At 38.1% G+C, this 138,190-nt stretch overlaps 1 protein-coding gene and 1 long non-coding RNA gene across 2 annotated transcripts; one reads left to right on the top strand and one right to left on the bottom strand.

Annotated features, from left to right (window-relative positions):
- Positions 1-35,571: 35,571 nt before the first annotated feature.
- On the bottom strand, positions 35,572-116,658 carry LOC134737472 (PC-esterase domain-containing protein 1B-like). The gene is made up of 3 exons (XM_063645690.1): positions 114,746-116,658; positions 37,084-37,275; positions 35,572-35,672 (listed from the first exon to the last, which is right to left on the bottom strand). The coding sequence occupies exon 1, from the start codon at positions 116,305-116,307 to the stop codon at positions 115,093-115,095; it is 1,215 nt and encodes a 404-aa protein (XP_063501760.1). The 5' UTR covers positions 116,308-116,658; the 3' UTR covers positions 35,572-35,672; positions 37,084-37,275; positions 114,746-115,092.
- On the top strand, positions 44,758-55,889 carry LOC129488379 (uncharacterized). Its single transcript, XR_008659643.2, has 3 exons — positions 44,758-44,823; positions 51,116-51,224; positions 55,638-55,889. It is a non-coding gene; the product is annotated as an uncharacterized lncRNA (long non-coding RNA).
- Positions 116,659-138,190: the final 21,532 nt, after the last annotated feature.

The following is a 138,190-nucleotide window of genomic DNA, read 5'->3' as shown; positions in this document are numbered from 1 at the left end:
CCCTGGGTTGAAGAGGGCTCTTTGAAGTCACAAGCTATTTGTCCTTGGGTCATTTACAATGGGACCTCATCACCTGCTGGGAGAATCTAAGAGGCTGTTTGAGAAAGTCTTAAAAACAAAGTTTCCCAGGGTTGGGAGATCAAATACTTTGGAAAATACAGCTTAACATCTTTTTCTCCTAGAACCAGGATATGATGGAAAGGGAAACAGCCTTGCCAGCTGGCAGATCTCAGTTCCACATCTGTCCCTGCTCCCATTTCCCATGTAATCTTATGCAAGTGATTTCTCTGACCTCAGTCTCCTCATCTGTAAAATAGGGAACATTAGTACTTATTCTGCTTGGTTGTTATGAATATAGGTGTATCATGTGGGCACAAAGTAAATAATCAAGAAACTTTAGGTTCTTTTTCTTCCTTAATTACAGTATGCTGACATGACTAATGAGAGTTTTAAGTCTTGAGGCTAGTCTCCAAGCCTGTCCGTATGGAGAAGGCTTTGCTTGTGATCCTGTGGCAGGCAAAACAAAATCTGTAATACTGAAGGCCATCTAGTATAATGGAAATAAATCAAATGGTTATTTTAAACCCAAAGGAACTATAGCTACTTTGCTTTATATGGAGAGTGACAAACTCATATCAATAGAAGTCAATCAATACCATTCCCTTCCCTGGAGAGTCTAATTGGGGCTGACTAAAGCAAAGACCTGGATTTCAATGGCTCTCTCTAGTACCACTACAGGGAAAGAGCAAGACTAGATAGCCCCCTGTTTACGCCAGCCTGTTGATGTGTCTGTGGTTATGCAAGGATGGAGAGCATAACTGTTCTGTCTAATAAAGTGAAAGGAATAGAAATTTGAGGAAAGCTCTGAAGCAGCAGCACCACTGGGATAACTGTATAAATTGCCTTGTTATCCTTAATAGAAAGTGCTACACACTCACCTCATGTTTTTGGAGGGCTGGGAGAATCAAGGAGAAAGTTCTTTATTCGGCTTCAGGGGTTGTGTGGCACGGTACAGACACAGCTCTTGTGGGAGGGCATCACAATTCATAACTTAACCTTAGAAGAAGCAATTCAGAGTCAGAATTGGCCAGGAAAAGCACATACCATCGTCACCTTCCCCTCCCCTGTCAGAATTTATGGTAAGAATGAGGAATATGGGTTACCACCACGTGTGAGATAAGGCTCAAGTCCATTCCACTGAGTTCAAAAAGACAAGGCACCTCAGCTGATGCCTAAGGTACTCTAGTAATGGGCTGAGAAATTGGTAGGAAGAAGGGTGCCCTTGCAGGCTCAGATACTGTTACATGCCCCTGAGCAAAATTCAGGATTGCAGAGCAGGAATGCACTCTACTCTCTACTTCTTGCAAAGAAAGGATCTCGTTAACTCTGGAGAAGAGATTAATTTTTTTCTATAGAATTGTTGTTATGTAATTACACATAAAACATACGTCTAGCTTCTTAAAGGGAACTGGCTTCAAATGAGAAAATTCATCAAAATTTCCTTTCAAAGTGTTTATCACTTGCTAGCATGCATATTTTATACTCGAGCTCGCTGTTTGGATAAGAGATTCATAACTTCATTGAAAACTCTGTCTTATTTATTGAAAGCAGAGAAAAGGTGTGCAAGGAGGCAGGCTCGCTCTTAGATATAGCTTAAATGTAGAGATAGATAAATTACCCGTATTCATTGTATTCTGTTTCACTGCTTTTTTTTTTTTTACTGCCTAGAAGCTTGTTTCTCTGCTACAATTAGAATTTAATCACTGATAATTTAAGACTAATAGACACACAGATGGACATCTGTAATTAGGAAAGTATTTTTGCTTTTCATTGCACCACTCAGTTTTTTTCCCTTTTTTAAAAAATACGTTTTTATGTTAGTGAAGCAAACTACTAAAACTACTGAAAATACTACAAGTTGTTATTTGAGTTATTTCCTCTGTAAAATTACAGCAACTCATTTTCAGCTGGCTAGTTAGCTATCTGAAAGGAGGATAGCTGTGCTAGCTCAATGCTTGCAACACAGTAGGTTCTCAGGAAATTTGTTACATGAAATAAATTAAAGATTGAATAAATCAATGAATGAACCCATGAATGAATAAACTAATGAGAGTTGCCCCAATTTCTCTCCATTTATATAGGTAACAGTTCTGCTCTCTGCCCACCTTTTGTGCCATTTCCCCATCAACAACATCCCCAACAACAGCACAGGCACACTGGCACCAACCAGTGTGATTATATGAATGTTTGTCTAGGAAAGTGGGCACATAAACATTTTAGAGGTCTAGTCTTATGAGGTAGAAAGGTTGAAGTCCAGGGAAGGGAAAAGAATCTCTCTTCTCCTTCAAGTGTTTTCCATTTGTTCAGTGAGTACGGGTTAAATGAATGACTAGCGAATGCTCGATTCCGGCTATTACTCTTTCATCTGAGCTCTCTTGATTATCCCAAATAATTTTTACAAATGGCATAAAATAGAGATTTTGATGTTTATTAAGACTGTACATTTAATTACACTATTGTTTTCTCACAGCAGTGATACTAAATATATTTATATTACATTATTCAAGACCAAATGGAAGTGCTCTCTTCCTCTCTCCCTCTCTCTCTCTTAACAAACTGGTTCTTCATGGGTCTGTGTGTTTGTGATTAAACAATTACAGAACTCCATCCAAAACTGGAATTTACATGGTGCTGTGAATTCATAATATTTCATCTTGCAGTGATTAAAAGAAGATGCTATACATAGTATTATTGGAATTATAATGGGTAATATTATGTTGCCTGAATAAAAGATTATTAAGGTTATTAATACCTAGAGAGTACCAAGGTTTCTGTTCAGGTTTAGAACTCTCAGACCTGAGTGACTTTGCCTTTTTCTTTCACTATTGGTACAATGAGAATATCTGCAATTAGATAATTTGCAATCACGTAGGACAGGTATGTAACATCACAGGAGAGAAGAAGCTGCAGCCGGCGTGGCACATGAGGAGGAAGATTCAGGTACGCCTGACATATGTAACACTAGAATGTATAATACAAAAACATATATAGGCTGGAAGTTGATAAATAAAACAAAAAATTCTAAATGTGTTCGTGTATTTTAAAGGACTTAATCTTTTTATGATAAAATGATTAGTGCATATTGACATAAATTTTAAACAGAAAAAAAGGAGAATACAAGAAAATATGTTGGCATTTGTAGGTTGGCTGGATCCAGTACGTTTCAAGTGCCAGCAACTGAAGGTGAACTCTAGTTGCTTCCAAGCCTCCCTTGCATGATTTGGGGTTAGAATTGTCCAGATACCATGAGTAATATGGAAGTTCTCTGAAGGGTAAGTTAATGCTCTGATTTCACATTTACTTTCTGATAATTCGACTGGAAACATAACTGAGAGCCCTTGCTGTGGCAGCTTCTTGGAGATGGGAGTGATATGCAGAGTCACTCTGCTTGGAACTTCATCAGTTTATTCCCAAATCCTGGCACAATGAATTCAACACTTGCTTGGTCATTGCTGTTGCCATTTCATGCTGAAGAAACAAGACCTAGTTCTTAAATAGCCACTGTCAACCACTTCTTCGATGCTTCCTATTTCAAATGCTATGTCTATGGAATATTCAAATTATGGATATCTAAAATATAAGTCATGTACTATGCTGTGCTTCTTTTCTGAAATATACTCTTACAGTTTTGAGTTTATAGTTCGTAAATATCCACTGATACTCTGTACATTCTGTCTCTTTTGAAGACAGCCTTTAGATGAAGTTTTATCCTATGGGCTTTGGTGATTAACAGCAAAACAATTATGTTGTTATAATACTTAATATTTATCATATCCTTTTGAAGAGATGTTCAAAATATGTTGGACATTTTCTCCTTTATGTCAAATGCTTTTACATACTACTACCACTGGCTTATTTTCAAATGATTTATTCTCATTATTGAAATACCTAAATGGTTATGTAAAATTAAAATAATTTCTCTCATAAAATGAAAATTATGAAAATAAAAAGGATAAGGTCCATTTCTTTCATTTAATATCTTTGGATTCATTTAATAGAGTGCTTAAATCAGGGGCTCTGGTAAATTTTACCATGGCTTTACATTATGTCAATGGACATTGTGTTTTAACCCAAGACTATGAAAAACCAATTGTAGATAAACAACAATTGAATAAATTACTGATTAGTAAAAAAGATGCCAAATTGAGATCACCTATTAGCATGATTTAGAGCTAATTTTATGCTTCTTTTTAGCTTTTCCTTGGGAATATCCTTTTTTTTTTTTTTTTTTTTTTTTGAGACAGTCTTGCTCTTGTCGCCCAGGCTGGAGTGCAGTGGCATGATCTCGGCTCACTGCAACCTTTGCCTCCTGGGTTCAAGTGATCCTCCTGCCTCAGCCTCCTGAGTAGCTGGGATTACAGGTACCCACCACCATGCCCGGCTAATTTTTGTATTTTTAGTAGAAACGGGGTTTCACCGTGTTGGCCAGGCTGGTCTTGAACTCCTGATCTAGTGATCTGCCTGCCTCGGCCTCCCAAAGTGCTGGAATTATAGGCATGAGCCAACAGGCCCAGCCTGGAAATATCCATATATTTTTATAGTGCTTCTTAAATCACTCTTTCTATATCTATGAGCACAAAACACCAAAATAATAGTTATATTCAAGGTGTTTTATTTCTACAATTTCCAAGATAGTGACATCTGAGATAATCATTTAACAATTTAAATGAACTTTAAATATACAGACCACAGATCCATTTTTCTTGATTCAATATTAATGACATTCCAATACACAAAGTTCCTTATTAAACAGCAGAAAACTTCCCAGAAGTCTTTCCCCTACTTTTGTGTGATATTAAAAAACTTTGGAAAGTGTTCTATGAGAGTTAAGATTTATATATATTAACAATACAGCCAAGGTGCCCCTTTCTTTTTGCTGCAGGTTTCTAGACCTTCAACTCCTTAGATAAAGTTTATGAGATTATTAGAATCTAATAATGATTAGATTCCGTGTAAAATTTGTTCTTAATTTATAACTAGAAGTAATTAGAAGTCCCTATCTTAAATCATTCTAGAGATGTACAAATAATATAATAACATTTCTAAGGACTTGCTATTTAAATAAGAAGAACAGTATAGGTTATGTCATTTTCTTGACAATTTGTAGTGGTAAAAACCAGTTCACTATGTCTGTTGTTTTTGGTTTTCTGTAGACATGGCTATAGAAAGGGTGATTAGAATGTACTTAAAAAAAATAAGTTCCTAACCCAAGAAAAAGCTAAAAAGAGCCTTCCATGGGGAAGAAAGCACTAAAATTAGTTGTCAATCATGCCAATACCTGCTTACAATTTGGTGTCTTTTGCACTAACTTGCAGCTTCTTCAGTTGTTCTTAATCAGCATTGGTTTTTCATTGCAGTACCTCTTGCATCCATTTCTCTATTGTCAGTGTCCCCGAACTAGTCCTCAGGGACTCCAGAACCTATTAGGTTTGACATTAAGTATAGGATCTTACGTAAGTCATATAGTGACATAGAAGCTCTGTGAACCTGAGTTTCCTCATATGCAAGATGCAAGAGTGAGGGGAAAATGAAATATCTAATATGCCTCTGTCCTCTAAAATTTCATTATACTGCACTTTCAATTCAGGCTCCTCTCACATAGCAGAGCCCTGTCTTTGCTGATCTTTCTGCTTCTAATCTGAATTCTGGCATTTAAGATTTATTCTACTAATTTAAATCACTTTTGACTTTGGGAAATCTTTTTGTTAACTTCATTTGCTGTTCAAAGTTAAAACTGTCACCTGACTTTTTCCAGCTATTCCTGCCTGTTTTCCAAACTTGAGTAAAACCACTGTGAAAGCTGGAGTTATTCTAATACTTCTTGGCAGAATTCCATGCAGGTAACTTGGCTTGTTGGCCATAAGTCTCTTAGTCACAGCCACAGGTAATCCATTTCCTTCTTGGCTGTTAGGAAAGGGCCTAATTAGCGAATCCAACAAATTCCATTCCCCACCCCCTTCTTCCATGGGTTAGTTCTGTGCTCCTTCAGGCTTCTTGCCAGGCTGCTGCTCCGACAGCGATCAAATTACCCTTAGAGACAGCCAGCAACAGCACAATGCTGTTTATCTACCTTCTACCCCACAATTCTTTTTCTTCATCAAAAGTTCTGCTCCATTCTTTTTCTTCCTAAGGAAACCTACCGCTTCTCCCATTTGCTTATGATGAATCTATGATTTTGTTATAATTTTTAATGAAATAAAACAACTTACCCTTTTTCTTCCCAGTAACACATCACTGAATTTCACATGATTTAATGAGATTTAACTTCAGGAGCAAATGAAATAAATTCCTCCTCCCACCAAAAAAAAAATCTTTTTTTCATCCATCAAATATGCTAAACATACTAGAGAAATGCAAACCCAAATGATTCAGAAAAGTTAGGCGTTTACAATTTTCACAAATACAGACGTTTTATTCTTTATATCATTTCAGTCATATATTTCTACTTCAATTGACTTTCTTCTTACAATCGTCTTTGTGAGATTAGTGTATGAAATGATAGCATGAAGAAGTAAAAGCTATAATACATCAAGGTACATTTGGCAAAAAGAATGACTCATCTTCATGAATTCTGTGTGTATTCATGAAAGAGCTCCGCTGGGCGGCCAGGTGACAGGTAGGAGTGGGTTATTTACCTGGGAGGACCTGGAAAGCTTTTTACACAGTGTCAACAGGATTGTTGTTAAGCAGCAAGTTGGCAAATATGGCAAGGTTGTCATTAAACAATGTTGGGATTCAGATCTGTTGACGTTTATTTGCTTTTCAACTCTTCAACAACTCATAGAAAGAACCAAGCTGTCTTTTTTAAAAAAGCACATGCATCATTGCACTCCTCTCTTTTTAAAGCTCTTGGCAACCCCAAAACAGGGTGAAATAATCCTTTAAGGTGAGGGCTCTTTTTTTTCACATGGTCCTCTGTAAATGAACTTTGGGGGAATTCATGAACTTATGCAAATATACGTTGCACTTGGTGTATAAGTATTTGCATACACACAATCTCCTGTCTAGGGGAGGAGGATGTATGCACATCTTTTATTAGAATTTTAAAGGGGTCTGTGAATCAATATAGTTTACAAACTACTAATTCAGGGTCTAAATTGAGCAGCTTTAATAACGTGGCGGCGGGAGGGAACAGAGACGACACTGGAATGATGCTTGTTCCTCTCATGCACAATTTTTAAAAGTGTCACCAGCTAGGTAGACATGAAAGTAAGAGACGGAGAATGCTGGTCACTGCTGCAAAGGTAAGAATGGTCTGTTGGGAGCAGCTGAGTGGAGACAGAGAAATTAACGTAATGATTTTCACTCCCTACCACCTCAAAAATAAAACCAAAAATAAGGCAGGGCCATGTGCCACGTAAGGTGTCCAGGTGTGCAGGGGAGGGGACAGCCCAATAGTCAATGGCTCATATAACGGTGGTGAGTGAAGCTGATGGGGTACCAGCAGAGCAATCTGTTCAGAAGAAGCAGGCAGATGAGGCTCGATCCTACAAATGAGCCCTAGGCCAAAGTCTATGGGTTTTCACCAACATGTCTCTTACCTTAGAAACCATGAGACCAAATGACACCAAAAACAAACATCAAAAAAACAAAAACAAACAAGCCTTTCCACGCAAGGGCATCAGTACAGCCTTGCCTTATTCATCCAAACGGGAGTTTCTAGCATTTGGTACTCTTTGGAAAACTATCAGCAAGTACTGCTTTTCTGAGGGTCTTACTCACCAATTCCAGGCCAAGTGGATATGGGTCAGGACTTACTGCTATTGCACGTGGCTCACTGCACAGTCCTGAGGCTCACATCCAGAGTTCCCTAAATAACCCTCTAATTGCTAAATAAGGGGAAACTGGTGACTCAGAGTTTGTGATGCTATGTCCCCCAATCCAGATACTTTCCCCAAATCCCGTCAAGGTAGCAGACTTCAGAAATGGCCATCTAACATCTCATTACCTTAATTTTGGTAAGTACATGAACATCAGAGATGCTTTTTTTCGTAGGATTGCCACCTTTCCCTATGCCTTCTACATTCAGCCCAGTGCATCCACATCCATCCACCGTATGTAAACAGTAACAAAGAGAAGTTTGCTGCAGCTGGCTAGAGCTTCTCTCCAAAATAAGCCTCAGAGAATTGTGGGGGCTTTTGTTTGTTTGTGTTTTTTTGATGTTTATTTTTGGTCTCATTTGGTCTCATGGTTTCTAAGGTAAGAGACAAGTTTGTGAAAACCCATAGTCTTTGGCTTAGGGCCCGTTTGTAGGATCGAGCCTCATCTGCCTGCTTCTTCTGAAGAGATTGCTCTGCTGGTACCCCATCAGCTTCACTCACCACCATTTACGAGCCAATGACTATTGGGCTGTCCCGTCCCCTGCACACCTTGGCACCTTACCTGGCACATGGCCCTGCCTTATTTTTGGTTTTATTTTTGAGGTGGTAGGGAGTGAAAATCAAACTTAGACTTCCCTTGAAGTTTTAGATAACATTCTTAAAATAGGCTCATTTGCTTCCTACAATCTTTCCAGTTAACTGCACACATGCACACAAACTCTGTTTCCACAGAATGTGAGATTTTACTCATCAAAAAGTCAAGTTATCAGAATTAACTGGCAACCTGTTTACTTCAGCAGTGCTGAATCTGCGTTCATATTCTAAATATGTCTATGTGTACTGATGGTATGGTATGTTTTTCAACTCTAAAACGTATCCTCTAGCATTAAAATAAAAACACTGTTGTTGAAACGCAAGCACCTTGAGTATCACCTAGTGCAGTCATTTGCATATAATTGTGACAGTGTATGGTGAAATGTAATCATATGGTCCCTAATTCTGTGAATTTTGGATACAATTTCCTCCATAAAAGTTAAACAGACTTTTAGGTCTTGCTTCGTAAATGTAGTAGTTCCCTACTTCTGATATAACACATACGTGGCTTAAAACAACACCAATTTATTTTCGTACAGTTCCAGAGGTCAGAAGTCCACAGTGGCTTTCACTGGGTTAAAATCACGTTCTCTGCAGGGCTGTGTTCCTCTGGAGGTTTTATGGGTAAATCCACTTAATTGCCTTTTCCACCTTTTAGAAGCTACCTGTATTCCTGGGCTCCAGACACCTTGCTCCATCTTTTTTTTTTTGAGACGCAAGCTCCGCCTCCCGGGTTCAAGCCATTCTCCTGCTTCAGCCTCCCAAGTAGCTGGGACTACAGGCGCCTGCCACGATGCCCGGCTAATTTTTTGTATTGTTAGTAGAGACGGGGTTTCACCGTGTTAGCCAGGATGGCTTGGATCTCCTGACCTCGTGATCCGCCCGCCTCGGCCTCCCAAAGTGCTGGATTCCAGGCGTGAGCCACCGCGCCCAGCCCCTCTTGCTCCATCTTTAAAGACAGCAGGGTAATATTTTCAAATCTCTGCTTCTCTCACTCTGACCCTCCCACCTCCCTCTTACAAGGATGCTTGTGATTACATTGGGCTCAGCTGGATATCCAGGACCCTCTTCCCCCACCTCTCAACTTAGCCACAGCTGCAAAGTCCTTTTAGCCGAGTAACAGAACATATTCACAGGTTCTGGCGATTAGGACTTGGCTATCTTTGGGGGCTCATTCTTAAACCTACCAATTACAGTAAATTGATGGGCGCCTACATTATAATGCTTACTCTAAAGATATTTATCCTTTAAAATTTGGTTAGGAATGAAAGTATTTACTTTTTGTTAGACAAATTAACCCCAGCCAGGTCAGAACTCATAAAGTAAATTCAAAGGAGAAGCTTTCCAGTGCAACATCTCAAGTGTGTTTTTGGAGCAAGTCTAGACTAGAGCATTGAGAAAATACAACAGCTCTTTGGGCAAAAGAAGTTGTCAAGGTAATTTCCTTCTAGCCGGTGGTTTTCTCCACAGATGGTGTAAATAAGTTAGCACAAGAATAGAGTGATGGCACGTGTGGTTAGTATTCTCCCAACCTACTGAAAGCTGACAAGCCATAAAAACTGTTTTCCGTCTTTATTTCCAGTAAAGGAATTAAGTAGCTAGCTTGCTCTGCAGTTCTGACTTTTCCAAATTTTGTGACTTTCCGCCACCAGACATAGAGAACAACCACGGCTGTGCCCGGTTCTTCAGGTGGCTGCCAGTCCCCCCGTGCCTGCTCCCTGTCCCTGCCTGCTTTCCCGCTGATGATGACTGACATTCTGGGACTGAGGAGCAGGTGTGTGGTGTCTGCCCTCGGTGTGTTGAAGCATGACTTGAAGGAGGAAATTTGAATTTTTCTTACTTCTTAGAAGAGAGGAGAACCAAAGGGATGACAGATTCCCATAGGAAATGCACACACCTGTTTTTGTTTTTTTTTTTTTTTGGATTTGGCGCTTTAGGCAGTTTCAGAAAACAAACCCCAGAGTGAAACCATCAATATGAGAATGCCTTTGTGCCCTTCAAAATTATTCTCAAAAGCTAAATAGCACTTTCTGACCAGGTGCAGGAGAATTTTTTCCCCCATTTTTCTAAACTCAGAACTAATTTTTATTGCCTTTCTGGGCAATAAGTCATTTTTTAAAACCAGATTTGGATAAAATTATCTGGGAGATAACATCAACAATTTTTAAACACTGATATTTTGGTTTATAACCTTTAAAAAACAAAATCTAAAATATTTTGGACAACTATATATTCAAATAAGATTTAGATATGAATATATAAATTGTGTTTGTGGGTGATAAATATGTAGCCTACCCAGAAATTAGCCTTATTAAGTAAGAGAGCTACTTATCGGATATTTTTACCCAGGTTAGGCCTAGGTACAGTGGTGTGCTAGTAAATTTGTACCAAAAGGCTCTCCAGGGGAAGAAAAGCCCTGATTTTCAGTGTTTGCCAATTTCCATGGTATTAAAAGTACTCACACCAAGGCCAATTTTAAGCAGTGCTCCTGAAGTCCCTGAAGACAGTTGAAAAGCATCGTGCACAGTTGACTCTTCTGAGCTAGTCTGAGCTGGCTCCAACACACTACTGCCCATGTAAGTATCTATAAATAATACAACTTAGAGGGTTCATAAGGATAACAATGGGATATATTCAGAATGATTGAATGCTGACTCAGAAAGAAAACTATACAATTTTGCTATACCATAAATCATAAAAGTATATCATAGGAACTGTGACCAAGAATATAATCGTTGACCTCAGATGGTCCTGATTCTTCCTTTTCTAGCTTCTGGGAACACTCTTTTTTGTGTCGTGTCCTGGTTATGCTGAGAGTCTGCATCTTGCTTCAGAGAATTTACTAAAATCACAGGAAGGTCTGAATTCTCATTTGTACATTCGACACCGAGTATATGGACGCTTTCCCAATTGCTCTGTGTGAAGGACTTGAGTTTTTTTCCAGCATCAGCTGAAAATACCAAATGCCTGTTTGTGTGGAAATTTCCTGAGACTACAGCTCTTAACTCTCTGACCTGAGTAGTATATGTGTGAATTTTCCATCAGGTTTTATTCTCTGCATTTTTCTCTGCTGTATGGTGGCAAATGATTGTCCTAATGTACAAGATCCCCTGTCAGCCTCCCACCCCCAGCCTCAGTACTGCCCCTGAGCTCGGGAAGAGAACCCCTTGCCCTGGGCTCCTACATTTGAGATTTGACTCTAGATATCTGTTGGCTATGCCCCTTTCCACTAAGTCTGTGTACCCCACTTCTAAGACTATTATCTGGATTCTGGAGACTCCAGAATTCTCTGCCTGAAAGGCTCTGAACCTATTGGACCTGTACTGGCCTCTTTGCCTTATCCATTCTCCAAAGGGTAGACTATGCCAAATCCCAAGATTTTGATTAAGAACAGCTAGCTTGTGTGTTTTTTTGTTTTTGTTTGGTGAGGGTGGTTGTGGGTGGAACTACAAAAGGCCACCATGGATGTTCACATAGCACTCATGCTTGTTGTGCAGACCATATGGAGCCAATAGCAAGAATGTTAAGGGATCTAGCAAAATCAGAAGGCCTGGGGGCAATGGCTGGGTCTCCCCTACCTGTTGCCACATTTCAGTGTGGACCTCTGAAGACTGCAAGCATCCTGAATTTGAACCTTCCTTTGTAGTGAAGGATGGAATGTATTTCATTTAAGAGCTCGTTGGCTTAATTTAAACTTTTAAATATTTAGACAGATAGTATATGGACCTCCATTTATACTCTTGCACCAGAGTCTGCACATATTGGCCAGGCCTTCCCAAAACACAGGGTTTTTTTTTGTGTGTGTGTGTGTCCTCTTTTCTCTTTCAAGTGTACAGTCTAGGTGAGTAAGGATTAGGTTTCTAAGAAGGAAAAGTCCCAGAGAAAGTGTCCTAAGCATGGGAATAAGTCCACCAAAAACTAGGTAGCTGATGATCCAATGTAATTGCCAGAGAGAATGTGGTGGATCTAACCCTTGGAGCTGCTAAGAGGACAAACACTGATGCCCAGACCAGCAGCAGGTCTGGCAATGGCAACTGTCTGGTCTCATGGACAGGAATACAGACTGGGTTATACCGAGATCTACTTGTTTCTCCTCTCTTATTTCCTAACTCTCCCCTACATGGCCATCACTTTCCTCCTTGTATGCTCAAGAGACCTAATAAATCTCCTGCGGGAAGAGTTACAGGTGCCTCAGAGTTCTGGACTCTCCTGCAATTGCTGTGTCACCTTAATCTTATCTCTTTGACCATGGTCAGTTTGTGATTTGCTGAAGTGAACCAATGAGCATTTTAAACCCCATTGGGTAGGAAGAATCATTTTCTGCCTGGACTCTGAACTGAAAACAAACCTTCTCATTGTGCAGCACTGTGGTCCTTTCTGTGTGCTGTCATTAATCTCCTTTTCTCAACTGCCCAGCTGCAGTGACTCTAGGACATTACAACATAATTCCTTCCTACTCAATATCTCGTAGGCCACATATATGAACAGACCATTTCCTGACATTTTTTTTTTTAGCAAAATCAGTATCAATGTGGGAATTCAATGACACTCTATACTGGTGTCATTTTTATGTACTAAACAAAATGGTACTATAAAAATTCAACATAGTCTCAAGAAGGTCCCAATTATTGCACGTGTAATAACAATACTCAAGTTTCAGTGGCAATTCTTGCAGGAAGGATATTCTGCTATCTTCTAATTAGTAAAAAAAAAAAAAAAAACTAAGATAAATATTTTTGTGAACTTAATTGGGAAAATAAATGAAACTATCAATTAGCCAGGATTTGGGGAGCATCTGAGAACTATGAGGTTTGCAGTAAACATGTGACTGAACTGCCTTTGGATGGATGCTATCATAAAATACGTTACCAGTTGGGTAGAGATAAATCTAACACACCAAAAACAAGAGTAGAAAATAAAAACAATAAATCACTCTGCTGCTATTCCAAGGACCAGATTTTTTACCACAATTAGTACTGACTCTCTGAGTGCTATAGGCTATTGAGACAAGGAAGAAATACATGAAGGGGAGTTAGGGAAAGCATCCTGAAAAAAAAAAAGCCTTGAGCTGTGCTTTAGGAAGATGTGCAGTGGAAGGAGGAGATTTCCAGGGGATGGGGACATTATAAATATTTGTCAACTTGACCATGCCACAAGGTAACTAGATATTTAGGCAGACATTATTCTGGGCATGCCTATGAGGGTGTTTGGAAGAGATTAACATTGTGTAGAAGGAGTAAAACAGGTTGCCCTCCCTAATGTAAGTGGGTCTCATCCCATCAGTTGAAGGTCTGACTAGAACAGAAAGGCTGGCTCTCCCCTAAGAGAGAATTCTTTGTGTCTGGTGGCCTTTGAACTGGGACATGGTGTTTTTTTCCTGCCTTCACACTCAAACTGAAGCATCAGTTCTTTCTTAGTCTTGAGCCTGCCGGCCTTTGGAATGGACCACACCATCAACTGTCCGGGTTGTCAGGCCTTTGGACTTGGGGTGGAACTAAACCATCAGCTCTCCTGGGTCAACAGCTTTTGCTGACTCATCCTGTAAATCTCAGGACTTGCCAGCCTCCTTGATTGCATGACCAATTCGTTATAATAAATCTCTTCATATATGTGTGACCACATCCTATTACTTGTGTTCTTTTGGAGAACTCTTGACTACTACACTAAGTAAAGACACACAACATTTGCAAGACAATGCAAAGTTTGACCTGACCAAATTAGAAAGATTATGTTGTGGGGAAATTTAAGATAGTTGATTTGATAGAGTCAGAGAAGATGAAGGAGAGTTGAGATGGATTTAGATTAGTGATGCAATTAAAATACTTACTCCTAAGGTCATCACTATCTCACTAGTCAGTGTTATCCTATTTTCTACTGAGCCTGAATTTGAGGATTTTGTCTCAATAGTGTATCTCCAAACATTCCCTAACAATCATATGGAGTAAGTGCACTAGATTAAACCTTTTGCAAATCACATAGGGATTTGGTTAAAATGCAGATTATGCTTTAATAGACCCAGGGTAGAACCTGAGTTCTGCTGCTACTCCAAGGACCAGGTTTTTGAGTAAGAAACATCCCTTGTATAGTTAATGCTGCTTGAATCAGGGAGCCACTGAAGAAATACTACCTGGCCTCTGAAGGAATAAGGGCTGGTCTCAGTAAAAGACAGTATATTCTGGACTTTTTAAAAATTGTACTTGCATATTACCTCACAAATATTGTCCTGGGAATGCATTGCCAAGAATTTGCAACATCAAAGAACAAAAATTAAGAGGAAATCAATATTCATCCAGAATATGTCATTTGAGGTGAGCATCATGAGTTTGTCAGAGACAATTTGAATCATCATTTTGCTAATATTAAAAGAGGTGGCATTTTAAAATTTGAACTCTGAAAAGCATTTGCTGGAATCATTTATAAAATGGCAATATTAGCTATAATTGGCCTGGGTAAAAACGATAGGAGGAGATGGAGGGATTTAGGTAATTCAAACAGAACCGTTCAGTTAGGTTTTCTCAGGGTAATGAGGCAGCATGTTGGTGGAAACTCCAAGGAAACCAAGTGGCAAGTCTTCTGAAAGCAAGGGCTTGGATTTTCCTTTCAAGACATTTGCCAGAAAAGAAAAAAGCACAAGTGAAGAGATGGATTATGAACCTCTGATTTAGACTCTACCTTAGTCACTTAATGGCAACTCAAGCTGCCAGGACTCTTGTTCCTCCTGTTTCATGCCTTTTCTGTCACACTACTCAACTAGTGACACTTGCTTTTCCACCAAGGCTTAGCACACCACTTCCAAGAAGATCTGGGCTGGGTAGGTGCCAGTCTGAATCTGAATCGCCCCTGTCCTGGGCTCTCCTTATCAAAATCACTTAGCAAATTGTATTAAACTGTTTTACTATTTTCCCTTCTCTGACTCTACGTTAAGCTGCTTGAAAACAATTATGGGTCACATATTTATTTTCATTCATTCATTCATTATCAGTTATTTATTAAGTGACCTACCACATGCCTGGGCATGGTGATACAGTGGAAATAAGGTATGCTCCATGTCCTTAATGAGTTTTGTGTGTGAGTGCTGGTGCATGGGTGAGTTCTGGGCAAAGAGATCAAAGAGGGATAAGTGCTTTCTTAGGGATAAGGACAATGACTAAGGGTCATCATATGACAGGCATGGAACTTTGGCCATGGTAGTCTTGGAAAGCTTTCAGTAGGTGATGTAAAATGCTGAATATAATAAATGAAAAACCAATACTGATTGTATTTACTTTATCATCATTCTTTTTTTTTGTATTTTTTTTATTATTATACTTTAGGTTTTAGGGTACATGTGCACAATGTGCAGGTTTGTTACATATGTATCCATGTGCCATGTTGTTTTGCTGCATCCATTAACTCGTCATTTAGCATTAGGTATATCTCCTAATGCTGTCCCTCCCCCCTCCTCCTACCCCACAACAGTCCCCGGAGTGTGATGTTCCCCTTCCTGTGTCCATGAGTTCTCATTGTTCAATTCCCACCTATGAGTGAGAACATGCGGTGTTTGGTTTTTTGTCCTTGCGATAGTTTACTGAGAATGATGGTTTCCAGTTTCATCCATGTCCCTACAAAGGACATGAACTCTTCATTTTTTATGGCTGCATAGTATTCCATGGTGTATATGTACCACATTTTCTTAATCCAGTCTATCGTTGTTGGACATTTGGGTTGGTTCCAACTCTTTGCTATTGTGAATAGTGCCACAATAAACATACGTGTGCATGTGTCTTTATAGCAGCATGATTTATAGTCCTTTGGGTATATACCCAGTAATGGGATGGCTGGGTCAAATGGTATTTCTAGTTCTAGATCCCTGAGGAATCGCCACACTGACTTCCACAATGGTTGAACTAGTTTACAGTCCCACCAACAGTGTAAAAGTGTTCCTGTTTCTCCACATCCTCTCCAGCACCTGTTGTTTCCTGATTTTTTAATGGTGGCCATTCTAACTGGTGTGAGATGGTATCTCACTGTGGCTTTGATTTGCATTTCTCTGATGGCCAGTGATGATGAGCATTTTTTCATGTGTTTTTTGGCTGCATAAATGTCTTCTTTTGAGAAGTGTCTGTTCGTGCCCTTTGCCCACTTATCATCATTCTTAAACTGTCCATATGCTTTAGACACTTCTCTGTATATATACTTCATCAAACAAACAAACAGATATGATGTGTGCTATTTTTGAACATAATAAGAGATCTGGGGTAGTCTCAGCTGAGTTGGTATGTTGGCTCTAGGAGAGGCAGTCCCCACACCTGGCCTGGTAACTCTCACTCCTCAGTGAATGGCTGGATCTGCGTTCAATTGATCTAATCAATTCAAACCTCAAGCTGCTAACCATTTCAACTCCAAGTGGCCAGATAATTGAGAACTAAGTGAATTTTACTTGAATGGTCTAAAAAAAAATGCTTTCATTCTTTAGAGTGTATCTTTAGGACATACATTTAGCCTAACCCAGAAATACAGCTTCTTATCTATTTTTAGTACCTGGAAAGAGAGCCTTCAACAACCTCTCATTGACTTTAACAACATACTAGAAGACAGACTTTGAAAAAGTTCAAGTAGAAAAGAGTTAAATTTCCCCGCCTCCCCACCGCCCCGCCTGGTGATGATAACTCAGAATGATAAGGGTTTAGAAGAAATGAAGAATAAAAGAGAGAACTCTTGTTTTTACTATATGTAGTTACTTGTATCTATTGTGACATGGAGGTTAAATTCTAGTAATTTTTTTTTTCATCTAGAAGAGTTGATCATACACTGAAAATGTTCTATTTTTTTTTTTAAGAGCAAACATTCTCAGGAAAGGTTTGATCTCATTTAGATGTAAAAGCATTTAAGATTTTCAGTAAAAAAGAAACGACATTGTACTATACCAGTTAATGCTTTTTCTTTGCAAGCAACAGACAGAAATTGGCTAACTTAAAGAAAAGTGGGATTTAGTGGAAGAATGTGGAGCAGCTTTCAATACCTAAGAAATAGAAGCACAACCAGACCTCCACGGAGATAGATGCAGAGCAGTGGTGGGGATCTGGGTGAAGAAATAGATACAATCTCTTTGGGAAGATATAATTAAAAAAAAAAAAAAAAAACTCAGCTCCAACCATGTTCTGTCCTTGGGCCAAATTCCTGGGACTTCTATCTTATCGGTCTTGGCAAGTGAGAGTAGGGATGGGGAGGAAGTGCCAACTCGCCCCTTTGCACTTTGATCCATAGTTTGACAGTTCCATGAAGATGGTTCATAATGGCGATGGGCAGATCCCCAGAAAATCAGAGGGACACTCTCAAAGCAAGGGGAGGGGATACAGGACTGGCAAAAAACAACAAATGTTCACCACAGGCATTTTTATTCTATCAAGGGAAAAAAAGTTTTCTCTCTAAGTTAGTCCATCTGATCTAGTGTTGCTGACATCTTTCTTCATACCTGCATCAGGGGTTCAAATACTACCCAGTTTTAATTAAAGGCCATGGCACATTTTATTATTGAAACATTAGTAACAATTTTAGAAGTTGTAGTTGTTCATTGTACGTCAAATTTTGTGATTTTACAATGAGTTATTTAATAGAAAGGCAGCTTATTTTAAGTAGATACTACCTTGCTCATCTCACTTCTTAGGATGATCACAGAAACACCATTTTTTTGTATATAAAAGCATCTAATTTATATTATGCGATCCATGCACAACATTAACATCAGACATTGTGAAAAATTCATGTTCTTTTTTACCTTATGAAATGTAAGATGTTTTACTTTTTGCTTCAGGGGATGTTGAATCCATTTAATTTTTACTTTATTTAATTCACTAATGCTCAATTATTATTTTAATCATAACCTGAGTTTGCCTTACTTTATTTTCTCTGTAGTAATCAGTGATGTGGAGAGAGGTAAAGAAGATGTCAGATGTTAAATATAATCAATGTTAAAAACAGATCTGATGAATCAGGGTGTTACTTCTGAAGAGAATGACTCAACAAAGACTTGCCGGTCATAATTACTAAAAATTAGTCATTCTGTGAGATCTTTTTGCTGATACTAATAGATGAAACACCTTTGAGGGAAACCCTTTTGAAAGTGCTGCAATGTGACCTCAGAGAAACATGCCTTTCCAGACATTATACTAGTTATCAATTCATTCAAGAAGATGTGAGCAAAGTTTTCTTAGAATTTAAATATCACTGAAAAGTGTATTTATGAACACACTTCTTTTCCTAGCTAAGTTCTGGGTAAGTGATCTTTGCTCTGTACTTTGCATTCCATGAATTACTTAAGACTAAAGACTTAACCTCTGTAAATCTCAATTTTCCAGTCTGCATGATGGGGACAATATTAGTGCGTACCTCTTAGGGCTAGATTGAGTATTAACTGAAGCAAAGCATGTCAAACTTAGCATAGTACTGGACACATACCAGAAACAAGTTAATATTAGTTAATCTAATTCTTATGAAACAATTTTGCAATGGTTTGAAAATTCCACTAATTTTCCCAGCATATTTGGGAAGTCTCTTTAATTTCATCACACCAGTGGATTTCATCTGCTTTCCAGTTTATGTTGCAACTCCTCTTCCCTAAGACTGTCAAGTTCCCTTTCCAAGTTATCTTTAGTGTGCAATCGGCTAGATCCTTCCTTCTCAGCTTTTCATGAGGGAATGAACAGGCACATACCCCTCATGGCCAGGTCTCAAAGTGCCAAGAAGATAGGCCAATTCCCTTGACATTTCTCCGTGTTCCTCAGGGCCATCTGCTTCCCTTTTCTGCCTCATCACCTTTAGAAAAGTCCTCTTTTGTTCTCACGGTTGCCAACGAAGACTGTTGTCACAGTTTGTCAGAAGATGTACTGGCATGCCCAGTGATAATGGACTCCATAGATAGGACTTGGAGTCCTCACGAATGAAATTCCCACTTACCTGGACAAAGTAATAACAGGAAAGATGGCCTCTCAAAGAATACTTTGAAAAATAATAAATTCTAGAGAATCATGTATTCTTAGCATATGATACATCTCATATAAAAGAAAACACTGAGATATTCCTATGGACTTTTTTCTATTAATACATTATTTGAACTATGTCTTTTTATGGCATTTATTGCCTTAAGATCTTAGACATAAACCTAAGTTTGCAGGGAAACACTCACATCTGAAAGGAGATGTTCTTAAATTGACATTATACATATATCAGTTGTTACAACTTAAGATCCCACCTTTACTCTAGTGCTTAGGGGTCATGGAGGAAGATTTGATTGATTGTTTTTTAAGTATACAAGGGACAGGCCGGGGTGCAGTGGCTCACGCCTGTAATCCTAGCACTTTGGGAGGCCGAAGCAGGTGGATTGCCTGAGCTCAGGAGTTCAAGACCAGCCTGGGCAGCATGGTGAAACCCCATCTCTACTTAGATACAAAAAAAACTAGCCAGGCATGATGGCTCCCGCCTGTAGTCCTAGTCCAGCTACTCGAGAGGTTGAGGCAGGAGAATTGCTTAAACTGGGAGGCAGAGGTTGTAGTGAGCCGAGATAGTACCACTGCACTTCAGCCTGGATGACAGAGTGAGTCTCTGTCTCCAAAAAAAGACAGAGTGAGACTCTGTCTCCAAAAAAAAAAAAAAGTATACAAAGGACAGTTGTTTTACCCAGAAAGGAAGAAATAAGAAAGTCAATTATTAGAAATTTGTTTAACTGGCATGTGTTGAGTTCCTATACCTTACTGGATACATTTGAACATTATTTCATTAAGTTCTTAAAAAATATGAATTAGGTATTATTTTCATCTCCCATCTTACAGATAAGGAAACTAAGATTTAGAGAGTATAGGTCACTTGCCCGAGGTCACGGACTACTGGGAAGCAGGGACATGAATTGAATCAAACTCTTTTCAAATCTAAATTCAGTGCACTTAATTTCTGTGTCATGCCATCACACTTCCTCTCTATAAAAGCTAATTTCCCTTTTAACATTAGGTTTTATAGGTGGTTCTACTAATTATGTTTGTGAAGTTTTGTTTTGTTTTCTTTTGCCTTCACAACTGGACACAGATCAGCATTCTCATGTTCTGAATGATTTAGCTTCGGATTACTCTTCTCCAAATGGAGGGAGGAGGCAAACCTCAAACTAAAGGCAGGGTTGGAATATAAAAGTCTCAGCTCCTCAAGAGTCCAGAAAAACCTCCTCCCAAGAGTGCTGTGGCCTCTTGGCACCTCTCCAGGCCCAGCCTGCCTGCAGGACTTGCTTGCTCCATCTTGCCTGTTCTCAACGGAGAACTCTTTGTTTTGGATCCTGTTCTTGTATTCTGCTCAGTGGACTTGAAAATTGGAAGTTTCCTTGCTTCCTGGTCCTTCCTGTGCCTGGGAAACAGACTTGGAATTCTTCTTTTCTTCTCTTCATTCAGCAAAAAGACAACCCCACCAGTTACCATTCCTTGAATTAGTTCTTGGAATCCAGCCTGGGCCAACAGTTAGGCCCCCTGAGAAAAGAAGCCTAACTTCTTTTGCCTAGTCCTTCCCTCAATAGATTAAGAAATTAAGAGAAAAAAACCTTCTTAAGATATACTACATAATACTAACATTTACTTTAAAAAAAAAAAGGCTTAACCCCTGCATTTTCATCACTTGAGAGAATTGATATAAGCTAATATTTTCAATAATTGAAAGAAAATAAACCATTTCTTTCCTGCTCCCCTCCCCTTCTGAATATTTGGCATAAATAGTTGCTTGGGTAGAATAAATTCTCACTATTCATTGGTTTGAATGCTTGTGTATATCCCAAGGGTATACACAATGACCTCTATGCACATGACCTCTGTTTTACATAGTCAACTTTTATTTTGCTGAGGCAGAAATAATGCATGCAGCAAAGACTGCCAGCTGTTTACCAGAATGCCTTCTGCTCTTCTTCCTGAGCACACAGCTAGACTACACTTCCCAGTCTCCATTGCAATTCTGTGTGGCCACGTACTAGAGCTCTTGCACTGCTGTGTTTTTGCATCCCCTTCTACCTTCTGGCTTCCTGAGATGGAGCAGACTATATGCAGTGGAGCAGGATGGCAAGGGCTCTACTGTCCTTTCAGGAGAGGCCTTGCCATCCTGGTCCACTGCATATAGCCGAGCTCCCACTGACCTGGAACCCTCATCCTGGCCTGTCGTCCAAAAGAGAGAGAGATGCGTTGTTCCCTCACACATGAGAAGCTGAATTTGGAGGTCTATTTGTTACCATATCATAGCCTGTCCTAACTGAAACAGGGCACATGTAGTATGTAGCACAAGTTTCTTAGCTAGTGAGAGTGCTTAGCAGAAGCTCAGTGCCTGCCCTGCACCATGATTTGAGGTTTCCTACTCATGGATTGTCATCAGTAACTCTTGCCAAGTGATACATCTTTTGAGTATTGGTGGAATATGATAACACAAAGTAAACTAACCCCTAAATGTTGGTAGCAAAAGTAAAATACAATTGAGTGTGTCTTAGAGGGCAAAGGTTCTTGGCTAAAAGGTGGTTGCTTTCTAGAGTTTAACAATAAAATACCAAACTCATATTAGAAATATGAATAATTTTACCATATGCTCCACATATAGAAAGAACAAAAAACTCAATTCTGGAACTGTTTCACCAAATGCTTCAACCAGAATTTTAAAAATAAATATATAAATAACTATGGTCCTGAATTTATAATATTAATGATATGTAGGAATCATTTACATTTTTCAGTTTAACTCACAACATTTCAGCTAGAAAATTATATGGTATATATATGGAAATTTAGTGATTTACACACACTCACACTTACATATATACTGACACACAAAGTTATCACCTTATGATATATTCCTTCTAAATATTATTTGTTTGGTCCAAACTCTAGGATGATTTACCTTCTTAATTCTCTAAAACTATGATATTAGACCACATATTCTTGCATCTTAAATTGTAAAATTTCAGAACATAGAGAAAAGAGGAAAAGAAATATAAATGATATTTATTTGAAACTATTGAACTCATGTGGAAAAATAGACTGGAAAAAATAGTCCCCCGAGGACGTCAGGTCCTAATCCTTAGAATCTGTAAATACTACGTGATACAGAAAAAAGGTTTCTGTCTATAGGAACCTAAGAAAAGACAATTTTTAATTAAAAACAATTAAAACATTAAAAATTTAAGGTCTTTATAGGTATGATTAAGTTAAGGATATTGTGATGAATAGGTTATCACAGCTTATTAGAATGGGCCCTAGATGCAGTCACATATATCCTTATGAGAGAGAGGCAGAGAGAGAGCTGACAAAGAGGAGAAGGCAATGTGATCAGGGAGGCAGATGGGAGTGATGCAGCCACAAGCCAAGAAGTGCTGGCAGTCCCATGAGCAGGAAGAAGAAAGGCCAGATTCTCTCTTAGAGCTCCCAGAGGGAGCATGGCCTGGCTGACTCCTGGATGTAGGCCTAGTGAAACTGATTTTGGAATTTTGTCCCCTAGAAATGTGAGAGGATAAGTTTCTGTGGTTTTAAGCCATTAAGTTTGTGGTGATTTGTTATAGCAGCCACAGGAAACTAATCCAATTCCATTTTCTAACAGCTGAGTTCAACTTTGCTAAGTTTATATCTGTGATATTTTATCCTAAGTCTTTGGGGATCTAGGTTTGTCTTCCTTTTCCTTGGCCTGAAAAAGACAAATGTCCCACCCATTGTATTATATGTTGTTGAGTGTCTTTAGTGAGCTCAAGAGAGGGAACATCTCTCTTCTCCAGCTAAGTTTGAGTCATTGAAAAACAGAGTAAGATAGATAGAGAGCAAATTATCAATTTTCTCACTGATAAAGTTGATTTTGCATGATGGCCTTACTAACACTGAATCTCAGATTTAGAGAGACTTACCTACCTTATTTCCAACATTAGACAATGGACTCTAAAATTTAGGGTCTGAAATGGCAGAGCAGAATGTATGCTTTCTCTATGCACATAGCTCTCAAGAGAATGAGGAGGTAAAGGGACTCAATAACATTAAATGATTCCCTCTTCTCCTGAGAACGGAGATGTCGGGACTGCTGTGCTAGTGGAAATCTTTTTATACGGAAAGAAGTGCTGGGAGTGGAGACGAAACATTTCCTATGGTTCCATCTCCTTATGGACCAAGATTGACAGCTATCTGTGGGCAGAAACAGTGACACCCTAGGCTTTACAAGCTGAGTGGAAGAAAACTTCAACCATAGATAGATAGTAAAGTCGTAGCTGTTCTCAGCTCAGATGTGAATTTTGGACTTGGGACAGTGTTTAAGATCCTAAATGAGTATGCTGAAGTCTAGTTAAGTCCTGAATATCCCCCGATTCACACATGGACCTTTGTTTATTAGCATATTCCACCCACCTCTTCTTTCAATTTGTTAAAGGAGACTTCTGCTTTATACGATCAGGTAATAAAATCTGTCTTTATAAATATACTTGTTAGTATGCATTTAGAAATGTAAGTCCTCACTCTTTTATAGACAGGCACTAATAGGTTACCTACTTTTTTCCCCAAATGATTCTTACTTGAAAATTAAAAGAACATTGCATTTAGTGTTAAAAGCCTTTAACCTCAACATGAGGTCTCAATAACCCAGCTGCTACCTATTTATCTTGGTAGATTCATTTATTCTCTCTTTCCTAAGGTTATTTTAGCAACGTTGTGTTATTTGTAATAAAAGTTGCTTTTGTTTCCACACTGGGCCAGAATGGATTGAGTAATAACATTAACAAATACCTTGAGCTCACATCCGCACCTTTCACCCTGAATTGTTTTCCAATGCTAACTCATTGTCTCCTCAACATTCCAGTGGCTCAGTGACAAGGGGTATTGTTCCCATATTTCAGACAGAAAAAGGAAAGCATGAAAAAGTCAGAGCACACCTGTATCTAGAAATCAGAGCCTTTGATAATGTTACTATACATTTTTTCCTAAGGGCGTACATTATGTTAAGTATCTCTCCTGGTTATTCTGAGTGAGATTGCTGAATATGCCTTGGGCTGCACTGAGGGAGGCATTAGTTGGAGTCCTGTGGTTGTGCTTGATGATTAAAGTGTGACATAAACATTGAAGTACCTACTGTGTGCAGGGCACAGTGTACTTCTACTCTAAATCTTTGGGAATTCCTGAAACCTTGAGGTTTGAATAAGGGTCAAAGTGGGGGGCATTGACTTCCTCTCCTATCCTTGCAAGTTTGCTCAGGTAAGGGAGCATTATAAGACCAAGAAAATAATTATTATGTCATTTTCAACTAAGGTCCGAAACCACAGAATACTGATCATTTTCAAGGGGTTGACCATTTTCAGTTCTCCATGCAATGCTTTCTATCATCCCAATGGGACTTCTTAAAACTGAAACCTTCTCTTTTTGGTGTTATCTAATATTAAAAGACTTCTTATTTTTTCAAGAGCAATTTCTGTGAACTAGAGGAATTGTGAGCCAGCAATACCAATCAGCAAAAGACATTGATGATTCACAGCATTTGATAAAGCACAAAATCTTAATATCGCTGTCTCTAAAAGTACTGAAAGTTCTATCTTAACTTCATGTTTTTAATACATTGGAGTTTCTCAAAAGAAATACATTCTTATCGACTGCATTTTTAAACAAAATATTTTCATAATATTGAGAAAGAAATTTGCTGTGAATCATTCAAAGTTATTCATTCTTTTAAAATTTAGTTAGTGAACAGGTAAAAACCCATTGATGATCTAGTAACATATTATTATTTGGTTGTACTTTTTCTTTGTCTTTAAAGGTAACATACTTTACAGACACAACTTTTCATAATGATTTCCAAAGGAAGATAATTTTTTTTTCAAAAGAAAAAAATCCACTTTGTTTTCCTAATTTAAAATTTGTCATTTATTACACGGGTTAAAAGAGCATAGTTGAGTTCTAAACCCCGTAATGGCCTACAAAGTCAGGAACGGATTGCCTACATCCCAGTAAATGACAGACCTGCATTCTTACTTGCCAATTTGTTCTAGAATGCATCTTCTTATGCAATATTCATAAAATCAATAATATTTTGGAAGAGTCATCTATGGGTCCAGTGCCATCCTAGAAGCCGTGGAATCTTGGAAAAGCAAGCTTCTAACTTTAGAAAGCAAGAAATATAATTGGGAAATTAGGAAACAAACAAACAAAAAAACCCCAAGACAAGAGTAAAGCAATACAGGAAACAGACCTCAGACTGTGTAAATGACAAGGACTTCATGGAAGGTAAAGAAAGACCTTTCTCATTGGATGAGTGTCTTATCTGGGAAGACTTTGTAAAGGAAGTGAATCCTGAAGACATAGTGAAATGTAGATTTCCTGAGAGGGTTATGGGCATATTTCATCCTCATTAATTTTTAAAAATTATGTCATTAATATGTGGGCATTATAGCACATTTGACTATATAGAAAAATATGAAGTAATAAAAAAATACCTAGAGATGACTAATTCAAATCTTCCTGTTTCTCTCTAATATTTGTCATGTGTATTAATATGTATACATATATTTATGTGGTTATAACCATACCATAAATACAGTACACATGTTTAATTATTAAATTTATATAATCAACTCCTTTTACTGATTAAACCTGTTTCTCCAAGATTGACCTCTGGGGAGAAAACATCATAACCATTTTCCTGCCAATCTGTAAGTTTTCCCACAAACACTTAAGCTTCTTGCCTAATCCATATGCTCCTTTCCTATTAGAACAGGGAGTAGTAACCAGGAAAGAAACAGAAAACTTGTATCTTTCTCATGGCTGCATGAAGCTATGTAACTGGCCATATGGAAAAATGGACAATGGAGATTAGACCTTCATTTGTCTGTCTACCATGAATTATTTAGTGGTTGCCATGGTATGTGCCAGGGATGGTGCTAACCTATGGTAAGCGAACAAGACAGACACCATCCAGCTCTCAATGAACTCACAGTATAAAGGAGATATAGACATTGTAGTAGAAAATCCTAGAAAAGTGTGGTAAGTACTATGATAGAGGATATACAGGATGTTATGGTAACCCATAATCTGGGCTTGTTCAGGAAGTCTTTTGAAGGCATTGAATGTAGTAGTGACTAAACAAAGCTGAGTGGTGACTTGGAGTTAGCTGTAGGCCAAGGAGGGAAAGCATGAGTTTCAGGAAGAAATAATAGCATGAGGTTTCTCAGATTATGATACAGCAGCAACCACAATAAAGCCCTCAATATGGTTGGAGCGTGGAGGCAATGGGAGGTGCTGGAATGGGTAACGTGATTGGGGAGGTTAGAACTGGAGCAGGAAGGACCTTGTAAGCTCTATGAGGAAGACTTTAAGAACAAGGGGGGCCAGGCGCGGTGGCTCACGCTTGTAATCCCAGCACTTTGGGAGGCCGAGGCGGGCGGATCACGAGGTCAGGAGATCGAGACCATGGTGAAACCCCGTCTCTACTAAAAATACAAAAAAAAAAATTAGCCGGGCGTGGTGGCGGGCGCCTGTAGTCCCAGCTACTTGGAGAGGCTGAGGCAGGAGAATGGCGTGAACCCGGGAGGTGGAGCTTGCAGTGAGCCGAGATTGCGCCACTGCACTCCAGCCTGGGAGACAGAGCGAGACTCCGTCTCAAAAAAAAAAAAAAAAAAAAAAAAAAAGAACAAGGGGGAATCATTAAAATTTAAAAGGAAAGTGACATGATTAGTTTATAATTTCACTCAAAGATTCCATCAAAGGTAGTTACCTTCTAAATTCTTGCTGTAATTAATTTATAAATACCACTATGATGCCAAATGCTTCACTCACAATATATTACTGATTATTCACAATAATCTTTAGAGAAGATACTGTCAGTATTCCAATTATGTAGCTGGAAAACTGTACTCAGAGACGTTAAGTAATTCGCCCAAAGTCACCTAGCTAGTAAATGGTAGAGAACTCAAGGAAAGATCTATTTTACTACAAAGCTTATGTTCTTTCCAGTGGACCAGGCTGCCTTGCAATTATGTTCAGAACTAGCTGTTGAATGAAAATGCCAAAATATATTTGAAAGTTAACTAGAACCTAAGGAGCTTCAAAAACAGGTGAAAAGGTATGGCAAGCATAGGAAGGGAACAGGGCGGGGGTGAAAGGGTTGAGTGAATCAATTCCTTTTAGTAACAGACTCTACTCTATTTAGGTCTGCTTAAGGGGTTCTCATGCTCAGGAACTTGTCAGCCAACTGATGTAATCCTTTCAGAATAGGCAAGTTTTCTTTTACAAAGGGGAGCTTCATTACATTGGAAACTCCAAGTAGTCCCCTTTACTTAGATTGTTTGAGTTTCTGGGCTCACCTTAGATAGGGGAAATGAAAGTGTTCTATTATCAATAAATGATGATAGTGACTTTTTTTTACAGTAGCCTGCAATTTATATGAGAGCTTCTAAAAGATCAGTAAGTTTTAGTAAAGCATCAAAGGCAGATAGGCAGTGTAGGAGAACTTCACCAAAAGTTTTGTTATCTATCTTTCATTGCTCATTGAACCTCCTGTAGTTCAACCATATACACTTAGTATTTGAAATACCTTATTCCCATGTGTATCCGTAAGCCAAGGATAGGTATTCATAACAGTTTTTAGTGAAATATAAATAACACACTTCAATTGTTTTGTTCACAATGACTAAGTGTATAGTGTATGTTTACAAATTAAGGAATGCCCAAATACAATCAAAGAGTTCTCAGAGCAAGAATTGTTCTTAAAGAACATCTGATCCAGTCCCCTATTTTGTAGATTAAGGAACTGAGACTTAAATTGACCTAGAGACCTGTTGAACATTATTCCCCGTTTCTCTGGACAGTTGGTTCCCCCAAATATGTTTTAGTTGACTTTATACCATTAATGGTTGATAAAGCAATCTGATTTTAAAAAACCAAAACCCCATCATCTATGTTATTTCTTTATTATACTAAGCTTCAAATCTCTACTTCATTGAAGCACAGATAGTGGATCAAAAATAACAAAATATAGTATCTCTTCTGTAGGCAACATAAAATTTCTTTTTGCCATTTTCTTTTTTGGAGGTATTTTGACTGTCTCAATTCTTCTATAATTGGCAGCAGCAATGAAAGCTCCAGTAAGGGCATAAGAATTGTTGAGGAAGTGTTTGATAAAAATGCATTAGCTCTATGGAGAAGCATATCCAGTTATTTCAGCTCACCTGGTTTGACTGCAGAGTGTTACCTCACAGTGAGGAAATGGAGCATTTAATGTCTTGCTCACCTTCTAAGTGACCCCTTCATACCAGGCCTGTGTTGGGAGACAAAAACAAACACAGAGCTGAGAATTCCCAAGGGCTGAGGGCCAGGTAATCCTCTCAGAACTACTCTAACCTGATACTCTCTGACTAAGGTGTGACTCTGATAATCTTTGAGGAAACTAAAATCTCCCTTTCTTTTCTTCTTTGCCTTTCCTATTCATTTTGCTTAAAATAACCATCACGCAATTCCAAATATTGTAAATGCTCTTATAATAACTCTCTCACCTACTTTCTGTTGGTAATTACTATCTAAAAAGAAATGCAAGTGCCAACCAAAGATTTTACGGTGGGACAGGGTTGTTGATCTAGGAATAATCAAACAGCTTTAAGTAAAAGGATTGCCTTCCCTTACAAAGAAGCATTTGACTGAGAACCGCCAAGCACCTCACAAGCACCATGATGCCTTAAAATCCAGCATGTGAATGAGGCCTCCCGGCAGAGGCTTAAACCATCTGGTCTCTCCTACCTGGAGAAGACCATGCAGACGTCGGTCCACTTTTTTGTGCCGGGAACAAGAGGCACTCCAGTCATTATGCAAGTCCCCAACTCTCAGCACTTAATTAAATAGGAGGACTTTGTGGCTCCAGATTGAATATAACTGTCAGGGAGAGCCTAAACTTCTTGGCCCTGGTTTCCCAGAATGCCCAATGCAATGTTAGTTTTTCCAATTTTTCTGAATTTGTTTGGTGAGTGACTTTCTGGAGTATCTATAGCAGCCAGACATCTCCATGGTCTTTTGGAAGGGAGAAGTTTCTTTCTTTCTGCTCTCTAAGATTCTATCAAAAAATCTCACACTCAGTCTACTTAACCAGGAAATGTCGTCATCAAACATAATGGCCATGTATACCATGGTGCCCTGGCATGCTCTAGGGACTGATAAATCCAGAAGTATTGCAGAACCTGAGAAAACCACATGCATTTGAACTCTAGCTCCACTACTTACTACCTGTATAACCTTTGGTGAGTTACTTTTCTAGCTTCAGTTTCCTCATCTATGTAATAAGCATTAGGGTACTTATCTCATAGGGGTTTATAAAATCAAATGAATTAATATATAGAAAATACTTAGAGCAATGCTGGGCGCATAGCAAGTAAGTATGCAAAAAATGTTGGCTCTTATCATTTTAAACATGATCAGCCCCAGATGAACACTGAGGAGCAGAAGAATGAATGAACTATTTCTGACCATAAAGCAAATCACTTAAAATTTTACACATCAAAGGTATTCTTCACAGCTACATTTTGAAGAACTCCAGGGGATGCATCACTTGTTTTGTGCAAATGGTGCACCTGGAGTTCTGCAGCTTGATGATCCTAGTGTGCTTGTACTTGCTCTTTGTGGTTCCCTAGCATTTTGTTTTTTGTTGTTACTGTTTTTTTGGGATTTTTGGGGAGAGGGTTTTTGTATTTGTTTTTGGTTTTTTTGCTTCTTTCTCCTCCACAAATAATGAATATTTTTACAGTTATGCCCTGTATTGATTTTTTCTGTCACCAGTGACTAGAGTACAATTTATCCTGGGATATTTAAAAATAAGAACAAGTATGTTCTTCTCTGGCAGTTTACTCCCAGATCTAAGACTCCTGTGTGGTGGGATGTGCAGCAAATTAACATACGAACCTAAGTGGTTAAGTCCCTCCAGAATTCTATGGAAGACTTCTTTAAGCTGCTGTTATTGCTGCTGCTGCTAAACCTGGATAAAAGTTGCCAATCTTTTAAAACAAGCTACTTGGTGTTATTTTTAAAGGATGGAAAACCAAACCTACCCACAATTATTGAGCATGTACTGTATGCAAAGAAATATATAGATATTAAATTACAAGAGAGGCATTCTTCAGAGAGAAACTGAATTGTGCTAAGTGTAAATAAGCATTCATACTTTTAATTTTTCCTTCCAAGAGATTTTTAAGTACACTTTGCTCAGAAAATGAAAGAATATTCCATTAGAGGAATAGAAATCCACTTCAGTTGAAATTGGGGCCCACTTCTGTGAAAACACCCAAATTCTCTCATATATCAAAGACTTGTTTATTCCGGGGAGGGGGGGCAGCACATGATGTGAAATACTGAGGCGAAGAGACCCCTTGATTTTCTTCAGAATTTCAACCTGCAAAAGTTTAGAGACAAAAGATCTACCAAAAGGACCCATTCCTGAGTGGAGTTTTCCAAGCTCTTGCAATTGTAACATCAACCATCTCTTCTGCCTCCCATGGGGAAAACTTCTGCCAAAAGCATTCCTGTTTGCTGCCTGTCTGTGCTCTACACAGCCCTTCCCCTAGTCTTTTGTTACTTGGCCAAGTTAAAACAAAGCTAGATAACACATATAGGTGCCAAACACTTTTCAAAAGGTTCCATACATATTCAGTCATGTAATCCATCCAAAAACTTTTAAAAGTGTGTTCTACTATTTTCAAGTGAGAAAACTGAGGCACCCAGAGATGAAGGCAATTGCCCAGAGTTGTATAAATGCAAGCACAGAATCGAGATTCAGATATAGGCCATCCAGCTGCAGAGCTTCCAGTCTCTCAACCCTCCTTCCTACACTGCTCCAAGGCAGTGAGTGGTCTCCATGTGGGTAATAGATTCATCCCTGGGGCAAGCTTTCTTATTCTGATTTTCTCATCAAATTCAACAAAGTCCCCAAATTTTACAATAGAAAAATTCCCCCTAATCATGCACCTGAATTTGCTGAATAACTTTTCACAAAGTTGGTCTCTAAGTGACATTGCGTCTGAGAGAGAAGCAGCCCTGATTGGCCTTGGGCAAAATTGTGACATGGATGAAATTCTGTCTGTAAAGAAGTGGCCCCAGAATCCTGCTGTTTACAAAAAACCCATTACATCTAGCAATTGCTTGGGAACAAAAGTGAGAGCCAGAGGTGGCTTTATGGTTCTGCTTAAGAAAGTCAAAAGTAGTTATTATTACTTATGAGAAGGGGCGAGAATAGGATGAGACTAGTGTAAAAACAAAACCAACAACTAGAAACAGTAACATAGTAACAGTCTGGGAACTACATGGCCAAAAGGGCATGTGAAAATGCCGCCATGATTTCAGGGACGCAGTAGGGCAAGGGAGAGGAGGTTATCTACATACAATATAGAATATTTTCAATATTTAAGAATGGGACTTCTTCGGTTTGATTTGAAGGTGTTTGCATTGCTTCAAGGTAAACCCTATTAAGCCACTCCCCCAACCCCACTCCTACACTAGGACCCATCCATACATCTGTTATGACGGAAGGAGGTGTTAGTGGAAATCTGGGAAGGGTTGGTATCACCATTGTGTTCAGCAGCAGGGAAGCAGGAACCCAGAAAACAGAGGGAACGCCTGGGAGCTTTTGCCCAGTGGAAATTTGCAGAAACCACAGAAACAGCTTTGAATGTACCCAAGTCTTGGAATTAGGGCATTTTGCACAAGCAAACACCTACATTCAAGGAGCAGGGTGCCCCTAGCCATCATAGAGATGAAATGTCTCCTAGGCTGGGTACACTCCCTCTCCCTAAGAACCCAGAGTTGTCATGGAGCCACTTATTTAGTGCCCTCGAAATTCAGCTTTACAACTTCCTTGACTGAATGGGAAATGGATTCCTTGTCTGTTTTTCATATTCTATATTCCCTTGACTCCTTCTCATAGTTACTTCTTTTTCTTTGTCACTGATAAAAAGAGAGCTGTCACTTTCATTGCTAAGGCTTTCCTCAGAATGTTTCATTTTTTTTTTTTTTCTGGAAATGACCTCAGGCTCCTTGCACGCAAACACTGAAACCAAATAGTCATATTATCACTGTGTTCCTAACCCTAGAGCCCTAGAGACACTTAGCATGGGTGTGGGTTTGCTTAACAGGGAAACTAGTATTGACTCGGGACAAATGCTAATTTAATGTTTAAAAAATTCAGGGATAATGCTTCAATGATGCCAAGGTAGGGGTGTATGTGTGTGTGTGTGTTTCTATCACCTAAATGTATTTGATGGGGATACAAAGTTCAAGCAAAAGCAGAAAGAAAAAAAGGTTTGCATGAATGGATAGGGAGAATGGGTCCTTTTTCCAGGAAGGTTAGTGACTCACCGTGTGACAATACATAAGTCATCTAGTCTCCATGTTCTATCCTCTACCTTTAAAATGGGGACTGCAACACTTGAGAATGTGAGCACTCAAACAGAGTATCTCCAAGGTACATGAGACTCACTCAGGTACTCAAGTGTATGCATCCTTGGAAGGAAAGATATGAGTTGTGGGGAGAAAGATGTCTATGAAAGTAAGCCTTTCAAGACTTTATGATACTATGATGATATCTGAGAAAGGGGAGGCAAAATCATACTTACCAGAAAAACTAAAAAAGAAACTCAAATTATATGGAAACAGGGAGAGAGTGGAATTGGGGGGAAGGTGTAGAGAAAATGAAAACAAAAATCCCAATATTCACCAAGGAAAGTATTATGAACTTTGTATACTTTTATTTTTGTTTTTTTCAAGAGAACTGTTCAACGACATTCCAGCATCTGCTGCCTAAACTCATTTCTAATTCACATCTTTAGACACCTGTGCAGTTGCAACAGTTCAGCATTCAAAGGACTTGGACTGGCAGATAAACGTGATAAACACAGATAAAACACCTCACTGTCCGTCCATCTTTTTATCGTTGGCAGGTGCTCTTGAAACAGAATACATAAAAGAAAAGTAAAAATAATCAAACCAACTCTTTCTTTTTGCCCTTTTGAATATATTGTAGGAAACAGAAGTTTCTGACGTTAGTCTACTCTGATTCAATTAAACAAATACCTTATGCTTGCTCACCACCAAAATGAGGAAGCTGCTTGCCCACAAATTCTCTAAAGGAAGATTCAGAAGAAAAAGGAATTGCAGTTAATCCTTTCCCAGGTCACACCTAAAATAGGTCTCTGCTAATAGGGAAGTTAGTTGTGTTTAAAATATAAATATACATTTTAGAATATGTCGAAGGAATCATTGATGAAAGAGTAGAGTCAGAACTTCAAGTCCCCATTAAAGGGACTGGAAAATACAAGTACAGTATAGTATTTTCCAAACTGTGTCTTAGGGTCTGAGAACTTCTATTAGATATTCCCAGAAAAAATAAATCTATGAAGAGTGTTCCTTTGGTTAAGTAATTCTGGGGAAGACTGAGTAAAGAAATTATTGCTTTCTGCAACATTTGGCAAATGTATATTATGAGTTTCTGAGAGAGAGATGTATATAGTAAGCAGCAACTCTCAAACGTGAAACTATCTTGGCAATGCCAAATAATATCTCATGTTTTAAGGAAAGCAGTCTAGAAAATGCTAGCATGGAAGAAAATTGTACTTGAAGCTTTGTCTAAGTTTTCTGGGTAGATTATACAATATCAGTAAATAAACATTTTGATATCATACCCGATCCACACTAGCCTTCCCATTTTATTTACTTCTAGTTGTGTACTGATTTACTGTTTATGCTGAGACATCCAGACTTGACACTTGAATGTGAACATTAATGTCTCTTCTGATGTGCAGTGATGGGCAGTAAAACCAAAGAAAAAGATCCAAGTATCACTTAACAGAGGAGGGCAGTCACTGAGCGCTGAAAGCAGTGGCAATAAATCGCAGCTCCATACAAAGTTGGAAAGTGTCCTTTTGTGTTTAAATGGACACATGGTGTTTGAGAAAAGTCACATTATTTTTTCCTCTCAAAGTGTTTACATTTAGAAAAACATGCTTTGTTTTCTCAATGCAAAATCTCAATTGTTTTCCAACTAGCCCTGTTCCTCCTCACCCCTTCTCAATTTGGAGTCCTGTTTTTCTCCAGTCCTGCGGGTCAGCTCCATTGCCCTTTTTTTGAGTGTGGATCTTATAACGATTCCGGTAGAAGGAGAACTTTAGCAAAAACAGAGAGTCATGTAGTTTGATACTGCCTGCTTGTTAAATCTTTGCTGTAATAACATTCTGTTCCTACCTGGTTAAGGTATATTGGAATTTGTCACATGAAAGCACAGCTCCATATCAGCAATAGATGACATTAGAAGAAAGCCATTTGAAGTGACACAGAGACTTTAGTTTAATAGCTGTAATTATTGCCACTGATGAGAATAATGGGGAAAGATATTCATATGTCAAGCAACAGATATTGAAAGAGCCTGAGTCAATCATCTTACATAACTATCCTTAAAAAAATGTATAAGGATGGGAAGAAGATAATAAGCAAAGCATAAGAAAGGAAATGGAGATGTTTTCCCTTAATTATGGTATCCAGAATATGAGGGAAACAGAACAGTCGTGTCTTGTGGCAGGAAGACCTCAAATGAAAGGGGCTCTTTCATCTTTTTAGTCATATATTCCAGGATCAAAATTCAGGGAGAAGGTGTATTCCCACTGTATGGATCTTTTTCCTTCTGTTGACTCTTGTCTTCCCTGATAACCACGCAGAAAGCACTCTGGCATGGGCGGGTGATACAGGCTGCATAATGCAGCCTATCAGTCATGTAGAACACACCCCACGGCGATCACAATTCTGATTCAAGGCGGGATAAAAAGAGTTCAGTGCACAATGTGGTGTTTAGGGAGGTGATCTGGAAGCATTAACCATACAACTTCGGCAGAAACTGCTTTGTGAATGTGTCAGTGATATCTCAAGTACATGAAAAACCAGCTTTACTGTCCCTTGATACAAGATTAATTTTTTTTTATTTCCAGAGCATTTACCATTGTATGGTAGACAAATATTATCCCTGTTTTTCAGCTGCAGAAACTGGAATGCTAAAAGGTTAAGTAACATTTACAAAGTTACACAGTGAGTCATTTCTTGAATCAGGAAATGAACTGGAGGCCATGATTCCCTTTTCTCTGATTTTGCTGGCCCCCAAGTGTCATTTAACACTATTTACAGAAGTGTTTTTCTTTATTGTCTTGCAGTGAGCTCTGAGAAGATTTTCTAAGACCTAAAAATCATGAAATGTGACATGTTTTAGGGAGCAATAAAATTCAGTCAATAACATTAATTCGTCCAACCAGTCTTATTAGCACTGAGTGTGTATAGGAGCCAAAACTTTCCAGTCTTAGTTTTAAATCTACCCATGATTTAAAAATATACACATGACATCTCTTTGCCTTTAGTAAAACAGGGGCAATTATTCCTACTACAGATTTCATAAGAAAATTATGTGATTATATTACATGATATGCTTTGGGTTCAATAAGTGGAATTACTGAATACAATTTTTAAAAATGAGCACATCACTCTTCCTTTACTAGTAAAACTTTGGTAAGTTTCTTATAAAAAAGTTTAAAAAATATTATCTAATTTTAGCATGTGTGTTTGTAGTTGTCAAAATATAAAACAACCCCTTCTGGAGGTATTTTATTGTGGCACAGTTAATATATTGTCATAGTCAGCCCTTGTGCCAACCACTTTGGTACTCTTCCTATGGGGGATTAAGCCTGACCAAATAACTAAACTCTATTTCTCCAAATATCCTGGGTGTTGCTCATTAGTTTTTCTACCCTTGATACTATATTTACGCCCCATCTCTAGCTATACACCTTTTAAAACTAGGGCTAAGACATAGTCAGAAATCCCAAATTGAGTTCCTTAGTACAACTGAACTGTGCTTTTTATAGGTTGCTGCTTTTAAAACGACTTTGTTAAATGATAAAAACACCAAGGATGCAAATATAGGAAAGACAGAAAGAATAACAGAAGTCTAGTTTACACACTGCAGATTTCTGATTCAACTACTCCTGAGTAGAACTCTGCCCTGATAAAATCTGCCTTTCTTACTCCGAATGCTGTTTTGAAGAGTATAGTGCAGGCCCTGCATGCCTATTCTATTTCCCTGGACTTTTTGCATTCTAGTTTCTAGCCTTGTTCCACATGGGAGATGCCATCAAATGAACCACCCCAGAGAGGCTTCCTCCAGAATGTCCTGACACTTTGTCTCCCTTAATAGTTAGTGAAGGCCTCTGGGAGATTTCTGCCTGCCTTGGTTGTGCTAAAGAGAAACAAGGGGGTGTAACTGTCTTTGAATCAGTTAAGGAGAACAGCCAGACTGGAGGACCCCTCACAATGCTAGCACTGGTAATAAAAGTGGGACGGCCCCACAGAAAGATAAAATTGGGGGAAATGCCAAAGAAGCTTGATTTCGCACCTATCTTACTACAAAGCTTTTTCTTTCATGACTAAATTTTGAGTTTCTAGATTTGGTTTTAGTAAAGAAAAAGGTTGCCTTGGTAAGTTAGTATCAGTATCTTCATTTTACAGATTAAGAGAGACAGAAAAGCTCAGAAAGGTAAACAACTCATTCTCAGTTATATAAGCCTGAATTGGTAAAGCTGGAATTTGGATGCATTTACCTTTAAAGGGCATCCTCTTCTTTCTGTGGCATGAAGTTGTGTCGTCATCGGATAAGTCATGAGCCCCACTTGGAGCACTGCAGAGTAGTCGTATGTGGGCAGGTGGGCGCAGCCACCAACTAACTTCCCAGGACTTCTGAGGAAAGCCCCTTTCCTCTGAGATTTATGTTAAGAAATATTGTTAGTGCCACCCTATCAATAGTAAGAAATAATTATTAATACTAACTAAAAAGTCTCGCTAACTAGGAGAAAGATGTTTTTAAAAAAGGAATTAAAAATCATCATAAGAAAAGGATATGGTGAGCATAATATATATGGTAATAATATAGTATTTCATTTTTAAAGAAACCCTACATATTAATGTCTTCTAAACTTTCCATCTGATCCTTTCTGAAGATGATGAAAATATCAAATATGAAATATACAATCAATTCTCATCATTTGCAATTGTTACGTCCTATAAAATTGTTTCAAATACTAAACCATTCCTCCTAAGGGAAATACAGGGTCAGGTTCTTCTGTGCCTTGTCACAATTTCATTAACTGATGAATACATAACCTTCTTTTATGTGTGTTTCCATTTAAAGACACATTTAGTATTATTGTTGATTCATTAACATTGAACTTAGAGCCAACAGCACTGTAATTTATGATTGAAGCTTATCTAATACATATATTTTCTCCCTAGGGCACATCACAGCCTTAGGAACTCTAGACAGCACTCCAGCACTGTGCTTGGGGTTCATTTTAAACTGTGAAACACAACAAAAAGCACAACACAGAAACAAGTGGCAATAAATAGACTGAGAAATGGCCACTTGTTTACAATATGAGAGCTGAACCAGGAAGGCAAACATGGTTTTGTTCTACCTCAGCTGGGATGTGATCAAATATGTCCCTGCTCTATGCATGTTTGTGAAAGAATACAAAACACTGCTAGTATTGATTCTGGGGTTACAAATAAATTTTTGTGAGTAGGTGAATTCACAAACACAGAACCTGCAAATAATGAGAATCAATTATAAACACAATAAACCAGTTGAAATGAGTTTTAATCATGTGGCTACTTACTTTCATATCCACATTGACAAATTAGTGGACTTAATCTTTTTTTTTTCAACTTTCATTTTAGATTCTGGGAGTGCATGTGCAGGTTTGTTACAAAGGTATATTGTGTAATGCGAGCTTTGGAGTGTAATTGAACCCGTCACCCAGGAAGTGAGCGTAGCACCCAGTAGGCAGTTTTTCAACCCTCCCTCTCTGCTCTTGTGTCCCCAGTTTCTCTTGTTCCTGTTTTTCTGTCCTTGTGTACACAATGTTTAGCTCCCATTTATAAGCAGGAACGTGTAGTATTTGGTTTTCTGTTTCTGCATTAGTTCACTTAGGATAATGGCCTCCAGCTGCATCCATGTTGCTGCAAAGAACATGATTTTGTTCTTTTTTATGGCTGCATAGTATTCCATGGTGTATTTGTGCCACATTTTCTTTATCCTTTCCACCATTGATGAGCACCTGGGTTGATTCCATGTCTTCACTTTTGTGAATAGTGCTGCGATGAACATATGGGTGCATGTGTCTTTGTGGCAGAATGATTTATTTTTCTTTGGGCGTATACCCAGTAGTGGGATTGCTGGGTTGAATGGTAGTTCAACTCTTAGTTCTTTGAGAAATCTCTGAACTGCTGTCTACAGTGGCTGAACAAATTTCATCCCCATCAGCAGTGTATAAGCATTCGCTTCTCTCCACAGCCATGCCAATGTCTGTTATTTTTTGACTTTTAAGAAAAGCCATTCTAACTGGCGTGAGATGGTATCTCATTGTGGGTTTTGATTTGCATTTCTCTGGTCAGGACTACACCAGGAAGTCTGTTGACCAGTTCTTACCATAATTATCAACCTTGCTTCAGTGTATGACATTTGAAAGCTGATGATGCATTTCTGACTAAAGTTCTAAGGATAAACCAATTCAAGTATAATAAATTGAAAAATGATTTTGTCTCAAAATTAAATCACTCAGAGGGATAACAACATAAAATAAATATTAGTGATAACATGTGATCGTAGGGCCTAAATTGAAAAAGGGAAAGAATTGAAAGATGGTTTTGCATGTATGCCAGACTTTCATTTCAACATAACTGTTGCTGTAATATCCTCCCACTACCTTTTTCATACCAAGTGCTATAATCCCACACAGTCCACATGATGCTCTGTGCTATTAAGTGAAGTGACAGAAAAATAAGTGACAGAACAGCAGGATTATATCACCCAATGCCTTGGAATTCATACCTAGAATACAAGTAGTAGAAATCACATAATGGAGGAATCACTATCACTGATTAGTGATAAATGGTGGTCTTCACAGTATGGTTTTATTATTAGCAGCTTGTTTTTTCATCAAAAGTCTACGCAAAATGAACAGTGCCACAAATTATACATTTTGGCTCTCTTAGATATTCTATGGATTATAACATACTTGTTTTATTTTGTAGGGTTTTGGTATAAGTTTTAAAAGGGATTAATATGAGTGTGTGTTGAGGGGTTGGGGAATGGTAGTGATAAAATTAAAAATATTGTATAGTTACAGACTGATTGCCATGTATGTGAAGAATATTTGAAACAGTTCAGATTAGTACTGGGATTGTGATCGACTTTGAGTTGCTTCAGGTCTAGTAGAAATCCAGTTATTTCCAAGCCTGTGAAATGTGAAGTTCAAGAAAATTGAATTCGTGTATAGCAAAACCATTTTTCTCACAATTTTTTAACCAACGAACATTGTGTGGGAAATTGATTCCATATGTTTTCAAGTCATTTATGCAACTTGAATAATTAAAATATTCATTGGTAAGAGCTGCCTGATGTCTTTAAAGTCAGGAAATTGTCTTATGCCAAAAGTAGACAAACTCAAACACCAAAAGGTCAAGCTAAGTTTGAAATTTCACAACATCCCAAAATGTAATTATTCTAAAAAAATTTAAGTGTTTGCTAATCTCTCATACTTATTATCACACAGTAGAAAAATAATAAATTCCTTTATCTTCACAGTGTTTATTGTTCCTTTTTTACATTTGAGAAATCTTTGCCTATGTGTCTTTCTCTTGCTAAAGTTACCTCCAAATTATGTTGGGGAAAAGCCTGGACTATTAATGACATTGGCAACAAAATCTTGTCATCTCTTTTTGTAAAAAATAATAACATAAAAATGCTTCCAGTTCTTTTCTAATTAAAAGTAAAGCATAATGATGAAGATACATTTTGCTTCAATTATATCTAAATATTTCTAAGAGTTGTGATTATTATTCCCATTTTTTAGATGTAGAAATTAAGGTCCTGATAGAATAGACAGACTGGGAAACCACATCTTAACTAAATAAGTTAAACTTTGCCTGAAATACTTTAGAAATACTTAATGAGAAGCATGCACAAAGGGGATAACTGATACATTTGGCTCTAGTGAAATACTCAAGATTAATCTGTTTACTTCTATGTAAGAGGATGAGATGAAGAAAATGTGAAAATAAGGAATGCTGAAAATGCTACCATGTTTATAGCATAAGGATGACAAAATTTGGAGCTGAAAGATCTACTTTCAAATTCAGACTCTTCTATTTATTAGCTCTATGAGCTTGGGTAAGTCACTTGATCTCTGAGTCTCTATTCCCTCATCCCTTTAGTGGGAATAATGATACCTTATAGATTTGTGAGAATAAAGTAAGATGTTATTGTATGAGTATTTCATAAATTAAAAATTACTATATATAAAAATAATTATATATATAATATAAAATATTATATATAAATATATAAAAATTATTATATATAAAAATAATAATAGTCACAATAGTATGGAAATATAGGGGTAGTCCCTACCTATAATGAAATTAGAAACATTTAAATTTGACCCATGTTATTTATTTTGTTTCATACTACAGATTTAATTTTCCCTCATCCTTATTGTGAAATAGAATCTTATGAAAACATAACATGTAACTTATTTCAAAAAATTATTGCAAAAAACTTTAAAAACATCTACTTATTTTTCCATCTTTGCATCATTTTTTACAAAAAGAGCCCTTTCTTTGCTTTGTTTATTCTAAATTTAAAGATTCTTTAATGCCTTGGAAAATTAGTCAATTTAATTTAACATGGACATTTAATTTAAGATGGACAATGGCGTTTCAAATAAGACGTTCTTTCAGGAAAAAGAGGATCAGAGGGCCTGGGGCCCAGGATCTGGGTGGCTGGTGGGGTCAGAGAAAGAAAACAAATCATTCAGTTGGAAACAAGCTGATACCTGCCAGAACAATCCATGGAAGTCACCCATTGCTGTACATATTGTGTTTATACTATAATTAAAAATGGATTAAAGAGCTAGAGCATAGCACCTCTGATTGCTGCTCGCCTTCACTCTCAAGAACGAGAAAGCCATAGTGTTAAATTTAGCCAGTGGCACTCAACTAAGCCCAAGCTGTCTAGCCTGGCCTGTGGGCTAGGAGTGCTTTAACAAAGGATGGACAGTTAGTTTTCCTCTCTGAGATGTTTCTAGTAAAATAGCAAAAAAAAAAAAGTTGATTTTTTTTTTTAAGCCAGAAATGCCATGTATAACTAAGGAACATGAGACATTCTCTTCTCTCTCCTTCTCTTAATGTGATTCTTTGAGCTTTAGAATTGGTAATTCTGAATATATTGGGCCTTTTTATGTGCCTTATTGAGGTTTCAGATATGACATTTTTATTCTCTCAAAGAACATATGACTCTATACGGTGGCCTTGCTAACCTGTAAATCCTGGGGAATTTAAAACCTTCTTTTTTGTTTTTTCAGTCTACGAGGTGCTAGTTACCTACCCTTTTCCCTGAATAAGGAAGCTGCTTCCTCTGTTCTTTGCCCTTTCCCTCTCCTCCTTTCAAAATGAGTTTCATTGTGTTTACCCAGAAATGGGGCTTTGTGGCAATTAAAAGATTCCAAAGTGGCAGAGGCTACCATACCAGTAGAGCTGGATTCCAGCTTTCCATGGTAACACCCAGCTTCCCTTCTCTAACCACCTCCTTCTAGTCCACACAGACAATTCTAATCCTACCTCTGTGGTTGCTCTGAAAAGGCATCCAGTTTGGTTATCAGAAAAGATCTTTCTTAAACAAATATTTACCAGCATCTGTTTTACTCTTTGAAGGAGTGAGTAGAGGAAGGGCTTGATTCTCTTAATCCTTTTGAATCACACATTGTGTAGATGATGATAGAATGTAGTCAAGTGTACTAGCACTGGAGCCCAACCTGCAAGGAGAATGACGCTTTATTGCCTGAATGATCACAAACCTTAAGTGGCTTGATTGGCTACTCGTCTCCTGGGTGACTATTATTCCTATCGCCTTCCACTACAAGTCCCTTCCTCTGCATGGCAGAAATCCAGGAACATTCCATGAGGGTTACGATATTTTCCTTTTACAATAATGGGCCTTACCTTTCTCTTGGTTCCATGAACCCTTTAAATGTCAAAGTGATTCACATGGGAGGAACTGATCCTACACTCTTCATTGAAATGCTTAAGGATGTAAGATCTTTTCTCTCATGAAATGGTGTGATGCTTATCTTTTTGCTAATAATGCACTGCAGGTTTGTCATACTGACATTATCAGTCTGCATGTAGCCAGGAAGTCTGTTGGATAAAAAGGCACAAGGAATGTACAGTATTTGGGGAAAAATATTTTCTAGAGACCTCACTTTTCCTACATGCTTTAGGACCTGCTAACTACTGTGAAGATTATCCCAAGAAAGGATTGGTTCTCCATGTCCTTATGTTGTTGGATATTTCATTTTTATTAGCCACGTCTTAGTTTGAGGATGGTTCACATCAGTAGTAACCCAAATTAATTTGTCTTTCATGTAATTTGACTGTATTTCCCACAAATGTTAATAAATGAAAGTTTATTCCTTCAAGTTGTTCATTTACCTCACATTTATTCTGAATTAGATTTCAAGTGCCCCTTTTACAAAAGAACAAGTGAGAAAAAGAAGAGTGAGATATTAAAATCTCAAGAAAGAACACACCAAGCATTTTAAAATTCATTCACAACAATATATTGAGAGCCTTTTCTGCTATAGTTGGACTCTAGCAGGGACCAATTCCTCCACTTAGGACCTAGATCCTATCCACTCCTGCCTACTCAGGGATATCATTGTGGTGGTTTTTTACTCTCCTGTCTACGTCATCAATTGTTTCACCTCTTCTGAATCTTTCTCATCTGCATACAAATGCGCTGGTATACTCCCATCTTAGAAAGCCCTCTTTTGACCTGACTCACCCTCGCTACTTCTTCATTCCTCTCCTTCCCTTTTTAGACAAAGTCCTTGGAGGTGTTGAGTCCACTTACAGTCTCTAAATTCTCTATTTTCTCTTGAACTTACTCCAATAAGGCCCCCAGTACTCCAATGAAATGACTACTCTTGTCAAAGTCATGAATGAGCCTCACAACACCACATATAACAGTCAGTTCTCCATCCTCATGTTACTGAATCTATAGTAGCATTTAACACTATCATATCTAAAATTTATCTAAGTTGACATTACAGTGCACTATTTCTAGGATCCACAGCTTCAACTTTCTCTTATTGGCTGATGACCTTCAAGTTTACTTCTCGAATCCAGACCTGATAATTGTCAGAGGCATGGATGAATGATGAATGAATTTCCTTTACTACACTTTATCTTAGGTGTTCTAACAATAATATTATTAAATGGAATGCTTATTTTAATACCTTCAGAAGTATTAACTTGTTGCAACTTTACTGATAAGACTCTGAAATGTGGTCTTCTTTTTCCAAGGGAAGTTACTTTAGTAACAATCATAAGGCACTACAGCTTTATCCTTATGTTATTTATTTATTATTATTATTATTATTATTATTATTTTGAGATGGAGTCTTGCTCTGTCACCCAGGCTGGAGTGCAGTGGCGTGATCTCGGCTCACCGCAAGCTCCGCCTCCCGGGTTCACGCCATTCTCCTGCCTCAGCCTCCCGAGTAGCTAGGACTACAGGCGCCCGCCAACATGCCCAGCTAATTTTTTGTATTTTTAGTAGAGACGGGGTTTCACTGTGTTAGTCAGGATGGTCTCGATTTCCTGACCTTGTGATCTGCCCGCCTCGGCCTCCCAAAGTGCTGGGATTACAGGCGTGAGCCACTGCACCCGGCCTATCCTTATGTTTTATAAACAGTGAAAGTTGTACATGTATAGATAGTCTGTCATGCCAATTCTGTGATTTTTTTCAGTCTATGAAAAGAATTAACTTTGATGCTAATCCTCACCAATAATTAATTGGAATCTGATCTGTGGCCTTGTAAAAACATCATGGATAAAATACTATTTTCATGCTCTTGTCTTCCAGCTTGGCCCCTGCCTCTACTGCGCATTCATACTGCTCTAGACTCAGCTCTGAGTCCCTATTATTGACCTGTATTCTCACAACCAGGAAGCACAATGCCCAGCAGGTTTCTAGCCTGTCTGATCCTGTCCCAAAGCTTGGTAACCAAGTCCTGTTTTACTGATTGTGGTCTACTTAATTCCATGCTTCCTGGTTCTTGACCTTGGCTACAAACTGGTTTATGAAATATTCCTAATAGAAGTGAACTTCCTGTTAATAAGAGGACCCTTACAGTAAGATTTTAATTTCCTTACTAATGCAGGAATGAAACTGTTGATCAGAGTTGCAGTATTGATTCTTCCTGTGGTCATGGATACACATATGGGTAAGACATACAGTTTCTTATGTATTTTATTATAATAACTCCCTCGCCACCACCTTTACCATGTGGAACTTATACTAGCCTAGAATGACTTAGATTGGCATGGATAATCCCAGCATTATAGAGGAATTTTTATCTGTGTTGTAATGCCCTTTTTTCTTGATTAAGAATGAGACAGCAGAAAGGGTATGAGTAGGGATATGAGGGAAGGAATTTATATTACTCTGTATGGGGCAATTGAGCTAAGCCATAAGGATGCAAAGGCATAAGAATGACACAATGGACTTTGGGGACTCAAGGAGAAAGGGTGGGAAGGGGGTGAGAGATAAAAGACTACAAATAGGGTGCAGTCTCTATTGCTTGGGTGATGGGGGCACCAATATCTTACAAATCACTACTGAAGAACTTACTCATGTAACCAAACACCACTTGTTCCCCAATAACCTATGGAAATAAAAAATAAAATAAAATAATGTAGTTTGATGTGACAATCACTTTTTACAAATGTAACGAGATTCCCCCTCTCAATAAACAATAAACCAAAAAGGAGGAGGAGGAGAAGAAGGAAGGAAGGAAGGAAGGAAGGAAGGAAGGAAGGAAGGAAGGAAGGACCCATAAGATCCACTAATTAAATATGCCAGATAATCTAGAAATTTATTTAGAGAATTTAGTATTCTCCCTACAGTGATGGCTTAATTCCAGGGGTCGTAATGCAGTGTCAACTAAAAGTGAGCTTGTAGTTGTTTCATGGAACATAGAGATGCTTAAACAGGGAGAAACTAAGCTCCAGAGAACTCTTAATAAGATAATCACATCAGACCTTGAGTTCAACTCCTATTTTATAACAGTGTTTTCAAAAAGATGTAGTTTATTGTGGTCAGTTTAGAATAATGGAGTAAGCATTGTTTTCTTTTTGGTTCTTCCTGCCAGTAAACTCTATGACCTTAAGCTATCTATCTATACTCTTATTCCTACTTATTAAAAAAAAGGAATCCCATAATTTATTTTATAAAACCTTGGGGCTACTTTTGAAGCACCACATTATTTCAATTCATAAATATTAATGGCAATGAGACCCAGAAAATTGCTGATTTAAAGAAGAAAATTGAACATTTTCACTGGAACCACTGGCAAGATATGCATCAAAAGCTATCATTGCACGTAGTGCTGGTTGGTGCCCATATATCAGAAACCTCAGAAGAGAAGCCAACATTTGACTCAGCAGAAAGATTGATCCCTATTGCTGGATCCTCCCATTTGGAATAATGTTCCAGGAAGTTTGTACTACCACTCCCTATGCTGAATAAATACACAGATTCTGTTTTAATTATGTATCAATCTCTCCTTCATATGAAATTCCCACATAGGTAGGATGGAAGGTCTTTGATATTTTACAGGAGTCAAGGATTAGTCTCTGTAGTTTAATTCTTAGAAGCCACTCTTGTGCCTGATATTTCATGTGTGCAGCACAGCAAGGTGCCTCTAATGGACAGCTGACGTAGTGAAAGAAAGCGTGACCACAGAAATCATACTCACTAAAACTAGGTCCGAAGGTTACTTCTTTCAGGCCTCAGGCTTCTGCTTGCCAAGTCTGAGGATGGGGAGGAAACATTAGCATGGTGAGAGTTAAGTATTGGCCTTTTCAGGTCTGGCCATGACCCTTCCATTAGGGCCTCTGTATCCCAGGCAATTAATTGTAAAATGTTGAAGGATCAAGGACAAATGAAACTATTTTGTTACTGAATACCGTGTGTGTGTATGTGTAAAAATCCTGACGTGGCATTGGTTACACTTGAATCTTAAGCAGCAGACTTTTTATGTCAGTCGGTAACTAAATTGGTATATTCTGTGAGTTACATTTGTATTCATTCTCCCTCCTTGGTCTTCAAATAATTCCTCATATCTAACACTCAAGTAAAGGAGGTGTGCCTAGACTCTTAATAATGATATAATATCAACTTCTTGATGCCTCTAGAATCTGGTGGCCCTTGTTTTAACACACTCAGATATGTACTACATGGATTTTCATGTCACTGCTGTTTTTCCATGGTGTTTTTTGGATTCCTTACTGAAAAGAATCAGTGCTTTTAATGCAGAGCTTCAGCAATCATGTGCCTGGATTAATCTGTCGTCACAGCATTGACACCCTTTGCAGCAAAAAGTTTAGAAACTCGATTTTCCTGGCTTCTGAACAACGCTTTGGCTAAGGAAGGAAAGACAGGAAAAGTTAGGCCCCTAGTTTACATCTTTCTGAGAAAAGATAAAAGTTTATCAGATAAACTTAAATCATAGAAAGTTAAAATTATTTTAAAAGAAATACATCTTGGAAAGTTTCTGTAAGAATAACACAGAGCTCTGTCATCAACAAGGTGTAAGTCATTCATAATTAGGATTCTGTGAGAGATGACTCATGTCTCTTGGATAAATGAACATAAAAGCAATCAGCAGGGTGTGAATTATTTGGTTTCTAAATGGCCTGACAGTTACGGCAACCAAATTTAGGTTTTTATCTGTCCAACACTGGTTCAATGTATTCAGCATTTAATTAACTCTTTTATTTCTTAGAGTCAGTGAGAAGCTTTCTTCAAAAACTTATTTTTAATATTTATGATTACACTTTCCTGTTGAAGGAAAGGCAACATGACAAAAAGATGTGATTCCAATAAGCAGCCACCAAATTGGATGTGTCATCCCAGTGAGCATGTCCAATATAATGCGGAACTTCAAATCTCATGATGGACAGCCAAGCACCTGTTCAGCGTACACCATGCACATGATAAACTGAGTGAGCTGGTAAACTTAATTGCACTGAATTCTGTAAAGGACGCTTCACATACTCAAGGCTGTCTCATTTCCTTACTCAAGTGAAATTTATAACCTAACATGTACACATTGATATAAGCATAGAGAACTGAGGACCATGAAGAGATTAAGAAATTAATCATATCCCAGTGATTTTTTCCTTGGGTTTATCTGGGTGTTTACATAACAGCATGGGAGGCAGACAGAATACTGCTTAAAAGCAATGTCTTGGGAATATGACAGTCCAAATACTGATTGCAAAAATTTCTAGTAAAATGACTTCATGCAATTTACTCCCTCTATGCCTCATTTTCCTATTTCACAGAACCTACTGTGAGGATTAAATGCAACATGTTTACTAGATCATGAACTTCTTGAAAATAGTGTCTATGTGTCACTTGTTTGTTATTGAATCTCTGGTACCTTGCATACTCTCTAGCATATAGTAGGTGCTCAATAATGTTAGGGGAATAATTATGTAAAATATTTACTGTAGTCTCTGACATATTGAAGGAAATATGATGGTAGTGATAATTTCATTCTTAGGAGATTTAAGTATCCCTTTAGTGGTTTCCCAATACTCTTAGAACAATCTGTAAATTCCCATAAGGCCCTGAATGATCTGACTTGTTTCTGTTGTTCCAATTTTATCTTGAGTGAATCTTCTATTCCTTTTTTCTACCTGCAGCCACACTGCTCTTCTTCACTGTCTCAAATAATCCAAACTATTTCCTTCCTCGGGACCCCTGCACATGCTTCTTTCATTGTATTTTTGCCATTTCACATTCTGCATCCAGTTCTCTTTCCTAACTGCTGGTCCTTCTAACTGAGAGCTATGTCAGGGACACTACCAGATGCTTTGCTGTGAAATCATAGAAGCAATAACCATGAAGGACTACAAACGTCTCATTGATTTCTACACTAGCCTATTTCCTTATACACTCCAGCAGGTGAACAAGCTTAGTCTCCTGAAAACTCAACAGGTTCACTTATGCCATGGCTGGTTAGTAACCTTTTTCTGATCACTTTTAGACCTTTACTTCCTTAGCTTCTTCCACAGTTGTACAAGGTGAAATTCCTACAATAAATTATGTATTCTATAACATTGTAGTTATTCTGCTTTCCTGATTAAACACTGATTGCTAAAGTTATTGGTAATAGAATCTTAAAGATCAGTAACCGTAGTTGGTTCTTATCTTATTGGATTTAAAGGCATCCATGTTCCCATGGCCAGTAGCAAAGGAGGCACCAATAATACACTGACACAACAGTTATTTAAATACTCACATTTTGGCACCTGTAATAAAGTGCCTATAGGAGACAAGGCTTTGGAATGATCAAATTTTTCCACAGAACATCCCAGTAAAAATAAGGTGCATTATGCGGTTGATGGGTTGCTTTTAAATATAATCGAAAACTTGGAAAAATAAAATAATATTTTTGGAATTTCAAAATCCCAGCTAAGTTTATTGGATCAGGGTGGAAGGAAATAAGATTAGATCAAGCTGAATTTGATAAAGGTGCATTATGCAAAGATTCTGGATTCATAATGTCACCTTGAGCAACAAAGAGAGGCTCTAACAGTTTGGTTGGTTGATTGACTGAAGCCTAGACCCAAAGGTAACCTATGCTAAATCAAGCTGTAATGTTAATGCTTTCCTGGTGTACTAAAAAGAAAGACATCTAAAGGCTTAGGGAGATTTGAATGTTGGAGTAAATTTATCCTGTAGGATCTTTTTACCTACTCTTTTTTTTTTTTTTTTTTTGAGACAGAGTCTTGCTCTGTTGCCCAGGCTGGAGTGCAGTGGTGCAATCTCGGCTCACTGAATGCCCCACCTCCTGGGTTCAGGCCATTCTCCTGCCCCAGTCGCCTCAGTAGCTGGGACTACAGGCTTCTGCCACCAGGCCCAGCTAATATTTTTGTATTTTTTAGTAGAGACGGGGTTTCATCGTGTTAGCCAGGATGGTCTCGATCTCCTGACCTCGTGATCCGCCCACCTTGGCCTCCCAAAGTGCTGGGATTACAGGAGTGAGCCACCGCGCCTGGCCCTTTTTACCTACTCATTAATCTTGAGAAGGTCTAGAAGACAACCCATTTACCAAGGCTGTGGAAGGCTGAAAGAAATTCATTCCTGAGGAGAGCTTGTGGCATCTTTGAAGAGCACCGTGGTGGCTAGTTTTATAGGCCAGGAGTGATAGGGAAACTCTTGCCATAAAACGGAACCCCTGGAATTCAGTGGAGATAATGAGAATTGCTAAATGTCAACAGCTAAATGGTAGCATATCATCATCAAAAACAATGTGAACATGATGATCATCATGGGCAGCAGAGCCAAGGCAGTAATTAGGATGACTTGACCAACAGAGATCTGACATTGGCTAGATGATAATGATGTACCCAGAAGTGGAATTGATTGACAGCCTACTAAAATCTTAATTAAGTGGAAAAGCTCTGGGTCTTACGAGCAGGAGTTTACTTGAGTCATCACAATAGAGAGATGTGACCAATCCTTCAACTAATTTTCAGACTTAAGCAAGTGAACAGATTCAGAGTACCTTGAATGAATTGAAGGTCGGATTCCCTTGAGGAAGGACCCCGCTACATAGTCAACAATTGAACATACTCCTCCTATCCTTCCCCAAAGGGACCTGAGGTCACTCACCAGCATGACTATGCATTGGAAAATAGTAAATAATCACATTTTTAAAGGGATTATTAGGCACTGTCTCTAAAATGACATTAAGTCCTGGAGATGCAAACAGCACTGTGGTCTAATACCTGAAATAGGGGCTTTTTAAGGTCAGGTGATTGAAGGACTATTGGCTTGGGTTCTGAGTATCCTCAAATGCTCTTTTTGATTTTTTCCTCCAGTTTTTGAATTATGTAGTTGGAGTAGATAAACTTAGCAATTTTCGTAATCCCCATATTGGCTATTATGATAGGAAAGGCTGTAATATGTGGAAACCACCAGAACTGGCTTTGCATACAAAGATAATAAACCCAAAGTAATACTGCATTCCTGGAGGGATTATAGAGATTAGTAATACCATCAAGTACTTGAAGATGCAGAAGTAGTAATTCCCACCATATGCCTACTTAACTTGTCTATTTCTCTTGTGCAAAAGACAGACGAATCTCAAGAAATGACAGTGGATTACAATAAATTTAATTATCTAGCTACAATTGCAGCTATTGTACCAGACGTGATTTTTGCTGCTGGAGTAAAGAAACACATTACCTGGCACAATACATAGACAGGTAGGTAGGTAGGTAGGTAGGTAGGTAGGTAGGTAGGTAGGTAGATAGATCTCAATAGATAGATATTGACTTAGCAACAGCTGTATTATCTGCAGATATAGTCTGCTATTACCAGAGCAAATAGCAAGGCAGGACCAAAAACATACTATCAATGGGCAGGACCAAAAACATACTATCATTGTATATGAATGGTTATATCAACTCTAAAATTCTTGTTTATAATTTCATCTTCAGGAACTTTGAACACTTTTCCATGCTAGAGAACATCACATTTGTCCATTACATTGATGATATACTGCTTGGACATGGAGAACATGAAACAGGAGCTACTTAATACCCTTTGGTAAGATGCATATGCCAGAAAATGGGAAATTCCACAAAAATTCAGAACCCTGACATCTTGGAGAAATTTCTAGGGATCTTTGGAGAGAGGTTTAGCAAGTTTTTGGTTGTATGAGTGATGGTTGCATTGTGTTAGATGGAAATATAATTTGCTTTTGTCTTTTCTGAGAAATTATTTGTTTAACGTGAATGCTAAATTGACAAGAGGTAGATTGCGGTGCTTTCGTACTGTCGTTTTTAGCTAAATTGAAAGTACATTTCTATATGTTTCAGATTAGGGTTGTTTACTAGAGACATTTTATGTGACATTTGGGAGGCAGAAGTGAAGCAACCATTATACTCTGAAGGCTGTTGTTTAAAGGTGATAAAGAACAAATCCAGAGAGGCCAAGAGGTTCCAACTGGTCCTTATCTTTTTTTTTTTGAGACGGAGTCTTGCTCTGTCGCCCAGGCTGGAGTGCAGTGGCACAATCTCGGCTCACTGCAAGCTCCGCCTCCCGGGTTCACGCCATTCTCCTGCCTCAGCCTCTCCGAGTAGCTGGGACTACAGGCGCCCGCCACCACGCCCGGCTAATTTTTTGTATTTTTTAGTAGAGACAGGGTTTCACCGTGGTCTCGATCTCCTCACCTCGTGATCCGCCCGCCTCGGCCTCCCAAAGTGCTGGGATTACAAGCGTGAGCCACCACGCCCGGCCCCAACTGGTCCTTATCTTGCCCTACTGTGAATGTCTTCTTCTTCCCAAATGCCTATTCTATTTGTGGCTAAGGATTTAAAAATAGGCTAAGTTCTTTGAGGGCAAGATCCAGGTTAAATTCATTGTTAAATCACAGGGACAGGCAGTCAATAAATGCTTGTCGATTTTCTATCAGTCAATCAACCGCCCTTCTGTTTTCCCTGTCATCTTCTATTAATGTGATAAGAATTGCAATTTGAGACCAGAAAAAATCAGATATTTTAATTCTCTTACTTTACATATAAACAAACATTTTGCATTTACCAAAATTTAAATGAGTAGTTTATAGAAGAAAAGTACTAGGATTCCGGTCTCTTGACTCCTAGTCCCCTGCTTTGTCTTCTCCAGTAGATGACTAAATTACAATGAAAACAACTTGCCTTTGTAAAGTAATTTATATATTTCAAAGAGTCATACATGTTATCTTAGTTAATCCTTTTCACTAACTCTCTGAGGTAAACAGGACTTTTTTTTTTTTAATAGAGATGAAAATAAATTAAGCTACTTATATAAGGTCATTTTTAATATAAAACTAAAACAATTTTTTCCTTTTATACTTTTTAAGGGATATTATAAAAACTGATTTGTATTCTGTCTTGCACATGTCTAAATTTCTAGAATCTGTAAATTAGTACATTTGTGGAATATAGACTAAGAATCATTTCTTTCTACTATATTCATGATTAATGTGTATTATCATAATACCCACCTGACTCTGGTGGCTGGGTTGGTGAGAACAGTGACCCAAAAGTTAATATTGTGAAATACATTTGAAATGGGAGCGAAAAAGATCACTGCGTATTCCTTCAATCTGGTTGTAGTCTACCAGACTCTCTGGGGATTGTCTGATTCTATGAGGGTGTGCACATTTGTTTGTCTTTGGTCAGTCTATTTAGCAACTTCGTAGGATGAAAGTTAACTTGTGGAATGGCGTAGATGTTTTCTGTCCGTCGTAAAGCAAATGACTCCTGTTCATCACAAAGCAAATGAATTTTGTCCAGTAGAGAATACAAATCTCATTGCAGTATGCACGTGGTAAGAAGGCAGGGCATCTTTATTAATAGTGCCATCAGACTATCAGATGGGGAGGAGAAAATTATCCAAAAGGAAATTGGGCTGTTCATGTGATGGGACACTTATGTCACTATTAATCAGATGGATGCAAATTATGTGACAATGAAATATTATTTTTTGCCATCAGATTACAAACATTAAAAGGATGGCAATCACGTGCAAGGCTGCTCACAGCGTAAGGTGATAGGGTAAAGCTTTTTGGAGGGTAATTTCAGTACTCAAAAAGCTATTTGTAAAGATATTGACCTGCAGCTTTACTCCTAGGCATCTATTGTGCAGTAATGCTTATATATGTGCACAAAAACATGAGCAGAGATATTTGTTATGACATGGGAAATCAAGAAGCTGTAAAGTGCTGAAAGTACATCAGTGGAAATAGTTAATACAAATTATGGTATATAACTACTATGAAATACTCAATATTTATTAAATAAAATGTGGACAATCTATGTGTATGGACATAAAAATATGTTCACACATACTGTTGGGTGAGCATAGAAAGGCAAATTGGTATCATATATACAGTCATCACCATTGGTTAAAAAATTAGCACATAAAATGAACTTCTGGAATAATCAACACTAAATAGTGTTTACCTGTTTAACAGGATTAACAATGTTTACTTCAGGTGAATTGGGCCAGGTGAAGTAGGCCGGATAAAGAGATACAATCATGTTTTTCTTTTTCTTTCTTTTTTTTTTTTTTTTAAGACAGAGTTTCACTCATCACCTGTCACCCAGGCTGGAGTGCAGTGGCATGATTTTGGCTCACTGCAATTCCACCTTCCAAATTCAAGCGATTCTTGTGCCTCAGCCTCTCAAGTAGCCAGGAATACAGGTGTGTGCCACCATGCCCAACTAATTTTTGTATTTTTAGTAGAGACAGGGTTTCTGTGTGTTGGCCAGACTGGTCTCAAACTCCTGATCTCAAGTGATCCACCTGCCTCAGCCTCCCAAAGTCTTGGAATTACAGGCGTGAGCCAATGCACCTGGCCTCAATCATGTTTTCCCTAGATCACTTTCCATAGTTTGAATGCATTACCAAAAAATCAGGTGTATATTTATTGCTTTTGTAGCATAAGAACTTTAAAATAAGAAAATAACTTCCCATTCCTAGTTCAGATTTGAGGCAATGAAATTCTCTAGTTCTACTTCTAATATTTAATCAACGTGATTATTTCCATGTGTTTCACTGCTGGGAAAGAAAAGAGCAGAATAACTCAGAAGTTATTTCTTGCAAAAGTGTTAGTTATGGAGCTCTCTGAAAATACTGAAACAGGAAGACATTTATACCCAGCTTACCATTATTTTTAGATTGAAAAGAGCGGGGCAACTCTAGGCAAGTGACTCAAATTTTAGAAACCTGTGTTAATGAAGTGCCAGTTTCATTTATGTGCTGAAGACTTGCTGTGTGGGACAACCAACATAATAGACTATTTTTCAAATATTCCACTTTCAAAAGTGGCTGTATTGAAATGTCAGGGGGTATGATATGAGGAAGAGGGAATTGAAAGAAAGACCTGGGTCCTATCCCTGGCACTGTGTCCTACTAGTTATGTGACCTTCATCTATAAAATGATATTAATAACCACTCTTCCTTTTTCACAGGGTTGTCCTTTAAGCTTACTGTACTTTCATGTTATAAAGCATTTCATAAACCAAATAAAAACATAAGGTATTACCATATCAGATCCTGCTTTATAGTTCTGCCTTCCTTTTTATTTTTCATTAGTTTTCAGTTACTTAGCAAAGTACTTGGCACTCAGTATCTGTTCAATAAGTAGTTGAATGAATGAATAAAATCAGGTTAGTTTCACTCCTCTGAGCCCTCATGCTTTTCTGATATTGTACAAGTTAACTGAAACAGGTGAAAGAGTTTGTTTAGGAAATAAAAAATTACCGCATTCCACAGACTTAGAGCAGTTAATTTCTTGGGAGCAGAAAATCGTTCCCCCTCTCCCACTGGGCTCAGAGGAATTCCATTAGGGCAGCCAGACAATAATCCACCAAAGCCACCACATCTCTGCTGGGCAGTAAAACACTCACAGGATTAGCTCAGTCAGTCCTGTCACATAATGGGTTTCTGAAGAGTCAGGAGCATCTCTTTCAGAATTTTTTATTTGGGGTCAGCAGGACAATTTCAAAAAGCTATTGACTTTAAAGGGACAGAACAGGCAAAAAGCCTCTTTTGAAGCACAAAATTCATTGTTCTTTTCTGAAACAGCAAACTAAATGAGATACCCATAGGATGGCAGGACAGTTTGCAGTAACAAACTAAACCAAATCAAAACCAAAAAGCCTTTTCTTGCCCTTGCTTCATATTGATGAAATGGTTTGTGAACGGATCTATACTCTAACCGTGACTGTATTTGGCATCTTTGAAAGTTAGCTTGAGTCTTAGTGGATTCGTCTGGAAGGTTCTTTGGTATAACTAAATTTATCCAATTCCATTGCCTTTCTTTGACTTCCTAGGCATCTTTCTCTGTAATACACGTTAAGGGTTATACAAGCAATTATAAAATTAAATAACAAATAAGTTCTAAAAACAAGTTTTAGCTCCAGTTGGTAAAAATCTTTAAAATATTAGATTTTATTTTCTTTCTCTTAGAAAAAGAGGAAGTATTCTAGAGAATATAAAAAGACTTCTTGAGTCCTAAGAGGTCGTGAAGACAGCTTTGGAAATGTTATAAGCGTCAAGATTCACTCAAGATACACCTGCTTCTCTTGCAAAAGGTAAACAGACCTGATTTTTTTTTCAACTGGAAACAGACCTGATTTTTTTTTCAGTTGGATATTCCAAAATTATGGAGATGTGTAGAAAGTTAATTTGGAAGAGGGTTGTTAGGATTCAATGTGCGTGACAGAGAAATATGAGGGAGTGTACATGCCTTTACCTTGGTTCCCTGACTCCTGCTTCCCCATCTTTGAGTATGGAATTCATGCCGATTTAATCAGCTTTTTGTTTGTGTGTGGTTTTTATTCATTCTGTCACCAGGTGGTGCTGCACTGTATGATGATCCTATGTGTAGCCCTCCTGTTTCAGCAATCAACAAGTTGTGGTCTTACTAGACCTCACAATTAAAAGCATAATAGAGCTGTAAGTGAAAAGCATAAGTAGATGGTGGGCTGTTACTCTCCATAAGCTTGTCTATATTTGTGCTTCTCTTTGCAGTGTAGTGTTGTTTTTTCTTAATCCCCCAAGGCAGTTTCCTTTATTTTGTCCCAATGTATTATTAAACATCATTTTATGATTTTAAAAAGTAGCTTAACTAGTTTTAAAAATCATTCGTTTTACGTTTTTTAAATTGTAATATGTTGCCTTTAATTTTTGCACTCTGGTGAGATATTGTTTATCAGCCAATTCCAAACTAAAACTTCTGCCATGTTGGATGTGTCATGAGAATTCTGTTAGTCTCTACCTCTATAGATATTAAGGATAAATATGGGAAAATGAAACTTGCATGAGATAATAGCATATCAGAGTTGATTAGGGCTATCAAAACTTAAAGTACTCATTATACTGGTAAGTTTTATTGCCACCACAGAATACAGGGCATACTCATGAGAAAAAATTAATACAATTTTAGAAATCAATAAAATTTAATAATTAATTTAAATAAGCTATTATTTAAATAAATTAAATAACTTTTTATTAAACAAAAATTTAAAAAACTGTGTTAGTCTATTCTGTGTTGCTATAAAGAAATACCTGAGGCTGGGTAATTTGTGAAGACAAGAGGTTTATTTGGCTCACAGTTCTGCAGGCTGTACAAGCATGGCATCAGCATCTGCCTAGCTTCTGGTAAGGCCTCAGGAAACGTCTAATCATGGAGGAAGGCAAAAGGGGACCTGGTGTATCACATGGCAAGAGTGAACAAGAGAGAGAAGGGGGAATGTGCCCCACTCTTAAAATACCAGATGTCATGTGAAGTCAGAGTGAGAACTCACTCATTACTGTGAGGAGGGCACCAAGCTGTTCATGAGAGATCTGCCCCGTGGGACCCAATCAGCTCCCACCAGGCCCCACCATCAACACTGGGGATTATATTCAACTTGAGATTTGGAGGGTACAAATACCCAATATATATCAGAAAACAAAATTTATTTTGCTTGTAATTTATTAATAAGGTAAATTTCAAAAAGAACATTCCAGACCAGATAAATTATCAGATTTTGATGTAGATCTCTCTTAAAGTATATTATAAAATACTATGTAAAAGGACACTGGTCTCTGAACTACTGTAGTTTAATATTCTGATATCTCTGTCAAAGCTACATGTTGTAGATAATAACAACAGGTCCCAGAAGTTTTAAGTTAATTCTTATTTTAGATATGCCCATTTTCTCTTAAGCATATACAGTTGTAAACAGTATGCCATCTAGCTACATTTTTTTCTTTTTCATACAAAAGCCTCTTGACAAGCTCTTTTCCTTTCTTGCTTTATATGTTCTCTTGTTCTCCTCTTTCTTTTCTCTGCAAAAATCCCATATGGTAAATTCTACTTACCATTACTGCCTTTTCTGACTATATAGTTTTCTTTTTTTTTTGCTTTGCCTTGCATGGTCTTAAATAATTCTTTTAAGTTTATAGCAATAGCTTAGGTTGTGTTAGTTGAACTTGTTCTTCTAATATTCAGCAATAGCTAGTAAAGCATTCATCAAACCTCCAGTGTGTCTTGATGGGCCACAGTCATTTCCTGTTACTCTTCCTACGTTCCATCAGTTGGACCCTCAAACCTCACTCTAATCCCCCTGCTAAACCCTATCCCAATGGCTCAATTTTTAGGTAATTTTTAATTATAGTAATCAAAGTATCTATGAATTCTAAATTTTCAAAAGATAAGAAGTATCAGTTTGGCCGTTTATTTTCCTGAAAACGTTTATCAGTTGTGTCCTGTAAAGAAAATGGATACATAAAAGAAAGAGTAACTTCTCCTTAATTTTCCTCCTTTGAGGGGAAGGGTGTGGTTCCTGTGATCAACCATTATCTTTTAACATCATGAAATAGTATGTAATGTAAGAGATTCCCCTCCTTAATACAGATTAAATTACATCAATGGCTAGTGAAGGAATCACCAAATTTTGAGTGTACTTTGAATATGTACTAGGTGATGATTATATTGCCAAAGTCTCATTTAGGGATGAGGTTAAAATGAATAACAAATAAAAAAGAACTCTTTTAGGATACATTATTTTTAATCTTTCTAAATAGAATAAAAGGCCAAGAGAAGGCTTTATGAAACTGCCTGTGAATAAATTTAATGAGTGAATATGTTTTTGGTAGTATTGAATAATGTACAGAAATCACTCATTTAGGAAATAATTATAACAAGTAATTTAACAAGGCTTAAAGGATTAAACAGTTTTATGAGCATTAATGACATACCTGTTGCTGATAGAAGAAAAACAAAAGGATATAGAGCACATATGCTCCATCATGAGTTGCTGTCATTCTAACGTATTATTCCAAGGATGTGAGGGTAGGGAGTTGGGAGGGTGTCCTTCTGACAAAGGAAAGAATTTTGACAACCCAAGTTTTATTAAATAGTAGCTGTACTGACAGGCTTTCCAGTAAAGGCCAGTTAGGCCGGTAAGGAGGCCACATGAAGTCACACAATGGGCAAAGGCACAGAAGGATTAAATAAATCCAAATAACCTGCATATTCCTAAACTGTGACTTACAACATGGAGAAACAATGACTAAGATCATGGCCCAACAATAATAATAATAATTAAATTATTATAAATTAAATTAGTTTTTAGTAATATTAATATTAAATTATTATACATAATAATAACCAAATCATTACTCTAGAACAAATGACAGATTCTAACCTCATCTAAATTTTATAAAACTAGATTACTGGGGAAGTGAGAGAGGAAGGAGTTAAAGCTGTTGATAGTATAGTTCAAAATCCAGGTTCAAGATTCCCTAATCACTCAGACTTCAACTGGTGAACATTAAAAAACAAACAAGTTAGCCGGGCGTGGTGGCGGGCGCCTGTAGTCCCAGCTACTCGGAGAGGCTGAGGCAGGAGAATGGCGTGAACCCAGGAGGCGGAGCTTGCAGTGAGCCGAGATTGCGCCACTGCACCCCAGCCTGGGCGACAGAGCGAGACTCCGTCTCAAAAAAAAAAAAAAAAAAAAAAAAAAAAAAAAAAAAAAAAACAAAAAACACAACAAAAACCTAGCATGTTTGCTGATCTAACTTTTGTTGTTGTTACTGTTGTTTGAGACAGGGTCTTGCTCTGTCACCCAAGCTGGAGTGAAGTGGCTTGATTCAGATTCACTGCAACCTCTGCCTCAGGGGCTCAAGTGACCCTCCCACTCCAGCCACTGGAGTAGATGGTACTACAGGCGAATGCCACCAAGCCCAACTACTTGCTTTTTGTGGGTTTATTTTGTAGTTTTTGTAGAGACTTGGTTTCACCATGTTGCCCTGGCTAGTCTCAAACTCCTGGGCTCAAGCCATCTGCCCACCTTGGCACTGCGAAGTACTGGAATTGCAGCTGTGAGCCATCGTGCCTGGCCTGATCTAACTTCTATATGATCACTTTATTTTCAAACATATGTTTCTCTTTCTGACTTTAAGATATAACATAAAAATATTTGTAGTTTAGTGCATCCAAAGGTAAAAATCAAGTTTTCCTGGCATGTAGGCTTGAAGATTCCTTCCATAGATAAATGAAAATTTGTTAAAAGTAAAACATACATGCTAGAAAAGATATTATATATGTATATATGTTTTTAGAAGTCAAAAACAACAGTGAGTTTACTGTAAAAAGCAGCAGAACCCTGACACATCCAATCCCATTTCACTTCCCTATAACCTAAGACAACCATTTGCAACACTTTGAGCTACACATTCTGGTATTTAATTCTATATTTCCAAGTAACATGCTTTATTGCTATGTCTTTGCTCTTTAGTTTTATACATTATCTATAAATTCCTTATTATGAAAGATGAGAATTTATCCTCATCTAGCATCCTTTTTTTAAAAAAATTATCCTTTAGGTTCTGGGATACATGTGCAGAACATGCATGTTTGTTACATAGGTATACACGTGCCATGGTGGTTTGCTGCACCCATCAACCCGTCATCTACATTAACATTTCTCCTAATGCTATCACTTCCCTGTCCCCCCACCCACTGACAGGCCCCGATGTGTGATGTTCCCCTCCCTGTGTCCATGTGTTCTCATTGTTCAACTCCCACTTATGAGTCAGAACATGCAGGGTTTGACTTTCTGTTCCTGTGTTAATTTGCTGAGAATGATGTTTTCCAGCTTTAACCATGTCCCTGCAGAGGACATGAATTCATCCTTTTTTATGCTGCATAGTATTCCATGGTGTATATGTGCCACCTTTTCTTTATCCAGGCTATCATTCATGGGCATTTGGGTTGCTTCCAAGTCTTTGCTATTATGAACAGTGCTGCAATAAATATACGTGTGCATGTGTCTTTATAGTAGAATGATTTATAATCCTTTGGGTATATACCCAGTAATGGGATTGCTGGGTCAAATGGTATTTCTGGTTCTAGATCCTTGAGGAATTGCCACACTGTCCTCCACAATGGTTGAACTAATTTACACTCCCACCAACAGTGTAAAAGCATTCCTATTTCTCCACATCGTCTCCAGCATCTGTTGTTTCCTGACTTTTTAATGATTGCCATTCTAACTGGCATGAGATGGTATCTGATTGTGGCTTTGATTTGCATTTCTCTAATGACTAGTGATGATGAGGTTTTTTTCATATGCATGTGTTGGCTAAATAAATGTCTTCTTTTGGGAAGTGTCTGTTCATATCCTTTGCCCACTTTTTGATGGGGTTGTTTGGTTATTCTTGTAAATTTGTTTAAGTTCCTTGTAGATTCTGGATATTAGCCCTTTGTCAGATGCATAGATTGCAAAAATTTTCTTCCATTCTGTAGGTTGCTTGTTAACTCTGATGATAGTTTCTATTGCTGTGCAGAAGCTCTTTAGTTTAATTAGCTACCATTTGTCAATTTTGGCTTTTGTTGTCTTTGCTTTTGATGTTTTAGTCATGAAGTCTTTGCCCATGCCTACATCCTGAATGGTATTGCCTAGGTTTCTTTCTAGGGTTTTTATGGTTTTAGGTCTTACATTTAAGTCTTAAATCCAAGTTGAGTTAATTTTTGTATAAGGTGTAAGGAAGGGGTCCAGTTTCAGTTTTCTGCATATGACTAGTCAGTTTTCCCAGCACCATTTATTAAATAGGGAATCCTTTCCCCATTGTTTGTTTTTGTCACGTTTGTCAAAGATCAGATAGTTGTAGATGTGTGGCATTATTTCTGAGGCCTCTGTTCTGTTCCAGTGGTCTATATATCTGTTTTGGTACCAGTACCATGCTGTTTTAGTTACTGTAGGCTTGCAGTATTGTTTGAAGTCAGGTAGTGTGATGCCTCCAATTTGTTATTTTTGCTTAGGATTGTCTTGGCTATACAGACTCTTTTCTCGTTCCATATGACATTTAAAGTAGGTTTTACTAATTTTGTGAAGAAAGTCAATGGTAGCTTGATGGGGATATCATTGAATCTATAAATTACTTTGTGCAGTACGGCCATTTTCACAAAATTGATTCTTCCTATCCATGAGCATGAAATGTTTTTCTATTTGTTTGTATTTCCTTGAGCAGTTGTTTGCAGTTCTCCTTGAAGACATCCTTCACATCCCTTGTAAGTTGTATTCCTAGGTATTTTATTCTCTTTGTAGCAATGGTAAATGGGAGTTCACTCATGATTTGGCTCTTGGTTTGTCTATTATTGGTGTATAGGAATGCTTGTGATTTTTGCACATTGATTTTGTATCCTGAGATTTTGCTGAAGTTGCTTATCAGGTTAAGGAGATTTGGGGCTGAGACGATGGGGTTTCTAAATATACAATGATGTCATCTGCAAACAGAAACATTTTGTTTTCCTCTCTTCCTATTTAAATACACTTTATTTCTTTCTCTCGCCTGATAGCCCTGGCCAGAACTTCCAATACTATGTTGAATAGGAGTAGTGAGAGAGGGCATCCTTTTCTTGTGCTGCTTTTCAAAGAGAATGCTTCCAGCTTTTGCCCATTCAGTATGATACTGGCTGTGGGTTTGTCATAAATAGCTCTTATTATTTTGAGATATGTTCCATCAATACCAAGTTTATTGAGTTTTTAGCATAAAGGGCTGTTGAATTTTCTCGAAGGCCTTTTCTGCATCTATTGAGATAATCATGTGGTTTTTTTTTCATCATTGGTTCTGTTTATGTGATGGATTACATTTATTGATTTGTGTATGTTGAATCAGCCTTGCATTCTAGGGATGAAGCTGACTTGATCATGGTGGATAAGCTTTTGATATGCTGCTGGATTCAGTTTGCCAGTATTTTATTGAGGATTTTCACATCGATGTTCATCAGGGATATTGGCCTGAAATTTTCCTTTTTTGTTGCGTCTTTGCCAGGTTTTGGAATCAGGATAATGCTGACCTCATAAAAAGAGTTAGGGAGGAGTCTCTCTTTTTCTTTTGTTTAGAATAGTTTCAGAAGTAATGGTACCATCTCCTCTTTATACCTCTGGTAGAATTTGGCTGTGAATCCGTCTGGTCCTGGGCTTTTTTTGGTTGGTAGGCTATTAATTACTGCCTCAATTTCAGAACTTTTTATTGGTCTATTCAGGGGCTCTACTTCTTTCTGGTTTAGTCTTGGGAGGGTGTTATGTGTCCAGGAATTTGTCCATTTCTTCTAGATTTTCTAAGTTTATTTGTGTAGAGATGTTTATAGTATTCTCTGATGGTAGTTTGTATTTCTGTGGGATCAGTAGTGATATCCCCTTTATCATTTTTTATTGTGTCTATTTTATTCTTCTCTCTTTTCTTCTTTATTAGTCTGGCTAGCAGTCTATTTATTTTATTATGTTTTCAAAACACCAGTTCCAGGATTCATTTATTTTTTTGAAGGGTTTTTCATGTCTCTGTCTCATTCAGCTGTGCTCTGGTCTTAGTTATTTCTTGTCTTCTGCTAACTTTTGAATTAGTTTGCTCTTGCTTCTCTAGTTCTCTTAATTGTGCTTTCAGGATGTCTATTTTAGATCTTTCACACTTTCTCCTGTGGGCATTTAGTGCTATAAATTTCCCTCTACACACTGCTTTAGCTGTGTCCCAGAGATTCTAGTCCATTGTTTCTTTTTTCTTATCGGTTTCAAATAACTTATTCATTTCTGCTATATTTCGTTATTTACCCAGTAGTCATTCAGGAGCAGGTTGTTCAGTTTCCATGTAGTTGTGTGGTTTTGAGTGAGTTTCTTAATCCTGAGTTCTAATTTAATTGCACTGTGGTCTAAGAGACTGTCTGTTATGATTTCCATTATTTGCATTTGCTGAGGAGTGTTTTACTTCCAATTATGTGGTCAGTTTTAGAATAAGTGCAATGTGGTGCTGAGAAGAATGTATATTCTGTTGATTTGGGGTGGAGAGTTCTGTAGATGTCTATTAGGTCTGCTTGGTCCAGAGTTGAGTTCAAGTCCTGATTATCCTTGTTAATTTTCTGTCTCATTGATCTAATATTGACAGTGGGGTGTTAAAGTCTCCCAATATCATTGTGTGGTCTTGTGTAGGTCTCTACACACAAGAGTGTGTAGGTCTCTAAGAACTTGCTTTATGAATCTGGGTGCTCCTGTATTGGGTGCATATATATTTAGGATAGTTAGCTCTTCCTGTTGCATTGATACCTTTACCGTGATGTAATGGCCTTCTTTGTCTCTTTTGATCTTTGTTGGTTTAAAGTCTGTTTTATCAGAGACTAGGACTGTAACCCTTGCTTTTTTTTTGCACTCCACTTGCTTGGTCAATATTCCTCCATCCCTTTATTTTGAGCCTATGTGTGTCTTTGCAACTGAGATGGGTCTCCTGAATACAGCACACCAATGGGTCTTGAATCTTTATCCAATTTGCCAGTCTGTGTCTTTTAATTGGGGCATTTAGCCCATTTACATTTAAGGTTAATATTGTTATGTGTGAATTTGATCCTGTCATTATGATGCTAGCTGGTAATTTTGCCCATTAGTTGATGCAGTTTCTTCCTAGCATCGATGGTCTTTACAATTTGGTATGTTTTTGCAGTGGCTGGTACCGGCTTTTCCTTTCCATGTTTAGTGCTTCCTTCAGGAGCTCTTGTAAGGCAGGCCTGGTGGTGACAAAATCTCATCATTTGCTTGTCTATAAAGGATTTTATTTCTCCTTCACTTACGAAGATTATTTTGGCTGGATATGAAATTCTGGGTTGAAAATTCTATTCTTTCAGAGTGTTGAATATTGACCCCCACTCTCTTCTGGCTTATAGGGTTTCTGCAGAGAGATCTGCTGTTATTCTGATCGGCTTCCCTTTATGGGTAATCCGACCTTTCTCTCTGGCTGAGAGAGAATTTTTCTTTTTACACCCCTTCCCTGTCACCCCCACCAGCCTTTGCCAACACACACACACACACACACACACACACATTGTTTAGCCAGTTCTATTTTTCACTATATCCTGCAGTTTTAGAAGTATTTGGAGTGAGCAATTTCTAAGTCTTTCCAAGGTTGTGCAACGGGTATTAACTTGTTTCTTGTTCCCCTTACCTGCCTCTGCCTAGTATTTTGTTAAGTCAGTTACCATTCATACATCCACTTCCCACTTTCCAACATTTTGACTTCTGTTTTCTGTTGTTTCTCCCCCTGTTATTTTTGTAGTGGTATTTCTTTTTTAAAAAAATTCCTATCTGTTGTGCATTTTGGAGCAAGAGCAGAGAAAAATGCATGTGTTCGATCAATGTTTTCGGATCATTTAGTTTCATTATCCACTTTGTAGGAATACAAAATTCCAGAAAAGTGGTTTGACCAAGACATTTAGGGTTCCATGGTAGAGCCAGGACTAGACTCCATGACCTTGATTCCCAGTGTAATTTTCTGCTGCACCACTATCTCTTATAATAGACTATTATACTTTTCTCTTCATCACACAGATGATTTAATTTTTATGTAAGGAACTTACCTCTACCTGTTTAATAATTTAATATCCACAAGACTACTGCAATTCATTATTTGGCACACTGTTTGTGTAAAGTGCTTTTCTATCATTATCCCAATATATATGTGTGCCACACTAGTGAATGATGAAGTATTTACATTTTCACAAGTAGTGCAGCTAAAAGTAGACAGTCATTACATTTATATATAGAATTAACACTTGAAACCTAGAGAATAGATTTTGGGGGATTGTAGATAACAGGGTTTTTCTTTTTTAAACAATTGTAAGAACAGAATGAATGACCTTCATGATTGGTATGATCTTATAATCCTCATCCCCACTTCAGCATTTTTATTTTATTATAATAATCACTTTGTAGTTTTTTATTGACATGATACATATTCCCTAATTTAAAAATTAATCACTATAGAAAAGTGCAAAGAAAAAATAGCAACAAATTATTCCAAAACAAAAACACTTTCCAGGTATCACTTTCACATATATAGAGAAAGAAATTTGTAGAGGAAAGGAGATTTGTCAAAATAATTTTATAACAATGGACTATTTTAAAAAATCCACTTAATTATACTTCAAGGAAATTTAATAGAAAAAAAGGAAATCAGATTAAAACTGCATGTGTTATTGAACTTCAGATAAACATGGCTTCATCATATAAAGAAAGCATTTAGAAGTAGTCCTTTTAACTTGTTTTTCAGTTTCACTCTGAATAAGTTGACTCCCAGCTATAAAGATTCGTATGTTGTTCAGAGACTAGCTCTCTGGATAATAGTTAAAAGTTGTGGACTCTGAAACATTCAAATCCTATCTCTACCACTCAATAGTGGTATGAAATCAGGCACGTTTCTTAAGCTCTCCATGCCTCAGTCTCCTTATCTATTATGGCAAGAATAATAGCAGATGCCTCAAAAGAGCTCTGTGATGATTAAATGAGTCCTTAAAACACTTAAGAAAAACTAGGAACCTCTACAAGTGTTAGAAATTATTATTCACTCTCCCCTTTCAACCTCCTTCAATGTGGTTTGTATTGACTACATTGTTTTTGTTTTATCATACTGTATAATATTTATATCTTATTTTGTAACCTTAATTTTACCTGTTGTTTAGTTTGTAAACAATAGGTTAGTTTCAATTCCTCTCCAGCCTAAAGAATCTAGTTCAATCTTAGTGAGATAGCTCCTGGCAACATCCTCCACTCCACCTGTCAACCTTCCCTGTCCTCATCTAGTATTCTCCATGTCTTTAATTTCAAACATGTTCTCCTTCCATGGACATGCCAGGCTCCTTAAAACCTTTAGGCCTTGGCTTACGATGGTGGCTTTGGAATACCATTTGTCTCCAGCCAGCTTGGTGGACATCTACTTAGCTTGCAACATAAACTTTCCTCATTTCAATAAGTGACACCAGAGTCCTTCCAGTCACTTTGACCTCAAACCTAGGACTTATCCTCTGCTTCTTTTTCTACCTCATACCCCATATCTCATCTAATAGTGAGTTCTATCAATTTACCTTTGAACTATTTTCCAAATCCAACCACTTTTCATCCTCCTCCCTGCTACCATCCTGATTCAAGCCATCATCATTTCTTGCTTGAATGACCCCAAGCATTTCCTAAACCATCTCCCTTCCTCTACTCTTGTCCCTTTACAGTCTATTCTTTTTTTTCTATTATCATACTTTAAGTTATAGGGTACATGTGCACAGCGTTTGTACATATGCATACATATGCACAAAAAAGGTTTGTTATATATGCATACATGTGCCATGTTGGTGTGCTGCACCCATTAACTCATCATTTGTATTAGGTATATCTCCTAATGCTATCCCTCCCCCCTCCCCCAACCCCACAACAGGCCCCAGTGTGTGATGTTCCCCATCCTGTGTCCAAGTGTTCTCATTGTTCATTTCCCACCTATGAGTGAGAACATGCAGTGTTTGGTTTTCTGCCCTTGTGATAGTTTGTTCAGAATGATGGTTTCCAGCTTCATCCATGTCCCTACAAAGGACATGAACTCATCCTTCTTTATGGCTGCATAGTATTTCATGGTGTATTTGTGCCACATTTTCTTAATCCAGTCTATCATTGATGGACATTTGGCTTGGTTCCAAGTCTTTGCTATTGTGAATACTGCCGCAATAAACATGCGTGTGCATGTGTCTTTATAGCAGCATGATTTATAATCCTTTGGGTATATACCCAGTAATGCGATGGCTGGGTCAAATGGTATTTCTAGTTCTAGATCCTTGAGGAATCACCACACTGTCTTCCACAATGGTTGAACTAGTTTACAGTCCCACCAACAGTGTAAAAGTGTTCCAATTTCTCCACATCCTCTCCAGCACCTGTTGTTTCCTGACTTGTTAATGATTGCCATTCTAACTGGTGTGAGATGGTATCTCATTGTGGTTTTGATTTGCATTTCTCTGATGGCAAATGATGATGAGCATTTTTTTCATGTGTCTGTTGGCTGCATAAATGTCTTCTTTTGAGAAGTGTCTGTTCATATCCTTTGCCCACTTTTTGATGGGGTTGTTTGATTTTTTTCTTGTAAATTTGTTTAAATTCTTTGTAGATTCTGGATATTAGCCCTTTGTCAGACGGGTAGATTGCAAAAATTTTCTCCCATTCTATAGGTTGCTTGTTCACTCTGATGGTAGTTTCTTTTGCTGTGCAGAAGCTCTTTAGTTTAATTAGATCCCATTTGTCAATTTTGGCTTTTTTTGCCATTGCTTTTGGTGTTTTTAGTCATGAAGTCTTTGCCTATGCCAACATCCTGAATGGTATTGCCTAGGTTTTCTTCTAGGCTTTTTATGGTTTTAGGTCTAACATTTAAGTCTTTAATCCATCTTGAATTACTTTTTGTATAAGGTGTAAGGAAGGGATCCAGTTTCAGCTTTCTACATATGGCTAGCCAGTTTTCCCAGCACCATTTATTAAATAGGAAATCCTTTCCCCATGTCTTGTTTTTGTCAGGTTTGTCAAAGATCAGATGGTTGTAGATGTGTGGTATTATTTCTGAGGGCTCTGTTCTGTTCCATTGGTCTAGATCTCTGTTTTGGTACCAGTACCATGCTGTTTTGGTTACTGTAGCCTTGTAGTATAGTTTGAAGTCAGGTAGCATGATGCCTCTAGCTTTATTCTTTTGGCTTAGTATTGTCTTGGCAATGCAGGCTCTGTTTTGGTTCCAAGTGAACTTTAAAGTAGTTTTTTCCAATTCTGTGAAGAAAGTCATTGGTAGCTTGATGGGGATGGCATTGAATCTATAAATTACCTTGGGCAGTATGGCCATTTTCATGATATTGATTCTTCCTATCCATGAGCATGGAATGTTCTAATGTTCTTCCATTTGTTTGTGTCCTCTTTTATTTCATTGAGCAGTGGTTTGTAGTTCTCCTTGAAGAGGTCCTTTACATCCCTTGTAAGTTGGATTCCTAGGTATTTTATTCTCTTTGAAGCAATGGTGAATGGGAGTTCATTCATGATTTGGCTCTCTGTTTGTCTGTTATTGATGTATAGGACTGCTTGTGATTTTTGCATATTGATTTTGTATCCTGAGACTGCTGAAGTTACTTATCAGCTTAAGGAAATTTTGGGCTGAGATGATGGGGTTTTCTAAATATACAATCATGTCATCTGCAAACAAGGACAATTTGACTTCCTCGTTTCCTAATTGAATACTGTTTATTTGTTTTTCCTGCCTGATTGCCCTGGCCAGAACTTCCAACACTATGTTGAATAGGAGTGGTGAGAGAGGGCATCCCTGTCTTGTGCCAGTTTTCAAAGGGAATGCTTCCAGTTTTTGCCCATTCAGTATGATATTGGCTGTGAGTTTGTCATAAATAGCTCTTATTATTGAGATACATCCTATCAAGGACCTAGTTTATTGAGAGTTTTTAGCATGAAGGGCTGTTGAATTTTGTCAAAGGCCCTTTCTTCATCTATTGAGATAATCATGTGTTTTTGTCTTTGGTTCTGTTTATTTGATGGATTACGTTGATTGATCTGGGTATGTTGAACTAGCCTTGCATCCCTGGGATGAAGCCAACTTGATCATGATGGATAAGCTTTTTGATGTGCTGCTGGATTCGGTTTGCCAGTATTTTATTGAGGATTTTTGCATCGATGTTCATCAGGGTTATTGGTCTAAAATTCTCTTTTTTTGCTGTGTCTCTGCCAGACTTTGATATCAGGATGATGCTGGCCTCATAAAATGAGTTAGGGAGGATTCCCTTTTTTCTGTTGATGGAATAGTTTCAGAAGGAATGGTACCAGCTCCTCTTTGTACCTCTGGTAGAATTTGGCTCTGAATCCGTCTGGTCCTGGACTTTTTTTGGTTGGTAGGCTATTAATTATTGCCTCAATTTCAGAGCCTGTTATTGGTCTATTGCGGGATTCAACTTCTTCCTGGTTTAGTCTTGGGAGGGTGTATGTGTCCAGGAATTTGTCCATTTCTTCTAGATTTTCTAGTTTATTTCCATAGAGGTTTTTATAGTATTCTCTGATGGTAGTTTGTATTTCTGTGGGATCGGTGGTGATATCCCCTTTATTGTTTTTTACTACATCTATTTGATTCTTCTCTCTTTTCTTCTTTATTAGTCTTGCTAGTGGTCTATCAATTTTGTTGATCTTTTCAAAAAACCAGCTCCTGGATTCAATGATGTTTTGAAGGGTTTTTTGTGTCTCTATCTCCTTCAGTTCTGCTCTGATCTTAGTTATTTCTTGCCTTCTGCTAGCTTTTGAATGTGTTTGCTCTTGCTTCTTTAGTTCTTTTAATTGTGATATTAGGGTGTCAATTTTAGATCTTTCCTGCTTTCTCTTGTGGGCATTTGGTGCTCTAAATTTCCCTCTACACACTGCTTTAAATGTTTCCCAGAGATTCTGGTATATTATGTCTTTGTTCTCATTGGTTTCAAAGAATATCTTTATTTCTGCCTTCATTTCGTTAGGTACCCAGTAGTCCTTCAGGAGCAGATTGTTCAGTTTCCATCTAGTTGAGCAGTTCTGAGTGAGTTTCATAATCCTGAGTTCTAATTTGATTGCACTGTGGTCTGAGAGACAGTTTGTTATAATTTCTGTTGTTTTGCATTTGCTGAGGAGTGCTTTACTTCCAACTATGTGGTCAATTTTGGAGTAAGTGCAATGTGGTGCTGAGAAGAATGTATATTCTGTTGATTTGGGGTGGAGAGTTCTATAGATGTCAATTAGGGTCACGTGGTGCAGAGCTGAGTTCAAGTCCTGGATATCCTTCTTAATTTTCCATCTCATTGATATAGAAATGTTATAGAAATGTTGACAGTGGGGTGTTAAAGTCTCCCATTATTACTGTGTGGGAGTCTAAGCCTCTTTGTAGGTCTCTAAGAACTTGCTTTATGAATCTGGGTGTTCCTGTATTGGGTGCATATATATTTAGGACAGTTAGCTCTTCTTGTTGAATTGATCCCTTTACTATTATGTAATGACCTTCTTTGTGTCTTTTGATCTTTGTTGGTTTAAAGTCTGTTTTATCAGATATTAGGATTGCAACCCCTGCTTTTTTTTTGTCTTCCATTTGCTTGGTAGATCTTCCTCCATCCCTTTATTTTGAGCCTCTGTGTGTCTCTGCACCTGAGATGGGTTTCCTGAATACAGCACACTGATGGGTTTTGAATCTTTATCCTATTTGCCAGTCTGTGTCTTTTAATTGGAGCATTTAGCCCATTTACATTTAAGGTTAATGTTGTCATATGTGAATGTGATCCTGTCATTATGATGTTCGCTGGTTATTTTGCTCATTAGTTGATGCAGTTTCTTCCTAGCATCGATGGTCTTTACAATTTGGCATGTTTTTGCAGTGGCTCGTACCAGTTATTCCTTTCCATGTTTAGTGCTTCCTTCGGGACCTCTTGTAAGGCAGGCCTGGTGGTGGCAAAATCTCTCAGCATTTGCTTGTCTGTGAAGGATTTTATTTATCCTTCACTTATAAAGCTTAGTTTGGCTGGATATGAAATTCTGGGTTGAAAATTCTTTTCTTTCAGAATGTTGAATATTGGCCCCCACTCTCTTCTGGCTTATAGAGTTTCTGCTGAGAGATCGGCTGTTAGTCTGATGGGCTTCCCTTTGTGGGTAACTCGACCTGTCTCTCTGGCTGCCTTTAACATTTTTTCCTTCATTTCAGCTTTGGTGAATCTGACAATTATGTGTCTTGGAGTTGCTCTTCTTGAGGAGTATCTTTGTGCCATTCTCTGTATTTCCTGAATTTGAATGTTGGCCTGCCTTGCTAGATTGGGGAAGTTCTCCTGGATAATATCCTGAAGAGTGTTTTCCAAATTGGTTCCATTCTCCCCATCACTTTCAGGTACACCAATGAGATGTAGATTTGGTCTTTTCACATAGTCCCATATTTCTTGGAGGCTTTGTTTGTTTCTTTTTACTCTTTTTCCCCTAAACTTCTCTTCTTGCTTCATTTCATTCATTTGATCTTCAATCACTGATACCCTTTCTTCCACTTGATCAAATTGGCTACTGAAGCTTGTGCATACGTCATGAAGCTCTCGTGCCACAGTTTTCAGCTCCGTCAGGTCATTTAAAGTCTTCTCTATGCTGTTTATTCTAGTTAGCCATTCAACTAATCTTTTTTCAAGGTTTTTAGCTTGTTTGTGATGGGTTCAAACACCCTCCTTTAGCTCGGAGAAATTTGTTGTTACTGTTCCTCTGAAGCCTTCTTCTCTCAACTCATCAAAGTCATTCTCCATCCAGCTTTATTCTGTTGCTGGTGAGGAGCTGCATTTCTTTGGAGGAGAAGAGGCGCTTTGATTTTTAGAATTTTCAGCTTTTCTGCTGTGGTTTCTCCCCATCTCTGTGGTTTTATCTACCTTTGGTCTTTGATGATGGTGACGTATAGATGGGGTTTTGGTGTGGATGTTCTTTCTGTTTGTTAGTTTTCCTTCTAACTGTCCGGACCCTCAGCTGCAGGTCTGTTGGAGTTTGCTGGAGGTCCACTCCAGACCCTGTTTGCCTGGCTATCACCAGTGGAGGCTGCAGAACAGCAAATATTGCAGAATGGAAAATGTTGCTGCCTGTTCCTTTCTCTGGAAACTTTGTCTCAGAGGGGTACCCGGCCGTATGAGGTGTCAGTCGGCCCCTACTGGAAAGTACCTCCAAGTTAGGCTACTGGGGGTCAGGGACCCACTTGAGGAGGCAGTCTGTTCATTCTTAGATCTCAAATTCCATGCTGGGAGAACCACTACTCTCTTCAAAGCTGTCAGACAGGGACGTTTAAATCTGCAGAAGTTTCTGCTGCCTTTTGTTCAGCTATGCCCTGCCCCCAAAGGTGGAGTCTACAGAGGCAGGCAGGCCTCCCTGAGCTGCGGTGGGCTCCATGCAGTTCGAGCTTCCCAGCCACTTTATTTACCTACTTAAGCCTCAGCAATGGTGGACGTCCCTCCCCTAACCTCACTGCTGCCTTGCAGTTCGATCTCAGACTGCTGTGCTAGCAGTGACTGAGGCTCCATGGGCATGGGACCCTCCGAGCCAGGTGTGGGGTATAATCTGCTGGTGTGTTGCTTGCTAAGATTGTTGGAAAAGCACAGTGTTAGGGTGGGGGGGGTCCCGATTTTCCAGGTACTGTCTGTCATGGCTTCCTTTGACTAGGAAAGGGAATTCCCTGACCCCTTGTGTTTCCCGTGTGAGACAATGCCCCACCCTGCTTCGGCTCATGCTCCATGGGCTGCACCCACTGTCCGACAAACTCCAGTGAGATGAACCTGGTACCTCAGTTGGAAATGCAGAAATCACCTGTCTTCTGCGTCGCTCACGCTGGGAGCTGTAGACTGGAGCTGTTCCTATTCAGCCATCTTGGAACCTTCTTCCTACAGTCTATTCTTTACACAATCAGAACAATTCTGTCCTTTCTTCTGTTGCAAACTTGTCCTGGTTTTACGAGAACTCTGAGGTCTTGCCAGTGTTATTTTTGTTGGATGCTGCTATAAAATGTTTTTTTTTTTTAAGTTAGAATGTTCAGTAAATATGTAGTAAAAGTTGAAGATAATCCTGAGATATTGCATTTCTTCTTTAACCAAAAATCTTTGTCTTATAGTCCTGAAATACTGTCTTTTGTTAACAGCAGGAAACAACTACCCTTTCCCCCAAAATTTAAGGTCAAATTTAAAACACATTTTTATTTGCTCTTGAATTTTTAAAGATTTTGCATGCTATGAATCAATGACTATGAGGTGATAAATTTACCTTAGGTTTTTAGATGTGTGAGTTATTGTGCACAATTATATTTCTGAAAAAAATCCTTGGGCATTTAAAAGTTGTCTTGTTCCTTGTGAAATAAGGTCATTCTCTTTCTACTAATCTTAAGATTTCTCCTAGAAAAGTTTCATTTTTGGTATTTTCAACTGATAAGAAAAAAAACAAGGACAGAAGGAAGGAAGGCAGGGAGAGAAGGAGGGAGGGAGGGAGGGAGGAAAAAATATAATGCATGCAAAAATTGCACATCACTGAAACAAAAGTGAATGGCTAATATTCTACTAGTACAGGTTGAGTATTCTTTATCTATAATGCTTGGGACCAGAAGTGTTTTCAATTTTGGATTTTGGAATAGTTGCATGTGTAGATAGATAGATAGATAGATAGATAGATAGATAGATAGATATAGAGATAGATAGATAGATAGATAGATAGATAGATAGATAGATAGAGATATATAGCTATATAGATATCTTGGGGATGGGGCCCAAATCTAAACATGAAATTTATTTATGTTTCAGATACACCTTATACACATAGCCTGAAAGTAATCTTAGATAATCATTTAAAATAATTTTTTGTGTGAAACAGTTTGTGTACATTGAACCATCAGAAGCAAAGGTGTCACTATCTCAGCCACCCACATGGGCAATCTGGTTGTCTAGCATGACCATCATTCCTTACTGAATTATATGCTACTGATAAACAATCACTTTTTACACTTATTTACACATAAGTACTTAACAGTAAAAAATATGACACACCACTGATACAGTGAAAAAATAATGTGTTCAGGGAAACTAAGCAGCACAGTAGCATCACCAGAACACCCATCTCAGCTGTTATCAGCAACAATGAACAATAGCAGGCTCTTAGTCTCTACCTGTGATGCTATGTTTTGATTAAAAGGTTAGTGTACAGTGTATTTTATTTTTGTAAGAAAAATCATCAGAAGCAGTGAAGGATCAGGAAGTGGGTCCTCTAGGGATAAGGAGGCTGGATGTTTTCTTTTTTAATGTTTCCTCTGAAGTAATCTGCCTCGTTAACAACAGCTTTTGTCTTACAAGGCTTTCCTTGATTTTATAAACATACATGATTTCTTGTTCTGTTATGAATGCATGCTACTCTAGTCCTTCAAAAAGCTCATCACACATCTTCACCACGTTGTCTTTACATACCTTTTCTGCAGTGCTAATAACGTCATCTTCACTATCACTATTATCAGGATTTCCTTAAATTAGAAACATGTTGGCTATTTTACCATCAGTCAGTGAATGAAAAACTGAAGCCTTACTATCAATGTCAAAAACTTATTTGGTGTCCACTTTTTCCAGCTGACTAATGGACTCTGAAGGTATATTTTTGCATATGTAAGGAGATCACGCATTTTTTTCTCACTTGATATGAGAACACTTCAAAGTCACCATCTTGCTCATCATCATCTATGAACCTAGTTACAGGCCAGAGGTTGCACCATGCATATACAACTGTGTCTGTAGTCACTGTGTTCCAAGTATTGGCAACAGCATATATGGTATCCTTCATGCTAAACTCTGTCGGAAAACCTTCTATGCCACCACCTGTGTTCATTGCTGTTAGCATGCTGTTCAAGAAAGTGTTTTCATATTTACTTTTCATTCATGTAAGGATACCCTGGGCATATGGCTGAATTAATAAAGTCAAATTTGGGAAAAAAATCCATGGCATAAGCATTACTTTGATGATGATTTCAGCTGGAGGATGAGCAGAACCGTTGTCAAGGGATAACAAAATCTTGCAGTTGTCATTTAGTACAACTTCCCTGCAGTGAGTATGAACTGCTGGTAGAAAATGTTTGTGAAACCAATCAGAAAAGGTTTCTCTGGTGATCCATCCCTTTTTGTCAGCATAACAATTAACTGGTAAAAAATATATTCCTTGAAAACAGTAAGGATACAAGCTTTGGCCTGTCACAGCAAGTTTATTCTTAATGCATGCCTGCTGCATTAGCACATCCCAGCACAGTTATTCTGTCCTTGGCATTCTTAATTCCTGTAGGAACTGTCTCATCAGGTGTAATCAGGGCTTTTTTGGGGCAATAACACCAAAACAGTGATGTTTCATCAATATCATAGATTTTTTTTGGTGTCAGATTTTCATCAACGATGACCTCATCAAACTTGTGAATGAATTTCTCTGCTGCTTCATTACCACAAATCCTTAAAAAATTTAATGTTGTGGCTTTTCTTACATTTCTGCAATGAGCCTATTGGATATTAACAGTTCCCTTCAATTTTCAGTTTATCAAGGTAGATCTTTATTTGTTTTATACTCAGCATGCTATTATGTGGCACTGTTCACTGCAATGCTAATGAATCCATTTTTCATTACATGATGGAGATCTTCATTTTTAATTTATAGAGTGTTTTCTACTTTTCATTAATTTCTGTGCATCATTTTCAGCACAGAACTTCAACATTTTATCCTTCTGTCTCTTCAGGTCATATATGTTGGTAATTCCCATACCATCCTCTTCTATAATACATTTCACACTTACACCACTGTGCAGTTTCTCCAACAGCTTAAACTTCTGTGCTACAGATAAACATAAATGCCTCCTTTTTTGCCACTGTTATTCATAGGGGTATTTACAGGTTTTGTTGACATTTTCAACAATATCTTTATACCACAGAGCAGAGAATAAGCAAAAAACAAACAAACAAACAAACATACAAAAACCCACAGTGAGGAATACATTTAGGTCTTGGCCCTATGCGGGGCATTGCTGGTGTGTCCAGCCCACATGCATGCCATTTTATTACCCTTTGTGGGTGTGATTGCATAGGGGAATTTCAGCATGCATAGAAAAGATATAGTACAGCTGAAAGGGGCTAGGAGGCTCTTTTCCCCTTGGAAACACTAAATAAGCTGTGTGTTACACACCTATCACTTGAGGTCAGGTGTGGAATTTCTACTTGTGGCATTATGTCAGCACACAAAATTTCAGATTTTAGAGCATTTCAGATTTTTTTTTTGCATTAAGGATGCTCAATCTATAGTAATACTACTTTTCCTAGCATTACTACCAATGATAGTAATAGCAACAATAGCCATTTGTTGAATATTCTCTATGTTCCAGGCCAGAACAAAACATTTTACAAGCATCATCTCATTTAGTATCCATGCTACAATTTAATAGTGGTGCTACAAGATGTTAAATAACTTACCCCTGGTTACCCAAATAGTGGGTATCATTGCTAAAACTTGAACCCAGGTCTCTTAATCTGATGCTCTGATGCTATCTAACACTACTTTACAATATCCCTCATCATTAAATAACGAATACAAATTTAAAAATATACTTCAATGTTGTGTTAAGAAACTGAAGATATTTGTGGTTAGGGTTTCTGTTTCCTCCATTGAAAAGTAGATTGTGTTTCACAGTTTTAAATCACAACAATTCCATTAGCATTCAGCTTTTGCTGTGAAAGGGTTTGGATCTTTGCCGTAAAATCCTCTTTAAAGTAAAATTTGGCCAAGCTGTAGCCTAGAAGCAATAGTGGGGCACAATTGATCTACTAAAATAAAATTGCCAGACTTGAGTGGTCTAGCAACCATAATGTAGAATGCTGACTACACAGATTTCAAAGGTCCTTTTTTAATGTCAATGAAGTACTAATTTTTCATGTTCCAAGATGTTCACAAGTAGTCTGCATATATATCTATATGTATATAGATAGATAGATAGATAGATAGATAGATAGATAGATTTACTTATTTTGGAATCAGGCAATCAATTATAGAACGGTAATTCTATAAGCCATAGCTAGAAAAAGAGGCTTTCTTCACATTTGCCAATTCTCTACCCAGCTCAAATTTGTGGGAATTTAGTGTAAGGAACATGTAGCCTGCACTACAGCTTACAGGATTGATATTTTACTGGCATTTTAGCACTATTGGTCCTAAGTGACAGAAATTCAAAAGAGCTTTAGCAAAAAATAAATTTTTGATTTCTGTAAATGTGAAGTTTGGGACTGTTTGCCTTCAGATGTGTCTGTCCAGTTGGTCTAACAATGTCATTGTTAGGTGACAACTTTGCTTCCTTTATATATCCTCAATTTCCAGGCAGGCAATATTCGAATGGGGGCAAAGATGGAAAATATTTTGTATTTAGTTTAGTATCATCATAAGAATACAGGTGCCTCTGTCCCTGTCACTTCAGCCAAAGCTCCCGGAATGGCTACCAGTGCCTCCTATTGTGTCATGTACTCACCCCTGAGTAGTTACCAAGGCTAAGTACAATAGAGTGCTCCGAATGACCACTCAAGCTTGGCACTTGTATTGTAATAGATTGATTTTGTTCCATTCTTGATCCTAGGCTACAATTTTGCCGAATTTCACTTTAAAGGACATCTATCCACTCCTGAAGCTGAGGACTCAAGTCAGTCCCACTCAAATGCCACCATGGTGGGAAAAATGGAAGAGAAGCTGTTTCTGTTACTAGAAGAAGGACAAATAGATGTTGGTCAGACAAAACAAAAGTATAGTATACCTGGATATGTTTTTGTCAAGTGACAGAGAAATATAGTAATCTTTCATCAACATCTCATTTTATTGACATGAAATTCTACTTTACCCCAGTTTACTTTAATTTAACCTTTCTATACCCTGGCAGATTTAGGACTTGACATAAACCTGTATTTCCAGTCACTTATCTTGGTGATAATTGGAGAGATAATTAAACACCAGCATAGAAAAATGGGGATAAAGTGTGCTGTACAGCAGGAACTGAACTATTTAGGAAAAACTTATGAAACATAAGAAATGCTAAACCCTACCTTAGAGATCTTCCAACGTCATTAAAAGCAAGTGGTGTATCAAAAAGATTGATGATGTCTGCTTTGGGGTGACTTGGCCTTAGATAAAACCAAAGATTTATGCCTCACTATATATTAACAGGGAGTTTTAAAAATTAGCATCTCAGCTAAGCTGTTTCCACGGTGAGCATCAAAGTTACTGTCTGTCTCCAGGACTGTGGTGAAATGTAGGAGGTGAGAATAAACAAATACAAATAATATCAGAAGGATATTAAACATTTAGTAGAAGAAATAGGTACACAGAATAGATTTTAACATTCCTATTATAAGCAGCAAAGAAAAGCTAATCAGTGAGTATCTGGTTGAAATTGTAGGAAAGAAAACTGTTAAATGTTTATAATGAACAATGAAGTGCAACTACAAATTAATTGTACAGTGCTTATTATTATTAGCTAGGAGTAATAATAGTATCTAACACATAAAGCTATTGTTAGAATTAAATGAGACAATAGTGCACAGTGCTAAGCTCAGATGAACTCCTCAAAAATTGTTAGATATTATATTGAATTTAAATATCCTTCCATATTACTTCATTTAAATTACAGTAAAAACATTGATAACAACTTTCATCATTTCCCTGATGATCTTCTTCCTTGACTTTAATTTTCCCTGAAGCTCTTAAAAGTTTCTTAATCATGCATTTTCCAAGTAGTTTTATGAACCAAGCTAGTAAAGCTACTGTGGATAATACATTGAGTGTATGCCATGGGCTATGTGGGAAAATTGTAGATGAGTGAGATGAAAGGACCTCAGAGGAAACCTTCCCTTCATTGCAGCCACACAGATTTTGGGAAAATGAAAAGAGGGAGGATTTGGGCTCTGTGATGCTGCAGTTTTGCTCAGATGGAAGAGTTACTGGGCCAGCTCCTTTGCAGCATTTACAGAACTACGGCAGGTGCCTAGGGAAGCTTTGGTATTTACAGAAAACACCCTGTTAAGCAACCCTTTATTCTTTCACCCTCTTTTGGTCCCACACCAATCTATTATTAGTTCTGTAGCCAGAGTCATCTTTTTAAGACACATCTGTTAGTCTTGATGAATGTACTGCTTAAGCAAGAAAAGCAGTAATTTGAGGGAGTCCAGGTTTTTCTCTCTCCCTCTTTCTCACCCTTCACAGCCCATCAGACTTGTGAATTCTTCCTCACAAATGTTCTAGGTATCTTCCCCATTTTCTATCCTCACTTCCACGACACAGGTACAGGTTTCTATTGTCAAGTCCTGGAACTATTGTGGGAGTACTTTATTGTCTTTCTCTGCTTCTTGACTTGTTCTTTTCCAAACTTTCCTCCAGAGAATAACCAGAAGGATATTTATCAAATATAAATTTGGCATTTCACTCCCTTATTTAACATTCTACAGGGGCTATCCCCTGACTTACAGGACAAAGCCTAAAATCCTTCATATGGCTTTCAAGGATATCAGTGATGTCTCCTGCCAACTGTCCAGCCTCAATTCTTAGGCCCTGCTCCTCCCAATAGTTGGATCTTTAACTTCCAGCCATTTAAATTATGCAAAGCTCCCTTATTGTGCCATGATTTTTACCCTCTGAAGTTGCATCTGCCTTTCCTTCTACCTAGGACCCTCTCCTCCTGCATTTCCAGAAAATTCATGCTTTTATAAGCTTCAATTCAAAAGTTTTTTCCTATGAAACATTCGTTATCATTGAAGGTCTTTAATTCATTTACTCATTCACTTTTGTTTTTGTTCAATTTTATTGAGTCATTATTATGCACTGGGCCCTTAAATACTCCCTCTGTTCTGTTCCCACTAAACTTTTCTATTCAATTATAACAGTGTTCTTATTATGCCATAATTTGTGTTTTTTTCCTTCTCTTTTTAAAAATACTTAAAGACCTTAAAGGACAAGAGCTATATCTTTTAATCAAATCCTCACAGCTTAGACTAGTGCCTGGCACATAATAGGTACACATTCAATAAGTAATTGAATGTGTGAACTTACCTAGAAGAGTAGGAAAAATTAAAGAGGCACTTGGGTTGGGATTATTCTAATAGGGGTTACCTATGCTATGCTCTTGCCAGGACCCAACCCTGTATACTCTTTGCCTGTTCCTCTGTAGAGAAGCACTGGGCAATCATACTGAGTAGTTGTTGTTTTGTCTTCTTCCTTCCGTGTGAGATAGCTGTTCATTTCATCTGATTGGTACTGCCCACTTAACACTCAGAACAGTAGATGAGCTAGTTGTCTAGAATCCTTATTAGTAATGAGAAACTTGGGATGAAATAATACCAGAAGATACTGAGTAGTAGTTGCGCAGATCCAGATAACTTTTGAGAGCCATTTTTATCTTCCCATTTTTGAGAAAATAAGATTCATGCCACTTTTTGCATTGTTACTTTGCCTTCCCACAGCCAAATGACATATGACATAAAATAGGTAACTGGTTGCCATGAGGAGTAACTATTTTCCTGATTAATTGGATTCATTAGGAGATGCTGATGTGTAGTGGGAATCTTAAAACATACGACATATTCCTGTTGCCAAAATATATTCATGGATGGCTTACTTTCTTTATTTTAAAGGAGTCTCATGGAATGCTGAAGCACATATGGAACTTTACACAGTGCTTTCATTCATTTCCAGCTATGTTTATGCACTTTTGTTTTTGTGGTAACATTTGGGTGGCTCCCAAACATAATTATTATGCCATAGTTTGAAGTTTTCCTTCAAGAATGAATTTGAAAAATAGCTGTAACACCTGGTGCCATTTATATAATATACTAATATGCTCTTATTGTGGCATTCCAGTTAATGAAAAGCATTAAATTAATGTATAAATTAAAGGGAAAAACAAAACTGAAATTACAAGCTCACCATAATGTAATTAAAAGCATTATGTCTCATATCAAGTTATGGTAAATAGCAAAATTTACCAAGAAGACAATTTACAGCCTTAAATGCCTTTATTGTTAATAAAAACATATTAAAGGGTAAGAGATAGTGACCATCTTAAGAAATATGCAGAATAACAACAAAAAAGAACAAAAGAATTTAGAGAAAGAGAATTAGTAATATTAAGGTGAAATTAATTTTAAACACTTTAAAAATTAATAGAAAAGACCAACATATCAAAAAAATATTTATTTCAAGGCTATAAAATAAATTATTTGAGTGTTATTAAAAGTGAAAAACAAAATGAAACAGAAAGTGAAAATAAAATTGAGAAAGGAGACATAACTCTAAGTGCAGAATAAACTTAATTGTACATTACTAAATACAAATTAATATTCAAAGCTTTAAAAGCCAAAGATGTTGATCTTTTAACAAGAAGTAAATGACCAAGACTGATTCAAGAAAAAGTGAAAAAAATGGAATGACCCAAATAAATATAATAGAAGCAATAAAAGATTTGCCATGTAGAAAGGCAACAAAACCAGTTTCACAAATAAGTTCTTTCTGACATTTACAGAAAATAAAATTTCAAAGATTCTTAAATTCTTCCAAGTAATGAGAAGAAAGTGGAAATCTTTCTAATTCATTTTTAAAGCTAGTATAACATATAGTTTGGACATTTGTCCCCACCCAAATCTTATGTTGAATTGTAATCCCCAGTGCTGGAGGTGGGGCCTGGTGGGAGCTGTTTGGATTATGTGGGCAGATCCCCCCCACTTGGTCCTAGCTTCATGATAGTGAGTCCTCATGAGATCTGGTTTTTTAAAACTGTGTGGCACCTCCCCTCCACCCCACTTTCTCTCTCTTGCTCCCACTTTTGCCATGTGATGCACCTGCTCCCCTTCATCTTCCACCATGATTATAAACTTCCTGAGAACTCCCTAAAAGCCAAGCAGATGCCAGAACCATGCTTCCTGTACAGCCTGCAGAACCATGAGTCAATTAAACATATTTTCTTATAAATTACCCAGTCTCAGGTATTTTTTTACAGTAATGTAAGAATGGCCTAATAAAACAGCAACAATGTTAAAGCTGACAAATATACTATAAAAAGAAAAATATAAAATATAGTTTGCAAATATAGATGCAAAAATTCTAAATAGAATCTAGAAATATATTGAAAACTAAGTAGATTTTATTTTAAGAATGCAAGGATGGTTCAATATCTGGAAATCAATCAACATCATTTATTACATAATTTTGTTTAAAGAGAACCATATGACTAAACCAGTAAATGCTAATAAGTATTTCAAACAATTAAATAGCCATTTCTAACAAAAATATAAGTGAAATAAGAAGGAAACTGCATAAATAAGATATTGATTTCCCCAAATCCAACATCTAGTGATTATTCTGAGTTGTTAAACAAGAAAACTATTTCAATTAAAATCAGATATTACACAGTGATACCTGTTATTACCATTGCAACATGGAAGATTTAAGGGAATGCAATAAGTTAATAAAGTGAAGTAATTGATATAAAGGCTATTGGTGGAACAATTGTGCATTTGAAAATTCAAATTATATGTAAAAGCTTCTCAGAAAAAATGTGGCATGGTATCTGCATAAGAAACAAATATAAAAAAAGTGTTTTCTTAGAAATAGAAATATATAATTTCCTCATAATATGACTATTCCTTCACAATAGTAATTAGACCTATAAAAATCTTAAAAATAAACTTAAGATCAACCCCCCAAAATAGAGAAAACTAAAAAAAAATTTGACAAAGGACATAAAAGACAAATGATAACCTTGACTCTATTCTAAGATGAGAAGAGTTAATATCTTTAAAATGTCAATCTCCACAAAAGTGATGCATAAATTTAATGCATTTTCATCCCATCAGAATAACATTAGCATTTGGTTTGTTCATTTTCAAATTGAATACAATGAGCTTAAGATTCCTGTATAACAATACATTTAATGACAGCCAAGAAAAAGTGAAGAATGGTGGGAAAACATTTGATTTACATGAAAATAAAAATATTTTAAAGTAATTAAAATAAAATAAATAATGAATTAGCCTATGACATAAAATCAGGCCAGGAGAAGGGAGGACTCAAAATCCTCCAGAATACACAAACATTAAATAGATGACAATGCTGGTATTTTTCTTCAGTGAGGAAAGCCGGTTTATTTAATAAAGAGTGTAGACAAAACTGGCTATCCTCCTGAAGGAAAACAAAATTAAATTTCTTTGAATTTTTTTATCCAAATGATATAAGAAATAAATTTTAGATAGAACAGAAACCTAAATATAAAACATAAGACAACAAAAAATTAGGAGATTAAATATACCATCTATAGGTAGAAGAAACCCTTATAAATAATGTAAGAAATCTAGAAGCTATACAGAAAAGTATGTATTCGGGTATGGAAAACACATGGCTCATCCAAGGGCTATTCCCCTGTTTTGTAAGGAGAACTTTCTTGGGCAGGGCATGGTGGCTCACATCTGTAATTCCAGCACTTTGGGAGGCCAAGGTGGGCAGATCATTTCAGGCCAGGAGTTTGAGACCAGCTTAGCCAATATGGTGAAATCTCGTCTCTACTAAAAATACAAAAAAAAAAATAGCCAGGCATGGTGGCACATGCCTGTAGTCCCAGCTACTCAGGAGACTGAGGCAGGAGAATCACTGGAACCTGGGAGGAGAAGGTTGCAGTAAGCCGAGATTGTGCCACTGCACTCCAGCCTGGGTGACAGAGCGTGACTCCATCTCAAAAAAAAAAAAAAAAAGCCACATGTGAGGGCACACACCTATGTAATCCCAGCTACTCTAAAAGCTGAGGCGCACAAGAATTGCTCGAACCCAGGAGGTAGAGGTTGCAGTAAGCTGAGATTGCACCACTATACTCTAGGCTGGATAACAGAGAGAGACTCTGACTCAAAAAAAAAAAAATAAAATAAGAGAAAGAGAGGGCTGTCTCACTGCCCCAGTACGTCTGCTTTCTACCTTTGAACACAACCATGAGAAAACACCATGTCTGCATCTTAGAAGCTATCTTATCTCTAACAGTCAATATTTAGGCTTAGGATGAAAAGCTAAAACACTTAGATGAAAGAGCAAAAGGATGAATGGAAAGGGGATGAATCCATGATGTTCCCTCTAAGCCAAGGAACTATCTTAGAATTTCACATCCAAATATCTTGTTGGTAAGATTTTTTTAAAAACTTCTTTTTTGGAAACTGTTATTCAATTACTTGAGTAAGCTTTTTTGTAGTTGATTTGACTAATATAAGCACTTAAAATGTACAGCAAATAGCTTAAAGTCAGTTTTTATTTTCAAAATGGCAGCACAGAATCAATCTGGCTTCACTACCCACCCCCACCCACAACAGAGAAACCAAAACCAAATAAACAGCACTGAGATTATCACCAGCATTATCCCAGAATTCAAATATAAAGATGAGACAGTTTCCAGGGCCACAAGTGAAAAAACGTTGAGCAAATGATAAGGGAATTGGACTTCCATACCTGTGATGCCCCTCCCACCAGCCAGCTTGGCACCAAGCACGTGGGAAGTCTGCCTCTAACTCATGGTTTCTATACTAGAAAAAGTGAGGTCATGGCAGATGGCCAGTTTCCCCATCATCTTGGATTCCCTGGCAGGATATCTGTCCCTGCTTCAACACAGCAAAGCTTTCCTAGTGCCTGAAAGGAAAAATATTCCTTAGGATAGGCAGAGACAAAATGTGGAGATGGGACTACCATCCTCAGCCAGGGAATCTCTGCTCTGTAGCTCAGCCAAAGGAGACGCCAAAGCAGAGTGGTTGTTCAGCAGCATCACCCTGTAGGAAGTACTTTACACAGGTCCTCTGCACATGAACGAGTCTTCCCACACAGGCAGGATACTATCTGTTTGGGACCTCTCCCTCAGGCAGCACTCTGTTTGCTAGAGCACAGGCAAAGCTGGCTTTCAGGCGCCATCTAGTGCCAAAAAAGAGGCAGCAACCTAGTGGGGAAAAAAGAAAAGGAATTCATCAGGTAAATTACAAAGACTCTAACCAAATGTATCCAATTATAAAACAAAACAAGCCAGACAGAAAAGACTGGAATCAATAACTAATCATTCAATGCAAATACATAAATGTACATCCACAAGAAACAACAGCAAACAGGGAGGAACCATGACCTCTCCAAATGGATAAAACAAGGAACCAGTGAATAACCCTAATGAGCACTACGTGAGCTCTCTGAGCAAGAATTCAACATCAAGTAAAAGTCAAGCGATAGATTTGGGAAAATTGAGCCATAATAGAAAAAGAGTTCTTAAAAAGTAATAAAATTGGAAAATATATAAAAAACTAGGTGGAAATATGAGCAAAATATATGACTAGGGTTTTTACAAAAGGGCAAGTGCCAGTGACCTGTTAACATATGAAAAGGTTCCTAGACTTCCAAGTAAACAGGGAAATTAAAATTAAAATGACAATTATATGATTTTATACACAGCCAATTGGAACATTTAAAAATGTATTAGCCATTTTTCATAGAGATTTGCAGAAAAGGATTCTTCTATGCAGTGATAGTGAAAATGCTGCTATAACCACTTTGAAATAATAATCTGGGAAAATCTACAAAAATTTAAAATTCCCTTTGATCCAGTATTATAACCCCTAGGAAACTCACCCATAAATGTGAAAGGGTAGATGTAGAAGAATGCTTAAAACAGCATTATTCAAAATAGTAAAGTTCTCAGACCAAAACTTCACACCTTGGAATATCATGCAGCCACCAAGAGAAATGAATTAGAATGGTTGCAATTTACTCAGAGTTTTCCATGATCAGAGACAAAAGCAAGGTGTCAAGTCACATTACATTATAATGAGTTTGAATTTTATTTTAAACAACACCACAAACAAGTAAATGCCCTGTATTTTCAACTCCAGTATTTAAGATTGTTCTTTACAGACATCCCAGGGCCTGTTCCATCACTCTTAATATATAACTAAATGATTAGAGCATTAATGATATAAAATATACACCTGAATTAACTACTTATCTTGGTTTTGCCAGAGCAGATGCAGATTTGAGGGTATGGCAGTGTACAGGTTGCCAGAAGGATAAGAGGACAGTGGAGTGAGGAATAAAGAAAATTCTACCTTGGAAAAGAATACAATATAATTCTATTTATAGATAACATTATATGTGTGCATATGAGGATATGTTATTTTGTGTTCACATATTATTTATTAGAAAAAACAGAATTTAGTTAATTCCTACATATTTTTGGGTGGCCATAATATATTGTTAACTGAATAAAAGGACACCTAGGGTAATGAGAATATGATGCCATTTTGATGTTTTATTTAAAGGAAATCAAAGCCTTCTGTGTGTACATGTGGCTGTATATGCACAGGTGTATATGGGTGAGTGCGTGTATAGGGTGTGTATGTGTGTGTAGGAGAGGAAATTAAGTGAGAAAAGATAAAAATAATTTTGTAAACCCTCTTTATATTGTTTATCTTGTTACCACAGATATTGGTTTTATAATTTGGAAAACATCAAATGAATAAATTAGAATAAAAAGTTTATTATTTGTCTTTATTATACTTTAAGTTCTAGGGTACATGTGCGCAATGTATAGGTTTCTTACATATGTGTACATGTGCCATGTTGGTGTGCTGCACCCATTAACTCATCATTTACATTAGCTATATCTCCTAATGCTATCCCTCCCCCCTCCTCCGACCCCACAACAGGCCCTGGTGTGTGATGTTCCCCACCCTGTGTCCAAGTGTTCTCACTGTTCAATTCCCACATATGAGTGAGAACACATGGTGTTTGGTTTTCTGTCCTTGTGATAGTTTGCTGAGAAGGATGGTTTCTAACTTCATCCACGTCCCTACAAAGGACATAAACTCATCCTTTTTTATGGCTTCATAGTATTCCATGGTGTATATGTGCCACATTTTCCTAATCCAGTCTATCATTGATGGACATGTGGCTTGGTTCCAAGTCTTTGCTATTGTGAATAGTGCCGCAATAAACATACATGTGCATGTGTCTTTATAGCAGCATGATTTATCATCCTTTGGGTATATACTCAGTAATGAGATGGCTGGGTCAAATGGTATTTCTAGTTCTAGATCCTTGAGGAATCGCCACAGTGTCTTCCATAATGGTTGAACTAGTTTACAGTCCCACCAACGGTGTAAAAGTGTTCCTATTTCTCCACATCCTTTCCAGCACCTGTTGTTTCCTGACTTGTTAATGATCACCATTCTAATTGGTGTGAGATGGTATCTTATTGTGGTTTTGATTTGCATTTCTCTGATGGCAAGTGATGATGAGCATTTTTTCACGTGTCTGTTGGCTGCATAAATGTCTTCTTTTGAGAAGTGTCTGTTCATATCCTTCGCCCACTTTTTGATGGGGTTGTTTGATTTTTTCTTGTAAATTTGTTTGAGTTCTTTGTAGATTATGGATATTAGCCCTTTGTCAGATGGGTAGGTTGTAAAAATTTTCTCCCATTCTGTAGGTTGCCTGTTCACTCTGATGGTAGTTTCTTTTGCTGTGCAGAAGCTCTTTAGTTTAATTAGATCCCATTTGTCAATTTTGGCTTTTGTTGCCGTTGCTTTTGGTGTTTTAGACATGAAGTCTTTGCCTATGCCAACATCCTGAATGGTATTGCCTAGGTTTTCTTCTGGGATTTTTATGGTTTTACGTCTAACTTTAGGTCTTTAATCCATCTTGAATTACTTTTTGTATAAGGTGTAAGGAAGGGATCCAGTTTCAGCTTTCTACATATGGCTAGCCAGTTTTCCCAGCACCATTTATCAAATAGGGAATCCTTTCCCCATGTCTTGTTTTTGTCAGGTTTGTCAAAGATCAGATGGTTGTAGATGTGTGGTATTATTTCTGAGGGCTCTGTTCTGTTCTATTGGTCTAGATCTCTGTTTTGGTACCAGTACCATGCTGTTTTGGTTACTGTAGACTTTAGTGTAGTTTGAAGTCAGGTAGCATGATGCCTCTAGCTTTGTTCTTTTGGCTTACGATTGTCTTGGCAATGCGGGCTCTTTTTTGGTTCCATATGAACTTTAAAGTAGTTTTTTCCAATTCTGTGAAGAAAGTCATTGGTAGCTTGATGGGGATGGCATTGAATCTATAAATTACCTTGGGCAGTATGGCCATTTTCACGATATTGATTCTTCCTATCCATGAGCATGGAATGTTCTAATGTTCTTCCATTTGTTTGTGTCCTCTTTTATTTCGTTGAGCAGTGGTTTGTAGTTCTCCTTGAAGAGGTCCTTTACATCCCTTGTAAGTTGGATTCCTAGGTATTTTATTCTCTTTGAAGCAATGGTGAATGGGAGTTCACTCATGATTTGGCTCTCTGCTTGTCTATTATTGGTGTATAGGAATGCTTGTGATTTTTGCACATTGATTTTGTATCCTGAGACTTTGCTTAAGTTGCTTATCAGCTTCAGGAGATTTGGGGCTGACACAATGGGGTTTTCTAAATATACAATCACGTCATCTGCAAACAGGGACAATTTGACTTCCTCTTTTCCTAATTCAGCACCCTTTGTTTCTCCTGCCTGATTGCCCTGGCCAGAACTTCCAACACTATGTTGAATAGGAGTGGTGAGAGAGGGCATCCCTGTCTTGTGCCAGTTTTCAAAGGGAATGCTTCCACTTTTTGCCCATTCAGTATGATATTGGCTGTGAGTTTGTCATAAATAGCTCTTATTATTTTGAGATACGTCCCATCAATACCTAGTTTATTGAGAGTTTTTAGCATGAAGGGCTGTTGAATTTTGTCATAGGCCTTTTCTGCATCTACTGATATAATCATATTGTTTTTGTCTTTGGTTCTGTTTATATGCTGGATTACGTTTATTGATTTGCATATGTTGAACCTGCCTTGCATCCCAGGGATGAAGCCAACTTGATCATGATGGATAAATGTTTTGATGTGCTGCTGGATTCGGTTTGCCAGTATTTTATTGAGGATTTTTGCACCGATGTTCATCAGGGATATTGGTCTAAAATTCTCTTTTTTTGTTGTGTCTGTTCCAGGCTTTGGTATCAGGATGATGCTGGCCTCATAAAATGAGTTAGGGAGGATTCCTTCTTTTTCTATTGATTGGAATAGTTTCAGAAGGAATGGTACCAGCTCCTCTTTGTACCTCTGGTAGAATTTGGCTGTGAATCTGTCTGGTCCTGGACGTTTTTTGGTTGGCAGGCTATTAATTATTGCCTCATTTTCAGAGCCTGTTATTGGTCTATTGAGGGATTCAACTTCTTCCTGGTTTAGTCAGGAGGGTATATGTGTCCAGGAATTTATGGATTTCTTCTAGATTTTCTAGTTTATTTGCATAGAGGTGTTTATAGTATTCTCTGATGGTAGTTTGAATAGAAAGTTTAAGTGCTAATATCTGAGTAAGTTAGGAGGAATGAGGTTCCTGATGTGTAATAGAGATTATATTTAGGAGATAAGAAGTCAATGTATTTTCAGCCTCAGAAATCCTTAACTGTTGTTGTCCAGAGCCTGGCATCACCAATCGGTTGCATGTCTTCATGAGCATGTTGGGGAAGCTGCCAGTCAGTATCTAGGACAATTCCCACACCCAGCATGACCAGGAGCTAGAGAGCTGGACTGGTGCTAGGAGCCGGATAGGGAGAGAAGCCTGAGGCAGTCGTCCTTCTGCTTCTCCACTTCCTGTCTGAGGGAACATGGAGCTGCTGAGAGAGCCAATGAATTTGCAGAGAGATCTAATGTTAGAGAAAGGAGGGGCAGCAGACAGGAAGTTGAGACACAGACCCCAGCAGCAGGTACCACTCATCACCCCCAGCCAAAGGCAGATGGGCCTTTCAAACTCAACAGTTACCAACCCAAAGAACAGAACAAGGGAGTTACTCTGATGCCAGAAAATGTGAAAATGCAGAAAAAAATGCTAGGATTGGGTTTCTCTTCATCCCTTAGGTCATGGGGTCACAAACACCTCCATGCCAAGGAGGAAGAAAATATGAGACTGGGCACTTTACCTGCAGACACTGAGTATGTATGTGAAATACTACTTAAAGATACTGGATTGGCCTGAGCCTCCTGGGCTAGATTCAGTCTATTCTGCCTTGCTTCAGTGGAAAGATCAAATCAGTTAATTAAAAAAAAAATCTGACATTGTTTTTATTATTTAAATGCAGTAAAAGTGAAATTGAAACCTGGCCACAGAGATAAATATTGTAAAACATGCTTTCTATTTTTGATAGAAGAGAGATTTTAGAGCAGGTGAGTACTGGGCACTAAGGGTGAAGGTGGGTGGGTATCTCTAAGTCAGGAGAGAGCAGGGAAAAGGGAGTGTCCAGACATAAGCCAAGTTTTTCCACTTGACAATTTGCCTTTGGCCTATCCTGTTTGTCTTTATCTGGGCTCAGATAACTAGAAGCTGAAGCTAAGAGGCTTGTCCTTTGTTTTGCATGACAGAGCACAGTCCGGCCCAAGCAAGAATTATATTAGAATCTCTTACGGAGAAAACAGAGGGAGAGAGAAGGTGCACTTTTGTGGAGGTGTTTTCTTTCAAAATTCTTCTGCATGACCTTTTTTTCCCAAATATAGTTCCAAGGTGTTTATGAGTTCCTCTAAAATGTTTTCTTCTTTTATTATCTCTTTTTTTCTACTTTCCTGCTCTAAGCATGCTTATTTTTATTGATTTTGGACTTCAACCACCCTGCATTTTGTGGGAAATGAAGACAGTTAGAAAAGTGAGTCAATAAATTGAGTGCTAGGACAGAGGAAAGACATTCAACAGAGGATTATTGCCAACCTATTTGCCTAAATTCTCAGTTTACTATGCTAGGGATTTGGTTTAAGTAGTAGATCAAAGTGTTCAGTGATTTTAGGAATGCATATGCAGATGCTGCTCACTGGAATGTGGACATTTAAAAGATGGGTTTATTTATTCAACAAATATTTATTGAGCAATAAATATAGCCAGCTACTAGTGAAATAGCAGTGAAAAGAGAAAAACAACAACAAAGAACAGATACTGTGTACCTGGTCCCATGGAGCTTACTTTTATGTGGGGAAGGAAAAGAATAATCAGATAAATGATACATAATGTGGCAGGTGGTATTAACCATTATGAAGCAAAAACAAAGCAGATTAATGGATTAGATAGTGACTACCAAGGAGGAGAGAGAGGCCGTAACCATTTTTAAGAAGTCCTCTTCTGGGCCACGTGCAGTGGCTCACACTTGTAATCCCAGCACTTTGGGAACGAAGAGGGGTAGATCACTTCAGGTCAGGAGTTCGAGACCAGCCCTGGCTAACATGGTGAAACTCCATCTCTACTAAAAATACAAAAATTAGCTGGGCATGGTGGCAGGTGCCTGTAATCCCAGCTACTTGGGAGGCTGAGGCAGGAGAATTATTGAAGCCAGGAGGCGGAGGTTGCAGTGAGCCAAGATGGCACCACTGCACTCTAGCCCAGGTGACGGAGCGAGACTCCACCTCAAAAAACAAAAAAAAAGGTCGTTCTCTTCTGAGAAGGTCACTATTTATTTATTTATTTATTTATTTATTTATTTATTTTTAGAGACGCAGCCTCAAATTCCTGGGCTCAAGTGATCTTCCTGCCTCAGTCTCCTGAGTAGCTGCAGCTACAAGCGGGCACTATCATATGTGGCTAATTTTTTACTGTGTTTTATTTTTACATTTTGCAGAGACAGGATCTCGCTATGTTACCCAGTCTGGGTAGGTGACATTTTAGAAGAGACCAAAATATAGTAGGGAACCAAACACTGTGATGTTTAGAGGAGCACCTTTTCAGGCAGAGAGACCAGCAAGTACAAAGGCCCTGAGGCGAGTGTGCCTGGCAGGAGTGGTTGGAGCAGTGTAATCAGTGGGGAGTGGTGGCTCAGTTGGCCATGGGCAGGTCAGAGCAGAATCTTTGAAGCCACTAAGACTTTTTTTCCCAAGTGATATAGGATGCCATGAAGTTTTGTTGAGCAGAACAGTGAAATAAACTGATCTATGTTTTAACCAAATTGACTTTGCTGTTGTGTTGAGAATAGATTAACAAAAAACCCAGAAATTAGATTTTGAGGAGAAAGGATAAATATTGAAATAGTCTTTTTGGAAAGTGGGGAGGCAAATTGAGTTGCAATGTGTAATAGGATTGTTGGAGCACCATGAACCCACTTCAGGTGGTGGTCACACATTTCAAGTCACAGAAGTCAGGATGGTTACATGTTTTGTGAATTCATGTCCAGCTTCTCAGAGCCAAGCACAAAACAAACAAAAGTTGAATTCAACGAAGGTGGCATTTTGTCAGGCAAGTATACAATAAAAAAGAGAGGCAGCAGTGTTAGGGAACTGTGTGAGGCTGTCAATATCACGATGGATCATATTTTAATACATTGGGTGAGCAGGGAAGTGAGAATGTGAAAAGGATGAAAGACAGGCTAAAGTTGCTAGGATCTCTTTCACCACTAGAATGAAGCATCTTTGGATGGTGTATGAAAGAGATGAAACTGAAAATGAACAAAAAGAAGTGGTCACAAAGTGGGATATTTCAAATGGAGGTTGTTTAGATCTGTACTAGGCAACAGTAGGATCTAGGATATAACCTGGGAGAAGGTGGCCGAAGGAGGTGGAAACAAAATCATTGGACATCAGGAGGTCAAGGCACTGAGATTGAGGATAATAAAAGGATTTTCCACAGTGTCAATCGACATGGATATCACAATCACCAAGAATGATCACAGAGTACTGGTGAAGAGTCAGTGAACTACTTGCTACATTTTCACAGAATGAGGAGGTGTGACCTCAGTGTCTGCAGATGATTTTAATAAGATGGGGGTATTGATAGGAGTTTGCCACATGGCATGAACTTCAAAGAGCTAGGATTTGTGTGTGTGTGTGTAAAGAGGTAATACTAACTCGGAAATATCAACAAGCAACAAAAGAGAGTGTCTACCACATCTTCTGATTTATGAGATAAAAAAAGAAACATTTCACCATGTTTAGAGACTACAAGGAAAGCACTATTGGAAGTGCAACCAGTTTTTAATTATAGCAAGAAGGTAATGGAAACATTTAAAGAAGAATTAAGATGAGTTATCAGGAATTCCAGAGAGCCCATTGGAAGGATTTGAGGGAGAAGGGAGGAGTGGAAGGTGGTTCCAGATTAGGGGATGTTCAAAGCAATATGAAAGAGTTCAGGTTACGAGAGACGATTTGTGGTTCTTGGGAGTGAATGAAGTAAACAGGAATGTCGGGCATGATGGGTTTAGTCCTGAAATAAGATTTTGCTATCTGCAGAAAGGATTACTCAGCCCCCTCACATGTCGGGAAGCCTCCAGGGAAGTATGGAAAGGTGAGAAGGAAGATATAAGAGTTGGTCATAAAAATGCCAAACAGGAAAGGTTTAGATTTACTCAAAATGCCTGATTACTTAACACAGAGCTGCATTTTCAGTACTGCAATTTACTAGTAGAACCCTGGAGTAAATGGTCCAAATAAACTTACCATAATTATGATGACCTTCATATTATTACCAGGTATTGAGTGTTCATCATGCTAAGTTATTTATATCTACTATTTTATTTAATTTCACAAACAGCATTGTAAGTTGGTACAATAATCTCCATTTCATAGTTGAAAACAAAAAGTCAGCCAAGGTTTGAACTTAGAGCTCTCTGACTCCAAAGTTAATGTTGAACAATGGTGAGAGTATGGAATTTTGGAAGAGTTTTGGGTAGAGATGAAGTGAAAGTCTGGTTTTGGCACTAAATTCAACTCCACAAATATCAAGTGTCCATATTTCAGCAGTGCACTGAAGTGAGAAAGATTAAAAAAATCTTGTTCTTAGAGAATCTTGAAATCTATTGGACAGAATGAGTACAACAAAATTACAGTCCATTATGACTTATGCAAAGATAAAAATGCTCCTGTCCAGACAGAGTTAGTACAGAGGAAGAAATGCCTAACCCTGTATCAGGAAGGTTTTGAGGGATGAATCAGAGTTGTCTAGGCAGACAAAGTGTTAACATGATTAAAGACACAGGTGGGTTCCTTAGGCTTGAATAGAAAGAGAGGCCCAACGTTTTCAACATTTCAGAGGGAAAAAGGAAGAATTAGTGAAGATATAGTCATGTGTATGGAGGGGGCAATGAAAAAGCTAAAGAAAAACTATAGCTTGGATTTATATAAATTGTATAATCTTTCACATAAAAGCAGTGACTGATAAGAAAAAAATTAGAACTGTCCAGAGCTTCTCATATCTGTAATCATCACAAGTAGGTCTTATCCTCATTATATAAATGACAAGGAAAGAGACAGATGTCCAAATATATTTGACTCAAAAGTCCATGTGCACTCTGCCTCCCACAAAGAAGAATCACAAATATATAACACATTGCGTATAATTCATTTGACCAAGTTAGGAACAGTATCAACAGAGAAGAAGCTGGAAAAGAAAAAAAAATAAAAACAAAAAATGAGTCACATAAGGACACAGAAGGATTCTATAGGTAAAGACACAGATTGCCAAACATTCTCATTCCTCATCATGAACACTTAGCCTAATTTGATTAAGTGGCAAGAATACAAACAGGCTTAGAACATCCTCTATATCTTGTGTTAGAAATAGGCTATGTATGTGAAAATAATTTGTTTATTCATTATTTCACAAAAATATATATGTATATATTTATTTAGGAGTTAATATGTGCTGGACCAGTTGCTGGTCATTGTGAAATATAAAAATGAGTAAGACAGATTGCCTGCCCTGCAGGAACTCACAGTTAAGTAAAGGAGACAAAAACAAACTAGTCATAGATATATGGAAAATACTCTAAGAAAGTTCTTAGCTTGAGGGACACTTCATACAGGCTTCAGAGAGAGACAAAAAAATGTGAGTTTTCTGGCAAATGGTAGATGCTTCAAAAGGCTATGGCTCTAAGTGTTGCCCAGTGGATGTGAGTAGAAGGGAGAGTGTCTTGTTACTTTTTGGTTTCTGAGTTTTGGCCTAGTCAGCTAGAACATCAAAAAGGAGGGATCTGGGTATGTTTATATTTACCTACCCCAAGTGATTCTTCTAAAGAGACAAACTTGGGAACCATGAGTTAAGACAGTGGCTTTTAACCACAGGTACACATTAGAATCATTCAGGGAGCTTGGAAAAAGTGCTTCCTTGGCTCCATTCCAGTCCCATTCAACTAGAATTTCTGGAGGCGGGTCTCATGCACTAATATTTTTAAAACTCAGCCTAGGTAATTCTAATGGTCAAAATGGAAACCCTTGAGTTAACAGGATTCGCAGGGAAAAGGATAGTCAAAACAGGAGGCTAAGAAACAGCACAAATGAAAGAGGAGCCCTAGACCTGATGGGAGATGCAAGAAAAAATATGTTGTAACACTACAGAGCCCTCTTAAAAACATGTGGTCAACTGTTAAATGTCAGAGAAACATCAACACGGTCACTGGACTTGAGAATCAGAAAGTAGCTAGTGACCCTGATGGAAACAGATTTAAAAGATAGTGGGACAGAAGCCAGATTACAATGGATTGAGACCTGAATGAAGGAGGGAAAGTGAAGAAAGAGTATAGATTATTCTTTCAAGAAACTTGTTTTGAAAGGAAGAAAGAGAAGGTGAAAGTTTGAAATGGATGAAAAGTTGGTTAATAAAAGATAATTGGTAATAGCTGGAGAACCTGAGACCTAGAGCAAGTTAGGAGAAAAGTAAGTTCTCCCCCTAGGAAAAGGCTTATAGAAGGATGTGGATATAGAGAAGTTTATACCTTAGGGGCAGGAGGGAAACCTGAAGGAACCCATGACCTATGAAGCCAAAAAGTGGCTGATAATTCAAAGAAGCGAAGGAGAAGGGAACTGAACTAAAGGGGAGATACAAAGGCCTGCTGAGTGCAATTAAGGACATCACCTTAGTAAGAGACATTAAAATGAACTAATTGTGCATCTTTATTCAATATATTTCTGAAATATGGGTATAGAAGCTAAACACTGGATAAATGAATTGGTTTGAGATAGGTGAATTATGGGATAAGTAGAGCAGACAAAAGTACTATCAGCATTCTTCTCTTGTAATATTAGGTACCATATGAATGACAACAGAAGTAATCTTCCCAGAGCCAGCGCAAGAGGGAAAGTCTTCCTGGGAAAACATGGTATGGAATAAAGGAGAGTTAAAATTTTAGGCTTAAGAGAAAGCAGCTCACCCCTGTAATCCCAGCACTTTGGGAGGCCAAGGCAGGAAGATTGCTTGAGCCCAAGAGGTTGAGGCTGTAGTGAGCCATGTTTGCGTCACTGCACTCCAGCCTGGGTGACAGAGTGAGAGACTCTGTCTCCAAAAAAGAAAGAAAGACATAAAAATTTGTCAACTTCAATGCCAATGGTGGTAGTGCTCAGACCACAAACACATCAGTTAAGCTGGCAACAGTGACCATTTTGATTAGAGCAGTCCACTTATGAGCATAGAAGAGAGGAAATAGGCAAGGCCCAATTGTTGAAGGGCCTTGGGTGATGGAAAAAGGAGATCTACACTGAATTCTACCCTAATGAAGAACCACTGTTTGTTTTTGATAATGGAAGGTGGTGTGCAAAAGTGCATTTTAAGGGGGTTAATTTGGCAGCAACCTGTATTGTGCATCTGCATTTTAGAGTTGGCCTAAGTTTAGTTTTTTGGGATTTTTTTTTTCTGGCTTTCATTATTGAGCTTCTCTTATAATTTATTTCCCCATTTTCCACAATTTTCATTATTTAGCACCTCATAGATTGTTCTCAAACTTAATTCCCTTTGCCTTCTCTACCTCATTCCACAACTATGGAAATTTTCTCCTCCTTAGGCATCAGTCCTGCTTCCATTTCTATTTATCAGCTGGGATTTTTTCTATCCTTTTAAAACTCCCTCTTCCCTCCTTCATCCTCCTAATGCAGGTTTCCACCTGGACCCTCCACTCCTCTTTGTCTTCTTCAGCGAGCATTTTCCCTCTATGACTCAACCACCACCTCTATACAGGTGACCTGCATGTCTATACCTCCAGCCATTACTGCTATCCTCAGTTCCAGACCCAAATTTTCAAATTTCTATGATAAACCTGCACATGCATTCCCCATGTACCTGAAACTCAGTGTTTCAAAAACAGAATTATCATATTACCCACAAAGTAATAGTTTATTTTCATCTCCAGGAAATTTTTCTCTCTTTTTAAAATTTTGTGTCTCCTAATAACATTACATCTGTGTTGTTATAGTAGTCTCTTAATTGACTTTCTTGATTCTGGTTTCTGATTGCTTTGATTTGAGCTATACACCTTTGTATAGGAAAAAAACAACTTTTTCTCTATATTCACACTCCATGCATCAGTGACCAAACATGTGGGATTTTCCCCACACCGAGCAATTCTCCAATTCTCTGGAGACACCAACTCTGTGTCTTATAATCCAATTCAATTCTGACACCAACCAGAGTTAGCATAGACCCTATGGTTTAAGAACTCAGTTTCACAAGACTTTCTTCTACTCTTCAGGTGCCAATTGCAATTAGTAAGTCCCCAGGTTACCTACTACTTCTATCTGACTTGGCTACAAATTGGATGTTCCCATGACCCTCTCCTCAGATCTGATAATTTGCCGGAGCATCATTTCACAGAACCCAGGAAAACAGTTTACTTACTAGTGTTAATTTATTGCAAAGGGTATTTTAAGGATACAGTTAAACAGCCAGAGGAAGAGATATTTAGGTCAAGCTCTGGAAGGTCCCCAAACATAGAAGCCTCTGTGCCATACTCTCCCAGCAGGTAGATGTGTTCTCCAACATGTAAGCTCTCTGAACCCCATAGTTCAGTGATTTCTATGTCGACTTCATCCTATAGGCATGTTTGATTTTTAATCTCCAGCCCTTCTCTTCTTCCCAGAGGTTGGGGTGCAAGAGCTGAATGTTTCAAGCTTCTAATTATAGTTTGGTGTTTCTGGCGATCAGTCCGTATCTTGGAGCCCACAAAAATTGCCTCATTATAATAAATGATGCTCCTATCAGCCAAAAAATCCTAAGGAATAGAAGCTCTGTGTCAGGAACCGGGTCAAAGACCAAATATTAGGACAAAAGATACACCCAGCACTCCTACTGGTCAGGAAATTACAAAGGTTTTAGACACTCTATGCCAGAAGCCAGGGGCAGAGACCAAACATTTAATTTTTGTTATGTCACAACCTTACCAGATAAATCTTCCTGAATCAGAATTTGATTCATATTCTACAGCTGGCCCTATCCTTAGCCTTCCTGGCCTCTCAAGCTTTAATGAACCTTCCATTGCTCATTGATTCAAGTCCAAAAGCTTAAACTTCTTGACCTTTGCAATCTGTCCCCATCTATTCCTCAAATCATTTGTTCTTCAGTAGCAATAATATTTCTGTTGATCTTTATGATTTTCTGCACTGTTTTTGTGTCCTGAATTGAGTTCTATTAACCCCTCATCTTCATTTTATTTGCTTGTTTATTTAGTAAGTAAATAGTTTTCAACATCTCGTGTAATTCTAACAGGAGGTAAGTGATTCTCACTTGATAATTTGCCTTCCTTACAGGTAATGTGTTCTTTGTCTACCCCAAACACACAGTGTTCCATCTCCACACCCAACTCCCAAACATGACGGTTTCCTGAAGGCAAATGTGACCTTGCTCATAAAAGTGCACTTCTTTTTATTTATAAAAATATTTTTTTTATAAGAGACTATGCTCTACTAGTACTTTTTGGTGTACTGGTTTTTTTTTTTTTTTTTTTTTCCTTTCTTTAACATAGGCTTTCTGCACGGGTAATCTGTGAGGCAGACAAGCATGTCACTACCTTCTTACACAAATTACTGCACACATAGTGAATGGTATACTCTGGGGCCTCTCCTGGCTTCTTACCCTTTCTGCTTGCACAATAGTTCAGTCTCTACTTTCCTAAGTACAAAAGAACTTCTTTATGTGTGCATGTATTTGATGCCCAAGGCCCTATTCTTTAGCTAGAATTTTAAAGCTGGCTCATGCTTCTGTATTATGTGAAGAAATAATTAAGGATACACCTACGAGGATCTTGTACTCTGCAGGGTCCGGAAAAAAAGGAAGTGCTCTGATGGAAGCCCTTCTGGGCCTGGACACCTTTCATTGCACCAAGGCTGTTGTCCTCCAAGAGTTTTATATTAGACTTTCTTTTATCCAACTCTGCTGGTTGCTTTTCTAATCATCTGAGTTTTAATAAATATAATTTCCCTTGTTTGTTCTGCCTGTAAAATACATTTTTAACAATTGTTTGAATTTTACACTTAAATATTTATTTTGGCCTATTCTTTCTACTAAATTTTAAACATTGTTTAAATTATTACCTTTTCTAGAAATTACATGTCGCTTCCTGAGAATTTTAAAAGAGAATAAGAACAAAGTAAATATGAACTAATTTGCAAAACACCAGTTGATATTGTAACTTTTTATGCATAAGTGTTTTTTTCTTCCTTTCTAACATGATTGAAAGCTTCATATGGGTAATCACCAATCATATTTTATATATTTTTTTGTATCCATCACTAGCACCTAATAGGGCCATGGAGATAGTAGACACTCAGTAAATATTTGTTGGCTTTTTGGTTCAGAAACACAATCACCCAGTGTTTTGAAAATGGACTTTTCATAACCTTCAGGTTCAAATAAGTCATACTAATTTATTGAACTTAGAATTTAACCAAACCTCATTTTTTTTTATTGCTTCCTAGAACAAACTTTTGGTTCTCTCCAACTCTCCAAATTTGAATGAAATTCTGTAGGTTTGATCTTGACTGTTATCTAGATCTCCACATGTTAATAGGAACGAAGTGTTAACTTGCCCTAATTATGAATGACTTCATCTAGTACCATACAGCTAGGAAATCAGGAATAATCTTGTCCCTTGAATTTATAATAAATACATTTCAACTATCTTCTATATAGAGGCTTATCTGTAATTTTTAGAGATCAGACTAAAGCTACAGGCTCTTTGGGGTGTATCAGTATACTTTTAAAATGTTTGATTAGGGACGTTACTCAAAAAATGTATCTTTTTGCTAATAAATAAAAGTATAATAATGAATCCTGGAAGGAAAAATTGGAGATGAATTTAGAATGTTGTATATGCAATTGAAATTTTGAGTTAACAATTTAGGTAGTATTAAGGCAAATCACTTGAAAAGTCCACATGAAATCCATGTCAAACAATTGTTAGGAAATAGAAAAGATATGTTAATATGCATGACATCTTCATGAAACCAAGTCATTTTTTTTCTGATCTACTCTGAGCTTCAGAATGGGGACAAGATTTAAACTTCAGAATATGAAGAAGCTTTTTAAAAAGCAAAAAAGTTTGCATGAAAATTTCATTTAACTTAAAGTTCAATCAATATGAAATAATATTCATTGCAAGTAAGTCAAATCATAAATATTGTAAAGCCTCTGCTAATCCTGTGCTTGCTGCCATAAAGCAGACATGAAAAATAAAATGAAAAAGCACATATTTGTTCTCATAGTTTATTCCTATTAAAGAAAAATTTTTTTAAACAATAAAAAGTGAAATAATAAAAAAAATCCCTCAAGATTAAAACCAGAAGACATATCACAGGGCAATATTTATTTGCAAACATATTCTTTGATCTAGTCCTGTGTTTAACCATATGTCATTCCCTTCTTTTTTTTACCTCCCTCCCTTCTCTCCCCAAACATGGCTGAGCATCTTCTGCATGTCAGGCTCTGCGCAGGGTATAGGGTGACAAGGAAGAACAAAGCCCAGCTTCTGACCTCAAATGCAAAGCATAATTAAAATCTTCAAGAATCCTCATTTGACAGCTAAAACATCCAAACACCAAGAGCTGGAGGAAGGGGGTTGTCTCTCCTCACTAATGATCTTTGGTTCTTAGAGGACTTTTAGCCCCACCCATGGTGTCTCCCAGTCATAAAACCTGTTGATTATGGGATTGTAGCCTGCCCTATACATCTATACTGGACATCTTCATGGAACCAAGTCAATTTTTCTAATCCAGCTTCAGCTTCAGAATGGGGACAAGATTAAAATGAACTATTTAGGAGGCAATAGGGGCATTATTTATGTAGCACTACCAAATAAGACTAAGGTTAAGTCAGAACTCAAACTTTAGATTATGTTGTCTCAAGGTCATTTTCATTAGTCTAAAATATTCTGAACTTCACCACTCAAGTGTTGTTACTCCTGAAGTCTTGGGAAAAAATGTGGATCAACAAGACTTAGAATTAAATGAAGGAAAATCTACAGTGGGTAAGGAATGTGTATCTCAAGGGAAATAATGGTACTCCGTAAAGTTATCATGACCTACAAGTAAATAAATCATATAATTCCTGGCACATAATAAGTGATCAATAAAAATTATCATTAAGGGAAATATCTATGTCAAAATGATGTATAGCTTTCAGAAGACAGATGTGGGGAACTACCTTCAAAGATATTTCCATGCCAGTGTCTGTGGCCGTCTGAGGAGACAGGTGTCCTCTTATTTCCATGCCCAGGTCAGTGTTCATATGTGGGAGGGGTTTCAAGAGATTATTGTGTTTCCATTTTTTGACTTTTATTTCAGGAATGGTATGTCTGGCTGCCTTGCTCCTCTTGGCCCTTCTGGTTCTGGTATCATAAGTTGTATGAAAGGGAACTGAGGACTCTGCTTCTACTTTCTTCCTTATTGGAAAGATTTACCAGGTTTACTCATTAAGAGGATGGTGATGTTCCAGGTGGGCTGCGAGGCTAAGTTTCTTTTCTTTATCTGAAGTGTTTTCAACCCCTTCCTGAGATCCAGATTGTAAAACCACATCCATGGGAGGTTTGACATTGACACTGGAATCTAGAGTATTGCCATTCTTTTGATTCTACTTCCTGAAATGTTACTAAACAGATGAGATTATATAGTACTTTCTAAGCCTCTCCATAACCATCCTGTGCTGAAATAATTAAGACTTTAAAGCAATGATGCCAGCCTAGTTCAACTCCCAAACATGGCGCTCAGATTAGAGACTGTTTGAAAAGGTGAGTAATCTTAATGCTGGTGACTTTAAATTCTGAAGTTGCCTATGAGGAGTGTCGAGAGTCTGACTAAACCTGACAGTTTGCTTATTCCTTATGAAAATATTAGGTATCAGGGCAATGGCTCAACAGAAATGACTCTCACACATTCCTTCGAATAGGAAGAGGAGAGACATGCTGGTTCCTTTTACGTCTTATTAGGGATATGCCTAAGAGTCCCTGGGTGGCAAAAAGGGGTCACACAGAACAGAGGAGTCTCAGCTCACAGTATTATTAATTTGAGGAAGAATAGGTTGGGAGAAAAAGTTAAAACTTCCAGGAATCAAGAGCCTTAGGGAAAAAAGGCACACATTACCCAGAAAACCGGGGCTTATTGGATGAGTGGTAAAGGGAATTGGCAAGGAAGAGACAGGCTCTGCAGGCAGGGAAGTGGACAATTGTGTATTATTTATGGCCCCAAACCTGGTGAATGACCTTTCTTCTCTCATTCTGTAGTGTTTGTCCCTGATGTACCTTCGGGCTGGCACCAGCCTACTTTAGCAAATTGTGTTAATTCTGGATTTGTGGGGTGGGGCTTACACAATTATTACAGTTTGGGCAGAGCATCTGAGGAAACATGTTCCTTGATTGGAAGTTTTGGAATTCAAGCAATTTAGTTTGTTCTTTCAGCTAGAAACAGAAGTAGGGAATATTTCCTAGGTACTATGTCTTCCTACTATTTTTCACTTCTATTTGTGTTTTTATTTCTATTCCAACTGTTTGACTTTATTTAGGTTTTAATGTTGTAAATGACCTCAACTTCTGTTAGGGAGTGGAGGCTAGATATAATGTGATACAATTTCTTTTTCCTTTTTTGTGTGTGAGAAGTTGTATGGTGTCATAACTAATCTGAAAAGTTAAACAGATGTCTTTGAGGAAAGAAAACTGAGATTATACTATAATCATTTAGTTAATATTCTGGTTGCTCAGGTAAAAATCTTAGTCATGTTTGCGTCCTTTCTTTTCCTCACATCCCATATCCAAATCATCAGCAAAGCTCCAGGCTTTAATCCCAAATATCTCCCAAATCAACCTTTTCTCACCACCTCTAGCAAAATCATCCTTGCCCAAGCCTTGAAAGAAAGTTGGGATTTGCAATGGTCTTCTAACTTACCACCTTCATTTCACTCTGCCTCCTCCCCATTCTCAACCCATAGCCAGAATGGTCCTTTTAAAACCTAAAGGATCATATGATTTTTTCATGTTTCTCATCTCTCTTAGAATAAAAACCGAAATGCTTATTATGGCCTATAAGGCTAAGGATGAAACCTGACTGATGTGAGCTAACCAGCTACCCCTCCCCCAGCTTGATCCTTCTGCTACTTAAAACTCATTGAATATGACAACATACATCTACCTTGAAACATCAGGGTTTCACCCTTTTCCCTAAATATCTTCATGACTTGGTCCTTCACCTCCTTCAGCTCTGTGCTAAATGTAATTTCCACAATGCCTTTCATGATCATCTGATATCTGATATCACCATACTCCTTGCTAAGCCACACTGCCTCCTTTACGTTTCTCCTAGCACTTATTAGTGCTTCACTATATTTGTTAGTCTCCCTTGTTAGCAGTGTTTGTAGAGACCTTTCTCACTAGATTTATCCCCAGATACTAGTCAGTTTCTGACACATTGTATGTTTCAACAAACATTTGTTGACTAAACATTGAATAAGTTAATAATCAGGGTTAGTCTTCTACATAGGAGAAGTAGATCTAACCACTGCGGGGTTCAAAAGTTGGGTCTACTCTCTGTTTACTCACCTATTTTATCCAAGTCTTATTAACATGAGGTTGCATTCCACAGTTAAGAGGAAAAATTAAATACTAGTTAGCTACCATGGTTGCTGTTCAGGAAGGGGTCCTGGACCTCTGTCAGGACAGCCATGGGACTTGTGACCAGTTGGTAAAAGTCATAATTCATATCCAGATCTGATATATAAGCCCATTACTCCATCATAGTCTACAATTTTTCCTAGGGCTAGCCATGGAAAAAAAATTCCCCTTTGTATACAAAATTATTGGCCTATTTCTTTCTCTAGTGCATCAAAAGTTATGAATATATACATACCCTAATCACTGGGAATATACATACTGAGACCATACCCAATAGGACAGATAAAATCTTTCTCCAACTGTGGCTATGGTAATTGTTTCTTTTCCTGGCCACATCATTTTGGACTTCTGGTTTGCTGACTCATTTCCTGTGTTTCATATTGTTCTTCTCTATAATGCTTTCTCACATCATGGAGTTTTACATTAATTGGAGAATATTTTTATTTGTATAATGGTAGACCACTAGAAGTTCAGATTTTAAATACAGAGCTATCTATAGTGACTATTGCTATAAAGTCAGTCATCTGTCTTCTAAATTGCCCAGACTTTGAGGTTTTTCAAAACACTGGTACATGTTTTTCCTTAACTATAATATAAAATGGCAATAGCAATGTCTACCTAAGAGGACTGTAGTTTAAATTAGATAATACCCATAGAGCTTTTGGAAGAGTAGCTGGCACAAGGTAAGCCATCTATTGTTAATTGCTATTGTTTACTTCAGTAGTAAGGTGACATTGTCTGTGTTCTTTGCTTTTCTTCTCTGTATTTGAGGATATATGTGTGTTGGAAGGGCGGGACCCTACTCTGCTTTTTGGCTGGAAAAGCAATTTCTGGATTGAATCCAATCAGTGAAATGATTCCTTTTTTGGGAAATTATGATTTTCGTGGCATTTCTGTTGTAACACTATTGACTAGAGGGCTCATTTTGAGTGCTGCCTCAGCCTTCTTGGATTTTCATTTTAGACAGTTTACATTTTCTGTCTGCTATGCTGCATTTGTTTATGGGATTCACTTTAGCTCCACAGATGTTCACTGATCAACTGCTATTGATTGGATGCTAGGGATACAATGGCAATTGATGCAATACCCCCACCTCAGAGATCTTTGCCAAATTAATTACATATGTGCCTAAATTATAATCTATAGTATCCTGGGGTTTTGCTTTTTGCCACATCTTTCTCAAGTCTGTGAACCAGGAGACAACATCATTCTAACCTGGAAAAATCAGTGCCAGCTCACTGCTGGATTTGACTCAAATCAGCAACCCATACTCATCTAATCCCACATAGTTCCTAATGACATCAGTGGGAATTTTGAGGGTGTATCTGAGAAGAATTTTGTTCACTCTTTGCATTCTTTTTAAGTATAAGCATATGTACCCAGGAAGTTTGATGCTTATCTGTTCTTCCTCAGGCTTCAACATGCCAGCCACCCACTGCTGTGGAACTGTTGAGAACACTTGAAACACATGGTTCTTCAGAATGAGATAAAGAGCTAGAAGAAATTTATAAATTATTAGATCTAAAAGGAACCCATGGAGATTATCCTGCTGCCAGGTTCTGGAATCTAGCTCAAACTATGCATTTGACTGATGAGTTACATTAACGAGGTTATAACAGATTACTCAAGGATGCCCTGTGACATCTCAAGGGTCACCCAGCTGGTTGTGGTTTAGGCAGAACTGAGAGTTGCATCTTCTTTTAACACAGTTTTCCATAACTGTGGAGTATCTGAGTACTTCAGTTCTCAACTTCTGTGATGCTGTCAGCTATTACTCTATTTATCTTAAAAGTCTCAATATTAGCAATATGACTTCCTTAAAGGCTAGAGTTGCTAAAGAATTAGGAAAATGATTTAATTTGCCATGAAAAAGATGTGACTATTAACACCTCTTAGGGAATTTCTTTCCCCTATTAGGCTTTCACAAATGTAAAATGCATTCATTATGCAAATGTACTACGTGAAGGTGCTTGGGAATTAGTACGCTTAAATTCTATGTCATTGCCCTAGGTCTCTCTATGCAGTGCTTGGACTCTATGCAGTCTTTGGTGGATAGAGAAAAGAGATGGGAGTTTGGAATGGTTAGTGGGTGAAGTTCTTTTGCAATTAAGATTCAAAAAAAACCAAGATGGAACTGCTTCCTGATTTATATTTTGTCCAGTTAATTACATATGTGCCAAAATTATAATCTAACATAACCTACAGAATTTTTCAGAAAGGAGGGAGTCTTAGAGACCATTAAGTCAAAAGCTGGAAGAAAGGAGACTAACTGAGTATCATCCCCTGTAGGAAGATAAGATGCTAATTTTTAGAGGCACTCAGCCTCTAAAATCAATTTTTCTTAATATTGAGAATTATTGAGTGGCTGGAAAAGCATCTTACTCTATGAAATATAGTCACTGTTTAGTGCCTTTCCATTTTATTTACTATTTAAAGCATACAACAGCTAGTTAACCAACTACTTATAAAATATATTTAATGTTTAGAGGCACTCAGTGTGGTTATAAAATGATTTTAAGGGTATACAAATATGGTACATTAACCACATTTCATGAACTATGGTTCCCTCTGGAAAAACAAAAACGTTTTCCCTGGCATCCTGCAGCATCTCATCCTGAAGTTTGTAAATGGCCCATACTGCTCAAACTGGCTGCCTCACTGGCTTTTGATGCCAGCCACTTTAGAGCACACACCAGAAAGATCAATATAACCCCTACATAAGTGATAGAGCACCATGCACTCAAAGGCTGTTAGACTCTTCGATAAAGAACGGCTTGACAGATGCAGTGAAATTAAGCAGCATGCACAAAACCCGAGTAAAGAGGTTGTAGGGCTGTAGTCTTTTTTCAGTTCACGGTGGATTGATGGGTACACTGTGACACAAGATGCATTGAGATGAGACTTGGTCCCTGCCATGTGTATGCATTAGTGAGTTTACGGTCTATGAAAACATGGGGAGAGTCTAGTAAAGGATGGGATAAGAATGGAGCCTTTTTCAAAGGAACCTGCTTCAGAGAATTATGATAAGCGAGACATAAGAGGACCTAGCATAAACTTAACAGTGAGGAAATGTTCAACGCTATTTATTTTCAGACAATATCCTAGTTCCCTGAAAACACTCTACATCACAATGTACTAATCTCTATCTTTCATTATTAAAATTCCATGGCATTGATTGATTATTGAGAAAATATGATGGAAATGTTGCTTTCAATTTCCCGTTCATGTAATGAAGCTGAATGTGTGATGATGTTCATTTTGTCTTGTTTACTTTGCATGTACCTCCTGCAGCATGCAGCCTGGCAGAAGGGCTTCTACCCCAGGAATACACCACACTCTAGCTGGGGAAAGGATGTAAAGACAGAGTCAGGGCATCCTGGAGTAAACCCATACTTTGATTTGTCATATAGGGGGGCAGTATTACTAGAAGGGGTAGTCAATGTAAAGTTCTAACCAAAGATAGTTGGATGGGAAAGTAGACCAATTTCTTAACCAAAAGTTTTTTAAAAAGCATAAACTATAAAGAAGTAGATAATGTTAAGGAATAAAAATAGACAATAAAAATTGTTTAGTGGGAGCTGTAGCTTACAGTGCAATGTGTTTCAGTTCTCTGGGCCACTTCAAAACGTGCTAGACGGGAGTTCCAGTTTTGGTTCAGCATGTAAGAAGCTTGGAAGTCATCACTCCATTCTAACAGTTAAAATACCGAATAAACTGAAAGGCAACAAATCTTAGATCCCTCAGAGAATTCAGAACACAGGGCAAACCATTACCTCCCGAATTGGGGACAGACTGGCAAATACAGAGAAGCACAACTTAAAGGAGAATAAACCTTGTGGGAGCTGGTTCAAGAGAGGAAAACTTAAACTGTAATTGACTAATTGCTGAAGGCTCAGTATGAATAAATCTGAATGCTAAAAACTCCAGGAGAGCCCAGTTTTAGGTGAGCCCCATGTTTTCTAGGTTCTACTTTCAGGAGCTCTACCAGGTTCTCACAGTAAAAAGGAAAGAAATATTCCCTATCCTTTCTGCATGGAGAGGGAAAAAGCAGCCATTGTGAAATATGCTCAGAGAATTCTGTTATTCCTAACATGTGCTGCCCTCGAGAGAAACTATTTTGCTGGAACCTAATCTACTGGGGTTTTATCAGAGCCTAACTGACATCAAAGAAGAGAAGTACCCAACTCCAGCCCCCTCTAAGCCATCCTGTCCCACTAAGTGGGGGCAAAAACTTAGAAGCACTTGTGAAGATTAGAGCCCAGCAATACAGCCTCATTATATGACTGAGACCTAATCACAGGACTATAGCATGCTTCTCCTCCCACCATACCTTACTACCATATAACTAAAAGCTTATTTACTACGGTTCCTTTTACCTAGTACATCATGTCCAGCTTTCAACAAAAAACTACAAGGCATACTAAAAGGAAAAAAGAAAAACCCACAGTTTGCAGAGACAGAACAAGCTCAGAACCAGACTCAGATATAGCAGGGATTTTGAAATTATCAAACCAGTAATTTAAATCAACTATTATTAATATGCTACAGATTCTAATAGAAAAAGGTAGACAACACGCAAGAACAGATTAGGTAACTCAGCAGAGAGATGGAATTATAAGAATCAAAAAGAATTGTAGAAGCCAAAAACACTGTAACAGAAATGAAGAATGCCTTTGATGGTGTGGTTAGTAGATTAGACATATCTGAGGAAAGAATTAATGAGCTTGAGGATATGTTCACAGAAACTTCCACAACTAAAAAGCAGACAGTGGAGTGATATATTTAAAGTGTTGAGAAAAAAGGAAAACAAATACCAACCTAGAATTTTGTATCTTTTACATTATTCTTCAAAGTGAAGAAGTACAGATATAGCTGATTGTATTATGCTTCACTTTATAGCACTTTGCAGATATTATGATTCTTACAAATTAAAGGTTTGTGGCAATCCTGCATTGAGCAAGTCTATCCATAGTATTTTCCTAACATGTGCTCAGCTCACTTTGTGTCTCTGTGTGATATATTAGTAATTCTCACAATAATTCATACTTTTATTATTATATCTGTTATGGTGATTTATGGTCAGCAATCTTTGATTTTACTACTGTGATTGTTTTGGGATGCCATGAACTGCACTCATAGAAGAGGGCAAGCTTAACTGATAAATGTCGTGTGTGCTCTGCCTGCTCCACTGACTCGCCATTCCCCCATCCCTCTGCCTTGTCTCAGGCCTCCATTTTCTCTGAAGCACAATATTTAAATTAGGCCAATTAATAACCCTATGATAGCCTCTAAATGTTCAAGTAGAAGGAAGAGTTGCAGGTCTCTCACTTAGAATCAGAAGCTAGAAATAATTAAACTTAGTGAAGAGGGCAGGTCAAAATGCGAGATAAGTTGGAAGATAGGCCTCTTGTGTTAAACAGTTTAGCCAAGTTGTGAATGCAAAAGTTCTTGAAGAAAATAAAAAGTGCTACTCCAGTGAACACATGAATGATAAGAAAGCAAAACAGCCTTATTGCAAATATGGAGAAAGTCTTAGTGATCTGGATAGAAGATCAAACCAGCTACAACATTCCATTAAGCCAAAGCCCAATCCAGAGCAAGGCTGTAACTCTCTTCAATTTTTTGAAGGCCAAGAGAGGTGAGGAAGCTGCAGAAGAAAACTAGAAAGCTAGTGGATCTAGCAAAGACAGTGATGAAGGTGGACATATTAAACAACAGATTTCCATTGTAGAGGTAAGAGCCTTATATTGGAAGATGCCATCTAGGATTTTCATAGCTAGAGAAGTCAATGTCTGGCTTCAAGGCTACAAAGGACAGGGAGAATCTCTTGTTAGGGACTAATGCTGGTGGCCTGAAGTTGAAGCCAACCATTACCATTCTGAAAATCCTAGAGCTCTTAAGAATTATGCTAAATTTACTCTGGCTGTGTTCTGTAAATGGAACAACAAAACCTGGATGACAGTACATCTGTTTACAGCATGGTTTTCTTAATATATATTTTAAGCCCACTGATGAGACCTATTGCTCAGAAAAAAAAGATTCCTGTCAAAATATTACTGCTCATTGACAATGCAACTGATCATCCAAAAGCTACAATGAAGATATATGAACAGATTAATGTTGTTTTCATGACTCCTAACATAACATCCATTCTGCAGCTCATGGATCAAGAAGCAATTTCAACTTTTAATTATTATTTAAGAAATACATTTGATAAAGCTAGAGCTGCCGTACATAGTGATTCCTCTGATGTATCTGGGGAAAATAAATTGAAAATGTTCTGGAAAGAATTCACTTTAGATGTCATTAAGAACATTCTTTATTCATGGGAAGATGTCAAAATATTAACATTAACAGAGGTCTGGAAGAAGCTGATTCTAACCCTCATCGATGACTTTGAGGGGTTTAAAACTTTAGTGGAGGAAGCAACTGCAGATGTGGTCGAAATAGCAAGGGAACTAGAATTAGAAGTGGAGCCTAAAGATGTGACTATAATCTCATGATAAAACTTGAATGAATGAGGAGTTGGTTCTTATAAATGAGCACAGAAAATAGTTTCCTGAGATGGAACCTTCTCTGGTGAAGATGCTCTGAACATTGTTGAAATGACAATAAAAGATCTAAAATGTTACATAAACTTAGTTTATAAAGCAGTATGCAGGGTTTGAGTATTGATTCAATTTTGAAAGAAGTTCTACTGTGAGTAAAATGCTGTCAAACAGCACTGCATGCTACAGATAAGTATTTTGTGAAACAAAGAGTCAATTGACACAGCAACTTCAATGTTATATTTTAAGAAACTGACACAGCCACCTCAACCTTCAGCAACTACTACCCTGATCAGTCAGTAGCCATCAATATGGAGGCAAGACCTTCCACCAACAAAAAGATTACAACTTGCTAAAGGCTCGGATGATAGCTAGCATTTTTTGGCAATAAAAATTTTTTAATTATGTCCATTGGGTTCTTTAGACTTACTTCTATTGCACACTTACTGGACTATAGTAACGTGTAAATCTAACTTTTGTATGCACTGAGAAACCAAAAAATTCATGACTTGCTTTGAGACATTCGCTTTATTGTGGTGGTCTGGAACCAAACCCACAATATCTCTGAGGTATGCCTATTAAGACTTTCCCAAACAAACAAAAATAGAGAAAATTTGTTGCCAGTAAACCTGCCTTGCAAAAAATGTTAAAAGAAGTGTTTCAGAGGATAATAATATAGGTCAGAAATTTTGCTTCACATAAAGAAGAGCATCAGAGAAGGAATAAGTGAAGATTAAGAAAAACCTTATTTTTCTCTACTTAATTGGTTGAATATACAACAGTTTGTTAAAAACAATAATAGCAGGCCGGGCACAGTGGCTCACGCCTGTAATCTCAGCACTTTGGGAGGCCGAGGTGGGCGGATCACGAGGTCAGGAGATTGAGACCATCCTGGCTAACACAGTGAAACCCCATCTCTACTAAAAATACAAAAAATTAGTGGGGCGTGGTGGCGGGTGCCTGTAATCCTAGCTACTCAGGAGGCTGAGGCAGAAGAATGGTGTGAACCTGTGAGGCAGAGGTTGCAGTGAGCTGAGATTGCACCACTGCACTCCAGCCTGGGCTACAGAGCGAGACTCCATCTCAAATAAATAAATAAATAATAATAATAATAATAATGGCAATAATGTATTTAGTGGTTGTAACTTATGGATAACCTTGCACTATCCATGAGGCAGTACAGTGTTATTCAAAAGTAGATTTGGATTAGATGCAAATGTATATTGAAAATGCCAGAGCAACCACTAAAAAAAGTAAGTAAATAAATAAGTATACTATAGTTGATATTGCTAAGGAGAAAAGAAATGGAATCACACAAAATGCTCAGTTAAACCACAAAAGGCAAAAAAGAGTGGAAGAATAAAAAACAATGAATAGAATGCAGTAATAAGGAAGATATTAATCCAACAATATCAATAATTAAACAATTGTCGTTAACACTAACAAAAAGAGATTGTCAAAGTGGATCAAAAGACCCAACTATATATTGTCTACAAGAAACGCACTTTAAATATAAAGACACATCAAGATTAAGCATAAAGGGATGGAGAAAGATATAATAACTCGAATCAGAAGAAAACTCAGTAGCTACATTAATTTTAGATAGAGCAGACTTCAAAGCAAGGAATGTTATCACAGATAAAGACGGACTTTACATAATGATAAAAGGGGTCAATTCTCCAAGAAGACATAATAATCCTTAAAGTGTATGCACCAAACAACAGAGCATTAAAATACACGAGGCACAAACTTATAAAACTCCAAGGAGAAATAGAGGAATACACTATTATAGTTGGAAACTTCAACACTTATCAGTAATGGACAGATTCAGCAGGCAGAAAATCAGTAAAGACATAGTTGAACGCAACAGCACTATCAATCAACTGGATATAAATGACATCTATAAAATACTTCATCCAACAGCAGATGACACATTCTTCTCAAGCTCACATGGAACATTCACCAAGACAGACCACATTCTTGGCCATAAAACACACCTCAACAAATTTAAAAATAAAAATCATACAATGTCTGCTCTCAAATCTCTCAGTGAAATTAAACTAGATACTAGCAACAGAAAGGTAGCTTGAAGATCCCCAAGTACTGGGAGATTAAACAACACACTTGTAAATAACACTTGGATCAAAGAAGAAATCTTGAGAGGTATCTCAAAGACAATATTGTCAATATGTTAGTTCTTCCTAACTTCATCTATAGATTCAATGTAATCTCAAGGGAAATTGTAGCAAACTCTTTGTGAACATTGACAGATTGATTCTAACTTCACATGGGGAGGCAAAAGACCCAGAGTAGCCAACACAATATTGAAGGAAAACTAAGTCAGAGTACTGACACTACTTGACTTCATGCCTTACTATACACTTCCAGTAATCAAGATAGTGTAGTACTGGCAAAAGAATAGACAGGTCAATAGAATGGAATAGTGAACCCAGAAATAGATACCCACAAATATAGTCAACTGATCTTTGACAAAGGAGCAAAGGCAACATAATGGAGAAAAGACAGTCTTTTCAACAAATAGTGCTAAAGCAACTGGACATCTGCATGCAAAAATAATCTGCATGCAAAAATAAATACATAAATCTGGACACTACCTTATACTTTTCAGAAAAACTCCAAAACACTGATAACAGCAAATGATTCTAAGGATGTGGATGGGAATGCAATATGGTATAGCCACATTGAAAGACAGTCTGGCAGTTTCTTACAAAACTAAACATACTCTTACCACATGATCCAGCAGTTATATTCCTTGATAATTATTCAAATTATATTTTATTTACAAAAAAACTGCACACAGATGTTCATAACAGTTTTATTCATAATTGCAAAAACTTGGAAACAACCATAATGTCCTTCAGTAGGTGAATAGATAAACAGTGGTACATCCAGACAATGGAATATTATTCAGCCCTAAAAATAAATGAGTTTCTGGGTACAAAAAACAGAAAGAATGAATAATACCTACTATTTGATAACACAGCAGGGTGACTACAGTCAATAATAACAATTGTACACTTTAAAATAACCAAAAGAGTGTAACTGGATTGTTTGTAACACAAAGCATAAATGCATAAAGGGATGGATACCCCATTCTCCATGATGTGATTATTTCACATTGCGTGCCTGTATAAAAACATCTCATGTACCCCATAAATATATACTCACAAAAATTAAAAATAAAAAAACATAAATGAGTTCTCAAGCCATGAAAAGACATGTTGGTAACTCAAATTCCTAATCAGAAGAGCTCAATTTGAAAAGGCTACATATTGTATGTCTAACTATATAGCATTTTGGAAAAAACAAAACTACAGAGACAGTTATAGATCCATGGTTTCCAGGGGTTGGGGAGCAGGAAGGATGCAGAGACAGAGCAGAGAGGATTTTCAAGACAGTGAAACTATTTTGTATGATACTATAATGATGGATGATACATGCCATTATACATTTGTCAAAACCCATAGAATGGAGAACATCAAGAATGAACTCTAATGAACTATGGTGTTGGGGTGATAATGATGTGTTAACGTAGCTTCATCAAAGATAACAAATGTACCATTTGATGTGGGATGTTGATAGTGGGGGAGGCTTTGCCTGTGTGAAATCAAAAAAGTATATGGAAACTCTCTGTACTGTCCACTCAATTTTGCTGTGAACCTAAAATTGCTCTAAAAATTAAATTCTAGGTCAGGTGTCCTGGCTGTGGGAGGCCAGGCATTCCCAACACTGTGGGAGGCCTAGGCAGGAGGACTGCTTGGGTCCAGGACTTTGACAACAGCCTGGGCAATATGGTGAGACCCCATCTCTACAAAAAATTTAAAAAGTTAGCCAGGCATGGTAGCGCACACCTGTGGTCCCACTTACTTGAGCGGCTGAGGCAACAGGATCGCTTGAGCCAGTGCACTCCAGCCTGGGCAACAGAGTGAGACCCTATCTAAAAAAAAAAAAAAAAAAAAAAAGTAAAAAGTCTATTTTTAAAAATGTGTTAGGCATTCGATGAACTTTAAAGATTATGTTTCTAAGAAAAAATAAACAACCTTGCATTAGTGGATGGAATTTTTTTAGGACAAATGCTATGTTGAAGCACAGAGAAATGTAAAGAATCTGTAAGACAACTTAGGTGAAAGCTTTAGATGTTAGGTTCTATGAACATACTCAAAAACGAACGGTGAAATGGAAATCTTAATTGAAATGTTTAAGTTCTAAGGATCAAAATTTTTACCTTTTTTTGGAAGAATGTCAATGGAAAATACTGCCTGAAGACTTACATTCGGGTATGGCTGTTTTTTGTTTGTTTTTTTAAGGCGAGGGGCACTTTTATGTAGACTTCATTTCTCCCTAAATGCTTAGAGGGGAACGGCCTGGTGATCTGGGTCCCTGCTCCCTTCCCTAAAAGTGGCGTGCAAGCTCTGGCAAAGACAAGTGATGTGGAAAGCGGTTCACTGATTGGAGTAGGAAGCGTAAAAATACCCCCACCTTGGAAGAGTTGCTGAAGGCCAGGCCCGTGTGATAGTGGTCAGGCAGCCCATTGACCATGCTGGGGAAGACAGGACGTTCTCCCAGGTCTGGCTACTGAGGCCTGGATGTTCTCGGTTCCCCTCTGTGTGTGCGTGTGCGGCTTCGCTGGCTTAGGTGTGGCTCGCTGGGGCGCCACGGACGGTAAGGGGAATGCCCCCTCTCTCGGCGCAGAGCAGAGCGTGTGCGGATGGGGCCCGGCCGCGACTCGCGGCCAACCCTGGCGTTTTCTTCGCCGCTGTGTCGGATCTGGCGCGTGGACGAGTCGTTGGAGAAATGCCGGTCAGAGGGCAGATGGGCGACCTGACGGCGGGGAGGGAAAGGCGGTCGAGCCCAGAAGAACGAAGCGAGCGGTCGAGGGGCACGGAGGTCTCCTCGGCCCGCTCGGTCCCCTCGGCCGTGTGGCTCCGCTCGGTCGTCTCGGGGCTGCCTTCTGCCCGCCGGGGCTGCACGTCTGTTGGCGTGGCCATGCCTGACCCACCCGTCCACGGCTTGGCGGCGGGGCAGGTCCACACCCCAGGCGTCTGCCAGGTGGGCCAGCAGCAGCTGGGAAAGGTGGCGGTGCGCGCGCTCGTTCCAGTGCACGCCGTCTGGGAGCCGGTGCCGCGCCGCGTGGCGGAAGTGGAAATGCAGGTCCAGCACGTCGAAGCCGCGCCTCGCCGCCTCGGCGGAGCTGTAGAAGTTGGCCTCCATCACGTCTTCGCGCAGGCGGGCGCGGCGGAGCTGGCGCGCGCATGGGAGGCAGTTTCCCGAGATGGTCTCGGCCACGGGCATGGCAGTGTTCCACAACAGGAGGCAGGACGTGGGTAGCGCCCAGTCCAGCCGCACGAACAGGCTCTCCACGTCACGCCGGTAGCTCCTGGGGAAGCCCCGGCCATCCCTGGCGAGGTCCCAGAGGCAGGAGTTCATGACCACCACGTCCGGGGCGGGCTCGGCCCTACGCAGCTCTTCCACGACGCGCTCCGCGTAGTGCGAGTACACGCGCGAGAGGAAGTAGAAGCGCACCAGGTGGTGGCCCGAGCGGAACTGGCGTACCTCGCGGTAGTGGCTGTCGTAGTGCATGCGGCCGCTGCTGCAGCCCACCAGCAGCATGTCGCGCTCGAAGCTCAGCTCGCCCTTGGCCTTCAGCTGACTGGAGGACAGCAGGCAGTCCTTCTGAAGCAGGAGCACCAGGTCCTTGTACACGGCCAGCTGGACCGAGTCCCCCATGACCACCACGAACTTGTTGTGCAGCAGCTGCCGGACTTCGCAGGCTCGCAGCTGGGCCATGGCGGCGGAGGCAGGGCGCGCGGCTGAGCTCCCGCCTTTCCTCAGCGCTGATCCGAAGAGGATTCAGGGACCTGCAGGACCGCTAGGTGTAGGACCGCTAAGGTCGTCTCTGCTCGGCGCCAGGGCTTGGGCCGAGGAAAAACGCTGGGGTCGCGCCCCTGAAGGCCGCTTGAGCGCAGTTTACTTCAGCGGGATGTGACCTCTGAACCGCGGAGGCTCCCATGTGAGTACTGGCTCCACCTGGTGGAGGGGAGGCGCGGAACCCCCCGGGAACGCCCCGCTAGCCGTGGGGCGGCGAGGGCTCCATTTGGGTGGATCTGTGCTGGCTTTCAAGTACCGCCGCCGCGGACTGCGCTTAGTTTGCACTCAGCGCCGCCTGCCCACGGCCTTGTCTTTGTTTTACCAGCAGCAGCTAGCTAATGGAGGTCGCCGTCCAGTGTGGAGGCCGCTTCTTAGCGTTGGCTCTTGGCATTCCTGTGTCCGGTGGAGAATGTCTTCATCGCCGGCTTGGCTCTCCTTCCATGCCAACTCCTATCCTGGGGCATTTGGGAAATGCTTCCTCTGGAGGAGGGGTGCCATTCCCAGGGGTAGAGCCCGGCCTGGGGACTGACCTGCTAGGTCTGTTGGCAGAATATTCAGGTCAACCTGTACTGACAATACTCAGGTCAGTCTGTGCTGGAGGGCTCAAATCTATTTTAGTTAAAATCTTTTTTACCAGCTCAGGGAGGATTCACATGCACTTATAACAAATAATACAGAGATCGCAGTGTACCCTTTACCTATGTCCCCCGCCGGTGGCGTCTTGGAGAGCTGTAGTACCTCGGCGCACTCAACATACAGACCCTTTCCTCTGCACAAGGATGCCTCCCATTGTCCTTCCAGTGCCAACCACCTTCTTCCCTCTCCATTGCCCTGATGCCTGGCAACCACTAAGCTGTTCCCCACTTACAGAATGTTGCCATTTCAAGAATTCTATTTAAATGGAATGGCATAGTATGTAAGCTTGGGGGACTGGCTTTTTCCCCCTGCAGCATTGTTCTCTGCAAATTCGTTCAGTGTGTTTACTTTGTAAACCCTGACCACCTGTTTTCTGTACTAGGAAGTGAGTTTCCAGTGGTACCAAGGTGTCAATACTTTGTTCTCTTTTTATTGCTGAGTACTATTCAATGGTATGGATGTACCATAGTCAGTTTAACCAATCACCTGTTGAAAGGACTGTAGGGTTGTTTCCACTTTGGGGCTATTTACACGTCACATTGTTACGAGCATTCCTGGGCAGGTTTTTCTACAAACCTAGGTTTTCATTTCTCCAGGATAAAGCCGAAACTGCAATTGCTGGGTGGTATAATGGTTATGTATTTATCTAGGGCTTTAGGAAATGCCCAGACTCTTCTCCAGAGTGGTTGTACCACTTTACATTCCCACTAGTAATGAATTTAGTGGCTAATTTCTTTGTTTCTGAGATGTAGATATGCATATCCTGGATATGTAAAACCTGGAATCCTTTTCTATATGGAGATGGATATGACTTTCCTGGTTTGTATGAACCCTGGTTTCCTTCTTCGTTGGATATGGGTATAAGAGTGTCAAGCTGTGTAACGCAGGCCTCCTCCATCTTTCGGTATGGATGTGAGCTTCTAGCCTGTGTAATCCTAGCGTCTTCGTCCTCAGTTAGGAATGTGAGCTTTCTGCTGAATAAATCTGGACTTCTTTCTCTCCATCCTTGGTTCTGAGTGTAAAATTCTTGAACCTATTTTTAACAGAGGTTAATAAACAATCACCTTTTAAAATATTCCTTATTATTGTCGTATTTATCAGTTAACACCTTTGTGTGAAACAGCTAATTTTGGAGCTAGTTATTGTAATTTTTAGTTACGATGTAAACATTGTGAAAATTGTCAAAATCAAAATGCAGTCACTTGTGTTAAAAATCTCTGACAAATAGAGGTAAGGAAAGCCATGAAGGGAGAATTCTTGTGTATAAATGCCTCATAAGAAGTATCACAAAAGTGTCCACAAAAAACGCAATCTTGAACAAAGGCCATCACAACCTTACAATCTTACACCTCTGTCAGAACATCTGCCCAGCAGCTGCCTGTCCAACCTTGGACTGGCACCACCGTTGTTGTTACTGATCCTTGTAGCCAGAATAATTATCTAAAAACAGTGACACAATTCTCATTTTTCCTTTAAAAACCTCTGTCTCTTCCTTTACTTTCCTGAATACTCACATAGTTGCTATGGCACGTATGTTCTCACTGAATTACCTATTTCTGAATAAACATAATTTTCTTTTGCAGAATCTCCTCCTGTGTTTTCTGTTTAGGTTGACAATATAAACTCATGAAAACCATAAAATTCATAAATAGACCATTATCAAGAATTGTACTTATCTATACATTAAGGGGACTTTATATGCTTTCGTCATTACCTATTTTATATTTTTTATATATATAACTAGATATAAATCAATTGGTTTGGTAATTTCTTCTCATATTTTACATATTTCTAATTAGTGGGAACGTCAAAGCCTTTTGCCTTCACTACAAATGAAAGCATGATTTATATTGGTTTAACAACTACTTTTTTGGCCCCTAAAATCAATTGTTTGTCCTTATTGCCAAGAAAGAAAGTGGAAATTATTCACTAGTGTATGTAAGAATTATCTGAAATTTTATATTATTTTGTGAAAACAAAATGATTTGTATGTTGCATTTTAAAGGTAATAATTGAATAAAACTAAAGTCAGTTTATAATAACCTACACAATCACCTTTTGTTCAGACTACCTTCATGGACATGCTACCCTCTCTTGGGGAGATTTTCTCACTTTCAGGATAAAATGAAGAAAAAGGTTTTAAACCCAAGTTATGGTGATATAGAAGCCTCATACTACATCTTTTTTTTTTTTTTTTTTTTGAGAAGGAGTCTTGCTCTGTCACCCAGTCTGGAGTGCAGTGGCACTATCTCAGTTCACTGCAGCTTCTGCCTCCCAGGTTCAAGCAATGCTTCTGCCTCAGCCTCCCGAGTCACTGAGACTACAGGTGCCCACCACCATGCCTGGCTAATTTTTGTATTTTTAGTAGAGGTAGGGTTTTGCCATGTTGGCCAGGCTGGTCTTGAACTCCTGACCTTAGGTGATCTGCCCGCCTCAGCCTCCCAAAGTGCTGGGATTACACACATGAGCCATCGTGCCCAGCCTCATACTACATCTTAAAAATGGACATGTATGGCTAAAGAAGCATTACATTTATTAGAATACTATTACAATATTGAGGTTGAAACTTCAATATGATTAAAGGAAAGAAACCAATTTTAATTTCTCTTAAGGAGCTATTTTTTTTTTTTTTGCAAAGATAAAGAGGTCTGTCTTGAGAGCACAGTGAATAAATAGTCGTTTAACCAGTTAATTTTTACAGAGTTTTTATCTACTTGTTTATCCATGTTGATTTTTTAAAAAATCAGTTAATTTATAGATTTCTGGGATTTTTTTGTGTGTGTTGTGTAAATACAACCTTAAAAAACATTGTTTTGTGTTGTAATTCCACTCTACGTACAAAGACATTTCACTTTAGGACCAGTAAATGTTAAAGCTAATAGAAAACCACATCAACATTTACTTTAACTCATTTTCCAATATTACCGTTTTTTAATTTTTTATTTCCAATGCCTAAAATTTGTTATTAAGGATATAAAAATATGCAATATGTTCAATTTAAAGTATAGCATAATATGAACTTACTTTATGATATTTTAAAGTATTTTTCAGTAGTTTTTTCAGTATTTTTAAGGTTTTTTTAGTATTTAAAAAAATTGCAAATGTAATACATGACCTTAAAAATTCTAGAGAAGAATAAATACATATTCAATCTTTTATTTACTCCTACCTGTTCTCAAAGATGAGTATCCATCCTGTCCTGTTTTTACAATGTCACAAATAATTAAATGTGTATATGCTTTTATATTTTTATATAAAATTCATTATTTTCCATAGTATTCTGTAACTTACTTTTTCATGTAACATTATATGGCAGACATCTACCTTGAGTCAAGTACCCTAGAAAACAGAGCTTAAAGAAAAAGCTGATATGCTCACTTATTTGCAGGTAAATCCCAGAGAAATAGGAGTAAGGGAAGGAAAGAGAACAAATATGATGGGATGCATTACTGGGCTGACTACTGTGGGTATCATTTGCAACTGACTGCATGATCTCATGGGATCATCTTCCCAGATGTTGAGTAAATTGTTTCATCTCAGGACAGTTAATCTCTGAAATGAAGGGAGAAAAGTGTATCTATTAGCTCAATCTCCCACATGTCAAAAGTTCAGTCACCATACAGGGCATTCAGTTCCCCTGTGATTCCAGATTACCAGTGCGTGAGAACCAAATGGATTCCCCTGCCACTGATAGCTCAGCAGCAACAGAAAAGCCCTGGCGCCTCAGGTGGACAGTATAGTAAGGTCTGAGAAAGTGAATTGTCACCATAACACCTGGGTAAAACTAGTAGCTTGTCTCATTTTTCGCGAGGACACCAGTCATATTGGATAAAGGCCTGGACACAGGTACTGTCAAAAGGATCTGATGTGCTAGTGTGTATTGATGAATGAAACATGCTTTTCCGTGTTTCTTGTGTCTTAACAGGTATAGCTCATACCTTTAAAAGGCTGAATAGTACTTCATTGAAGGAATATACTACAAATTATTTAAATAATCTAATAATATTTGTAATGATAGTAAAGGAAAAAGGAAATAGGGCAAGGAAGGATGGGAAAGGGCAAAATACTGTCTTTGGTCTTTGGTCAGGAGCTTGTCAACGAATTCTTTCATCCAAAACTCCAACCTCCATTTCCTACCTCTAACTCACTCAAGATCCAATCCCATATGCATTCTTCCAATTCCTGCTGATACATATTAGCTAGGTCATGAAATGCCTTTAGCGTGGAAGCTGGGATTTTACTTCCATGCACAAGTTGTGTTAAGACATGATCTGGCTATTGGGCTAGACGCAGTGAGAGAAGATAATGTCACGCCTTGAGATCTTGCAAATTTACAATTTCAGTGTAATCATTACACAGTCTCTAGGCAAGCAGAGACTGTTCTTCGCTGGTGAGGAGGGTGAGGCTGCTTATATCAGCCAGGAAATCTCAGGAGAATCCAGGGGTTCAAGATTACAATGCTCATCCAACTAAATGTCATTATCCAAGATACTAATGGTCTCAATATTTTCTCTCTGGGTTCTGACAATGATTTGGGAGAACACTTGCAACTGTACATTTAGTTTTTACATCTCTAACAATGCCATAAATGGATTCCAGTCTTAATTTTTCACCACAGTCTGTCCTGAGTTTCCATTAATGCTGCCGTAGCAACCCTCTGGGAATCAGAGCATGCCTTAAGTTAGCAATTAACTACTTTGAGCCTATGATTTTCTTTTTTGTTTTGTTTTGTTTTTTTGTTTTTTTGAGACAGAGTCTCGCTCTTTCACCCAGGCTGGAGTGTAGTGGCGCAATCTCGGCTCACTGCAGGCTCCACCCCCCAGGGTTCACGCCATTCTCCTGCCTCAGCCTCCCGCGTAACTGGGACTACAGGCGCCTGCCACCTCGCCCGGCTAATTTTTTGTATTTTTAGTAGAGACAGGGTTTCACCGTGTTAGCCAGGATGGTCTCGATCTCCTGACCTCGTGATCCGCCCGCCTCGGCCTCCCAAAGTGCTGGGATTACAGGCGTGAGCCACCGCGCCCGGCCTGATTTTCTTTTTACAAGTTATCTAGGCCTATCAAAAGTAGCGACCTTACTCCATTATCTTTTTATTTATCATTTACCCATACTGATTAACACAGATACTTGGGCTCCTTCTTTTACCTTTACCTTAAGCTTAATTGTGATACCATTGTGTGCCATGGGTTATTAGCATCCTACTTAACACAGTAATGGTGTCCCTCTTGCCTTCCAACAAGTGGGCATCCAACTCCAAAATCCCATTGTAAAGGTCTGTGTTCTAGAACAATTTCTTGTACCAATTGCTTGACTCCTTTTATTAGTTTCCTGGGGATATCATAATAAATTACCACAAATTGGGTGGCTTAAAACAACAGAAATGTATAGTCTCCTTTTTGGAGAGATGAGAAGTGCAAAATGAAAGTGGGTGTCATCAAGGCCATCTTTCCTCTGAAATCTCTAGGGGAAGATCCTTCCTTGCTTTTTCCAGTATGTGGTAGCTCCATGAGTTCCTTGGTTTATGGCAGCATAAGTCCAATTTCTGTGTCAGTCTTAACATGGTTTTCTCCCTGTATGTTTTTGTCTCTTTTTTCCTGAAGAGGAAACCAGTCATATTGGATAAGGGCCAACCCCACTTCAGTATGACCTCATCTTCACTAATTACATCTATAATGATGCTATTTCCAATAAGATCACACATTCTGAGATATTGAAGGTTAGGACTTAACACATCTTTTGGTGAGGCACAATCTAACTTGTAATGGCCCTCTCTCCTTAGAAAAAGAGCCTGAGCCAAGGATTAAATGTTGACGGAGAAGTGTAATCCCGTTGGTGAGAGAATGAGGGAAATGGGAAATGTTGGAGGGAAGACCAGGAAGCAATTCACAGTGAAATATTATCATTTTAGCCACATTCCTCAACAAGCCACAGCGAAGCACAGTTGTTTACAAAGCAGATGTGCTCATTTATTCATGTATGATATTTTCAGACAAAGAATAAAGAGAAAATCAGGCTCAAGCAAGTCCATCCCAGGGAGTCAGGAATAGAGGATAACTTTTCTGTTTGGTGCTCTTCTGAATCCTGTCTCCCATTGGTTGGAATTTGCCCATTAGGGATTTAACTCCTCTATAACTGGGTTATATTATCTAGACCCTTTAGCAGCAGCTTGGTAAACCCAGCTGTGTGGTACTTTATCTATGTCTGGAAGCAGTGAGAAGAGTGAGAGACTTCAGGTGTGTGACCAGACAGTCATGTGAAGGGGTGTTACGTGTATCTTTAGGTCTACAATTTCAGCTCCCATCACCATTTGCTTGATATTCATGAGGGAGAGCAGTAAGAGAAGTCTTCCCCTTTCAGGTATGTTTCTCTAATTAATTACTCTGATATTTTTGCACAATCTACTCTTGCTCTTTGTACTTACTAACTCTGAGCATGGAAAACCTTTGAGAATTTCTTTAATATTCAGACCTCTTCTACTTAGGGCATTTGGGGCCATAGTTTCCTTGCTCTATTTCCCCCAGTGATCAGACCCTGTCTACTTCTAGTATCTTCTCAAATTGTCATCAGAATCTCTTATTTTCCAAAACTGCAATTTTTATTTAAAAAATTATTTTTCTGTGATTTCAGAGTAACTAGGAACAAGAGGAAAACAGAAAATTGTGCTTGTTCTGCCATCTTAAACTGAATGATACCCACTTAGTTTTTTGATTGTGGAAATAGGTATACCACTGTTCTAGTTTCATTAATATTTCTATTGGATTTATAAGTTAGAGTTATTCTGGGTTTAAGAGTTAAAGAGTAAACCGCATAGATGGTAATTAACATAAGGAGGAAAAATAAGGGCCTTAGGAAGCTACCAGACTGAAAATTTAGAGAAATTTATTATGATAAACAGATGAGCTCATTGGCCCAAGAGGCTTTTCTGACCATTCTGTTCATGTCTCTTCCCTTTCTCCATCACTTAAGATCCATACCCTGCTTGATTTTTCTTGACAATCTTTATTGCTGCTTGAGATTTTATTAATTATTTGTTTATTTTCTACCTATTCCATCAGATTTCATGAGGAAATGGCTTTTTTCTGTTTGGTGCAGTATCCTCAGTTCTTAGGATGATATTGGGTACATGTCTGGTTCCCAATAAATATGTACTTAATGAAAGAAAGAATGAGCCATGGAAGTTCATTATTGGAAGAGATCTTTAAAAACTACTTTAAATACCCATCTAAAGCTTGAATTGCTTAAATAACATGTCAACTAAGCAGTAATTCAGACATGATACTATATTTGTTTATGCTTGGTTTTGGGAAACTTTCTACTTTCCATGACAGTCTGTTAGTCCTCAGAAAGTTGGACCATAACGAAGTATATCTCTGATATTTTTAAGGATCCTTTTTTATTCCTTGAGATAACAGAGGACAGTGATAATTATTCTTCCATGTGGTAGCATTTAATATATTTGGATACCATTTGGATGCCATGGTTCTCCTGAGTAGTCTCTTATACTGGCCCCAGATCTCTTCAATTATTACTACCTAGGCATGATTTCTATTCTGTGTTACTGCATAGCTCTATATACAAATAGGTATAATGATAGAATAAGAAAGAGAATTCACAAGTATGTGACCATGACACAGGAAGAATTTCTTTATATGGTGATAAAGTGGATTCCTGTGGGATAATGTCCCCCTTCCCTTCCAAAAGGTAGTGAGATTTGGTTCTAGGATCCTCTGTCCTGGTGAATTCTTAACTCTGCAAGTTTCAGGGGAAGAACTAGGGAAGCAAGAGTTACCTCTTCCACTCATAAGTCTCTCTGTTTCTTTTATCTCATGTATATCCTATGCTCTTCTTTGGTTTGCTGACTGAGCAGTAATCTCAACACTGTCATGTTCACATTGTCGTTTACATCAGTTATTAAAGCTAGACCAGCTTTTGTGGTTGGTCCTAGTCTATAAGTGTCTTCTCCAATCCTGGTTATTCTTTTCAGAATGCATTGCATGTCAGATATGGCATTCAAAGTAACCCAAATTTTCCAGGTATGGTCTGGATCAACACAACCTAGGTTTGGATTATTACCTCCTTTGTTCAATTAATACTGCCTAAAACCTAATCTGCTTTTTTGGAGGATCTGCCATGCTCATGACTCACATTGCCTTTACCTTCCACTAAACTCCCTGAGTCATTTTAATAGCTGATAAGTATGGTCTTCCCTGTCTGAAACTTATGCCTCTGGCTTTTTGAATTTGAGAACAATTCTCAAGACTTATTACTGCTAGATTTATTCTATTGTTCCAGTTGGCCAAGATCTTTTTATTCCATTGCTATAGCCTGTCAAGGTCTTTCTGGATTCTAATTCTTTCATCCCAGTTAGACAATGTCCTTCTCAGCAATCTGCAAACCATACTTTAATACGTGTTCCTTTTATGTCTGCAAGTCAATAATAAAAATTCTGAACTAGCAGGACAGGGTAAAGGAATTGAGATATATACGCAACTCCCTTCAGTTTTACATTGATCCAGTTTTCAGTAGACTTTGAATACAGTTGTTTAACCTATTATTGATCCACATAATTATTTTGCTTCTGGTACATATTTATCCATCTTATACAAAGGAAAATTGTGAAATTGTGTCAAACATCTTTCTGAATTCCTTATAGATTAGGTTTACTAGGTTTCACAGATTTAACAGCATAACCTCACAAAGATGTGCAGGATGATGTCCGTTATCTTCTTCCTGCTTCTTTTAATCCACTATCCACCCTCATTTGTGTCCCTGGAATCTGTCCTCCATGCATTGCATTAACTTGATTCCTTTGTCCTGCACTGGCAGGAGATTGCAGGAGGGCATGAGGAGAATGAGATCACAATATGTATTTCCCCAGATTGCTCTCTTCATAGCCAGAGATAATCAGTAGTTTAGTGTAAGTGGCTTGGTTTTTCTACCAAAGTCCACAATGTCCCTCCAATGGACTCTCCTTCAGCTGAAGATACAGCTACAACCCTCTCCAGGTTCCCATACATATTTTCCTCCTTGCCCCTTCAAACCTAAAGGCCAGGGCAGGTTGCATGGTCTTGCAACTTGTGTGATCATATAGGGTCTCATGCTTGGTTTAGTGCTAGGCTATCCCTATCGTGAAATTCTTAATCATTTTTTTAGTGGGGTGGGGGGACCTGCAAATTATGCAGACAGTCCTTCTGTGGTCGGTACTGGTTCTCCCCAGTTGCTTCAGTGTCCCTCTAAGTTTCCTTTAACCTTGACCCATGTTTTTATGAGGATTCTCTTTTCTAAACTCTCCTCTAATACATTAATTTGTTATGTGTGCATCTGTTCCCTGCCTGGACCTTGACTAATACAGAAAGAAATGAGGTGAGTCTAATATTTTTTATGGAAGTCTTTGTTGGCTCCTAGTGATCATTGCTTCTTTAGGTTCTCTACACCTATTCCTTTATATAAAAGATTCTAAAATGTTAGCTGAAATCAATGTAACTTTTACTAGTCTTAATTTACCAAATCTTTCTTTGTCCCGTTTTTCAAAGACTGGCTGATATTTGCCTGTCTCCAGTTTTATTCCTCTTTACTGTTGTTGATCGTCCCTCAAAGGTCACTGGCAATGTTTGGTTTAATGATTTAATTTGAAGATTCTTTAGAGACCTTTAGAAATAGTTCAGGACCAGAAGTTTAACTATGCTTCCCCAGCTAAAGCTACAGTTTCCACTTATCAACATGTTTTGTCTTTTTTTCAGTCCAGAGAGGTTTGCTTTTTCCTTGCCATTAGTCAATATATCATTGGCCCCCAACAGAGAACATTCCCTTCCTTTCCTTCTACTTGCACTCATAAAAGACTTAAAATACTTTTTTTAAAAAAAGCCTTCCTTTATTTGGTGCTACAAACATCCTGAAACTTAATTCTGTGCCACCATCTAATATTAATTATTTCCTCACTGTTTCTTTCATCAGATAGATCTTTTGAACCTATAGAGAGGATATAGATATTAACATACAAATTCAGAGACTGAAGTCAACCTCCACTCCCTTCCAGCTCTAAGAAGGAAGGATTCTTTATTGTTTCTGCGTCCTTAGGGCTGGAATCCTGTCATTCTGATTGGAATCCTCAGAACAGGGAAATGTCAGATTGATTTTCACAGAAAAGGCCTGGAAATAACAATCATTATGGGGATTAAAGTTTGGACTACAAAGCAGAAAGGTTTCAGGTAAGAGTTGTAAGGAAGAATCCAGAAAGATGGTAGGTGTTAGGGAGGTACTGTCATGAGGATGGCTGAGGCCTAAAGAGAAGGCACATTTTGTTTTGCTACAAAGTGTCTATTCAAGAGACTTCCATAAGGATCTGAGTACTTTTCAATGCTTTCTTGGTGATTGCTGTGTTACACCATGCTCAGACCAGCCATGAGAAGGGCCCTTCAAAATCTGAGCTGAGGAACCACACTGGTTTCTTTAAGATACCTGGTCTTTTTCTCCCTCTGTGGCTTCATTATTTGCAATTGCACAGTTTAGAATTACATTTATGTGAACTCTTGAAGTCATCTTCCATCTCAGTATTTCCTGGCATAAAAATCAGGCTTATCTAATTTTTAAAAAATGAATATCCTAAAATCTTGGTCACTATTTCTGCAACTATATTCCATGCTGTAATGGTCCTGGCAGATTTTATTTACAATAGAGTAAAATAAAAATATTCTGTGGGAAATGTTTAGAAAATGCTATTTAGCATATATTCCTTCCTTGATGAGTATAGGCACATTCACATATTAAGGATTCTGAAAAGTCTTGCTATAAAGGCATTTGCTTAACTTGGTTTAGCCAAGGAATTCCCCAAACCATTTATACCTATAAGTTTATTGTCTATACTCTGCACTAACAGGACTTTACTATTTGGTTGTCTTGTTTTACGTGATTTTACTATTCAAGAAACTTAGGAAGCTAAAGTTGTAAATATCTTTATTGATAATTTCAGAACCTCACAGAAAATCTATTTATCTAAACAGTCCATTTACCGTTGTAGGGGCCATAGAAAAAATTTCTTTTCCTCTGAAATTTTGCAGAAAATCAACTTAGAAATGCAGATGAATAGGAGAAAGCATATAAAATTTACTTTACTGTGCATAAGGAAATCACAGGAGAATGATTACCCAATGACCCAATGTGGTACAGATGCTTATATACCCTTCTTCATAGGGCAAAGGGAGATGGGGGGAGTGTGGCAATTTGAGACACAACAAATGATTTTTAGGGGAAAATAAGTGGATTTGAAGAAGATACAATGGCCTAGGACAAAGTCTTTTGATCCCACAGAACAGACAGTGACTGGTAAATGATTCCCTTTCAAATACTGAAGGGACCAAAAAGGAAGACAATGGTTTGGACAAAAGTCTGTCCAGGTCTTTTAGTCTTTGTTCCTGCCATATGTATTAAGTTAATGCAAATTCAAGGAAGGGAATAATGGTAATTGTTTTCTTCTTTGGTGGGTCTGGACTTCAGGCACATAAAGGAACTTCAGAGACCAGCTTCATCAAGTGCTTTGGTAGAGACAGAGGATTGAGACACAGGAAGGGGTAGGGGAAGGTCAAAGAGACCTTGAGGTTGCTTCTTTAGTTCAGTATGTCAAAGCTGCTGGGGTACCAGTTTCTGAGCCCCAATAACTTCATCAGAGTAAATACCTTTTCTCAGGGCAATATAGCATGAAAAGAGTGTTTCCTCTTCAAAAATTCTCTTTGAAACCATATCCATGCCATGTTCACCAATCCTAAACAATAATTTTGTGAATCTTCTGCAGTCCTAGTCTAGCTCCCACTTTGAAGGATCCGCTGACCACCCCCCACATCTTATTAATACCTTCACTTTTTTCTCTCGAATTCAGATGCTACTAAGACTGTCAAAATAGCAATCTCCCTCAGCACAGTAAGCAATAAAATTAGCTTTGCTTTATCAACAGATTATTTTCAGGCTGGTATCAGCATTTAAGGATCTGATCACAGAACACTCTTTTCACATAAACTTATTTACATCCTGGAGAACAAGTGTTTGAAGGAATACACTTGAGGGGATACAGGCTCACAGGATTGTGCAGGAGGATTCTGTCCCTAAGAAGACCTGGATTCAAGCTATCAAAAATCATCTTTTCAGCCTGGCACAGTGGCTCACGCCTATAATCCCAGCACTTTGGGAGGCCAAGGTGGGTGGATCACGATGTCAGGAGATGGAGACCATCCTGTCTAACATGGTGAAACCCCGTCTCTACTAAAAATACAAAAAATTAGCCGGGCTTGGTGGCACGCGCCTATAGTCCCAGCTACTCAGGAGGCTGAGGCAGAATTGCTTGAACCCGGGAGGCAGAGGTGGCAGTGAACCGAGATCGTGCCACTGCACTTTAGCCTGGGTGACAGAGTGTGACTCCGTCTCAAAAAAAAAAAGAAAAAGAAAAAGAAAAAATCATCTTATCTTCGAATTACATGATATTTGTTAAGGAAAGCATCTCTGTCAACATGTTTGTATACACTAAGAGGAGTTAGTCCTTCCTTCATGTATTTCTTCTATGGATAATTTAATACCAGGTGTTATGGTCTGAATGTTTTCCCTAAAATTCATGCATTGAAATTTAATCGCCAATATGATAAGAGGTGGGGTCTTTAGGAGGTGTGAAGTCATAAGGGTAGAGCCCTCAGGGATGAGATTGGGGCCCTTATAAAAGAACTTGAGGGAGTAGGTTCGTTCTGTCTCACTCTTCTGCTCTGTGAGAACACAGTGTTCATCTCTTTTTCTCTTTCTGTCTCTTCCACCATATGAGAACACCTAGACAGTACTATCTATGAGGAACAGGCTCTCACCAGACAGCATACTTGCAGCACCTTAATCTTAGACTTCCCAGGCTCCAGAACTGTGAAAAATAAATTTCTATTGTTTATAAATTAGGCAGCCTCAGGTATTTTGTTATAGTAACACAAATGAACTAAGACACCAGTATGAAGAATTTTGTTTTCAATTTTCATGAAATGAAATCCAATTTGTCTTTCTTCTGCATTTTTTTCTTACGAAGGGTGGGTCTCAAAAGTTTATATCTGGAATTTTAAAGAGAATGGACTGAGATAAAGAGCTCTTAAAATGTCCTTCAGATGGAACTTTAAAATTTCCATTAACTAATGCGATCTAGTACGCCTCATCTCAGTAAGTACAAGTCTTTGTCCCACAGCTGTCTGGGGTTTCTAGGAAAGCTACCCAGTTTTAGGAATCTCTCAGTAATCTGTTCAGTAGGCTTTATACAGGGAGATGAATCTGGGAGAATATAGCCGATGAGGAATATTCCCTGTGTCTTATACCCTCATCTATCCAGATAGCATTACCTGTCGTCTGCTGTTTTGTCACCTGCTCATGTCCTCTCCTCTCTGCCATTTCCTTTTCCACTGCACCTCCTACCCCAAGCTGACCCCACCAGGTGAGGTAGGCAGAAAACAGAAGCCTAATTCAAACCATTGCATAATGTTTCTGTATCTCATAACTAAAAATATTAACATTAAAAAAGTTAGACATCTTTAACTACCCGAACCTCACATTTTTCATTTGACTGATGACTATTATAGCAACAATCCTTAGTCCCTCAAAGGTTGTTATCATGACTAGAACATGAAAGAACTAAAAAGGTAAAACTTTAAATGAATGTAAACCATTATTGAGATGTAAAGGTGGTAATAGATATAGGTACTATTTCACGTTAAAGTAAAAGTACAGTAATAGGAAAAATGATGTACTATCCTGGCCACTCTAAATATTTTTACTATATTAATATGGTTTTCAGAAAAATTTTAGTATAAGATAACGGCTGTCATTTTTGCCTATCAGCTCAGCTTTAGTTTTGAATTTAATTCATTCAGGCTAGAAAACCACAGCAGTGATCAAAGGCATAATTATAACATATTTATAGCCTATTATTATTGTAACATTCTGAAGTAAAGGGCAAAAATTCCACCCGGTGAACTTGTTCTTCCTGTTACTGACACAAGATTGAGACATTTAAATGCTAAGACATGGATCCCTGAGGCAGAACATAAAATATTTATAATGAAGGGAGTATGAGCCAATAAATTTCAGTTATGAATGTTTTTAGCTAGAAGAAATAATAAATAACTTTCCACAGGCAATATTTCAGTTTGCATTTATTGTACCTCGTCATACCAGATTTTCAGGAAACAATAATGATTGCATAGTAGGACACTAAATTACTCTCATGTTTAATGAACGATTAAACTGTTAAGCTTTGATTAAGATATAAGAGCCTCCCTAATTTGACTGTGAGCTGTGGTTTCCTTGGAAAGGTATAGATCATGATAATACCAATAAAGAGATTGTAATTTATATACTTTCTATTGAATAAAAGTAATTTCAGATATAAGTAAGCCTTGTAAAACGATTACCAAACTCATAGGTTTAGGGAAGAAGGGAAAGGAGAGCATTTAAGTAATAGGGAAATGAATTATGTACTTGGGATGTCTTATCTCTAATCCATTTAAACAGTTCTAAAATTTGGTAGTGAAAATGGCCTAAATTACATATAATGATGCATAAAAATTGCTAGGACAAGTGAGACGCAGTGGCTCTTGCTTGTAAACCTAGCACTTTGGAAGGCTGAGGTAGGAGGATCACTTGAGCTCAAGAGTTTGAGACTAGCCTGGGCAACATAGTGAGCCCTTGTCTCTACAAAAAATTTTAAAGTTAGCTGGGCATGCTTACACGCGCCTGTAGTCCCAGTGACTCCGGAGGCTGACGTGGGAGGATTGCTTGATCCTGGGAGGTAGAGGCTGAAGTGAGCCATGATTGCATCATTGCATTCCAACCTGGGTGACAGAGAAAGACACTGTTTCAAAAAATTAAAATTAAAAAAATAAAAATTGCTAGGTGATATTGTGGTACCTGGGAAATAATGCAAGATGAGAGGCAGAAGACTTAAATCAGTGTTCTGCCTTTGTAACTTACTACCTGTGTGACTCTGTACAAGTCAGTTATCTTGTTGGACTCTCCTGTTTCTTTATTTATGAGGCAACAACAAGAAGACATATCTTGCATAGTTGTTGTAAATATGAAGTGAGGTAACAGCCTGGGCTCTCCAGGAAGCAGAACCTAAGTGTAAGCTTGCTATCGGCTTTTGTGATCCTGGAAAAAGGTAGGAATGAGGGACAGGGAAACCAGGCCAAGAAGGAGAGAGAGCCAATGAGTTGCCAGTAGGCCATGGTTATAAGTGCCACCTTGCCGATCACTAAGAGATTGATAACTGTCACATGAAATGTCAATCAGGATCATCCATCTAGGGGAATAATAAGAGAATTTAACAACTCTATTTCCTTCCCCCATTGATCACCCATGCGGTGTGTATGGGCTGAATTGTTTCTGTCCCTGTCCTTGATTTATATGTTGAAGTCTTAACTTTCAATACCTCACAATGTAAATCTATAGGGTAACTATATTGGATATAAGGTCTTTAAAGTGGTGATTAAATTAACATGAGGCCCTTAGGGTAAGCCCTAATCTAATCTGACTGGTGTCCCTATATAAGAAGAGGAAATGTGGACACACAGAGAGACACCATGGGGTTTGTATGCAAGAGGGAAAGACCAGGTGGCCATCTTCAAACTAAGGAGAGAAACCTCAGAAGAAACCAAACCTGCTGACACCTTAATCTTGGACTTCTCGCCTCTAAAACTGTGAGAAAATACATTTCTGTTAGTGAAGCCACCCAGCCTGTGGTCTTTTGTTACAGCAGCCTTAACAAACTGATAGAGGGTGTTGACTTTCCCACACTCTGGGTGGTACATGTGTAAATGGAGAGTGGGTTTCATTCCTGGTCCCAAGCTGAGGTGTCAACAGAATAGCCCCAAGTGGGAAATGAGAGGTAGACTCTTGGAGTGAAGTGCTGTCATGCTGCACCTGAGCCCTCACAGATCAAGTGGTCAAGATGGTGTCTGGAACAGGACAGATGCAACTAAGAAAACCTGAAAAGGCACACAAAAGGTATTAATACAATATACAACAGTATCTTTAAATGGCAAGTTTGTTACTAATAATCAAAACTACCTTTTACTACTTTATGGATTTATGTAGGATTCTTTAGAAATGCGTATGGCTCATGAACTCATAATTACATGACTCAATTTCATTTTAAATCATGTTCATGTACAACTTTCTGAGAACAGAGAGTTGTACCAAATAGCTACATGTTTATTTCAAAGAGCAAGCAAAATTTAGAGTCTTTATAAAAAAGTAAACTATATGTACCTGAAAAGATAAAGCATTAGATAAAATATAGCATTGCTTTCATTGTTTTTGTATATGTGCCTGCTTCCCTTGAAATCCATAGCACCAGGATTTGGCCTTCAAATTCCATGTACCATGGTCTATTGCAAAGAATCCTGAATTGGACACACTAGAAAGATGAGTGATTTTCTTGGTCGCAGAAGGCGTGCATATGGTTGTAAGTTTGGTTACATGAGACCACAAAAGCTTTCTGTTATATTTGTGGAGATGTCGGGAAATATCTCCATATTTCAGGGGTAGTTAAAGGGTTTGTGGATTGGTGAAGTGAGAAGGAGTGAGAGGAAATGTGGTTTCTGTGGGTGCAGAAATGGAGTCAGGAGTCCTGAGTGCTATGACATGAACAAGTGAGGAGGGATGTGCCCACGCAGAAATATCAGCGACTGAAAACTTACCAATGACAAATTTTACATTTCAACAAACTCAACATCTGACATGCTTCTTATGTACATTCTAGTCTAAGAAGACAACAGGCTGAAATCCCTCCTCAAAGATGGCACTGAGTAGGAAGTCAAACTGGTTTTCATACAGATGCTATAAAAATTTTGCTTGCTGAGAAGCCTGATCAATGTTGGTAAGATGAAATGTGAACACGAAAATTGCAGGCTTTGCATAAGTCATCATTTAATAACTACCTTATTTACCTAATAGTTGAAAACAGGAAAATAAGGGGAGACATATGTACTTGCTCACCCACTGTTTAGCTCTGTGTTCATCTCTGCTGGATGCCATTTCCAGGTGTTTGGCATTGAGCCAAAGACTAAAATTAGACATTTGGTACAGCTCTGGGTGAGACACAGGGGTGATGTAGGAAAGCTTGTTCAATTCTTGGCCCCTGACACTACCGTTAGTGCCTCACTTTGCAGGGCTGTCAAGTGTATCTACCCATTTAAAGGAAAATGGAATAAGATAGAAATGTGATTAGAAAAAATTTATTAACCCCCATATATTAAAGCAAAGTCTCCCTTATAGTACACTGTTTACTTAAAAATTTTAAGTACATTTTCATTTCTTTGGAAAAAACACATAGGATGAGTAATGCCTTTATTCTTTTCAGGGGTTGGTGCAAAGCATATTCTAACAGTGCTCATAGATATATGAAGTGTGAAAATGAAATTTGGAAAAGCAAAAACCAGAAATTGAGACATCAAAAAATATATAGGAGTTTTCCTATAGATGAATTCATCAGGTTGTATAATTTAATTCTCAGTTTTATAGATATGAAAACTCTATTTCAGTAGTACTACAGAGGGGACTACAGATTGGTGCCACAATCAAAGGCACAATAGAATGATATCTAATGTAAGTTAGAATGAATCTGGATTAATTTATCACTAACATGGAGAGGTCTGCTTGATTTGCTGTCCATATATTATAGGACAGTAGGGCCTTAGCAAGTGCTTATCTTCTGGATAGATGTACTTCATTGCTTTGAATGCTTTGTTGTGTATTGAGGAAAAAAAAAGAAAGGTTGAGAAATGACATAAACATAACATTAAAGAAAAGTGAAAATAGTTCAAAAGTAAAGGATCAGTGGATTTCTAATCGTGGCTGACCATCCCTTCATTTTTGTTATCAGAAAGTAGAGAGTACAGATCTTTGTAAATCAGATAAGTGAAGCCATACTGACTGGCCTCTCTCCATGACTACAGAGACCCCAGGGACAGACCTGACATGGTTTTCTATGCTAACATTCTATATAAAAGCTGTAAGAGCTCAGCAATAGCCATCAGGTGTACTGGTCATGGGTGGAATGGTCAGAGAAGCATTTGCCCCAGTATAGCTAACTTTTCTTGCATCAGAGATGAAGCCTGGGTACTGCCTACTTACTCTTTTTAATCTCCAATGTTTATAAAATGCCCAATGTCTAGGGTTCAAAGAAAGGAAAAGGGTACAGGAGGATATGCATGTTTAACATTTTGATACCTGTGTCACAATTAATGGTGGCTCTGCTTTAAGATCCTCAATATGGACTGTGCTTCCTTTGGTCTCACACACATTAGAAAGGAAAATTGAAGGGCTGAGAGACATAAATCCTTTCTGTGGATTTATGGCCTAAAATTATAATCAAAGTATGCCCCTTCCCTGGCTTGAGATACCTGGAAAGCAGGAATTTGCAATCATGAAGGTTCCTCAAAGAGCAAGGACTTAAGGCAAGGGAAGATGGTTCACCTTGACACAGGTGATGTTTTTGTCTCAGCCATGGGGGAGCCTGATAATGCACTTGACCCAATATGCCCATAGAGTGAACAGAATTCCCATCCCTAAATTCATCTCTCAAGCTCCATACAGTCACTTTTTTTACTTTATTGATTACTATGTTACTCTCCTATAATCACACCTTCCGTTCTTTTCACACACACAGCCCTCTTCTGTAGCTTTGTTAAAATAATTGATTGAATCTAGTTAAGCCTTTTCTTTTGTTTTTTTGGCAAGAGCAACATTGGATCATTCACTATTCTACACGTTGTCCAAAAAAGTCTGGAATCATTGTCAAACAGTATGTTGGTTATATTTTCAAACAATATATGAAATATGTTTTCTTTCAACCTCCTGACACATTTTCAGATGAAATGTTTTAAAATTTAAAGCATATACCTAAATACTGAGGTATTTGTTTTAAAAAATACAGTAAGTACAGTACTTTGTTTAGGTTTCTAGACTTTTTGGATACTCAGTTCTATATTCATTGTATTTTTCCAGAGTAAAAATTAAACCCATTGCTTGATATATCAACAGATCATACCCAACAATATTTTGAACATGTAATTTTGAAAATATAATTACCAAACAATTTAAAAACAGGTTTATCCATGTTTCCCAACTTTTTAGATACCTTCTGATTCTTTTAGACAAACACTCAGGGTCACACTGTTTGAAGCTTCAAATAGAACAGGACTTAATGGTATTTACTGTCACTTAATCTTAGCTACTGACTGATTTATTACTGAGGCTCTGTCTTTTTTATTTTTTCCATGTCACATAATCAGATTTTTTAGATAGGAATTTCAGAATTCTATTCCCTGAATAAATAACGAATGCTCACCAAGAATCCCAAATGTTCTGCCCTTGACTTTGTATAGTTTGCTCCAGAACAATTATTGTAGCACCTAAATCAGCAGGAACTGTTCATTAAAGATGTGAACTCTGGAAAAGAAATCCACCATGCCTCACTTGGCAAGGCTGTTGTCAGCCTTGCGTGCAGCTTGTGCTTATAGTAAATAAAGAAGTAGGTAATAATAATGGCACAAGTTAAATTTATGCCCCACAAAGTTAAAAATATTGCCAACATTACTCACAACATCTGGGTGCAGAGAAAGACTTACTATGACAAGAGAAATTAACAATAATAATAATCAGAAGAAGAAGAAATAATAATAAGGGGGAACAGATAGTATGTAGCGTTTGGAACCACTCCAAAAGTATTTTAACACCTCAGCTGAATTCATACTTGCAGCTTCTCTCAAGTGTGACATTAAATCTTAACCAGAGTCTGGCTAGATCTGTAGGCCTCTAGGGCAAGCCTTGGAGCTTCAGTGACTTGTGCAGGGACAACGTGGTTGAAAGCCATGGTAATCTCTGTCTGGGAATCAGGGTCAGACAGTCTCCCGAAGCTGGTGAGCTGCTTCTGTTTGAAATCTCCTTTCTGAATGTTCTTGGGCCTGTGATGCTTACCTTCTGAAACCTGAATCCAGGGTCTGACAAGTCCTAACATACTGTAGCTCCTGATACCTACAAAGTCTTTACTCAGTCTAGCCTATTGATTCCCTGAACTTGTTGCCTGAGGCAGAGAGGGAGCTAATTAAAAGAAAATGGAGCTTTGAAAATCTCTCAGAATCTCTCTGAGATGCTGCCACAAACCTTGGGAATTTGAATCACTGCCCTACCTAGGAGCTGACAACAAATCTTTCTCCATGCTGCTGAACTAGGAGTAAGATGCCTTTAAAATGGGGAAAAAAAATTACAAACCTCCCTGTTCCCATCTTATTTTCTGCCTAAGATTTTAAATGAAGTAAAAGATATTTTAGAATAAAAAAAAGATATGTGCATGCGTGTGTGTGTGTGTGTGTGTGTGTGTATTTTGGATCACCATAGAATATATTTCCTGGCTATTTATAAATATCAGTTAAATTTCTAAAACATTCTTTCTGTGCCATAAGGGTGGTTTATTTCATTGTATAGGTAGGAAAAATGAGACAGAGAGAAGTTAGGTAATTTTTCTTAAGTAATCTGAGTCAGCCAGAAAGACAGTTGGATGAGATTACAACTCAGAGTTGCTGACACTGAAATACATGTGCAAACCACTAGACCACATCGTTATCTTTCTTTTTTGAATTGACTATAACAAAACAGCACTTCTGTGCTTACAAAATCCTTGACTGTTTGTTTTTCTGAAGCAGTTTCTAGGTAGACAGAACAAATAAATCATAAAATTGTCACTTACCACCAGCTGTAATGACCCATCCCTTCCTTTTTGAACATATTATGACCATCAGAGAGTGGAGAAAATATTTAAAGTAACACTGAGACCCTAATATTCGTTGTTTACACTTATGGCCATGTTCAGATTGTATCACTTCCAAAAAGCTGCAAAGGCATTTTGCCAGGATGGCTCCTTCTTCCTAGGCAAGGGCCAGAAAGATGAAAATAGACCACAAGGCTATCATTAGATGAAAACAATAGACTGGGACTCACTGTTCAGAAATCCTGAACCTGCTTCCCACATCAGATAATTTGCTAGTTGCCCATGGGAATTCATCATCCTACATTTTGAATAAAATTACAGGTAAAGAAAAATCAGAAGACAGAAGTTTACTCCTGAACAACCAAAATAGGCCTTTTCTAATGGCCAAGA

The sequence above is a fragment of the Symphalangus syndactylus genome, chromosome 8, assembly GCF_028878055.3.
Source record: "Symphalangus syndactylus isolate Jambi chromosome 8, NHGRI_mSymSyn1-v2.1_pri, whole genome shotgun sequence".
In the NCBI taxonomy this organism is placed as follows: Eukaryota; Metazoa; Chordata; class Mammalia; order Primates; family Hylobatidae; genus Symphalangus; species Symphalangus syndactylus.
This window is presented reverse-complemented; position numbering and strand designations above follow the sequence as displayed.

What these genes read in the sequence shown, in the direction of transcription:
- LOC134737472 (XM_063645690.1), bottom strand. Translation starts at nt 116,307, where the DNA reads ATGGCCCAGCTGCGAGCCTGCGAAGTCCGGCAGCTGCTGCACAACAAG.